The sequence below is a fragment of the Carex rostrata genome, chromosome 13, assembly GCF_964058835.1.
Source record: "Carex rostrata chromosome 13, lpCarRost1.2, whole genome shotgun sequence".
NCBI classification, from domain to species: Eukaryota; Viridiplantae; Streptophyta; class Magnoliopsida; order Poales; family Cyperaceae; genus Carex; species Carex rostrata.
The window spans coordinates 1,979,355-2,093,752 of NC_135930.1; the positions used below are offsets into that span (position 1 = coordinate 1,979,355).

A 114,398-nucleotide genomic window follows, 5' to 3' on the forward strand; every position below is an offset into this window, starting at 1 on the left:
AACTTATCAGTAGGTAGGAAATTTCGTGGGAAATCTCAAAACAAATGTATTAAAAGATACAACAACAACAACAGCCACATCTTTAATTTCAAACAAATTAAGTAAACTAAAATATAAAAATGGTATCAATAATAATAGTAATAATAATATAATACTAATAATAAAACACTAACAATATTATATATGTCTATACTATAAATTGTAGGGGCCGAAGTCCATAGCCCTACGTCTATAACCACAAATCAAATACCTTACGACCTAAATTCTACTTCTAAACCCTAATTACTAGGTTATGGTTTTGGTACATCGATAGCAAACTTCCATGTGCCAATGTCCGAAATCAATTCTTTAGATACATTCTATTTCTTCAAGTTTCTTTCCTCATGTGAATCTTAGTTGACCTGTCTCTCGTTGTGCTTTCGATACGACGTATAATTCTAGTATGCACCGGTATCCCAGAAGGCTTGCGTTGGAGATGATCAAACCATCTCAAGTGGTGTATTCTGATTTGATCCCTTCTTGAATCCAGTGCAAAGGAAAATTATTGTATATTTGTTTTTCTTATGTCTTGTTTATGACAAGTTACAATAATTTATAAATAACAGGTTTAAAAATACAACTATGCATTTTGTCAAGAGCAAGTGGTCGGAATCGGAATGCACCAAACGGAACTATGCCAAGGTTTCGCAATATATATATAGACGGATCGAAATATATGATTTTGGTCAAATCAATCAATGAGAGGCAATTGCGTCTTGCTTTAAAGAACAGATTATAAATTAATATGATCTGTACGCATTTAATTTGCTGAAAAGATTCTTCTATTGTTCTTATCACTCCCTGTTGGCATGTTTATTTATTTTCAGAAACTTTTTGTGGATATAAAAAGTAAAAAAAATCAATAATAATCGTGAACTTGTGTATTTCTTTATCAATTTTTTGAAAAAGATTTTTTTTTTTAAAGATTTCTTTATCAATTTTTGGTAATGATTGAACATAGAAAATTAGAAAGTCAGCAATGTACGCATCACAAAAAGATTGTCATACACACATTTCACTAACGGGTGTATTTGGATGGACGGGTGCCTTAATGAGAATATTGGATTAACCTCAAATTAGTATAGTAGCCAAATCGAAATTTTGTTGCATTTGTAAAATAGTAAGCTAACCCATGAAAAACAAACAAACAGTAGTTGATAGTTTTTGATTTGATTTATATGTAGATTAGTTCAAAAAAATAGTTTTATTCTATGATTAGCTCTATTCTTCCTCCAACCAAATTGACCCTACAATAAATGCTTCTAATAATTAATTTGGGTGTTTGTAATAGCATGGAACACTATGTTATTGTCCCAGCTCAAAGTCGATTGAGTTAAGACATGTTTAAGTCTATTATTTGTTTAATTAGAAATGCTGGATCAGTAGGTAGGAAATTTCGTGGGATACAGAGAGAAGTACAACAACAACTACGTATTTAGTGTCAAACAAGTTGGGGCAAAATAGAAATGAAATTCAAATAGAATCACAAAACTGAGACCAAAAGTACGTACCAATAACAACCACCACAATAATAACACCCATAGTAATAATACTAATAGTAATAATAATATCGATAAAAATAATAGTATTAATACTAATAATAATACTAACAATATTATGCTTACACGATAAATCGTAAGGGCCAGAGTCCTATGTCCTACGTCCTTGACCCCGACTCATAAATTTTAGGATCTAAACCCTATAACACTACCTCTAAACGTACCATGATACTTAAGCACCCGAACTGCTAGGAATCCTCACAGTTCTGTACCATAGAGGCCCGCCAGAAATCTTGGTAAGTAGTTCTGTAAGAAAGTGAACTGCTAGAAATCCTGTCAGTTACGACAGTTTTAAAAAAAAATAATGACAATTATGGATCTTTATATATTTATTTAAGCATATAAAAAAAACGGATGGTGAGTGCTCTGAGTATTTTGGAAATTGTGAAATACTATATGCTTCACCACCGCCATTATAAAAACATCAAGACAGACTATGCTAATTATTATACCTATTCTTAAATACTGGTCATGAGTGGATAAGGAGCCATAAAACACACTGCTAAAATATTGGTTACCAGAAGACTTAGATGTGATACCCCTATAGAGCATACCAGTATGTCAGACAATGGAGGCCACACTACCCTCATGCAAATCTGGTACCACTGGCACCAGAACTACTGTGCTGAGAACAGAAAAAACGAAGAAGAGAGTGAATAAAGTTGTAATTTTGTTTTGCATTTTCCAAAGGCTGCGTCCTTTGGTGGCTCATGAAAAGTTTTCTGGTTTTTGGTCAATACTGGTAACATACAAATTGATGTCAATGCTATAATTGGTTAGGGTTAAGTATAAGGGATATAAGTTTCAAAAATATCAAGCGTAGGCCGGTGAACAACTTAGCCAATGATACAATACATGAGATTCAACTCTGGTTGCACAATGTGTAAAAGAAGCGTGGAGGGTTTACAGGGGCATGGGGGGGAGTATTGTACACTCCTCATGACAATAGGGGCGAATTAGATCTATCTTTTACTGTTACTGCTTACTGTTTATTACTTAGCGTTCACTTCTTTGTTTTTGTTTTTTTTTTTAAGACATGGGACTTCCTATGGTCTTCTTCAACCTTTTTGTAAATAACTCTTTTTTATATATATCTATCAATATGTTAGCGGCACTTCGCCGCCAACCATAAAAAAAAAAAAAGTTTTAAAAATATATATTTTGAGAATTCATAAACACATTTCAGGAAAATTCACGAGAAGAATCTGGGAAGTTGAAGCCTTCGCTACGAAACATGGCTTACTCAACTTGGTATTGGTTGGATCCGATCTGAGATTCACTCAAGTATTGCACTCATGCGGTTTTTTTTTTCATCAAACTCGGTTGAACAGTGTTGACGTGCACAAATATGTATACTTATGCACACAAGGATTAACATCTAATATATCAAGTATTCATATTTAAGAAATCAAGTATTTATTTAAAAAAATTGACATCAACTTTATTTTATCTCTCTCATTATATACCCATCTTTTACATATTTTTAGAGGTGGATTTTTTCCCTTCATTCAATATTGCCCATATTTTTTATGATCTGTGAAGAATTTTGCAAATCTAAAATCACAAACGTCTTTTATACAAGTTTCTCTTTCAAATGAAATCCATGATGCAGTATTTTTTTTAGTCATCCATTGTGCAAGTATTTATACCTCGTAGTGCAAATATTCATACCTCGTTGTGCAAATATTTGTAATTCATTGCGATTCTGATCTAGACTGCATCACCTTCGACTTTCTATCGTTGGCTCCTACTGATTTGTCGACAATAAGGCTTTTGAGGTTGTCACAGGCTATTTATGGATACTTGCACGACAAGGTATGAATACTTGCACGACGATATATGAATTATTGCTCGATGTGATATGAATACTTGATCGACAATGTATAAATACTTGCTCGACGAGGTATGAAACTTGCGTGGCGGACAATCCGAAAGTATGTGATCATGAATCTCATTTGAAAAAGAAAATTTGATTGAAGACATTCATGATTTTAGAATCACTAATTTCCTAACAAATCATCACAAATATTGGCGAGATTGAACGGTGAAAAAAATATCATATCTAAAAACGTGTAAAAAATGGGTATGTGATGTGTCCATTTTTTTCGGAAATTTTTGATATATTATATAATAACACTTGCATGCATATGTATCCATATCTATGCGCACCAGTTGTAAAATATATTAAATATTAGACGGTCCCCAAGTAGTTAGTTGTTTTCCTAGATAGTTAATGACTGGAGAATAAACGGAGAAATAAACTACATGATAGTTAGTGGCTCCCTTAAAATTATTATCGGAATGCGAAATTGACCACACCAAAATATACAAAGCCTTTGCCACATATAGATTGCAAGATCTTATTTTGGTGAAACCAATCCATTTCATGAACTTTCCACTTGCTTAAAGGATTTTCTTTTTTTTTATGAAGATCAAGTTGGCATATGCATGTATATTTAGCTTCAGAAAAAAAAAATGTAGGACTAGCCTCCAAGCCGCTTATATGTTTTCCAGTTAATAAATATGCGAGTAGAATTGCTAAACGGTCATGAAAAAAGTCAACAATAAATAATAAATATCTCTCCTCCTTATTAAGGAGCTTAATGTCTAGATCCTTCAAGAGTTCTGATTTACTGTTTTTTTTTCATAACGATGCTCAGCCGTTGAATTTTCATATCGCACATAGATGAATTTTTCAAATCATGAGCTTCAACACTTAAGTATGCATTGGTCGCGCCGCATATGATCCCAGTGCTGCGCCACATATGATCACAGTGCGCGTAGACCGCACGCCGCACCTGTGGACCGCGCCTCTGAACCACGCTAGGCACCTGCGGACCGAGCCTGTGCACCACGCACCCTTTTTTTCTGCTGAAGGCGGGATTCGAACCCAGTTGGGTTTTGTTGGTGCCAAAATTATAACCACTAAACTAGAGTTCACATGTGTTATCTTGTAGATAAATATAATATTTAACTATTTTTCTCTACAAATTTTATTTAAATTATCTCTCATCCTTATTAAGGAGCTTAATGTTTTCTACTACATAATTTGCTCCCGTTGCTGTGCACGGGCACGATTACTAGTAACTAATTAACACCCCTCATAATAAAAACATATTTTAAAATTATCGCTAAGCATATCGCCAGAAAGATTATTTGCTTGTTAGTACCACCTAATTAAGTTTTCAATTAATGTCAGAAATCGGAATGCACCGCAGAAATATGCAAAACTTTCACAACAAACGGATCGAAGATACAATTTTGGTCAAATCAATCCACCGGATGTAATTTCATCTCGAAAGAGCAGATTTTTAAATAATGTAGACATTTCTCTGAAAACTTTTCTATTCAGTGTCTTGTGCTTTATAACTACATCATTGATGTTGTATTACAATTTATTAATTCATCATTGATATATAATTACTGATCCTTCACTTGTCATTAACCTGCACAAATACTCAAGAAGAAAAACTGTAAAATACAATTATGTATGTTTTGCAAATCAAATCAAACGGATAAGTCGAGGGCTCCCAAGGCCAACAGATACTTCAAGATTTTTTTTATGTTATATTTGATCCATTTTTTTCATTTGTGTTTTTTGGAAGTAGAAATGTGGAGGCCAAGTCTCTTTGTATCATTTGTTGTCGTTTCTTTTATTGTTATTTATTATTTGTCTCTGAGTTTTTTATTTTCATTCAATTTTTTTTCTTAATTCTATGTGAATGTAGCTGTTATCTGTTGAGCGATGACCTTTCCACTCGGCAATGTCGGATCACTAAAAATTCTTTCATATTCTATTCAATCTTGTAATATGTTCTCGTTGCAATGCAGGGGTACGATACTAGTGTATACCATGCAAGTTTTAACATCTAATATATCAAGTATTCATATCTAAATTATCAAGTATTTCTTTCAAAAAAATGGACATCAACTTTATTTTATCTCTCTCGTCACATACTCATCTTTTACACGTTTTTATTGGTGAATTTTTTTTCCTTCGTTTAATATCGCTCATATTTCTGATGATCTGTGAATAATTTTGCGAATCTAAAATCACACACGTCTTCTATACAATTTTATCTTTCAAATGAGATCTATGATGAAGTATTTTCGAGTTATGCATTGCGCAAGTATTCATACCTCGTGGTGTAATTATTCATACCTCATCGTGCAAGTATTCATAACTCATCACGATCCCGATCTAGACCGCATCACCTCCGACTTCCTATCACCAGCTCCTACCGATCCCCCGGCAACAATGTTGTCACAAGCAATTTATGGATACTTGCACGATGAGGTATAAATACTTGTACTACGAGGTATGAATACTTGCTCCATGTGGTGTGAATATTTGATCGACAAGATATGAATACTTGACGAGGTAGATGTGGTGTGAATACTTGACGAGGTATGAATACTTGACGTGATATGAATACTTTCTCGACAAGGTAAGAAACCTACATGACGAGATATGAATATTTACGCGACGGACAATCCGAAAGTATATAATCATGGATCTCATTTGAAACTAAAATTACGTAAAAGACGTTCATATTATTTTAGATTTGCAAATTTCCTAACAAATTATCATAAATATTGACAAAATTGAACAGAGAAAAAAATACCATCTCTAATGTGTAAAAATGGGTATGTGAAGTGTCCAGTTTTTTTTTCAGAAATACTTGATATATTATATAATAACTCTTGTGTGCATATGTATCCATATCTACTCGCACCAGTTGTAAAATATATTAAATATTATTAGGCGGTCCCCAAGTAGTTCGTTGTTCCCCCAGATAGTTAATGCCTGGAGAATAAATGAGAAAAATAAACTAGAGGATAGTTAGTCGCTTCCTTAAAATTAAAATTATTATCGGAATGCAACATTAACCACACCAAAATATACAAAGCCTTTGCTACAGATAGATTGCGAGATCTCATTTTGGTCAAACCAATCCATTTCATGAACTTTCCACTTGCTTAAAGGATTTTTTTTTTTATGAAGAACAAGTTCGCATGTATATTTAGTTTCAGAAAAAAAAAACATAGGACTAGCCCCCAAGCCGCTTATATGCTTTCCAGTTAATAAATATGCGAGTAGAATTGCTAAACGGTCATGGAAAAAGTTAGCAATAAATAATAAATATAACTAACACTCCTCATAATAAAAACATATTTTAAAATTATCGCTAAGCATTTCGCCCGAAAGATTATTCTCTTGTTATTACCACCTAATTATAATTTAGGTAAATGAAGTAAAGAATCACTTCTGTCCCATTAAGTTCAATTAATGTCAGAAATCGGAATGCACAACACACAAATATGCAAAACTTTCTTTTTTTTGAAGGTCAGATGGCAAGAAGCCTGCTGACAATATATTAAGATAAAAAAAATATTTACACACCCCTTAGGGCTCTTTTTACACACTCACTCTTCTACACCCCTAGAATTATATTAAATGGTAAACAAAATAGATAAAAACATCGCAAAGTGTCAGGCATGATCGCCCGTCTCCCTTGCCCCTCTATCTGATATCTTACTAACAATTGCCTCCCCATGTAATTGCTTGTATTTTGACTTCATTAATTAACATATACACTTGTTTACTCTCCTGTGAGAAGATCCGTCTGTTTCTCTCCTTCCACAGACTATAATTCTCTTACGAAACATTATAGTCTTGTCTGGTGCTTACGAAGATTATTCTCTTGTTATTACCACCTAATTATTTTGACTTCATTATAGTCTCCTTTTCCTCTCACAAATATGCAAAACTTTCACAACATGACATATCGAAGATACAATTCTGGTCAAACCAATCCACCGGATGTAATTTTATCTCGAAAGAACAGATTTTTAAATAATATGTAGACATTTCTCTGAAAACTGAAAACTTTTCTTCTATAGTTTTTTCACCCAAATTATAATTTACTTAGAATAAAATAAATAATCAGCAATAACATATATAAATCCAGCTGAGATTTTTTTGTCAATATTAAACTTGAAAAGTGTTGGTGTGAGGTCAAACACTTACACTCGAGAAAAATAAAAAGAGTTCTCCACCTTAATCATAAGAATCGTCATATGTCAAAATCGATCCAAAATTTATATCTGAAATGCAGAAATTCTGACTTATATCGCTAAGCTGAATCTCAAATTCTTTTTTTAGGCAATACAAGCTAGCATTCAATCAAAGTAGAGAACAACAGCCGTTTTCGTAAGCACCAGACAAGACTATAATGTTTCTTGCTGGTTTGTCGTGAGGTCATGAGAATTGGTCTTCCAAGACTTGATCCTTGAAAGATTCTCTGCAATTATCTTACTGTATTTTTTTATAATTTCTTTTCATTGATAGTGGAAGATGAATAGAACACACATAGACTTGTATTCTCCCTTGAATAATTGCTATTCGGAATATGTTAGTTTCGTATATATATTGTCTTGTACCTTCCTTTAAATAAGAAAACTGTGATGGCGCGTGCGGCAGGGTTCCAGACACGTTGCGAGAACCGACTTGCTTGAATAACTGGCCTTACTAAATTAACTAGTTTTGTGCGGCCTGCCAAGAAAATTTTAGCATATTTATTTCCGTCATTCACACATTTCAGTGCATTAAATGCCTCTAAATAATTAATGTGGATGACTGTAATACCATGGAACACTATGTTATTGTCCCAGTCAATCCAAGTTGTTTAATTAGAAATGCTGGAATCCAACTTATCAGTAGGTAGGAAATTTCGTTGGAAACATAGCTGCTTGATAAACTGAGACAAAATGTGTTAAGAAGTATAACAACAACCACGTCTTTAATTTCAAACAAATTAAGTAGACTAAAAAATAAAATCCAACCGAAATCTCAAAACAAAGATAGATAGTAATAAACATAATAATAACGATAGTAGTACGTAGAACTAATAATAATAATAATGGTATCCATAGTAATAGTAATAATAATATAATACTAATAATAATACTAACAATATTACGTCTAAATTGTAGGGGCCGAAGTCGATAGCCCTACATCCTTAACCTCAAATCAAAAGACTTACGACCTAAATCCTATAATTCTACTTCTAAACCCTGATTCCTAGGTTATAGTTTTGGTACATCGATCGCAAACTTCCATGCGCCAATGTCCGAAACCAATTCTTTAGATACATGTTATTTCTTTAAGTTTCTTTTCACTCTTTCCTCTCACGTGAATCTTAGCTGACCTCTGTCCCTCGTTGTGCTTTGATACGACTTATAATTCTAGTACGTACCGGTGTCTTGGGAGGCATGCGTTGGAGATGATCAAACTATCTCAAGCGGTGTTTTCTAATTTGATCCCTTCTTGAATCCAGTGCAAAGGAAAATTATTGTATATTTGTTAATCTTATGTCTTGTTTATGACAAGTTACAATAATTTATAAATAACAGGTTTAAAAATACAGCTATGCATTTTGTGAAGTGCAAGTGGTAGGAATCGGAATGCACCAAACGGAAATATGCAAAGGCTTCGCAATATATACACAGATCGACATATATGATCGATTTTGGTCAAACCAATCAACGAGATGCAATTTCGTATTTCTTGAAAGAACAGATTATAAATTAAATAATGATCTGTAGGCATTTAATTTGCTGAAAAGATTCATCTCTTGTTCTTATCACTCTTGTTTATTTATTTTCAGGAACTTTTTGTGGGTATTAAGAGTAAAGAATTCAATAATAATCGTGAACTTGTGTATTTCTTTGTCAATTTTTGGTAATGATTGATGGTTGAGTAGATAGAAAAAAAGACGAGCGAGAGAAAGAAAAAAGACAGACGTTTCTAGGCGATTAGCGAGAGAAAAAAAAAAGAGAAAAAAAAAGAGAAAAAAGACAAGGAAAAAACAAAAAATAGTAGAAAAATAAATTCCAGTGTCGCTAAAAGTTGCATCTCATCGTTAGATTCGACAAAATCAGGCCTTATTGTGGATCTAGGAACCATGGCGGAAGCCTGTATTCGCAGATTGGACTTGATGAGAAACAAATTCTTACAAGCAACACAAGGCGCCATTAATGGCGGATCAATCTATACTAGGCCCAGGCCCGCGTAGTTCATATCAACAAATTCTTGTAAACAGGCCGCCTGTCTCTTCTGCCTATCCGAAGGCTCCACTTGTGTCAAAATCAAAGCTTGTTTGTAAGAAAATTGCTGAGATCCGTGCGAAATCTTCCCCTACCCATCCCGTATGTATGAAATGTGGCGATCGTGGACACCTGGCCAAACAATGTCGCAATAAACAACTTTGTTTTGCTTGTAACAAAGTTGGCCATCGCGCATCGGAGTGTCGTCTTGTCTCAAAAACAACGAGATCGCTTCGCATCGCTCCAGTCACCACTTCTCTTACAGATTCCCTCTCAGCGAGAAACCCTAGATCGATCGCGGTCGAGGAACCGCGGTTGCCCACCCCGACCGACATGACGTTCACACCTCCTCTCGTTATGCTTGAAGCAACCCCTAGGTCTATGGCGATCGAGGCGAATCTCATGATGAGCTTCATCCTTGACGACATCGCCGCCTGGGGACCGGATACGGTGGAAAGGGTGCTTCGGAGTAAGTTCCGCAACCATCTCTGGGTGGCGTCCGTATTTGATGAGTACAAGTACCTTATCAAAGCTCCAAATCCGAACTGGTTGGATTCTGTTGCTTCTCGCGGTTATCTCCGGCTTGATGATGTCCAGTTTCAAATCATCGCCTGGGATAAGAGTCTCGGAGAAGGTATGTCGTTACAGACCGTCTGGGTACGGATCTATAATTTCCCCATTATGTTGGATGAATTTTCTGAGTATGATCGGGTTTTGAACCCTTTTGGTGCGTATGTGCAAGAAATTGATAGTGCTACACGAAGTGGATATGATGTTCATTTTTTGCGGCTGAAATTAGCAATTTGTGATCTCAAACTGTTACCAAAAACTCACACGGTACCATACCGTGACCCTTCTGGTGCCATGTCTAAGTATATCATTGACATAGAAGTCAAAGCTGAACTCACTGAACCTCTCGATGCCTGGGCTAGTCGCAAGAGGGATACACCTTATCCAAATGGTACATAATTTGGGGAAAGTGAACGCAGAGATACAAATGGTAACCCTCTCCAGCCTGGCAATCAACCACTGGCAAACAATCCTCCTCCCCTTCACCCCCACCAGGAGGAGGCAGTATCAGAATGGTGCAAGCCATGGACAAGGGTAAAGGTACTCTTGCGTCTGAAGAGGCATGGCTGACTTTTCTTCAATTCCTGAGTGCTGGTGATATTCCTGGAACTAGCAACACCACTGGACCTGATGCACCATCTGGATCTGGTGTCCATTCTCCTCCCTCTCCTATTTTTCCCCCTCCTACCAATCTCACACTAGCCCCTGATCCTGTACCAGTCGTGCAACCTACCCCACACACGGTTTCCTCTTCCCCTAAAGCCATCCCCAATACTACCACTGCTACTGTGACAGTCTCCCCATCTCCTAACCTGATCTCTCCTAGCTCTACAACATCACCAGTCGTAGTAACTACTAATACCTTACCACAGGAACCCTCCCATCGGCCCCACACACCTCACCCTACCTCCCAGGACCCAGATAGTGAAGACGATGAATCCATTATAGCTAGAGGTGTGAGACTTAAACTTATCCCTCCTCCCAAGGCTGCCAGTGTTCCAGTCAAACCTCCGATGACTTGGGAAGAACGACTGAAGAAATTCCCACCATACCATAGAAAGAAATATACCTGGGGGCGTAAGCCCAAAAAACTTCCCTCTCCCAACCAGATCTCTATTAAGAAAAAAGCCTAGTTTAAGAAACCCCGTACATCTCAGTCTGGCACTAAAACCAAGGCACCCTTATCTGGCGCTAGTTCTGGCAAACCCCTTCATCACAGCGCCGATGCTACATCTGGCATCAAAGCTAGACTCAGAAGTGCCACAAAGGTTGGTGGTGCTCCTGATTCTCCTATCCACCTTTCTGATTCTGATGATCACAATGAACTAGATCCTTCTCCTAATGCTGACACACCTGAAGTCCAGGACAACAATCCTAGACGAAGCCTACGATTCACTGTGAAAAGAGACAATGATCCCATCCTCAGCAAAGCACAGAAAAGGAAACAGGCATCTGGTAGTAGCCGCACAGGTATACAGTTACTTAATAGCTTTCCTTACTCTAGGTTAACGGTAGATCAAATAGTAGAGCTTTTTAGAGTATATCAGATTAGTTTAGGTAATACTCTTGATGATTGTAAACTTATCATAGATAGTATTCAACAAATGGATAGAGCTAATTTTGAGTTAATAATTAAGAATATTCTTAGTCAACCTCGTAAAGATCAACAGTTAGCAATTTTAGACTTCCAGCAATTGATAAACCCAGAGAACAATGTAGTTATCAAATGAATATACTTAACTGGAATTGTAGGGGATTAAATTCTAGTAGTAAACGTCAACGTCTTAGAGATATGATAGTAGAGAACAAAATCGATATTGTTGCAATTCAGGAAACTAAGAGAGAACACTTTACTACTAGGACCTTAAAGAGTATTTCTACTAGGTTAGATATATGGTTATGGGTGCCGTCTATTGGTAGATCTGGGGGGGATTCTATTTGGAGCAGATAGTAATAAAGTTACAGTTACTAATCATTCGTTACATCGATATTGTTTGAATGTATTCATAGAAAATAAATTAGATAATATTGTCTGGCAAATGACAATTGTATATGGACCAGTCCTTTGATCACACAAACAAGTTTTTTGGGATGAGTTAAATAGTGTGAAAGAGCCCACAAATCAATTATGGTTACTTTGTGGGGACTTTAATGCCATACGGAAAACCACTGATAAATCTGGTCCCCATTCTGACTATTCTCTTAGCCGTCAATTCAATTCATTTATACAAGATCACATGCTAGTAGAGCATAAATTGCACAATAGAAAATACACTTGGAGTAATGGTAGGAATTTTGCACTATTAGCTCAGTCGATTGGGACCTCACATATCCAAATAGTTTAAATTCGGATCTTAGTACTAATTCTTCAGATCACTGCCCTCTTCTCTTCCACACTAATCATAATGTCCACCAACTCCCTGTTGCGTTTAGATTTGATTATTTATGGTTAGAACAAGAGGAATTCATTAAACTTCTAGACAAATGGTGGTCTGAGGTTCCTTTACGATTACCTAATGTAGCTAAATCTTGGAATAGAAAATTAAAGCATATTAGAAAACGTATTAGAGGTTGGGTTAGAAACTTTTATGGAGTCCAGAAAAAGGAAAATACCAGCCTACAGACACTTCTTCATGACTTAGAACTTACTCAAGAGGATAGGCCTCTTAGTGAATTACAGGCTGAATTATGGATTACCTATAAAAATAAACTTGAGGAAATCTATAGCCAGGAAGAAGAACAGTGGAAACTTAAATCCAAACAAAAATGGCTAGAAGCAAGCGATGCTAATACCAAATTTTTTCACACCATTGCTACTCACAGATCCAAAAAAAATAGAATCAACTCCCTAGAAATTGATGGGCATTTAACTTCAAATCTCCCTACTATCAAAACACATATAGTTCAGTATTATAAAGATCTTTTGGGATCTGAAGGCGTTAAATTTGGACATCTAGCACCTGATTTTTGGGATACCCCGGATAAATTGACTGAATTTGAACAATGGTCTTTAGAAAGACCCTTTACTGAGACAGAACTCAAACAGGCCCTTTTTGCCTGTGACCAAAATGGAGCCCCTGGCCCTGATGGGTTTACCTTTAAATTTTATCAATTTTTCTGGAATACAGTCAAAGCAGATTTGATGTTATTGTCTCATTACTTCTTTGAAAATCAGTTAGACTTACATAGAATTAACAAATCTTGTATCTGTCTCATCCCTAAGGAGAACAATGCCAATGTCATTAAAAAATATAGACCTATTAGTTTAGTTAATTGTAGTTTTAAGTTACTCTCTAAACCATTGACTACTCGATTAGAACCTGTTATGTCTAGGATTATCGATGAAAGTCAATCGGCTTTCATTAAGAATAGATACATCTTAGATAATGTGATACTTAGTCATGAAATTCTGCATTCCTGTCAAACTCTCAAACAACCAGGGGTTGTAGTCAAAGTGAATTTTGAGAAAGCTTATGACAAAATTCACTGGGACTATATCTTGGAAGTTTTAGCTAGTAGGAATTTTGGCAATAAATGGATTCAATGGATTCAACACTGGTTGTACAGCTCGCAGTCTTGTCTTACAATCAATGGAGAACACACTGAATACTTTTATTGTAAGAGGGGAGTTAGACAAGGGGATCCTCTCTCCCCATTTTTGTATATCTTGGCATCTGATACTTTAAGTAAAATTTTGTCTAAAGGGAGACAACAGAATATTTTGTTAGGATTAGGCCCAAATTGTCTAAATAATCAATCTGTTACCAACTGCCATTATGCTGATGATATCATCCTATTCTTAGAGGCCACTACACATAATGTAGAATCAACTTGGTGGGCTATGATGGCCTTTGAAGGACTCTCTGGAATTAGAGTCAATTTTGATAAAACCTTTATGTATCCTATACATGTAGAAACCAGTGATAATCTTAATAGTCTTTTTAGATGTCAATGGGGTACATTTCCCTTTACATATCTAGGACTCCCTTTAAGTAATAAAAAACTTACCTTGTTAGATTGACAATTCCTAGTAGACAAAATTATCTACAAACTACTGATATTGCTATATCTGAGCTATTGTTTTGACCAATTTCAGTACCAAAACATGTATTTTAAGCCATCAAATAACGTCTATTATAATGAATACATGTAGAATTTGGTACTGCTGCGCTTTCATTCTTACTTTGCAGGAAATTGGTGAAATCAGGAGAATTTCTGAAGTTCAGAGACTTTGATGCGACCCGCATCATGATTGATGCGACCCGCATCATGATTGATGCGAGGCGCTTCCAGTCCTCCGAGTCGCACTGACAGCCTCTCCTAGTCGCACCAGCAGGTCGCAATGCCGTCTCATGCGAGGCGCATCCCTCATACTCCAACGGGGGTCGCAACGGTGGTGACGCGACCCGCAACGCGAGTCTCCAGAGCAGACAGCAAAGGCCCAATAAAGGCCCAGAATTGGAGTACTCGTTTTGAAAGGTCTATAAATAGACCACCCCTGCCACCAGAGGAGGGAGTTCCGAATTTGAAGATTCAAAACCTCAAGATCCTTGGAGTGTGGTGCAAGAAAGGGAAGAAGAAGGGAAGATTCTTGCTAAATTGCTTCATTCGGTTTTATCATGACTTCTCCTCTTATCTCTTTCTCTTTCTTTATGATGCTTGAGTAGATCTTTCTTGTTTCTAGGGTTGATGTAATCTAAAGCCTTGATTGTGATGTGTTGAATTCGAATTTGAGTTGTTCTTGTGTTCATTTGATTGAGAATTATTCTTTCATTGCTTGATTGTGATTGTTTGATTGAATATTGTTGTCTATTGTTGAATGTTTCTTGCATCTCTTCTAATATTGAGACCTTGATGTTTCTTGCAATTTGATCAAGCATTCGAGGTAGATCTTAAATCTGAAAAGTAGATCAATTGAACCGAGAGGTGAGATTTCCATCTATTGAGAGATAGTGGATACCTTTAGCAATCTGATCAAATGACTTAGATTGAACACTTGTAAACGAAAGTTTGAGGTTGTAGATCTAAGAAGGTGAAATTGTAATTCCTTACTAGGTTCATTAAGCCAATAAACGAGAGTTGAGGTTCATGAACTTTAGGTACGGTCAATAGATCCTTGCACAAGTAAAGAACTCAGAAACGATATCAATGCTGCATTCGCTCGAAGACCACGCGGGTCGCATGAGAGATCATGCGGGTCGCATCACAAGGGTCGCATGCGAAAGCATGCGCGTCGCGTGAAGGTCGGAGAGGCAAGGTAGAGGATGAAATCTGAAACCCTGGAAACTTCATTTTAAATCAATTTGAACCAGCTTTTATCTTTCTTGTTACCTTCTGTTATTGAACTTAGAAATTTGAAACAAACTCAAACCAAACTCTTCACTTCTAGTACCTAACTAGGATAAGTAGTGATCTAGACTTGATTTGTACCGTCCCTGAGGATCGATACCTGATTGTACTCTTGAACAAAGGTTATGCACTTGCAACCTAATATGAAAGCTCAATCACGGTTTAAAAGGGTACAACTAGTTGTACCTGAAACTTTGTGTGCACCCTTTTTGACGCGAACAACTACCTAGTTGGAAAGGAAGTATGTTATCCTTAGGAGGTAAATTGACTTTAATTAATGCAGTTTTATCATCTATTCCTTTATATACTCTCTCTGTCTATAAGATACCAGTTACCATCCTGAATAAAATAGATAAAGTTAGGAGACAGTTTCTGTGGCAAGGAAGTGACCCCACCAGGAGAAAATATGTTCTCATGAAATGGTCCATTGTATGCCTTGCTAAACAATTTGGGGGCCTGGGTGTTCTTCACCTCAGAGACATAAATATTGCTCTCTTGTTAAAATGGTGGTGGAAGTTGAAAAATCCTGAGTATCATAGTACTTGGAAAAATCTTATCTTCTTGAAATACTGTACAGTACCTGTAGCTTTTAAATCCTCTTTCTGGATAACACTTATCCAAGTCAGTACATTAGGCCAGACCAGTGTGAGTTATGTACCAGGATGCCACTCTGATGTTCTATTCTGGGAGGATATTTGGTACCAAAATTGTTCTCTTGCTTCAAGGTTTCCTCAACTTTACCAACTCTGCTTTAATCATAAAATCCTGGTACCTGAGGTTATCCTCTCACAAGGTAACATAATTCAGTTTAGAAGAACTCTTCAAGGAGTTACACAAACAGATTGGTCTGAATTGCTTGAAATTATTAGCTCTGTCTCATTTTCTTCAGACTTTGACAAACTTACTTGGAGATGGGATCATACAGGGGAGTTTACTACTAAATCCACTTATCTTTTTCTTAATAACAGGGGGATAATACCTCTCCATCCTCTCATCTGGTGGACTGTACCAGTCCCACTCAAAATCAAGATTTTCATGTGGCTAGTTATGAACCAAAAAATTCTAACTAAAGACACACTAGTGAAAAAAGGGTGGGTAGGAAACCAACAGTGCCAATTTTGTCTAGAGCAAGAAACCAGGGATCATTTATTCTTTCAATGTCAGGTAGCTCAACAAGTATGGTTCTGGCTTGGTAAAAGTCAACACTATATGCATGCCTGGAGGGATTGGCAAGATATTTTCCAATTCTCATTTACATTATCCAAATCTGACCAAGCTGATTTCCTATTAGTATTTAGTGTTGTGTGCTGGATTTTATGGAAACATAGCAATGACTGTTGTTTTAATGATAGTTACTGTAAAACTGCTATATCTCTTATATTACTAATCAAAAATACTGTTTTGTATTGGGTATGGGGAGTTAAAAAGAAGAAGATTCAGATGGTAGCTGAAGATTGGATGTCTATTATTAAAGATGCTATCCCCCTTGGCGTGCATTCCCCCTGGAAGGGAGCTGGTGATGTATCAGGAGCCTCCCTGTGTTCCTAACAATGATATATGACATTTTGTGATTCTCACTTACTTTTTGTTATTCGTAGTAAAATCAGCCCATTGTGTTGCAACTTAGTTATCTCCAACTTAGAATATTTCTGGTTTTTAGCTAACTCTGTATGCTGGCTTATCTGTTGCCAGTTAAGACTGCTATCCTTTTGTTTTTGTTTTTTTGATGACAGCAACATTCAGGATATCACCTGATGAGCTGAAAAAACACTGCCTGGCATGTAATTAACAGTTCCTTTAATGGAATGGGCTTTTAGCCTTTCTTAAAATAATATATATATATATTTGGTAATGATTGAACATAGAAAATTAGAAACTCAGCAACGTATGCATCACAAAGAGATTGTCATACACACATTTCACTAACGGGTGTATTAATTTGGATGGACGCGTGTAATTTTGTTTTGCATTTTTCAAAGGCTGCGTCCTGTGGTGGCTCATAAAAATTTTCTGGTTTTTGGTCAATACTGGTAACATGCAAATTGATGTCAATGCTACAATGGGTTAGGGTTAACTATAAGGGATTTAAGTTTTAAAAATACATTTCTTGAAAATTTATAAACACATTTTTTAGGAAAATTCATGGGAAGAATCCGGGAAGTTCAAGCCTTCGTTTCGAAACACAGCCGAGTCAACTTCCGATCCTAGTTTCACCCAAGTACCGCACTCGAGCGATTTTTTCATCAAACTCGGTTCAATAGTGTTTGACTCGGCTGAGTTACCTGATTTTCAGGTCGAGTTAGTCAAAGTTAGACTGAGTAAGGCCGAGTCCTTCAGTTATTTTATCTTTTTTTCCTGACAGTTGTTGACCTATGATTTCAAATCACAAAAAAAAAAAAAAATCAAATTATACAAACAAAATTTGAACTAGATAAAAAATTAACACATACAAACAAAATAATTATGCACAAAATTTATGCTGCTAAATGTATTTTTTTTCTATACATAAATTATAGCTAGTTTGCATAAAAGGTGTATTCTGTTTGTAATGCATATATTACACTTAGTAGATTATTTGAGTATAATCTTTTGTCTACAAATTTTTTTTTCAAATTTTTTTTTACCAACTTTTCCTATATTTTGGCTACAAAACAAGGTCCTGCCAAAAAAATCAAGTCTTCCATCCGATTCTTCCGATTAACGCCGATTCATCGATCCGATTTTGATTCTGAGTTTCAGAACTATGGTTGAAGGAACGCTAATAATTTTAGTATGCATGCGGCAAGTCTTTGAGAGCAGCATGTTTTTTTGTATCTAGAATAGACATCTGAGGATTAACCAGGTGCCCATGATCAATGTAAATAACTTTTTTTTTGCTTATTTAATACAATCCTTAGTTGTTATTTTAAATTTCCACTAACACTCCAAAAACCTTTTTTTTGCGTCTTTTGTCGCGTCCATCAGCATGCAAAAACCTTTTGTGCGGGGACCAGACCGTGTGGTATGACAAGTTAATTAGATGAACAGTGGACAAAAAAATTTTGCGTTCCTCTTATTCTAAAATCTTAATGTGAATTTTTAAAGTTTTAATTATGAATCTAAAATAAGAGATCACCTAGAAAACCTTGCATCCTGATCTACATTGTCTTATATAACCCTTCTACACCCTCATCCATTTTAACATTTCCGTCAAAATGAACCGGGAGACCAATGGGACAGCCCCAGAGGCCCCAAATATCCAGCATATCAAAGAGACATCAGTCCCAGAGGACCTAGAAATCAGAGAAGAGACATCCACCTCAGAGTACCCGGAGAACGGGAAAGGGATATCAACTCAGGAGGACTCGGAGGGCGTAGAGTCCGCGAATACCGAAGGGACATCAGCCCCAGAGGACCGGGAGAACAGAAAAGGGATATCAACCCAGGAGGACTCAGAGAGCATAGAGTCCGCGAATACCCAAGGGACATCCGCCCCAAAGGACCGGGAGAACGGAAAGGGGATATCAACCCGGGAGGACTCGGAGGGCGTAGAGTTCGCGAATACCAAAGGGACATCCGCCCCAGAGGACCAGGAGAACAACAAAGGGATATCAACCCTAGAGGCCTCGAACACTGTAGAATTCGCAAATAACGAAGGGACATCCGCCTCAGAGGACCAGGAGAACGGAAAAGGAATATCAACCCAGGAGGACTCGAAGGCCGTAGAGTCTGCCATTACCGAAGGTGCACCCGCCCAAGAGGACTGGGAGATCGTAGAAGAGAGATCAACCCCAGAGGCCTCGGAGTCCGTAGAGTTCGTAAATACGGAAGATACACCCGCCCCAGGGAACTCAGAGATCGTAGAAGAGAGAGCAACCCCAGAGGTCCCGAATAATCCTACTTTTAATAATGACCTCCCAACAAGGAATTCTATTTTTTATGCCCCAGATCGCATCAGATGCAGGAGACAGTCTGATTTTGAGCCTAAGGTGGTTTCTATTGGCCCATATTTCCATGGAATCGGAGATCTGAAATTCGCGGAAAGTCTTAAAGACTCGTGCATGTCAGATCTTCTGAACAATCAACCAGTCGATATGAATGTGCTTGTTAACAAATTTCAAAAACATGAAAATAGTGCTAGTATATTCTATAAAGAAAAGTTGAGCCGGCATTCTTCTGAAAATTTTATTCAGATGCTAATTCGTGATAGTTGCTTTATTATCCATGTAATTCTCTCTCTCTCAAAAGAGGTAACGGATTACGGGCAAGCTTGTATAAAAGAGGTAAGATCTGATTTGCTTCTGTTGGAAAATCAAATTCCCCTCTTTTTCTTAAAGTATGTGTATAACTGGTTAGCTTCCCAATCAGAATTACCCCTCTACAAGACTGTCCTTGAACAGTTTATAGGCATGGATATGCCATGGAAAATCAATCTGGATGACTATGGCGATGTAGCTCATTTGCTCGAGCTTTACTGGAGATGCTCTTGGCCACCCGAGGTGAATAAACGACTAAATGAAAGTCCAAGGGATTCTGAGCTGAAGCAACCAAAATCGGCACAAAATCACCCGTGGTTGGTGCATGCAACTGAACTTAACGAGAAAGCAGGTATAAATTTTAAGGGATTAAACGATAAAGATCACAAAGGTCTTTCTGTTATCTTTTCCAATGGCATCATTCGGATGCCACGTCTGAAGATTGACTCAAGTCAGACAACCTTATTAGTAAATCTTATTGCCTTTGAGACCTCCAAATCACCCAGCGAGCAAATTTTTAGCGGCTACATAAAACTTATGAGTGCACTTATCAATTCAGAAAAGGATGTAGAAATTCTTGAGCAACGCAGTGTTATTTGTAACACACTGAGCAGCCCTAAGATGGTCACCAGTTTCTTCAATGATGTTGGTAACTTCTGTTCAATCAGCAGCGAAGAGCCCTTATTTTTCAATTTGTTTAGCAATGTGCAAAAATACTACAACTCAAAATGGCACCGTGCATGGGCGACCTTGCGACATGACTACTTGAAGAGCCCGTGGGGTTACATCTCGGTGACCGCAGCGACACTCCTGCTACTTCTTGCATTCAGTCAGACAGGCTTCACAATATATGACCATTGCAAACGAATTAAGCATTATTAGCTGCTAGTTTCGATTAATCATTTTACTATTTGTAATCTTATTCTCTTAAACGCCTGTAATATTGTTAATTTTCCTTTATCATTTTTTTTTTTGCTTTTTTCGATTTGTTTATTTTGACTTGTATACAAGTTTGTCCTCTAGATATTTGCTTAATTTCCAATGCACCACAATGATGTTTACCGTGGGAGTTGAACTTGTCAGTAATGTATCTGTTGGCACAAGTTGTTGAATATTTGTTATATGTAGCCCTCATTGTAATTTTATTATTACAAAACTGCAGTCTTTTATCGGATAAAAACTGGATGTACGTATTGACGAATACCCTACCGATCGATAGAAACCAACACGATAGAAGAACCAAGGATTCTTCTAGCGTTCCATACCGACAATAGATTAAACATATGCTATCGGTACAAACTTTTTTACTAGTTTGCAGTATTTAAGAACCAATTCAATATATAAAAGAAATGAAGTTAAAATAAGAACAACTACGAAGTACAAAATTCGATTTTAAAATTCAATATATATGAAAAAAAAAGTTTTATTAATTTAAAATAGAACATAATTTTACAATTATTTTATGATCAAATTATGTATATTTCTATAATATTTTATTTATAGAAGTATATTATGGAGATATATTTAATGAGTTAAATTCTCTTAACTAGGTAATTTGAGATAATTTAGCAATTTTCTTATGAATTCCATTTTAATCAACCTAACTTTTTACATTTAAACCAGCTTAAAGATCGACTTATATCACATTAATCCGGCTCAATTAAATCACTTTTGATGACCTAAATTAAATCTAAATCCTTTATTCCATAATTTAGATCTCAATCAAACATGACTTATAGAGTTCATTATCAGACACATTCATTTCATGATTTATCTCTTTTCAATAGTCGATAATTTAAATTATTACTTAAAGGAAGCCATCAAACAAAAATAACCTTTTAAGTTTACCTTACAAGTTACAAGTGAACCCGAGAATTACCTTGGACCATATTGATTTATGGGCCCCTATGTTATCCCCAAGCTGGTTCGTCTTGGGCCGTAAGAACTCAGATGAGGCGTTGCTTATACTAGTAAAGTCCAGATTCTCTAAAGTAACTCAAAATTTACTTTTAGATGTCAACCGTCCGATCAAAATCTGGGTCATCCAGTTCATGGTGAATGCACAAGATCCTTTCATATTCGTGCCAAATCAGATCAGACGCTCCGGATCTAAACTTAAAACTTGAGTAACCTCAGTACTAGTAAACTACGCTTCTTTCCTGGTCGGATTCCATTGGCGTTGGCGCTGCCGCTGCTTCACCTCTGTGGAGACTAGAGACTAGAGACTAGGAGAGAGAGAGAGAGAGATGGAGATGCACTGGGTGAAATCTGATCCGTCGGATTTCGGAGGTGATCTCCCAATTGCTCGAAGGTAATTCAATGATCTCTTCTGTACTTTCTGTTAGTCAAATTTCCAACCATACCCTGCTTATTTGGTATAATTGTGTGTGTGCTAGTTTTTGCATCACATGCATTACTAGTTTGGTAATTTCCAGTATTTGTTTGATTTGTGTACTGCAAGGTTGCATTCCTTCAATTGATGTATCTAATTTATGAAATTACATATGAGAAAAAAAATATGATAAACTTCCAACATAGAACAGAAATTACAAACATAAATAATGGACTTAGTTGAATACAATTATGTAACTGCAGTGGACACACAGCTGTGCAAGTGGGAAAATCAAAGCTGGTGGTATTTGGTGGGTTTGCTGATAAGAGGTTCCTTGCCGACATTGCCATTTATGACATCGGTATGCATAATTTTCTCTTTGTGAAAACTAAAACTAGATAAGCCCTTTTTGTTGTACCAGTATTGTCCAGTTCTGTATGATACCTGTATGTACAGATTTTCTGTAATTTTTTCTGGTATTCGATGGAAACCCCTTGATCCAACCGTACCCATAATGTACCAGGAATTCACATCCCCTGAGATATCTCCAACTTTGAGTTGATCTGTGGAAAATCCGGACCGTTCAAATCCGTTCTGCACGAATCTCAAAGCATAATAATACTGTCCCCTGCATTCCAAATAGGCACTTTAAAAAAATTGGCCCAGTTTTAGGTTAAACTGAAAATTTGAGATATCTCAGAGGATACGGACTCCTGTACCAGTGGGGTATGATGCATCAGTACTGTTACTGAGAGTTCGACTGTTTGAGTATTTGTTATGTATAGGGACCTATCATAATTTTACTTTTCTTTTTCTTTCTTTTATTTCAGAAAATAAGTTGTGGTACACACCAGAGTGTTGCGGCAGTGGTGGTTCAGAAGAGCAGGTGGGCCCCACTGCCAGAGCATTCCATGTTGCAGTGGCTATTGATTGCAACATGTTTATTTTTGGTGGTCGATCTGGTACTAAAAGGTTGGCACATTGTTTGGTAGTTAAGATATTTTGTATGACCCAATAAGCAATACAAACTTCTGATTAGTATTTATATTTCTTAGGTTGGGTGACTTCTGGATGCTTGATACTGGTACGTGTCTCGCTGTCTCTGTTGGGCTCTCTTTTGATCCTATAATTATATTGTACATTAACTAAGGCATCGAATAAACTATTTTTGTTGATGATCTTTTTATTATAATACATGAAGAGTGGCGCTATGGAACTACGCATAGCGCAGATTGGTCCATACTACAGATCAATATTTTCGTTTTTAGAGTCTGAATAGTCAATGTGAACCATTCAACATGATTACATATGAAATTGTACTTGCATTTTAATTTTTTTTTAAATTTTTTTACTATTTTTTAGGTAGGTAGAAAATCACTACTTCTGAATGGTCTAGACTCTAGAATCTTTATATCAAGCGATTTTCTACCTATCTAAACAAATGTTAAATAAAATGCTAAAAGATGAAAAATTTGATTTACAAGTACATATTTATATGGAGATCATGTTCAATGGTTCAGATCGATTGTTTGGACTTTGAAAATGAAGATATCGATCCATAGTACTGGTATGCGCTATGTATACATGATTATTATATTTTCTAGGATCTCAAAGAAACAATGAACAAGAAAAAAGAATGAAATAAAACACTTAATATAGAATCAAACATTATTCTTTTTGTAATGTCAATAGCTCTGACGTTTACTTGTTGCTTTTAATATTGTCTTTCAAAGAGATATGGCAATGGTCTGAACTTACAAGCTTTGGAGATTTACCGTCACCGCGAGAGTTTGCTGCAGCTTCAGCCATAGGAAACCGTAGAATTGTTATGTGGGTCCTACTCTCTGATTCTTTCCATTTGCTTTTAACTGTAATCAGTTTATGTTCTTAGAACTTTTGGTAATTGGTAATATTATTTGTGATCTAAATTCAGGTATGGAGGTTGGGATGGTAAAATGTGGCTTTCAGATGTTTATATTATGGATACAAGTGAGTTTGTTTTTTATAATTTCATTAAAAAAATATCCTTTTCTGCCCCTATACAACCTCTGTATATCAAAAAAAAGATTATGCTGTAGAAACTGAAGGAAATTTGTAGTACAATTCTTGTTTTGCCTTAAAAAGTGGGTCCGTATCCTCCGAGTTATATCAACTTTTCAGTTGATGTCAAAATTGGGCCAAAAAGTATTTTCGGTGCCTATTAGATGCACGGGGCAGTACTAATATAAAATGGGTTGCTTTAATATTTGTGCTGATCAGTTCAGATTTTTAAAGATTAACTCAAAATTTGAGATATCTTAGGGGATGTGAATTCTTAAAAAATTACCCAAACTACTGCTCCTTTTTGCCTCATGTACAGAGAAACGCAGCAATTTAGGCATCCTTTTGATTTAATTAGAGTTGAGGAGAATGAGGGTATTTATCATGTTTTGTAAGTGTGTACATGATATGTTCTATATTTAGTTGGGGCATATATAAAGTTGCTTGACTATGGTGAGATGATTTTCATTTAACCTTGATATATGTGGGAATGAAAAAAATGAGATATCTAACGTATTTTCTTTTACTTGTTATCTTTTTTCTTTTCATTTTGGAAACAAAAAAGTGTCACTTGAGTGGACTGAGCTGTCAATCACAGGGTCGGTCCCACCGGCAAGATGTGGCCACTCTGCCACAATGGTCGAGAAGAGATTGCTTGTCTTTGGTGGTAGAGGTATATCTACTTCGGTTGCTTTAATGCTTTGCTAGAGTGAGGCTATGCATAGTGCAGATTGGTCTATACTATGGATCAATATCTCTATTTTCAAAGTTCAAATAGTCGATCTGAACTGTTCAACATAATATCCATCTAAAATTGTACTTGTAGATCAAAATTTACATTTTTTAGAATTTTTAACTATTATTTTAGATAGGTAAAAATCACTTGATCTAATAATTCTAAACCATTCAAAAGTAGTGATTTTCAACTAATCTAAAAAAATAGTAAAATGTTTTTAAAAAATGTAAATTGTCTACAATTAAATTTATGTATATCATGTTGAAGGGTTTAGATAGACTGTTTGGACTTTAGAAACAAAGATATTGGTAAATAGTATGCCTGCGCTATGCATAGCACCGTAGTTTCACTCTTCTATCTTTTCTTAACAAATTTCTGGTGTACTAGCTACACAATTAAGGCCTTTATTTTTCTTACTTTAATTATGTGGTTACTAGAGAAACTGAGTACAAATGAAGCAAAATGGACTTGTCCATGATAGTGAACTTTACTTATATCTTTTGTACTCTTGTATGATTTTTTAGGTGGCGGGGGACCTATTATGGGTGATTTATGGGCTTTAAAGGGCCTTATCGAAGAAGGTGGGTGTTATGCTATAGTTTCTGTTGAGCTTTTCAAACAAATATTACACTGCAAGGTTTTTATACTATAGAAGTTCATACATGGTACTCGTATTCATTTGTTCTCATTTTAAATTCAGCTAGATACATTTAATAATCATAGAAATAAATGTCAAGATATCTATGATTCGAACCAAAATAAGAGATTAAACTGAACCAAATATAAAAAATCGAAGTAATTCAAGTAAATTTTGATTTGTTTGGTTGAACCGAAATAAGAGAGGTTAAACCAAACCAAATATAAAACAAAGTTTGACGGTTCAGTTGAAAACCAAATTAACCGGATCCAATGAACACCTCTAATTCTTGGTTTGTGCTTACTAGTAATAGTTCTTCCGTTGAAATGTTTATTAAATTCAACCGAACCATTTATTATTATTGGTCTGTGAAGAACTGGTACTGATAGCAATATCTGTAATTAAATTTGAAGATAATGAGACGCCAGGCTGGACTCAACTAAGACTTCCAGGCCAATCGCCAGCTTCTAGGTGTGGCCATACTGTTACTTCAGGAGGTCATTATGTAAGTATTTTAGTTTTATTTTTTTATTACTACATGTAGCATTTTGTTGCATTAACCTCTTATTTCCTGAATTATTACCAAATATTAACTCAATATCGGGAACAAAGTTAATGTGAAATTCATAGTTAAACCATTTTGAGATAAAATAGATTGTTTATTTATTTATTTTGTAGCTGTTACTTTTTGGCGGGCATGGGACGGGTGGCTGGCTTAGTAGATACGATGTATACTATAACGACTGTGTAGTTTTGGACAGAGGTGAAGTAGAAACTGTTCTATTATTTTATGGATAAACAATGTGTATTTGCCAAAATAAAAAACCTTAAAATTTTATATAAACCAATGCAAAAAAAAATTATCATTTCTCATGCCCATAAAGCATGGGAATATCTTCTCCACCCCACCATCTCTTACTTTTCAAAAGATACCCAAATTACCCTTGCTCTCCTCAGTCATATTTTTTTTCACTATACTTTTGGTTTTTGGGGGTTGACTAAAAGTGACTGAAAGAAAACTAACATTTGTTGATGATTCAGTGTCTGTTCAGTGGAAACGAATGAATACGAATAATGAACCGCCACCTCCACGTGCTTACCACTCTATGACTTGTGTTGGTACAAGATATCTTTTATTTGGTGGATTTGATGGGAAGACCACCTTTGGTGATTTTTGGTGGTTAGTTCAAGGAGGTACTTGTCATTTCTATTTTACATGCATTTTGCTTTACAATCAACACTTATCCTTTTATTTTGGCTGTGGTAAAAATTGTAGTATTTGAATTTATTTATCCTTTTTGTCTTTCAGATGATCCTCTAGCAAAGAGACCGACAATAATTCCAAGTATTCCTTCAGAAGTCACTGTGCCTTCTGGTGGGTCCCAAAATGCTGATGCGAAGGTACTGAAAATTATAATACAAAATATGCTCAAAACTGTCCCTTTGGAACACTACTTGTATGTGACACAAGGGTATTTTGGAATTATGTAGAAATGGACACAGGAGGGTTATGCAAGTAATTAATTTATTGTTTGAGAGAGGCTATGGTACTATGCATAGCACAGATTGGTCAGTACTATGGATTAATATATTTCTTTTAAAAGTTCAAATAGTCATTCTGAACCATTTAACGTGATCTTCATATGAAAATGTACTTGTAGACTAAATTTTATGTTTTTTAGAATTTTTTTACTATCTTTTTAGATAGTTAGAAAATCACTACTTTTGAATGCTCTAGAACTTTTAAATCAAGTGATTTTATACCTATCTAAACAAATAGTAAAAAAAATCTAGAAAATGTAAAATTTGATCTGCAAGTGTAGTTTCATATGGAAGTCATGTTGAACGGTTCAGATCGACTATTTGGACTTTGAAAATGGAGATATTGATCCATAGTACAGACGAATCCGCGCTATGCGTAGTACCATAGCCTCACTCTGTTTTATAAATTACATAGGATCTATATAAAATAGACTAGCTTGTGACCATTTAATAATTCGTTCAATTGCATTTATTTGTGATTTCAAGGAAAATGAAGTGACAAACGAAGATTCCCTTATTTTAGAACTAGCTGATAAATTGGGCATTTCAATTTCTCCAAAAGCTGATCTCAGTATTACCGATGAAATGGAGGACAAAGAACTAAGTGAATTATCAGCACGATTTACTGGAGAGAATTTACCGACTAGAGACCAAGCTGCTGGAATACAAGTAATTTGTAGTTGTATTCTTCTTAGATTACAGTGTACATGATTACATATCGTCTGTCTATGATACTCACTTATATTATTAGAATATTAGCACTTATTTAGGTATGATTTAGGTTCTTAATCTATGCATAAACCCACAAAAGTTTAGAAAATAAATTTGACAATTAAAAAGGAAATATGAAGAGTAAGAAAATAAACTGTCTGATTTTCTTAGTTTCTCTTGCATTTGTTATGTCAACCATCTTCGTTTTTAAATATAAGAATACTATTATTCCTCCAAAAAAGAAACATAAATATCATGGATAAAAGCACCAAACCTTGAAGGTACTTCAGTAATTTCTTTTGCAAAATTTGATTGTGTTAAATGAATTAGTGTGTGTGTGTGTGTGTGTGTTGGGGGGGATGAGGGGAGGGGTTTGTGGTATAAATATGCAGTGCAACCTGTATTATAATGAAGCAATTATTATGGTACATGAGATCCTCCCTGTTGACTCATATATTGTTTGACAATTGGATTTATATCGTGAATTTTAGGCAGTAAGAGATCACTGGAACAACTGTAGTCCCAGTTCCATACAACTCCAGGAGGTGGGTCCCATGTTGCGCGATTACAAGTGTCTCATTGTTCGAAACCACCTGTAAGTTCATTTTCATTCTTAATTTTGTGTGTTTGTTTATTTTTGAGGTATTACATGAAAGGCCCAAGTTATTGAGAAATTACGAAATGTTAGAAATTGTGAGAGAAACTAACAAAGAGACCCTGTTGCTAGCTCAACTTAAACAACAGAATTATTTACTTCAATAATGTGGTTAAAAATTAAATGATAAAGCTAACTATGGTTAATAATTTAAACATCATTTTATAGATTAATTTGATGCAGGGAGGATTTTAAGAGATGTATAGGGATTTTTTTGCAAATTTTTTTCCTTTTCCCTATTTCTGTTATGTAAATGTGAAGTTGATTCCCTGAGCTGTATGTTTGTTCTTGGTTGAAATTTTCATCTAATAATAGTCACATATTAATACACTTTATGCTCTTAATTTGGCTACAAAAATCTGACTGATATGCAGTTCTACAAATTTCAGAGAAAAATTGAACTTCAATTTACATTCCACTTCATCGGCTCTTTCTGACCAAGAAAATTACCGATTTTTCCACTTGAAAAGTGCTTCTCAGGTAATTAATCCCTCTCTCTCTAATATATTGCATGAACATATTATTTCAGCTGCTAAGAGTGAATATTTTGTCCTGTTTATTTTCTTCTATTGGTTTATCATATTTGTTTCATTTTTTTAATACTTTTATAGTTGCGTATGAATGACATTCCAAGTTTGCTTGAAGAATATCAGCAACTCATCTCAAGTTGACAAAAGGCAGCACAATTGGGAATAGTAATGTTAGAAAATTGTAATTTTCACTTTTTTCTTCCCCTCTTCTTTGTGATTACTTTTTTTTTTTTTTTACTTTTTTTTTTATATGATCAGATGTTGCTTTTGTAATCCAGTGCAACATTATAAATGCCAACAGCTGATGGTAATAATATAACATAATCATTTATATAATGTGGTTTCTAGAGAGAAAAGAATCATTCTGTTGGCAACGTATGAAACATTCCCTTAAAGAACTTTGTGACTGGTTTTTAGTAGAGGATTTAAATGCCTCCATTTTTTTTTTGCCTTCATTATGCTTCTGCCTTCTAGTTTTAAAACTTCAATCCTTCAAAATTAATACGTTAGATATGATCTATATCATTATCCCTATAATGTATAATAAAGATTATGACATTCCAACATTTTTTATTATTACAAGTTTGAAAAAAATACACTTATGTGATTAATTTTAATTTTAATTTTGAAGGTTTATTTTTTAACTTATTGATTTATACCAAAAAAAAAAACTGAAAAGTGTATTTTTTTTTTTTTTATGCATGTAGAGAATAATATAAATCAAATCACATCTAACAGTTTTATTTTGACATACAAGTGTTAAAACTTCTATTATTTTAAAATAAAAAAGTAGAGATAATAAAGTCACAAAAAACAGACATTTGAACCCTTCTCTTTTTAGGGTTTAGGGTTTATCACCACTGAAAATTCTTATAGAATAATTAGGGACATTATATCATGATACTGCAATAATTTGTTTCAGCCATTTACAGCCCTAGACATCTAGGTACAGTATGAAGTACTAGAAAATTTTGCTACCAGCCTTTTAAAATGGTACAAATCAATGAACCCTAGATCGATACTGACACAGTTTCGATCATATGCAATAAGTTTATTTACTAAGGTTGTATGATTACTGGGTGTCAAAGACCTAGATCTCTTATAATGAAAATACATAATGAACAACAATCATACAACAATACAAGTTTTATACAACACAACTTCAAAATACTAAGAAGCTAATTCACCTAGCCCAATTTTGATATAATTATTCTTTTAAAAAAATCAAGAAATTTCCCTGAGTTCCCATATTTTGATCGTACCATCGTCGCTTGCTGATGCCAGAATTCTCCAATCCTGCATGTTAATTTTGAAATTTGTTACATCGATGGTTATTAAAAAAATGGTGAATGCAATAGGTACAAATAGAACTCTAGACACTACGAACAATATATTTTTCATGGCTATATATCTCACCCCATTGGTTTAGAGAATTTTTCATGTATAGAAATTAATATAAAATAATATACAATATTAGAATGATTGCTCCAAGATTATGATGCATAGAAGCGCTTGATGTCTGACAACTTCAATGGATCTGAATTATTTTTTCAGATCCATAGTTTGAACCTGAATTTTCTTTTCAGATCTGTCTATGGCATCTAAATCCACAAGCAATCATTCGAATACCCTATATTATTTTACATTAATTTTTATAAATAAAAAATTCTGATTGGTTTAATTATGCTATCTTTCAACAGTGTACTGATTGAAGCCACAAATTATTAGAAATTAGACCTGTTTTGACTTTGGGTATAGCTTGTTGCTGTCATTTGCAACCATAGTCATAATTATAATAATATAAACAACAATGAAATTAATAACTCAAACCTTGGGATTCCACCGAACAGAGTTAATATCCATTTCATGCGCTTTTTCCTTCTTCAAAAGCAGTCTATATGACGGTTCATCAACCTACACATTTTAATAAATTAAAAATATATATATATTAGTTTTCAAGTTCTTTTGAATTGTTCATTTTTTTTTCTAATGTGAGTTGCAAAGTATTTGACCAGTAAGTTTTGTTATCTATTCCCGGCTATAAACTTCAAAAGAACAGAGGGAAAAGCATTTTAGGATAATAAAATTTATTATGCTCCTTTAGTTTATGACTATACACAGAGATTTGATTTCTTACCGACTCGCCCTTTTGCTCCACAAAAAGGCAAATAGCATCATCACTTGCTCCGCTCGCTATAACACCCTCACTGTTAACAACAAAATCATAAATATTATTAAGAGAACTAAATAATGTATTTGGTGGTTGCTATTACAAAAACAAAACATACAAATTTACTTAATAATAGCATGAAATAAAAAATATTTGTACCAACTCAAATGAAAAAACAAATATTTGCAAAAATTCAAATGAAAAATGGATACCTAGACCAATGAGCAGAAAAGATAGTACGAGCATGATATCCAGACAAGGTGCAGAGGTGACCCCTGAAATAAATCAACGCCTTATTGTTAAATTACATTTCTCAAGGAAACAAGAGACTAACAAATCTAAATAAACAAAGAAAAAAATAAAATAAATTCTAATCTGTACCAAGGTGCAAAGCTTTCAGTGTCTGTTTGAGAAACGGCACTACTGGTATCCCATATTTTTAGCGTAAGGTCGTCACTACAAAATAAATAAACAACTGAAGATTATACTAGGGTTTCGTTATTTTCTTTTTAGAGGTTATTGATATAAACCAAATGTACCTTGAAGTGACCATTCTATCCCCGCTCGAGTTGAAAGAAACCGACCAGACTGTTGAAGTGTGTCCACTGTGTATAAAGAAAAGAAACACAAAACGTACCCAAAATCAACACCTTTAAATATCTATTGCTTTAAACGCTACAGAATTCAGTAATAATGATTACATGGTATATGGGATATTTTCTAAATTTTGCAAGGTACCTTAGATAATTATATTTCAGTGAGGCTACGGTACTATGCATAGCGCGGATTGGTCCGCACAATGGATCAATAATTCCACTTTAGAAGTCCAAACAATCAATCTGAACTGCGCTAGAGTGATCTCCATATGAAAATGTACTTGAAAATCAAATTTTACGTTTATTAACATTTTTTTACTATGTCAACAGTAGTGATTTTCTACCTAAAGAAATAGTAAAAAAATATAAAATTTAGTCTGAAAGTACATTTTAACAAGGAGATCATGTTGAACGGTTCAGATCAATTATTTGGATTTTGATAACAAAAATATTGATCCATAGCACAGACCAATCCACACTATGCAAAGTCCCATAGCCTCACTTTATTTCAGGATTAGAGTACAAGTAATTAGGAACTGTTCTATAACTTCCCATACCTGCTCCCTTCGTTTAGGGTTTGCACGCAATGCCAGTCATCGCTGTCTCCATCCTCTGCCCATACCTATTAGTCTCCATAAAAGAGTATTCAAATAGGTGAGAAGAAAAGGAGGTTCTGGTGCATTACTGTGCCTCCACAAAATCTCAAAATTCTATGAAATCCTTATATAACAAAGCAATAAATATCCTACGGAGCCCACAAAACATAAGAAATATAATGCACTCTTTCCCCATGCATCTCTCTCTCAGAAATAATTTACAAATAAAACAAGAAATACAAGTCAAAAGGGTATATTTGATACGTCAAGCTTCCAATATTTACTAAGATTTTTTAACCCTTTCCAAACCTATACAAGATTGGTGCTTTCCAGCGAAAAAATAACCCAAAAATAGACAAAAATAAAAGGAAACAATGAAAAAGCATACCTTGATGGAGTTATCATAACTAACAGAGACCAAAACATCAACTAAAGGATGCCACTGCGCCATCTTCACATCTTGTGTGTGGCCTTGAAGCACTGCCACACAATCATATTCATCTCCAGGTTGCACCTCCCAAATCCATACTGTCTTGTCTCTGCTACATGTCGCCAGAAACATCCCTGAGCTGCTCCACGACACACACTTCACCTCATTCTCATGCCCCTGTCCGAAATATATTCACAGTAAAATGCGGTTACAAGATGCCAGAAACCATCCTTTTTTCATTTAAAACAAAAAAAATTACTTTTTTTATATTTCAGAACATTAGCCTTTCCATTGATCTTTAACAGCATTAGAAATGCCATCCCGGTAAGACTGTATGATGCTGATTGAAATAGCTCGACCATTCAAATTTTGAGGGGGGAATTTCATGTAGACCCCTCAAAAACATCAAAATTACATATTTCCCCCTCTAAAAAAGTCATAATATCATGTTTACCCCAATAAAAATAGCCCAACCATTAAAATGAGTTTTAATAGAAAAGATAATAAACTTGGTCAATTTCTGAATTTGACATTATGAATTTTTGAGGGAAATACGTAATTTTGAGGTTTTGAGGGATATAGATGAAATTCTCCCAATTTTGATAAGCTGTAAAAAAAATTAATAGTACAGATGATCCAACTCAAAGGTGTATACCGTCATTTAACTAAAAACCATGTATGAAAAATGGGGTGGCAACTAATAAGACTAAACATGCTCTGATCTTTACCTCCAGAGTAGCAACACATTCAAAATCTCCACCAACATATTTCCAGATTGCAGTCGTGGAGTCAAAACTAGCTGTGGCCAAAAACTTGCCACATGGTGACCAGGCACAAGATCTGACAGTCCGTGTGTGTGTGTCTTCGAGAATAGTCTGAGAAAGTTTAAAGAATAAATGATCATATACTACAATTTAAATCACTGTATTGGGCAATAGCACCCAAGTATTATAATAAAGAGAAAGAAAAAGACAATTAATTATCTTTGTTACTGAACAAATCATAATTACTGTAATCCAATTTTTATTATGAGATACTGATTCTGTAACAGTCCATATACGCATGTACTACTGTCCACCAATATTTTAAAAATCTGTCTCTAAACAGTTTAGCTGTGTGTGTGTGTGTGTGTCTCCTAGAATAGTCTGAGAAAGTCAAAACAATAAATGATCAAATACTGTATTGGACAACATCACCAACTACTAATAACAAAGATAAAAAAGGATAATAAATTGCCGGTGATAATTCTTTGTTCCTGAACAAAGGGTAATTAGTATAATCCAAAATTCATGTACGGGATACTGGTTCTGTAACAGTGCCGAGCAGTCCCACTGACAGACGGGGCCCATTTGCCAGATCCCACCAACCACACAATAAACAGTTTTTGCATTTTATGTTCCAGCGCTCACATTCTAAATTTTCTTGTTCTGTCCCTTGTACATTTAGTAGCTAAATTATACAGTTTGAGACTAACCAAGGTAAAAAAAACATCAATCTTTGCCAAATTACCATACTGGAGATTGTTCAAACACAACTAGAAAATACCAGTAAAACTGAGGTTTACTTCAAACAAGTAAATGTATCAACCAAATGTAGAAGGATAGTTAATACTGTACCAAGCATTCCCACTGACGGGTGGGGCCCATTTGCCAGACCCACCTACTATTTTCTAGTTCCACCCCTGAGTATACAATTTTCAACATTCCCTTGTTATTGTAGCTAAATTGTACAGTTTAAGACTAATCAAGGTAAAATGACATCACACTCTTCTAATTACCATACTAGAAAGTATCAGTAAAACTGTAAATGCTCTTAAACAAGGTAGAAGGATAGTTCAAATAGTACCGAGCATTCCCACTGACGAGTGGGGCCCATCTGCCAGATCTTCACGGTCTTGTCACCGCTACAGGAGGCCAGCATAGCGGATGCACCGCCGCAGTTGTGCGGAGCCGGGTTCCAAGCGAGGCTCCATACCCGATCAGCATGACCTTCTAGTTTTTGCACCTCTCTGAGGTCAACGCTTGAATCCAACAATTCCATTCTGAGAAGAGCGAAAGAGAGAGAGAAATTGGGGAGAGAAGGAATCGAGTTTTGGTTTCCAAAGTCCAACTGCGATCACTTCGTATCGTTCATGTGTTAGGGTTTTTTGGTTTTATTGTGGCGGCGAACTATGTATTCAATTTTGAAGCGGGTTGTCAGGCAACTATCACATTGCGACAACTTGGTGAGATGAGACTTGAGACTTGAGACTTGGAGGGTTAGAGAGAAGGATCGGGTTTGGTTTCCGAAGTCCAACTTCGATCACTTAGGGTCTGTTCGGCCAATTTTTTTAACGTGTTCACGTGGGAAAACAAAAATTCAATTGCATTAAATTTTTGTTTTCCCACGTGAACAGTAAAAATTAGTTTAATTTTTGCACAATTCATATCCGTTCCTTTTCTCAAAGGGTCTGCCGAACAGGCCCTTAGGCTCTATTCGGCCCACTGATAAAAATGGGTATAGGCATAGAATTAGTGAAAATTTGAATTATTTTTTACTGTTTTCGTAGGAAAAAAAAAATTTAGTTAAACTGAATTTTTTTTCTTTCCACACAAATAGTAACGCGAGGAACACGTCCTTCATTTCTTTCTTTCGTGTGTTACGGCTTTTAGGTTTTTTTGTGGTGGAGAAATGTGTAGCCATTTTTTGGGTAAATAGTTTTTACCGACAGTGTTGGCTTTATGGAGAGCAAGAGCCATATGCATCTCTGTTTTGATTCTATAGTCCCTGTGCTTCATGAAGCCTAAACTGATCTGTTAAAATCTTTACCCCATTTTTGGAGCGGATTGTACAGGCAATAGTGGACAGACTTTTTTTTTTTTTTTTTTTTTAGCATTTCGAATAAAGAAAATTAAATTTATAGAACAGAGTTGGAAAAAAAAAATTCAAATCCTTGTTACAATATTTTTTTAAATGCTAAGATAATAAATCGGAGATTTTTCATGTTCGGATGATTTTATTATTCTGTGTTAAATAATTGTACATAAATGAAAAATATCAGAAAAAAAAATTAGGCGTAACAAATGAGTGAATGTATGGTAATATGCATATTACATTGCGATTTATACTATGAATATATTCATTTTCAAAGTTTAATTAATCGATTTAAATTGTTCGTATAATTTCCGTATGAAAATATACTTTTAGATTAAATTATATATATATATATATTTTTAGTTTTTTTTTCGTTATTTTTTTAGATAGTTAAAAAAATCACTTGATTTAAAACTTTTGAACCATTCAAAATTAGTGATATTTTACTTATCTAAAATTTTGTATGACCAACATATTTATTTTGACAAAATACTGTATCTATTTTAGTGGGATACTTTTGAAAAATTATTTTGTTTTCCATCTTTAGTAATAAAAAAAATCTAAGAAATTTCATTTTTATTATGATAGAAGTTTAGAACTGCAGTTCTACTGTTACTTGTACCGCAATTTGAAACTGCGATTCTAGAGCTTCTAAAACTTCATCTCGGTCGAAAATAGCTCATTTTCTATTCCTTTCTCTCCTCGGTTGGCAGTCCTCTTCTTCTCTAATGTATTTTTTTTTATCTTTCAAAATTGTATTTATATTTTTCAGTAGGTGAATAATTATTACAGATAATTTATAATTTTCAGCAGGTAAATTTTATTTATATTTTTTTCTTTAAGTTACAAAAAAAAATATTAATAGCTCATCAAAGTATCATAAAAAAAAAATTAACTCCAACATTTCATCCTACGAGGTTAGATCCAAATCGTTTATAAAAATTAGCACTAATTAATTTTAATTTTAAAGTGGTCTGTGCGTTCCACCATGAACCAGATTGGCCTAAAAAATGAATCTGTATTCTCTCTGGTATTGCAGATGATCACTCTCACTTTACAGTTTGAGATTAAATTTCAACCGGTTTGATATTCGGGCCGCAATAGGGAGCAATATTTTTGGGCTTTGAGATTCGTGCCAAGTTAAAAAGAACGGTTCAGATCTAGTAATTGTAAAAGATTCCCTTATCAAGGTATTGGAGAGGATGTGAATTCCTAAAAAATTGGGTTACAGTTGTATCAGTACCAGAAACAATTGCTCTAGCAGAGAAATAAAATTTATGCGTGGAAACCCAAAATTCAGTGGAAGTGTTAAGATTGATTTAACTAAGTGCTTCTCATGATCCATTTGAACTGTTTACTGATATCCAGACCACAAAATCAAATTAGGAAAAATAATTAAATACAATGAATTGGATGCTTTAATTGTAACAGTACATGATAATACAAAATCAAATTAGGAAAAATAAAATACAATGAATTCGATGCTTTAACTGTAACAGTACAGATTGGTATTTATGTTTGTTGATAAAATGTTCACATAGTTGAAGGCTTTAACTGTAACAATTAGACCTTCTGAAAAGACTTGAATGTGACCTTGGGCTCAAGTGGCAGCTCACCGATTTCTCCGGTAAAAGTGTCATATCGGAGAAACAGCTCCACCACAAAAAGCCGACCGACCAAAACCACGATATCCTTGCCAGGGCACTGCTTGTTTGTTACGGCTGGTTCGTCTGTCTCTCGACCATTCGACCAATAAACGTACTGCAAAAGCTTCTCTCCTTGACCCACAAATCGATCTGCTACGAATTGTTCGCCATTGGCAAACACCTTCTCATCTCTCGTGACGATTGTTTGGTACCCAAATATCATTTCCCCCTTCTTAACCTTGTAAGCTGCATCGTGGCTTTCTATAATCAAGTCGGTACGTGCACGGCCATACTGGTACTCTACTGGTGGGTTCAGGCGTAATGCCTCATACACGACTGATTTTGTCAGATTCATCTTTTCCAAGCTGGCTAGTGTTACTGATCCGTTCTCAGATTGTACCACCGACCGGATTTCTTCGGAGAGTTTAATATGCAATTTCAGCCCCGCTTCAACTAGCCATTTCAGGAGTGAAGGCAGAAAGATCTTGATACCACCATATGCATTGAAAATGGTAGCGAATATTAGGTTGTGGAGTGCCACATTGTGTGATATCCCGAGTTGTTCTGCACCAGTAAGAAAAGATTTACCGGCATTGGTAAAATATTTCTCTAAGGTTTTGTAATCAGATTTGACAAGAAATGGTGGGAGGTGAAAATTGTGTAACAAGAAATCCTCTAATGGCCAAGGAAGGAGATTTGTCGCTTTGCTGATTAACGGGTGGAGTTGGAAGAACAGCCATTTCATTGCCATGGCAGAAGCAGTGGGGCCAATGGCAACGCTCGGTAACTCACCATCAAAGAATGCACTACACATGAAATCGAAGGAGGCAGATTCATTTAATGTGTTGAACTCAGTGGGGCCAGAGGAATCCAATGTATTGTATATGTTATCAAATAGCGAACCATAGATCTCACGGAACGACGGTATAACATGATCTTTGCGAGAGGCGATGAGGCCAATGATTAGGGTTTTGAGAGAGGTATGTAGAGGATCAGTGGTATCGAGATACGCCAATGGGCGGTGGCCCGAGTAGAGAGAGAAAGGTGGAAGATATGTACCAGTGAGTGTGGTTTGTTTTGTCAACTTTAGATGAGTCCAAGAGGACCTGGAAACTGGAGGCATCCAGGACAGCCACTACACGGGGGTCACTGGAGAGGAATGGACCAGGTGGCACATTGAGCCGGAGCACGGTCGAGTTGTGCTTTGAGATTCGGGACTTGAAGTATGTAATGTGGCCTTGAAAGTAGTAGAAATTTAGCCGGTCCCACATAGGAGAGAAAAACGGTACTCCACAGCTGCCCGGTATTGGTTTTATCGGTAGGCCGGACGGTGAGAGCTCTTCACCGGTACAGTTCTGGGTTGTGTCCATGGGGATATAGTGAATCCTGTGAGATGGTGATAGATGAGAAATATAGTGATAGTGTGATATGAAGTGTGTGTATACTTTCCTCTGTATATATGATTTATCAAAACTAACATTTAATAACTAGGTCAATAATGACTTGAGGCAACTTGTTCATAAATTAATTAAGTGTGCACCACGCAAGGAATGTGATTTCCAATATATATATATATATACAATACTTTATGCATTGAAAGACGGTAAGGAAATTAAACAATCAAAACAATTAATAATGAAGAAAATTCTTCTTTTATTAACTTGTTTTTTTAAGTAAATGTTGGACAGGCAATCTCACACAAAGGAGTATGGCTAATATAATATCAGTGTTATTTCAGTCTATATAACACCAACTTCAAAACCTATCAAATCGAGTTTAAATGGTAAATCCAAACCGTTCAAACTAATTTACTTTATGAGTGATGCGTTTACATGCAAACTTTTTATATTTTCCAGTTATTTTAGTATCAAATCAAGATGCAAAAAAATTGAAAAATGAATGTATTAAAATTAAATTAAAAACTCAAATATTTGACCGCTTGACTTGATATCAAATAAACTCAAAAACTTATAAATTTTACATGTAAACGCACAACTAATGAAGTAGATCAGTTTGAATGGTTTTGATTCACCATTTGAACTCGATTTGATAGGTTTTGGAGTTGGTGTTATATAGACTGAAATGACACTAATGTTATATTAGCCATACTCCACACAAAGAGTATTATCTTTGTTACGAAACTAAATCTTGGTTCTCATTGTTCTCTTATTAATTTGCTAATAGAATAAATATGGAAAGAAAGAAATTAAAAGTTGGTCATGTAATTAAAGCTATTAGAAAGATTTGTATTATATATATCTAGCACACACCTTTATTCTTATAATGCTATGAAATAAACCTGAAGTCTCTTCCATGAAATGGAAGAAAAATCATGTACTCTCTCTAACATACAACAATTCTCCTTCCATATAGATTTTCAATTTTTGTGTGTAATTTCTGATAAAAATTACAAACATATATAGTTGTCAAGAAATAAAAAATTGAAATAAAAATGAAAAGTAGAACATGCTGTCAGTTCAAGTCTTAGCTACTTGGCTAGCTAGTTAATTAATTAATTAATTAAGTGTATTTCTGATTTCCTCAATCTGGATGAATCAATGAAGTGAAGAAGGGTAATATATTGTCCTTCTAATATTCATTAATATTAATATTTATTTTTAATTAATTAAATTAAGTGAAGAGGATATTAATAAATTAAGTGAATTTAGATGATAAATAATTAATTTTGAATTTTTGATGAAATTAAAACATCTAAATTAAGTTGTGATGTAAATACATCTAAATTTCTCAACTTTAAAAAGCTAGTAAAAGGCTAATAGTAAAAAAAGGGAAAACAATTGAATTATTCAAATCATCTGGCTATTGGACCACAATGAGTTTAAATTTCAGACATCAGAGTTCAGATTTCAAATGACGAATTCAGACTGTTCAAACCGATTTACTGTATGAGTGAAGTGTTTACATCTAAAATATATATTGTTTTTGAGTTATTTCAGTATCAAATCAAACGGTAAATGAAAAATGAATGCATTACAATGAACTTAAAATCTCTCACATTTAACCACTTGATTTAATATTAAATAAACTTAACTACGGATAATCCTTAAGTATGTAATGTGGCCTTGGAAGTAGTAGAAATTTAGCCGGTCCGACATAGGCGAGAAAAACGGTACTCCACAGCTGGCCAGTATTGGTTTTATCGGTAGGCCGGACGGTGAGAGCTCTTCACTGGTACAGTTCTAGGCTTTGTCCATGAGGATACAGTGAATCCTGTGAGATGGTGGTAGATGAAAAACATAGTGATAGTGTGATATGAAGTGTGTGTACTTTCCTTTGTATATATGATTTATAAAAAGGGAAAAAAAATATATAACAATAATATTGTAACATTGTAGACAGTGGAGATATATTGAATCAATAATTCAAAACTAATATTTAATAACTAGGTCAATAATGAGTTGAGGCAACTTGTTCATAATTAAATTAAGTGTGCACCACGCGAGGAATGTGATTTCCAATATATATATATATACAATACTTTATGCATTGAATGCATAAAGACGGTAAGGAAATTAAACAATAAAAAAAATAATGAATAAAATAAAATTATTCTCTTATTAACTTTTTTTAGTAAAGGTTTGGAGGTCTCTTTTCAAGTTTCTAACATGCAACATCTCATAAGGAGAGCATTATCTTTGTTATTAGATCAAATACTGATTCTGATTCTGATTCTTATCTTATTAACTTGTTAATAGAATAAATATGGAAATAAGAAATTAAAAGTTGGTCATGTAAAGCTATTAGAAAGATCTATATTATATATATCTAGCACTCGCCTTTATTCTTATAATGCTATGAAATAAACCTCAAGTCTCATCCATGAAGTGGGAACAAAAGCATGTTCTCTCTAACATACAACAATTCTCCTTCTATATAGATTTTCAGTTTTTGTGTAATTTCTGATAAAAATTACAAATATATATATATATATATATATATATATATATATATATATATATATATATATATATATATATATAGTTGTCAAGAAATAAAAAATTGAAATAAATTAAAATGAAAACTAGAACATGCCTTAGTTCAAGTCTTAGCTAGCCGCTTGGGTAGTTAATTAATTAAGTGCATGCATGTATATATCTGATTTCCTCAATCTGGATGAATCAATGAAGCCAGCAAGAAATCTGCATGCTGTAATATTCCAACTACTTCTGGTTTGAATATGATTTATGATTGGATAGTTCTGATTAATTTGATATGATTTATATATTGGCGGATTTCCCATATATAGAAGCTTTGACTCATATGAATCTCAGATAGAACTAAACAATTATTGCTAATTCAACTTCAGTCTAGTTTTGTTGCAAGTTGGTGCATTTTCTGACATTTTCTGTTAGAGGCTGTCATAAAGAAGAAGGGTAATTAATATTGTCCTTCTAATGTTCATTAATATTAATATTTATCTTTAAGTAATTAAATTAAGAGAAGAGGATATTAATATTTAAGTGAGTTTAGATGAGAAAATAATTAATTTTAAATTTTTGATGGAAATACATCTAAATTTCTCAACTTTAAAAAGCTAGCTAGTAAAAGGTTAATATCAGTGACTAGATGATGATCTAAGAATTATATATGTATGGTGAACACCATACTTGTGAGTCACGAGGATGGTATAGTCAAATGCCAATGGGATATTTATTATTGACATCCAGCTGGAAGAAATTAAGCATTGATTGCTCCATGTGATCAACGGCAGAGAGTTCTCATATTTAAAATTATATATCTCACAGGGGTTGGGAAACAAATTAAATACTGTGAAACAGTCAAAGTATAATTGTTTTGTCAAAGATACGTTTGGTTCAAGAATTATTAGAATAGTCAAATTAAAAATAGGAATCTTCATTCTATTATTAAGCACATTGGGTGTCCGATCCGTCAACGGTTACGATTAAAAGATGATACTTCGGATTTAATCTCAGTCCTCCAATTACATGATTTGTCTTATTTTAATTAAATGAATATGTTTTATGTATAAAAGTCTAAATTTAGTTAAAAACATACTTATTACATGTGTTGCCACACGATACGTTACAATTAAAATTGAACAAACTATGAAATTTAGCGATATATTTCTTCGTTTCCTTATTTCTTTGTTTCTATATTTCTCATTTTCAATTGAGCAGACTTCGTCTTCCATTTTCTTATTTCCTTGTTTCCTTACTTCTTCTTAGTTTCTATACAGATCACAATGGAAATCAACTTTTTTTTATTTCCTTATTTCTCTTTCTTTGTTTCTATACATATTGTTGTGGGCAATTTAGAATATATCAATGTGTGTATACATATTCTAAATTGAAAACAAAGAAGAAAAATATAAATTGGAATGTATGTGTGTATAGATATATTTCTCTTATAATGTGTGTGTGTGTGTATTCTATATATACACACAATAACACTTTTTTTTTTTTTTTTATGTTTTTCGATATCATATTATATGTCGATATTGAATTGTTGTACAATATTTGATATTAGATTCGAATCGAGCTATTATTTGATATCATTGATACTTAAAAATAAAGAATCATCACATCATCAAATTATTATCAGAAATCATGATTCAAGTTAATTAAAAATACAGAATCATATAAATTCTCTATTAACATGTCTCTTAATTTTTGGATAATTATTATTTTCATTAATATTTTTTTTATAATTTGTTTTTCTTATAATATGTCTCCGTTGCAACACACGGGCACGATACTAGTAGCTAAATCTCAAAATTCTTAGAAATAATTTATTTTTATAACACAAAAAATTTGAATTCATTATTCTAGTTATTCTAACTCAACCTACAAATATTGAATAAAGCTATTCTAAATAGCCTAATCCTAAAAATAGCATATTCCCAATCCAACCAAACATACTGTTAAAGGATAACATGTATATTTTTTTAGAGAAAGGTTCAAATGTCTTTAGTTTTTGCCTCCATCATGCCTCTATTTTCACAACCATAATAATATAAAATTTAAAACTTAAACGTCAAAATAAAATATTTAAATATGATATATATCAGTTTCTCTATGCATACGTAAAAGATCATAACATTTTCATATTGTTTTAATTAGCATCAAGTGCTTGCAAAAATATAACGATGTGGACTAATTCTGGACGTTGATTATCTAGACTGAGAGTTGAGAAACAAAATAAAGATCACATCTAATGGTTTTATTTTGACAAATAGATTTTAATTTTTTTGTAATTAGAAAATAAAAAAGAGAAATTTATATATACACCCATCAAAACTTTGTGATTTAGATATTTCTCCATCAATACTTTAAATTTAGTTATTTCCCCATCTAAACTTACTCATTTTATTAATATCGTCATTCATTCATTTAATCACTTAAAAATACAACTTAATATTAATAAAATTTTAAATTGACAGTTTTACCCCCATCTAATTCTTCCCTCTCCTTCGCTACCCTTCCCTTTCCTCTGTTTTATGCAAAATCACAGTGTCAGGTGCTCTTCTTGCTAATTCACAGAGTCAGGTGATATTTTAAATTGACAGTTTTACCCTTCCATGCTGCACAACTTTCACCTAACTCTTGAAGCAATAACCTCATAGATTGATTGCTTGCTTGCTTTCTTAATGATGTTCCATGCTCTTGCTAATTCACAGACTCATCCAAGTATGACTAGCTTCGTGGTGGAGTTTGATTACTTCAAAAGAACCCACGAGAACTTAAAATATGCAAAAAATGTTACCCTGAGTGAGTCAGAGGCTCGAGCTGTCGAGCATCTCAAGCTCTAGAACAAAAGTGCATTTCCATTCCATTACTCAAGTGAGGTATTCAGCAATGGTCTCCAGACTTGACTATTTCAATATATATATTTTTTTTGACCCGTAGGTCCACAGCCAAATCTCCTAATATCTATTGAACATTCATACATTGAAGATCCGGTAACCACATCATATGGATTTTGCATAAAACAAAGGAAAAGAGAGGGTAGCGAAGGAGAGGGAAGAATTAGATGGGGGTAAAGCTGTAAATTTAAAGTTTAAATAATATTAAATTGTATTTTTAAGTGATTAAATAAAGGAATGGGGATATTAATAAAATGAGTAAGTTTTAATGGGAAAATAACTAAATTTAAAGTATTGATGGGGAAATATCTAAATTACAAAGTTTTGATGGGTTTATATATAAATTTTTTACTCTTAATTATGTGGTCAGCTTATGTTTTGAGATTCCACTTATGCATAGATGTCGGTTGAGTTGTAATGATCATGATGAAATGGTGGATTAGTTATAATAAAACAGGATCAATATATAGAAGCTTAATGGTCATTAAGTACTAGAGCAAACACATAGAGGCGGATCTATATATATACATTGATGAAAGGAGTGTTTAGCCATCTTTATAATTTAAAAAATATTAATTATGTATTTTGAAATTTAAATTAATTTGTTTTTCTAGTATTTATTGTTGAAACTTTGAGTTGAAAACTCAAATTTTCAATTCAATATATTTGTTTAAAATCTCCATTTAATTAATTTATAAGTATCCGAATATTCTGAAAATTTATTGCAACGTTTATATAGTTTATCCCTAAAAAAAAATGTGGAGTAGAAATAGGGTGTTATTAAGTTCACCAAGCTTTTTGGTGAACTCAAGTCTAAAACCCTTCAAAATGACGAATCCGAACCATTGAAACACGTCTACCTTACAAGTGATCCGTCTACACGTAAAAAAAAATTAATTTTGAAATTAGTTTTGCACAGAGTTAAAAGGTCAAAAAAGTTCAAAAAATGAATGCATTAAAATTAATTTATTAATCTTCTAATTTTGACCGCTTGACTTATACTAAATTAATTCGAATGTTTAAAATTTTCACATGTAGACGTATCACTTGTAAGATAGGTGGGTTTCAATGGATCAGATTCGTCATTTGAAGCCGATTTGACGGATTTTAGACTTGAGTTCACCAAGAAGCTTGATGAACTTAAGAACACCCTAGTTCTACTCATAAATGTGTGCATGTAGTTTTCTAGTTAGAATTTCATTATTTAATTTGTGGTTATGAATACTTGATTTAAATTTTAACTGTTATATATTATGAAATTTACGTTTGAGCTTCCAATTTTAATGTTCTGCTTACGCAACTGCAACACATGTATCAATTATACATAGGTTTTCATTATCTAATTCCTTAATGATAAACCTTAATTACCAGGTCAAATTTTTTCTGCTTAACTACTATACTATTCCACAATTTTTATTAGAGAAATTATCTAATGAGTAACATAAAGCCAATAATGAATCATGACACCTAACGTCGATCATAAGTATACTTATGGAAACCTATGTTGCATGGATACGGGTACGGGTATCGTGTCGGACACGACACGGGTACGGCGATACGGCAATTTTCAAAAATCAAGGATACGACACGCCTATTATATATATATATATTTATTATTTTAATTATATTATTAATTATTTTTATATAAATTACATATTAAAATACAGCTTAGTATACATTAAATATAATATATACTGCAATATAACACAAACACAAAGTGGCATAGTGGTAATGTGCTGTTGATATGTGGTGATAGGTCCTGGGTTCGATTCCCCTCAGCCACAAAATAAATTGGTTTTGCGCAGTGCATGGTGGACCATGCGCTGTGAGGGTTGTATGTGCGGTTCACCGTGAACCAAGCGTATCCCAGACGTGTCCGTTCGTGTCAGAGGCGTATCCCAACGAGTCAACCCGTATCGGAGACCGTATCAAGCTGGTTGGGACGCGCCAGCTCACCTGACACGCCAGCTGGCGTGTCTGATACGTGTCGTGCCCGTATCGGAGGCGTGTCGGTGTCGGATACGTGTCGGACACGGGTACGATGGGTTTCCAGGAGTGTCAGGGTAACATAGATGGAAACAAGTGAGTTTCCACAATTTTTATTAAAAGTAAACTCACAATAGTAAATAGATTCTAAAAAATGTAAATTTTTTTCCTCAAAATACATTTTTATATAAAAATTATGTTTAATGTTTAATTCTGAAAAAGAAAAGAAAAAAGAATCTATAGTACCGATAGATAAGTAATTACCATATCTGGATAGTCCTCACAACAAAATGACAAATTATACTAGAGGGATTGCATTTCCAAGTTTATTTAACTCGGCCCAAAACACAATTTGGGCCCACTTAAAAACTTAGCCCGCTTCTACTTCTCTCATTCGGTTCCATCAGTCTAATCAACTCTTTGCTAAATGTGTCTAGATTCTCTAAAGTAACCCAAATTTTGACTTTAGATCCGAACCTTCCGGTTCAATCAGGAGCTCTTTAATATTTGTGCAAGAGCAGATCGGACGCTCCAAATCCAAAATCGGAATTTAGGTTACTTTAGGGGATACGAATCCGCTAAATTATTGCAATCGAAGAAGGAACCGAGCTCTTCTCTTATCTCCTCCGTCGCTTCTTAAGAAGCAAATTCATTTCAGATCTGGAATGGGGACGTTGGATGCGCTATACCGTGTCGTGATGCACTGCAACTCCTTCCACGTAGCCTTCCTTATTGCCGGCACCTTCGCCGGTAAACGGGTACCACCCCCCCTCCCCAACACACACACACATATAAATTTAAATTGGAGTAGATTACATTAGAAGCAAGCTGACGGAATTATACAAGCTGAAGCAACAGAAGAAAATCATAAATTACCACTAAGAAGAATATCAAGAAAAAGCATTCTGAACAACACATATATATAATAGTATAATACCATCCTGGAAATCAAAATGACTACATAAAGAGAAAGAGCAAGAGAAAGATAAAAGTACTAAGAAATTATTGTTAAAATACAACCAATGCTAATTAACGACCGATGGCTATGCTCTCCTCAGCTTCCTGATCTATATTGAAATAATTGCTTGTATGCTCATGATGGGTTTGTTCACCGAGCAGAGTATATGTTTCTTCAGGACTGTATTCTTGTCTCCAATGATGCTGCTTAAGTTTCCTGATTCGATGAAGCTCTTCGGCAACTTCCTTCATTAGAGGTCGCTCATCCCCTTTCATACTTAGACATTCCTTAGCCAGCTCAGCAACTGCCTTAATTAATTCCATGTCATCTTCATGTTTTATTTCATCATCTAGAAGCTCTTGCATTTTGTTCTCTACTTCTCTTTCATAGCAGAGAGGAAGCGAGACGAAAGTCTCATCTCTTCTCCCAATACATGAAAATCAATAACGGGCTTGCTGGTTAGAAGCTCTAGAAGAACCACACCAAAACTGTACACATCGCTCTTGTCTGTCAATTTGCAAGATTGCATGTATTCTGGATCAAGCTACCCCCACGTTCCTTGCACAAGAGTCACGATTTGCGCCTCATCTGTTGGAGCTAGTATGGATGCTCCAAAATCAGAAACCTTTGCCATGTAATTTTGGTCCAAAAGAACATTTGATGACTTCACATCTCCATGGAAAATCGGAGGAGATGCTGAAGTATGCAAGTACGCAATTGCTTCTGCTGATTCATATGCAACCCTTAGACGGGTGTCTAGAGAAATGTGTGATCCTTGCTTTTTATGGTGGATATAGTCATATAGAGTACCATTTGGGATAAACTCGTATACTAGCATAGGAACCTCGACCTCTAAACAACAACCTAGGATTTTTACGATGTTCTTGTGGTTAATTTGTGAGAGAATAAGCATCTCTTTTCCGAATTCTTTCTTTCTACTCTCATCGACTATCTTACACTTTTTAATGGCAACTGTTTGATCTCTTAGAATTCCTCTATAAACAATGCCTTGACCTCCATGTCCAAGAATATTTGAACTGTCAAAATTATTTGTTGCTTGTTCTACCTGTTGCTTCGTGAAGATTGTAAAACCGAACCCTTGGTTTGATTTAATCTTCTCCAACAAAATCCATCCTCCATGTTGTTGAAAGTACTTCTGTTTTATTTTAGATAAGTTTCTTCTCTCTAGGGCCACATATATACCAAACCCAATAAATAATAAGGCAACAATACCAGCAGCAGTTCCTACAATATATGTAAAATGAGAAAAATTAATGTACCAGTGGCGTTGCTATATGGTTTCTTCTGCTAGTTTTAATTATTTGAACTACATTAATCAAATTATTCTGTTGTAGACATACATTCTGTATATAAAAACTAACTTCTTACCTATAAGTGGTGCAACGTTGAGATTGCATTCTCTGGGATTGTTAGGGTTATTACGCCAGCCGAAAGGACAAGAGCAGCTATATCCTCCTTCAAAATTGTGACACTTTCCTGGCTTGGAGCATGCATTATGATTGACACATTCGTCAATGTCTGCATCAATAGGCCACGATATGAGTCTATAAGCCTATATTTTTATATAAGATTAAAAAAAAATTAATAAAAATAAAAGAGAGCAAGAGAATTAAAGACCTTGGCAGCCTGCATCAAGAAAAGGATTTCCTTCGTAACCATCGTAACAGTTGCAGCGATAACCACGATCCTTTACTGTCAAGCAAATACTATGATCGCTTTTGCATGCATAGGAGGATTTGTTAGTTTGTGCGATGTCGCATGTCTTGTTTTCTATGACCCAGTTGACCACCACCGGCATTGATTGAGACTCATACAGAGGAAGGTTTGCTAAGTCGGGAAACACAAGAGCACTCAACTTGTCAGTGGTGATATAAGCGGTTTGGAACTTGAACACAGCCTCCTCCACCACCGTAACATAGCTGCAACGACTAAAGTTATACACCTCCGATATTTTGTTCCTCCCATCAAACCAGACTTCAATGTCAGTGGTTTCTTTGGGGATTGTTGTCTGGCAACAACCAATTCCAGAGCAGGATCCATACCTGGTCAGGGTTTCTAAGCTATCACACGAAGAAAGGCACCCTACTGAGGAATTATTACTCAAGTCAAGGCGAAGATAAGCAAGTGTATTACACCCAATGACTGTAAATTTGTTCTTCTCGGTGTTGAGCCAAAATGAATCACCAACGTTAAATCCCCAAGTATTGTGATCCTCTTTCTTTGTCGTGGTGTTATAGCACTGCGAGGATACAAAGCTGCCTACGCGTGCCTGGCCCAAGGACAAGCTTATATTAAGAATGGGAGAATAACCGATTAGGTAAGGTGTAGGAGTACCATTATTGTAAATTGTGTAGCAAGTGACATTGAAATCTAGAGACCGGGAACAGTTCGAGCCAATGCCGAAAGGGTAAGGGATTGGAATTCCACCGCAGCTATCTTGGCAACCAGGAAGAGCAATGGTACTTGCAGATTCAGTGCTTTTCAACAAGCAGAGGAAAACAACAACTTGGGTCAGTACCATTGATTGCAACGAGTATATTTTTCTTTCCTTCATCATAGAATTCAAAGCCATCTAATTTAACTAGTTTTTATCAATGGATTGATGCGCCATTACTGCAGCTTGAGACTCTTTATAAAATAATTTATTCAACAATGAAATGTTTATTGTACATACTATTTTATTGGGTAATTACTTGTAGTGCAGGACAACTTAATTTGAATATTATTTGAATTGCTGACCTCGAGCTGTATTATATATCGTAGAAGATTCATGTAAAGATTTTTTTTTGAAATAAGTGGCATTGCCACCGATTTTCATTAAAAAGAAAATCACAGCTTTACACATTTTTGCTGATATTATCAAGTTGGTACCAGCTACACACGTACCACAATCCGAAACAGTAGTTACCAACCAACATCATCAAAATATAACCTATAAACAACAATCATGAAAAAACACACAAAACAAACACCTCCTACTGTCCTACAAATATAAACGACAGTAAAGCATGCAATTAAACCCCTACATCTTCCAAATTCAACCAAAGCACCATCTGCAACTCATCTTCACCATCCAAAGCTGTCTCTCCTCCATTCATAAGAATTGTAACATGTGTATCCTCCATGGAAAGGGCCCGGGTGGTACCTAATAGGTCCTTCACGTACATCACAAGGTATAATAAGCTTTAGTTGCTCATAAATTGGTTTTCTATTGAGATACCCAAAAGAAAGCAAGTGAAATAATCTTGGAATCAAAAGATTGAATATTCAAAATATTGTCATCACGAAAAACAATCATGTTTCTATCCAATCAAAGTGACCAAAGTACTGCCCTCTAATTATTTCCATCAGATTTAGACTCTTTATTTAAAGGAATACAATAATCAAGTTCCCACAAATTAACTACACCTACATAACCAAACACAAAATTATTGTAATAAGCAATCCAACTCTAAAGAGAATGGGCCACCAGACAAGACACAAAAAGATGATCAATTGTTTCCAACTCATAACAATAAACACATCTTTGATCACCCTGCCAACCTCTAATAGCCAAATAATATTAATTTAAAAGTTAATTTCTTATATATGTTTTAAGATTTTACTTCCTTAATTATAAATTGGAAAGAAACAAACAAACTGTACTACCACCATTGATTTTGTTTTTCAACAAATGTTTTTAATAATTCTTGGTATGATTCTTTGGTCTACGTACAATATATAATTTGTGTGAACTGACAAAAATTAAAAGCCCTCAAGAAAAATTCTAGTTTCTCACAAATAGAGTTTGTGAATTGAGAAAATTGTTGGTATGATTCATTCCACAAGTTAAATAATATATACTTCCCAAGTCGTCAAATTTGAAGTCATCTTACGAAAATGATTTTTTATTTTAGTTAACATTAGACGTGTCCTTTCGAAAATGACGCGCTTAATCATAGAGTCAAATTAAAACATTATCAAAGTCAATCTTTCACTATTTTTAATATCTCAATTTTGTAATAATAATCAATTGGAACAGTCAATGTCCGTGTGTGTACTCTAGTACGTATCATGTCCGTGCATGGCACCGAAAACATGTTATAAGAAAACAAAAAGAATTTTTTATACAAAATAACATATTTTTCATAAAAAATAGATCAATAGAAAAAATTATTCAACAATTTTCATTAATGATATTAAAATAGATTGGTTCTAAATTCAAATTACAAATAAAAAGATATTTAGTATAATAAAGTGCAATGAGAAATAAGGTCAACTTAGTGTAAATTGAAGGTGAAGGTATCATAGTAATAGCTGCATTATACATGCACCTTGTTTTTGTCAAAGGGAAATCAAATATTCAATTGCTACATGAGCACGATCAAACATATGGAAAATATATATCATAGGATATATTTTGGCTTAAGCTTTAATTACTTAAAAATCTCACTTTTATGTTTAATGTTTATTAGAAATAGATTATTGCTGGTATTTTTATGTTTTATCGCAGAGAACAAGATTTAGTAAAGTTTTACACGATGTGAAGCAAGAATCGGGACAAATCGAACAGTGACCAAGATTTTGGAGTCACTGTTACGGACCGTATTAGAACCCAGTGTCCAATACGGTCCGCATCCAGGAGCAATACACATTAATCAGCTAAGTCGGAGATCATGTGCTCAATGAATTCACATCCTCTGAGATATCTCATATTTTTGCGTGACTTGTTGGAAACTCTAAACCGTTGCAATACGTTATGCACGAATCTCAAAGCTCATATAATACGGGCCCCCTACGTGACCCCGAATAGGCACCGGACACGTCGGTCACGCAAAATATGAGATATCTCAGAGGATACGCACTCGTGCTCAATACGGTCTGTATCAGATGCAGGTACAGCCGGCTCCATATAAAATATCTTGCACTTCACTCATCTCCAGACGTCCCCTAAAGCACTAGAAGGATGATTCAGATCAAAGGCATATTAGACAAGCATGATTCAGATCAAAGGCATATCTTCTTTTATGGTTGTATATTTCTTCTCTTCCTTGTTGCATGTAATAAAGCCTATGCTAGGCTAAATTTGTGTTCTTAGGGCTTGACAGTACCTAATTGTTATTTATAAATTTTCAATATAATTAAGTTTATTTGGTATTTGAAATTGTTTTTGTTTGCTTTGATTGCTTTTGCATATTATGTTCATCTTTACTTAATTTATGTGTTAGATTGAGTCCGCTATCATGATGGCCACTCTTAGATGATTAACATCATTGGATCAACTGAGTTATGATAAGGAGAATAAAAATCATAGATAAGTGGTGAAAATTGTAGTTGGAGATACCATTAGTTGTACCAATAAAAGTAGACATGAAAGTCTTGAGATCTGCAGATGAATGTCGTATTCTCTTACCTCACCATGAGGATACCCAATGGAAAGAAAAAAAGTATAGGCGAATGACGTAGTAGTGAAGTCTAGAAATCTTTGAGCTAATCGTAGAACCCTTGCATCTACCAAGACAAGACTTAGTTGAACTCCTTTTTAGATTGGGCGACCAAAACCAAGAGTCGATAGTTACTAAATTGGATTAGAAACCTTCAAACAACATCTGAAAATCAAATGCCGAATAATAATTTATTGAAATGGATTAAGTAGCAATGGTGGTCAAAACCCTAAAATTTTGCTCTATCATATTTACGTATACATAGAATTATTTTACTTTTAATTTTCGTCAATCTGAAGGTCAAACAACAACTCTAAAAGTTCTATATATATTTTTTTTAACTTTTTGAAAAATTAATATCTAATCGTTCAAGACCTAAACATTAATTCCACAGTTAATGTTTACTAGAGAAATTATCTAATGTGTAAGATGAAGATAGACAATAATGAGTCATGACACCTAACGTGCCAATTATGCTCACAATAGTAAAGAGATTCTAAAAAATGTACAATTTTGTCTCAAATTACATTTTTATATAGAAATCATGTTTAATGTTTAAATTCGGAAAAGAACAATATGGATCTATAGTACGGATCAATAACTAATTACCATAGTCTCACTCACAACAAATTATATAGCAATTCCAAATTTATTTAACTCAGCCCAAAAATAATTATTAATTGGGCCGACCGAGAAAACTTAGCCCACTTCTACTTCTCTCTCCTTCGGTTCAATCAGGCTAATCAACTCTTTGCTAAATACTAATCAACTCTTTGAATGGTAATATGAGATATTTCGCTTGTTAATATATAGAACTATGCTGTAGTCTTTCAAATCTGTTATAAACTCAAGTCTTGAATGTACAGTGTATATTTGTGCAATTATAAACTAGAAATCATTATATTATTAAAAAATATAATGATCTCTGTGATCACTGCTTGAATACAGTTTATATATATTCATGTAACTTCTTGAATACCATGTCTAATTATTCTTTCTTTTGTCAATTTTGTGTCTAATTATTTGTGTATCATGTTAAAAAAAATAGAATAATCGTCATGTCTCAAACTTGAGTTGATTTTTCTAATTAAGGTTTTTTTTTTCTTTCTAAATTTTGATTTTGTACTCCTTTACTATACTTTTATAGGCATTGTTCATGTAAATATATGAAGCTCGAATCTAGTGTTTATTTTTTTTTTAAGTTAGAATAATAATTTGTGTAATATAATTGTAAATATTGTTTATATTGGTAAATGTAGTGTTTTTGGTATGTGTTGTCTTTAAATTCATAATTTTTTTAAATGTAGTGTTTTTGGTATATTGACAAATGTTTGTATTTTTTGGTATAAATTCAGATCTAGAATAACTTTTTTTTTAATTAAAACATTGTACGATTGGTATTTTCATAAACTAAAACTGTGTATCATTGTTTTGCGAAAAAAAAATGTTGTTTTTGAAGAAACGTACACGGTTTTACAATCGTGTACAATTTACCGACACTTTCATACATGCTATGTCTAACCACGGATGCAAAACTGTGTACGTACAAACTTAGTTTTTAACTGTGTACAATCAAGAAATCTGTAGTAGTGTCTACAATTTACAAGCATGCCAGGTCGTGTTGATGTGGGTGGTTTGGTTTCATAATTGCTGTTAAGATAAGAGATTTCTGAGAATAACATTTCAATTAAAAGAAACACCAGCAAGTAAGCTAGGGTGGCAAAATAATTCGCGGCTCATTGCTCGCTCGGAAAAAGCTCATTCGTTTCTGGCTCGGTCAGAAAGTAAACAAGCCATGAGCCACTTTTTTAGTTCAAATTCTAATGTTGACTCGCTTGCACGAGCTACGTCTAGCTCAATTCGGCTGGTTGCCAACCCTACCAGCAAGTTAATACAGCTACTGTAAACCATAAAGATCCATCCACATATCCTATAAAAAAATTATTGAAAAAACATGTTTATGAGACTTCTTCAATTTTTTATTTAACCTTAAAATCTTTAGTATATTCAATATATTTCTTAACTCTGTTTATACTTTTACTATTATATCTAATATGGTAAATTTCATTAAATTTGGCTTTGAGATTTGGTTAAGAAATTCATGGAATTTATTTGGTAAATTCAAAGAATTAGGCTTGTTTGGATTTTAATTGAAAAATCCGTGAACTTAATTAATTTGATAACTTTCATAAACTCTGGATTTTCTGGGTTTGTGTGAATTTGGTGGCAACTTGGGGATCTTATGTGGCAAACACATAAATATTTTTTATGGTCAACAATCAACATAAGCACCGTACGTGCAAACAAAAAAAAAATTTACATTGGTACGAAGATAATTATTCATTGTTATTCCTCTGATAGCTTAAGCATTCAGCACTATTTTATAGTTAATTTTTTAATTTAAATTTTAAAATTCTCTTACAAATCTCAAGATTTAAATTATTTTGGTCACAATGCAAGCACTTCAAAAGGAAAGGAAAATACAAATATATATTTACCTTTAAGTTCTTGATCCCTATGGTAATTTTGGATGGAAGCTATAATAGCTATAATTATGAAATTTGAGAACAGTAAATAAGAATAGAGAAAAAAGAGTGATTTTCAAATTAGTGTGAAAATAATGCCATTCGGATTAGTAAAAATATTTTTTGGATTATACATTGATAATAGTGAATAGCTTAAACCGATAAAGAATAGTATTAACATGCAAGCACCGGTACATACAGGTTCAAATTAGTGTGAATAGCTTATTAGCACCGGTACATACAGGTTCAGTAGTTCTGTGGTTAGGTGAGCAGTGGAGAAAAAAAAGAGAATAAGGAGGGTGGAAGAGAGGTGAAGCTAATAGGCTAATAGCACAAGAAAGCAGCAGATGAAATTTTGAGCGAATAACACTGAAAGGAAATATGAAGCGTAAAATAGATTTATAAAATAAAATGGTATATGTTTCTATTGATGTTTAAAATAATTAAATAGAAACTAAATTATATAAAAGGGAAAATTAAGTTTTTTTTATGGGATATTGAATATTATGGTTTCATGAGAAAATGAGGATCTACTTACAACATTTGTAAGTTACAATATCTTACAACAATTCAGTTTTAAAATTTGCAAAGTCCAAACAGTCTATCCAAACCGTTCAACATGATCTCTATATTAAAATGTGTTTAGAGATCGAATTTTATATATTTTTTTATTTTTTTTACTGTTTATCAAGTATTTTACAAAACTATTGTTTTTAGACAATTTTAGGATTTTTTTTAAATAGAACTCATTTTAATTCTTTCAACATAACAAGCACGCTTTGCGTGAAATTTAGAAAAATAGCTTCCACCAATCCTAGAGATCGGTGGAGCTATTCTCGCACCCCGCCACAGCTTTGCCACAGAAGATCTCATATTTACCTGCACCGATCCTAGAGATCGGTGGAGGCTTGATTTACAAATTTTGGCCCGGCGGGTTCATCTCTCCCTTTCCTTCTCCTTCCTCCTTTTTCCTCTTCCTTTTAAAAACATTGAGCTTCTTTTTTTCTCTCTCTTTTTCTTTTATCCTCTCAAGATACTCAACCATTTTTCCATTGGAACGGTGGAGGAAATTTTTGGGGCTACACAGATCCACATAACCGATGGAGACGGTTTTTTGAGGCTCCACTGATCTATAGAACCAGTGGAGGTATTTGGTGTGGCCAAATGTGCAGAATGCTGTGGCGGGGTGAGAAATTGTCTCCACCGATCCCTAGGATCGGTGTAGGAAATGATTTTCTTGCTCCACCGATCCTAGGCTATTTTTCTAAAAAAAATCCACACAGCATGCTTGTTCTGTTGAAAGATATAAAAGGAATTATATTTAAAAAAAAATCCAATTTTAGACTACTGAAAACAATAGTTTGTAAAATACTTAATAAATAGTAAAAATAATAAAAAATATATAAAATTTGATCTCCAAACACATTTTAATATAGAGATCATGTTGAATAGTTTGGATTAACTGTTTTGACTTTCAAAATTATGAAATCAAATTATTATAAGATATTGTAACTTACAAATATTTTAAGTGGATCAATCCTCTCAGAAAATTAGCTTATTTGAAAGTTTTCGGGCACATCGGAAACTTTTTCAAAAAAACTATAGATCCTAGTTAAAATTATAGATCATAACTAAGATTTTATTTCTAATATTAAAATTTTGAAAATAAAAATATAATATAAACACAAGAAGTGACCCATGAATTTGATTAGAAGTAGGTAGAAAATAATGGAAAGAGTACAAAATTCATTCAGAGCGGCAGAGTCTGAGCCGAAGAGCGGATATAAAAAAAATTAGGGTTCTAAGTAACTTACCAGAGTGATAGATTCTAATCCGAGGAGTGAACTTGTATCACGACCGGACTTAGTGACCGGATTCGTATCCTCCTAGGTATTGTAGAGGATTATCCTCACTTTACAATTTGAGATTAAATCTCAACCGATTTGAGATTCAGACTAACACAGGGGACAATATTATTGAACTTTGAGATTCGTGCCTAGTTAAAAAGAATAGTCCAGATCTACTCATTGTAAAAGATCCCCTTACGAGGTAATGGAGAGGATGTGAATTCCCCGTGACCTGTGTTGCCCTTCATTTTGATTCGTTGTTTTGTTTCCTCTTTCGCAAATCATAAATTACTAGTATCATGCCCGTGCGTTGCAACGGAGACATATTATAAGAAAAAAAAATATATCAATGAAAATAATAATTATCCAAAAATTAAGACACATGTTAATAGAAAATTTATATGATTATGTATTTTTAATTAACTTTAATCGTGATCTATGATAACAATTTGATGATATGATGATTCTTTATTTTTAAGTATCAATGATATCAAATAATAGCTCGATTTGAATCTAATATCAAATATCGTACAAATTCAATAACGACATATAATATGATATCAAAAAACATAAATAAAAAGTGTTATCGTGTGTATGTATAGGATATATATATAGGAATATGCGAGCATGTTATGCATAGCATAGAGCCCCTCCATGCAACGCCTTGGATTTTGACTTTTCAAAATCCTAACGGTCGATCCGAACCATTCATCTTGTTCTCCATATTAGTATGTATTTGGAGACCAAATTTTACATTTTTTGAATTTTTTTTACTATTTCTTTAGATTTATTGAAAATCGCTGTTTTTTTATGGTCCAGATTTGCTGAAAAACAGCGATTTTCAATAAATCTAAAGAAATAGTACAAAAATTCCAAAAAATGTAAAATTTGGTCCCCAAATACATATTAATATGGAGAACAAGATGAACGGTTCGGATCGACCATTAGGATTTTGAAAAGTCGAAATCCAAGGCGTTGCATGGAGGGGCTCTATGCTATGCATAGCATGCTAGCATATTCCTATATATATATATATATAAAGAGTGTGGCTAATATGCATTCGGTAGCACTTCGGCCGAAGTGCTACCGATTCATTTTCTGATTTTTAAAGTCCAAATAATCGATCTAAACCGTTAGATGTCATCTCCATATTAAAATGTGCTTGGAGACCAAATTTTACATTTTTTTTGGATTTTTTTACTATTTATTAAGCCACTTTGAAAATCGCTGATCCAACGGTGGCTTACCAAACAGTAAAAATCAGAAGCTATCGTTGGATCAGCGATTTTCAAAGTGGCTTAATAAATAGTAAAAAAATTCCAAAAAATGTAAAATTTGGTCTCCAAGCACATTTTAATATGGAGATGACATCTAACGGTTTGAATCGATCATTTAAACTTTAAAAAATGAAAAATGAATCGGTAGCACTTCGGCCGAAGTGCTACTGAATGCATATTAGCCACACTCTATATATACACTCACACATATATAAGAGAAATATATATTCACACACACGTTCCAATTTATATTCTTCTTCTTCTTTGTTTCCAATTTAGAACACACATATTGATATATTCTAAATTACCCACAACAATATGTATAGAAACAAAGAAAGAGAAATAAGGAAATAAAAAAAATTGATTTCCATTATGATCCGTATAGAAACGAAGAAAAAGTAAGGAAACAAAGAAATAAAAAAATGGAAGGTGAAGTCTTCTCAATTGAAGAGGAGAAATATGGAAACAAAGAAATAAAAAAAAACGGATAAATATATTGCTAAATTTCATAGTTTGTTCAATTCTAATTGTAACGTATTGTGTGGCAGCACATGTGGTGAGTATGTTTTTAACTAAATTTAGACTTCTATACATAACACAGATGTATTTAATCAAAAAAAAAATTATGTAATTGGAGGGCTGAGATCAAATCTGAAGTTTCATCTTTCAATCGTAGCCGTTGGCGGAGCAGACACTCAACGTGCTTAATAATAGAATGGAGACGGAGATAATTTGCTTCGACAATTATCCACGAGGACCAACACTAATAGCGACTTGGGCTGACGGGCTGCGGAAAATAAAAATAAAAATTAATTAAGCTAGAATAATTTATTGGGCTTCGTCGCTTCGACAGAAAAAAGGATAAAAAGATACTATTCGTGTTATACCGATAAAAAAAATACTATTTTTAAACGGATTAGTATTATTTTTAAACGTATTAGTATTACGGACAAAAATATCTGCAAAGATATTAACCGCAAAAAATACTTTCATCCTCGGGAACAGCGACAACATTTTTTGTAGCGCATATATAGACAATTTTTTTTCAGACAAAAGCTGAATAATACACCGAGAGGAATTGATTACGACGTTGTGTTGTGCCGACAGTTGTAAATGTCTTCCTCGTTTTAATTAACAACTACAAAACAACACATCACTGATCACTCACGTCTAATCAACAACAGTTCTTGTATGTAACAATGTTTAGTGTATATGTGTCCTTTGTGGCAAATGGGTAAATAAGTAGAAATATAATGACGGCACGAAATTGAAAGATTTTTTGTTTGTTTAATTATTAATTTTTTTTTTTGTTTGGCGTAAGGCGCGTACGCTTTGACATTAGATGGAAAATTAAAAAAAAATATATATTTGAGAGAAAATGCCAAAGATATATATCCTGTACAATTAGTCACTATATAGCTGATGAGAAGAGATCCGCTTACAACATTTGTAAGTTACAATATCTTACAACACTTCGGTTTTGTCATTTTAAAAGTTTAAACAGTCAATTCGAATCGTTCAACATGATATCCATATTAAAATGTACTTGGAGATAGAATTTTACATTTTTTTTTTAGTTTTTTTACTAATTATTAAGTATTTTACAAAACTGTTGTTTTTTAGTGATCCAGAATTGTCTAAAAACAACAGTTTTGTAAAATATTTAATAAATAATAAAAAAAACTCAAAAAAAAATATAAAATTTTATATTCAATCACATGTTAATATAGATATCATGTTGAACAGTTTGAATTGACTATTTGGACTTTTAAAATCGGAAAAGTAAATTGTGGTAATTAAGATGTTGTAACTTATAAATGTTGAAAGTGGATCCCTCCTCATAGCTGATAGTAGGAGTTGATATTTTGTAGTTGATATTTTATAGGTGATAGTAGGAGTTGATATTTTATAGTTGATATTTTATATGATATGTTATTAGATTTTTAATTTTATATACAACTATATAAATGACATGAAGGCACCTTCCCCTTAATTATATAAATCCATATCGCTGCACCAAATTCTGCTTATGGATAGCTTTTTGCCCCTCCTTTGCTCTCTCCTGGTATGTACTTATAAAAAAGCAATATATATTTGCTACTTGCTAATACCATTAATTCTTTACAATATAGAGTTTATTTGGGTTTCTGACTTTCTGTTATTTGTAGATTGGAGTTATAGCAAGCAATGCAGCGTTACTGTTACTGCCTGCTCAGGCTTACTGGCACACTGTCTTACCCAATACTCATATGCCCACCGCCATAACTGATCTTTTAAGCTCTGGTATAAAAATTATCTCTGCCCCTGTACTCCACAAAAAAAAAAAAAAAAATAGTGCAACTGTTAGTAACATTGTCTGTTAATCAAATCTCACATTGTAAGAATATACTCAAAATATACACAATGCGTAGCGTACTTGATATCGTGGCTGGATCAATGTCGATATATATACATATATAGAAATTAAACTTGCTAATTTTTTTATTATTTATTGAATAAAGCAATAGTAGATAACAATACCAAATAACATATATACGATATGGATTTTGGACCTATAGCAATTATATAAACTTTCAAGCTGTGAGGGTTAAATACATATTGGAATCAATTATATATAATTTTCATTCTTGGTATGTGTCAATTTTGCAGTATTCATAATATTTTACTCTAAACTATATAGCAAAATTATGACTAAGCTTATGACTTTTAAAAATAAAAGGGGACAATTGACCCCATTCATCTTTACTGAATCCACCTCTGCACACAATAATCTTAATTAATGTGTCCTTTATTAAATCCATACCAGTAAATCTAAAATGATAAACAAAGTTTTTGCCTTACTTAAAAATTGAATCTTATTCTGATTGCATAAACAGACACCGTCATGGATTCCAAGACCGATACCTATGTGAACGTAGGTAAAAGAACAACTGCGGTGGGGAAATCGTCCACAATTATAGGTCCCTTGGTTTACAGTTCTGCTGCCACCGAGAAGCAGCTGCACGATAATCGTCAGATGAACTTGTTTTTCTTAGAACAAGATCTGCATCCTGGTTCAAAGATGAACATGCAATTTGAGAAAACAAATGTCATTGCCAAGTTTTTGCCAAGGAGTGAGGCTGAGTCAATCCCATTTTCTTCGAAGAAATTACCAGAGATAATTAGCCAATTCTCAGTTCAGCCTGGTTCTGATGAGGAGGAAGCAATGAAGGAGACTCTGAGACAGTGTGAGGATCCAGTGTTAAAGGGGGAGAAGAAGATGTGTGCCACTTCTCTTGAATCAATGGTGGATTTTGCTGTTGCCAATCTCGGCACAAGAAATGTTGAATCGGTAATCCCAGTACTTCTGTATTCCTTAAATATCTTTAATCTTGACATATTGATTGATAAAATAAAATGGCATCCACTTACCAGAAAATTATATTAATGTTAAACTGATCGATCATGTACCAAAATTAAGTTTGTGGTTTATTAGTATTAAGATGCTTAGTGATATTGAAGCAAATTATTCAACATAGCTTTGTCGAACACACGTTCTTAATTTATATTGTTTCCTCTGATAGGTATCAACGACAGTTCATTCTAAGGATGAGACACCGAAGCAAGAGTACACAATTGTGGCTTCAGGGGTAAAAAACTTGGCACAAGATGAGCTTGTAGCATGCCACCAGCAAAAATACGCTTACGCTGTGTTTTACTGTCACCTGGCAAAGCCGACCAAGGGTTACACGGTGAAGATGACAGGCAAACATGGGACGGTGGTCGATGCTGTCGCGGTATGCCATGCCAACACATCAGCATGGAACCCGAACCACGTTGCATTTAAACTGCTGAATGTAAAACCTGGTACCGTACCGGTGTGTCATTTCTTGCCCCAAGATCATGTTGTATTTAGTGGCAATAACTAGAGTACAATGACTACTGTTGGGAGGATAACCCTAAACCCTAAACACTACAATGCTATAATTGTATGGGTGTGCTTTAATTTTCTTCCTGTTCTGTGAATATGTTAGATTTCTGTTTTGAATAAAGTTGGATATATGTGAGCTTCATGTATGGAGAGTTGGAGACAGTATAATATATATGTGTGTGTGTGTGTGTGTGTGTTTATAAGATGATATTAATTTGTTAGCATAATTTTCCAAAAATGATCCGTTGTTAAAAACTGTTGAATTTTGAAGTAAATACGAAATATTGATGATGAATTGTTTTTATTCAATTCTCATATGTTGTATTTATTACACAATTCTATGGTGTATTTATATATGCACCTTCTCCAAAGTAAACTTTGCTCTGTAACGATAATATTTCTGTGGAATCTATGTCTTAGCTCCATTTATTTTTTCTTAATTAGCCAATGATGAAGATTCTATATAGCTTTGAGGCTAATCATCAGTACACCCCTAATCACATTTCTTAACACTTCCTCTCAAGTTAGACGTGTAGGTATCAATCAACCTTAACTTGACAATATTTTCTTCGAACGGCCTCGAATATAAAATTATAATAGAAAATTCAATATAAATGCTCTTACTGTCATTAAAAAATAGTTTCCTTTTAGTTTTAAAAATAATTAAAATCTCAGGAGATAAAGTAATACAATCATGGTCATATGGTTTACATTCTTAATAATTTTTCTTGTTACATTATATTTTCTGTAATTTTTGGGTAAACATATTTTATATAATTTTCACTGTCAATGACAACACTTCTTTAGAGGTGAAATGCTGTCAATATCAGTGTTTTACCTTAGCACAAAAATATTGTTACCGACAACATTTGTGTTATGTTCCGAAAATTTTCATATATAATGTCATAGGTTGAAATTATTTTTTTAAAATGCTACAGATAAAAAAAAAAGTTATTTCCTACTTTGAAGAAATAGAGAAAAAAAAGTTAGAGTGAGTATGTTGTACTAAGATTAGCACGGATTGGTCCGTAATACTGAACAATATTTTTGTTTTCATCCGTTCACTATGATTTTTATATGAATATGTACTTGCAGACTGAATTTTATATTTCTTTACTATTAGTGATTTTCTACCATTCTTAAAATATAGTAAAAGATTCTAAAATATATAAAATTTGGTTTTTAAGTACATATATGGAGATTATGGTGAACTGTTCGGATCCACCATTAGAATTATAAAAATAAAAATATTAGTCTATATTACATACCAATTTGTGCTATACATGGTTTTATATTTACAAAATTAAATTATTATAAGATATTGTAACTTACAAATATTTTAAGTGGACTCTCCGAAAAATGGCTTATTTGAAAGTTTTCATGGGCACTTCGGAAACTTTTTCAAAAAAATTATAGATCTTAGTTAAAATTATAGATCATAACTAAGATTTTATTTTTAATATTAAAATTTTAAAATTTCGATTATTAAAATTTTGATAATAAAAATATAATATAAGCACAAGAAATGACCCATGAATTTGATCAGAAGTAGGTAGAAAATAATGGAAAGAGTACAAAATTCATTCAGAGCGACTGAGTCTAAGCCGAAGAGCGGATATAAAAAAATTATGGTTCTAGGTAACTTACTATAGTGACTGATTCCGACCCAAGGAGCGGACTCGTGTCGTGACCTGATCTAGTGACCGGATTCGTATCCTCCCAGGTACTGTAGAGGATTATCCTCACTTTACAATTTGAGATTAAATCTCAACTTTAATTTTGGAGGGGTTCAACCTATAAATTCTATGCTATGGTAGAAACTACCAATTCCTCCTAAGATTAGGGTCTTTATGTGGCTAGTTTCTCACAATACTATACTAACTAAAGACAACTTGATCAAGAAATGGTGGACTGGTAACACTCAATGCCAATTTTGCTGTCACCAAGAGTCAATAGACCATTTGTTTTTACTGTGTCCTTTCGCACAACAAGTTTGGTTCTGGTTAGGTTAAAGCCAAGATGTAATGCACCAATGGCATACTTGGAAAGATATTCTAGTCTTTTCTAAGTCACTTGACCACACTGAGGAGGTTGGTTTTCTCATAGTTCTTAGAGTAGTTAGCTGGCCCTTGTGGAAACATAGAAATGATCTTTGTTTTAATAATGCTCCAATTAAATCTGCTAGAAACATTATACTAACAATTAAATCTTTGTGTCTATACTGGACAGGGAACATGAAAAAGAAATTCAAGGATGCAATGGGCAATTGGCTTCCAGTAATTGAGGATGCAATCCACTTAGTCAGTACATGTCTCTCTCCATGGTGGTGTATCAGCCCACAGGGGATGCACCAGCTGCAGAGACTCCATAGATTGATGATGAAGCTCAGGATCTTGTTTTACTCTAGTAGTGTTAATAGTCTCAGCCCTTTACTAAGTGGCTTAGTTTCAGCAACTCTTAATTACTTTTGGTGCTTGGCGTATGGTATGCTTATGTTGATGTATGAACTGGTTTATTTTACTTCTTTTGCACTTGGTAGTTGGTCCAGGTTACTGGCAACTTAAAGACCAACATTATGTTTTTGTATTTAACTCAATTTCAGCAATGAAATGGACTTTTTGCCTTTTTAAAAAAAAAAAGATTAAATCTCAACCAATTTGAGATTCAGACTAACACACACTACTAGAATCCTAACTTATTGCATGCCCTGAAAAATAGCTTGTTGCAAGGCGATACCCTTGCAACAAGCCCGAAAACACTTGTTGCATGCGTTTACCCTTGCAACTATGCCCTTGTAACAACTTCCCTCACAACTGCTAAGTAGTTGCAAGGACTCCCTTGCAATAGATTTGTTGCAAGCCTATACCCTTGCAACAAGGGCGCATGCAACTACTTTCAGAGTTGACCCCGTTTTTAGTGTTTGCAAGGGGAGGCAGCATGGGTCCCACCTGACTATATGCAAGGTTAACAATCGTGGGTCCTACTGGACTATATGCAAGGCTAACACCCGTGGGTCCCACCTGACTATATGCAAGGTTAACAATCGTGGGTCCTACTGGACTATATGCAAGGCTAACACCCGTGGGTCCCACCTGACTATATGCAAGGCAAGAGAATACGGGTCCCACCTGACTATGAGCATGGGAAGATTATTAGCTTGTTGCATGGGTGATTATTGACATGTTTTGAATGCAGTTCATACTATTTGCATGGACATACCAACGTATATAATAACAGAAAATAGCTGGAAATTAGCATGCTCCAATTCTATAATTCTCCCTCTCTGTACCAATCTGGTACCAGCCCAGTAATTTTTTACAATTCCCAGTTTCCCATTCATCAACATTCACATAAAACACATAAAAACATAAATATAAAGCAACTAATAATCATTGACCAACATAGTATAGTCATCTTACATTGAACCAAAAATTAAAAAGAAGTAAAACAACATCATTGATTATAAAAGAGTTAGCTTCTAAATATACCCAAAATGTGCCCACCTATCAAGCATTAACAAAATAAACTCACGCCCCCCTATGAGTTAACAAAATATACCCACCATATAACCAAAATACTTTACCCTAAATATCGACAACCCTACTAGACATCCCTGGTTCATGTCGAAGTTGGATTTACCCACCAATTGGACATTGCGGCATCATTACTTGCAATTTCTTGTCCGTCTTGAGAAGTCAGTAGTGCTTGGAATGACACTTCTGGATTTGGTTGTTGGTTCTGTAAACCAAATTGTGATGTTAGAGCATATTCTTTTATAAAAATTAATTATGTTGTACAAGCCTGTCAGAAGTAACTTATTATTGATAATTATTAGTATACACTGTTCTTTGAGCTGGTTTTGGTACATTTAAGGAGTATATATAGAATGGTCCCTTGTCAGTTCAATTTTGATACCAATGGCAGTACTGGGTCGGTACCAACAAAACAGCACCAAACTAGGCACCTTAAAAATCGGTCGCCAGCATCTTACATCTTACCATTATCTTTAAAAATACTCAATGGTACCATTACCCATTAATGTGGTACCATTACCCATTAATGTGGTACCCATTAGTGTGGAACATCTAATTCTTTCAATTTGCAGCCTTAGATGTTCTTTTCATAAGAATTGTAATATTCAACCAACATTGTAAATGTACTAACCGTATTGAATTCCATTTGCAGATTTGAAGGTAGTTCCTGAGATGGTTGAGAGGGGGTACCTTGAACCTAAGAATTATAAGTGGAAGTGCAATGTTAGAATATGGAGAGCACAACATGGCTGGTTTAGACTTGTAACAGCTACATCCCATAGATTTTTATCTTAAAATATTACCTGTAAAGAACCCATATTCCCAGATGTACCGTCTTGTGGTAGTTCAGCACTGCTAGCTGGTTCCTAAGAAAAAAATGTATATGTGCGAATCCATGAACACAAGAACCCTATTATTTTAAAAGCCTAAAATAACCCAGATTTTGCTCAATCTAACCTATGTAATAGGCACCTGTAACCCCTGCATTTTGTATAATTGGGAGAACATGTACTGATTTTGGGCTTGATCTCTTAACCTTTCAGTGCGTTCCTCAATGATACGACAATCACGTTCATGCACCATGGCTTCTACTTCTGCCCTAGTGAAGATCTCTTGTACCCCAGTATTTGTCAACCCAGATGCATAAGATGTTGCATGGTTCTGCCTTTCTCGGGTGGTTGCTGTTTTCACCGTTTGTTCTAGCAAGCTTCCAAATCCTAAGACACGACCATGGCTTGGTCCACCAAGGGCTGTCAGAAATAAGGTGTTGTCGTCCAATCCTCCATTGGCCTGATCAGCCCTCATTGCCTTAACCTTCCTCTATTAGAATATGGAAAAGTTGAGAAATATCCATTAAAGCGAAAAAAGAGAAATATGGAATTGAATTGGAAAAATGAAAAATATGGCCCTCATATAGGGTTACCAGTAGCATATAGGGTTATATTAGCACTTGAGATACACATGCAGTCTCTATGTCTTAATAATTTTTGACAAAACTTTATTGAATATATACTAGATAGAATAGCTAAATTTCTTTAATTCGCAAGGTGCTCTTTTTTTTTAGAATGCACTTTCTTTTATGATGCACTTCTTTACAACATAATTATTTTTTTAGAATGCACTTTCTTTTATGATGCACTTCTTTGCCAATGGTGGGTGGCAATGAAAACTAGCGCGAAGGGGAGGTTTCGTGCCGAGGATGGTGTAGATGCAAATCTAGAGTTTTTCCAAGACGAAATGCCGGATCATTCACTCGAGGTTTCAATTGATCAAGAATTTGATTGGGATGGTATGGCCCCTCAAATAAATGAGTTTGAGCTAGTAGACGATACGATGTCACAAGGTGAGGAAGAGTTGGAGGACAACCCAATCGAGGGAGGTGACGAAGAGTTGGACATGGACCAAAGTGAGGAAGAGGAGGACAATCCAATAATCGTAAGTGACAATGAGTTTGGCATGGACCAATTAGGTGAGGATGAATTTGGTTTCTAGACCCTCGATGCTTTCCATCAAGAGTTTTAATATTAGTGAATCAATATTTGTATGCGTGTTGTGTCAATTACTTTTGTATTGTTTGTACAATTTTTTTGGTTTCTCAATTGTTTTGGAATGTTTGTTCTAACTCCCAAAATTTAAGTTATCAAAGTTTTGAATTCTTATAAACTGTTATTATTCACGTTGTTGTGATTTATACTAAATATATTCATTGAAAAAGGAGATACAAAATAAACAGAAATAAATCTGTCTCCAGGAATTAAACAGTTGCAAGGGTAGTCCCATGAAATTGCATGAGAACAGCCAGTCCAGCCTTTTGCATGCGCATGGGGTTAGATAGTTGCATGGACCTTCAATAAAATATAATATAACTAGGGGGTTAACTAGTTGCAAGGGCATGAGGTTAAGTAGTTGCATTGACTTCTAATAAAATATAGTTTCTTCCATGTGGTTAAGTAGTTGCAAGGCAATGATTTGGGGCTGTTGCATGGACCTCCAATAAATTACAATACCTTACCTTCGAAATGTAGTTGCAAGGGTAGATATAAAACAGTTGCATGGTTGCACATCATACATTTGCATGCGATACATATTGCAAGGGACTACCCTTGCAACAAGTTCCAGTCCTGGTCAAACGCCATTTCTGTTGCAAGGACTGTCTCTACCTTGCAACAAACAGGTGCTCCCCTTGCTATAAGTTACGATTCTAGTAGTGACAGGGGACAATATTATTGAACTTTGAGATTTGTGCCAAGTTAAAAAGAATAGTCTAGATCTACTAATTGTAAAAGATTCCCTTGTGAGGTAACGGAGAGGATGTGAATTCCCAGTGACCCTTTTTTTTGAGTGAAAACCGTAGGTAATTCCCAGTGACCTGCGTTGCCCTTCATTTTGATTCGTTGTTTTCATTCCTCGTTCGCAAATCACAAATTATAATTTGCTTCAACAATTATCCACGAGGACCAACACTATTAGCGACTTGGGCTGACGGGCTGCGGAAAATAAAAATAAAAATTAATTAGGCTGGAATAATTTATTGGACTTCGTCGCTTCGACAGAAAAAAAAGAAAGATAAAAGGATACTATTCGTCAGTGTTGCAAAATGCGGTTCTATGCGGCGCATATGCGTATGCGGTTGGAAACCGCATAGGAAAAAACATATGCGGTCTAATATGCAGTTCCGCATATGCGGCCGCATATTCGGCCGCATAGAACCGCATTATGTTTGTATGCTATGAAATTTATGTATTATGCTGTGATAACTGAGTTGTGTGATAACTGACTTGTGAGTTGTGGCCTGTGATAACTGATATGTTGACTACAGCTATTCCCTATTTCACATTTATGTTTCTATTTTTATTTTTGTTGTGAGATTATGCATATAATGATACAAATTATGTATGAATTCTTATTTTAAAATCCGCATATATTAGTCCGCATATGCGGCCGCATACCGTATATGCGGTATGCGGTGCCCTTCCACATACCTACAGCATACCGCATTTTGCAACACTGCTATTCGTGGTATACCTAGGATTGGCAAAAAAAAGCTCGTGGCCCGCTTGGTATTCGCCCGTGACTCGATCAGTAACAGCTCGTTCGTTAGTGGATCGAGTTAAAATTAGCTCGTTCGCTACATACTCGAGCCAGAATTAATGAGTTTGAGTTTGGCCTGACTCGGCACGAGCTATTTAATATATATAGTTTAATAGTTTAATCAGATCCGTTCACTTCAAATTGGGGATATTATGGTCTATAGATGTTATAGCCAGTGTTATGACAATTGCACTTTGGACTGTGTTTAAGTTGATTGGTAATTTTATATGGAATATGTGTGAATTAATTATAAGCAATTAAGTTAATTTGTATGAATTTGTTTGATTTGATATGCATGAATTTATTATGTGAATATATTTGTATGAATTTAGGATTTTGATATATTTGTATGTATGAATTTAGCTGTAAACTTAATTTATAGTAGTTGATTTGCTTAATTAATTACAATTGAATTAAGAGCATTCCTCAGTAATTAGTCATATAAATATTATTTTATTTTAGTCATAATTGATAAAATGTGTTATGAAAATTTAAGATATAGCAGGAAATAAAATATACAAATTTATAAATCTGCCAAACTATAATAACGAGCTAGTTCGGCTCGCTCGAAAAAGCCACGAGTCGGTCTTGAGCAATAGTTTTAGCTCGGAATCTAAAATCTAAACTCGCTCGTTCAGCTTGATACACCAATAAGCCGAGTACGAGTGTGACCTAACTCGCTCTTTAACCGCTCATTGCCGCCTTTAGATATACCGATAGAAAAAATACTATTTTTAAACATATTAGTATTACTAACAAAAATATCCGTAAAGATATTAACCGCAAAAAATACTTTCATCCTCGGGAAGCGACACCATTTTTTGTAGCGCATATATAGACAAAAATATTTTTCAGACAAAAGCTGAATAATTAAAACACTGAGAGGAATTGATTACGACGTTGTGTTGTGCCGACAGTTGTAAATGTCTTCCTCGTCTTAATTAACAACTACAGAACAACACATCACTGATCACTCACGTCTAATCAACAACAGTTCTTGTATGTAATAATATTTAGTGTATATATGTCCTCTGTGGCAAATGGGTAAATAAGTAGAAATATAATTACGGCATGAATTTGAAAGATTTTTGTTTTTGTTTTTGGTGTAAGAGCATCTACATCCGTGAAACTCTTGGAGTTTCTAAATAACTGTTAACTAATTTTTAGAAATTTTGTCTCTGAAAGTTTCTAAATCCCCACATCCCTGAAACTAAAATTATAGTTTCTTAATTGCCACATCAGCAAATAAATTACAAGAGAGAAGAATTTTAGCGAATTATTTGGCCACGTCAGAGTTTATAAACAGTTTCTTATTAATAAACTTTGGAGCAAAATTGCTAAATAAGAAACTCATCTGCATCCCTGAAACTAGTTTAGAAATTGCCACATCAGATTAGAAACTCCAAGAGTTTCAGGGATGTAGATGCTCTAAGGCGCGTAGGCTTTAACATTAGATGGAAAATTAAAAAAAATATATATTTGAGAGAAAATGCCAAAGATATATATCCTGTACAATTAGTCCCTATATAACTGATAGTAGGAGTTGATATTTTATTAGACATATATATGATATGTTATTAGATTTTGAATTTTATATACAACTATATAAATGACATGAAGGGACCTTCCCCTTAATTATATAAATCCATATCGCTGCACCCAATTCTTCTTATGGATAGCTTTATTCCCCTCCTTTGCTCCCTCCTGGTATGTACTTCTAAAAAAGCAATATTAATATATATATGCTACTTCCCAATACCATTAATTCTTTACAATATAGAGTTTATTTGGGTTTCTGACTTTCTGCTATTTGTAGATTGGAGTTATAGCAAGCAATGCAGCGTTACTGTTACTGCCTGCTCAGGCTTACTGGCACACTGTCTTACCCAATACTCATATGCCCACCGCCATAACTGATCTTTTAAGCTCTGGTATAAAAATTATCTCTGCTCCTGTTACTAACATTGTGTTTATCAAATCTTACATTATTGTAAGAACACACTCAAAATATACACACTGCGTAGCGTACCGTACTCAAAATATACTGAAAATAACAACACAAGTTCTTAATATATATCGTGTTAAAACCATAGTAGGAAATATCGGCCGATACCGATGCAGATCGGCCGATACGTATCGGTATCAGCCGAGCCCTTTCCGATCCTGAGCCGATCCTCACGTAGCAAATCATAAAGAAAAAAAAAACCCAATCCTAAGCTGATCCCGAGCCGATACTCCGATCTCGTATCGGTATCGGTCGGGACCGATCCCGATCACGATACCAATAATTCCTACTATGGTTAAAACCATTACTGCCAACGTGCCTTATATATATACATATATATAAATTAAACTTGCTAAAAAAAATTAGTATTTATTGAAGAGTGATGCTTCTATGGACATAAGGACCTATTTGTAAAATAAACATATTTTTATTTACAAAGTTCAAACAGTCGATCCGAACCATTCGTCTTGTTCTCCATACTAGTATGTGCTTGGAGACCAAATTTTACATTTTTCTGAATTTTTTTACTATTTATTAAGATGGGTACAAAATTCAATGGTTTGAATTTGATATTTTTTGTACCCATCTTAATAAATAGTAAAAAAATTCAGAAAAATGTAAAATTTGGTCTCCAAGCACATATTAATATGGAGAACAAGATGAACGGTTCGGATCGACTGTTTGAACTTTGAAAATAAAAATATGTTCATTTTACAAATAGGTCCTTATGTCAATAGAAGCCTTTGCCTTTATTGAATAAGCATTAGTAGATAACAATACCAAATAACATATATATGGTATGGATTATGGACCTATAGCAATTATATAAACTTTCAATATATAAGGATCAAGCACACAATGGGATCAATTATATAAAATTTTCATTCTTAGTATGAGTCAATTTTACAGTACCCATAACATTTTACTCTAAGACTATATAACAAAATTATGACCAAGCACGTGACCCCATTCATCCTTACTGAATTTGCCTCTGCACACAATAATCTAAATTAATGTGTTCTTTATTAAATCCTTACCAGAAAAATTAAATGGATAAACAAAGTATTTGCCTTAAATATTGAATCTTATTCTGATTGCATAAACAGACACCATCAAGGATTCCAAGACCGATACCTATGTGAACATAGGTAAAGGAACAACTGTGGGTGCAGCTCAGGCCATAGTTCTAGGTCCCTTTGTGTACAAATCTGCTGCTACTGAGAAGCAGCTGCACGATAATCGTCAGAGTAACTTCTTTTTCTTAGAACAAGATCTGCATCCTGGTTCCAGGATGAACATGCAATTTGAGAAAACGAATGCCACTGTCAAGTTTTTGGCAAGAAGTGAGGCCGAATCAATCCTGTTTTCTTCAAAGAAATTACCAGAAATAATTAGCCAGTTCTCAGTTCAGCCTGGTTCTGATGAGGAGGAAGCAATGAAGGAGACTCTGAGAGAGTGTGAGGATCCAGTGTTAAAGGGGGAGAAGAAGATGTGTGCCACTTCTCTTGAATCAATGGTGGATTTCGCTGTTGCCAATCTAGGCACAAGAAATGTCGAAGCGGTAATCCCAGTACTCAATTCTGACTGCTTGCCCTAAAATACTGGTTTTAATTAATCCTTATAAATCTTTAACCTTGATATATCGATTCGTAAAATGGCATCACTTACCTAATATTGTTCTTAATTTATATTGTTTCCTCTGATAGGTATCAACGACAGTTCATTCTAAGGATGAGACACCGAAGCAAGAGTACACAATTGTGGCTTCAGGGGTAAAAAACTTGGCACAAGATGAGCTTGTAGCATGCCATCAGCAAACATATGCTTACGCTGTGTTTTACTGCCACCTGACAAAGTCGACCAAGGGTTACACGGTGAAGATGACAGGCAAACACGGGACGGTGGTCGATGCTGTTGCAGTATGCCATGCCAACACATCAGCATGGAACCCGAACCACGTTGCATTTAAACTGCTGAATGTGAAACCTGGTACTGTACCTGTGTGTCATTTCTTGCCCCAAGATCATGTTGTATTTAGTCGCAATAACTAGAGTCCAATGACTACTGTTGAGTGGATACACACACACACACACATAAACACACTACAATGCTATATTTGATGGGTGTACTTTAATTCTGTTCCTGCTCTATGAATATGTTAGATTTCTGTTTTGGATAAAGTTGGATATACGTGAGCTTGATGTATGGATACAGTATAATATATATATGTGTGTGTGTGTTTATAAGATGATATTTTTTAGCATAATTTCCCAAAAATGATCCGTTGTTAAAAGCTGTTGAATTTTGAAGTAAATACGGAATATTGATGATGGATTGTTTTTATTCAATTCTGATCTGTTGTATTTATTATACAATCCTATGGTGTATTTATATATATGCACCTTCTCTAACGAAACTTTGCTCTGTAGCGGTAATATTTCTATTTTAGGAAAAAATGTGGAGCCTATTTCTTAGCTCCATTTTCTTTTCTTAATTAGCCAATGATGAAGATGCTATATAGCTTTGAGGCCAATTAATACACCCCTAATCATATTTCTCAACACTCCCTGTCAAATTTTTTTGAGGAGAAATAAGGGTCTAGTCCATATATATTCGATTGATAATTACGGTTACAAAAGTTTTGTAGTTGTAAGGTGAAACAAAAACATAAAAGCTCAAACAAGCTTGAGCTTAAGTAAGGTTAAGTAATTAAGAGCAAAAGAAATAAGAAATGGTAAAACAATAAGTAAAAGAGAAATTAAAATAACGAAAATTATTGGTAGGTCAAAATTCTCTTGCCGGCTCACTGTCTCAATTTACTTCTGTCTCTCCATTTGGTTTTGCAACTTGTGGTATCATTACTTGAGGTGAAACCTGTCCAGTTGAGTGAACTGGTGTCTCCATTGTTGCTCGCTCCCATCTTCTAGTTCTGGCCGAAGCCATCTCTCCGGCGGTAATCGTTGTTACCGAGATCTTCTTGCCTTTGCCTTCTATTTCTCCCTTCTACTTGATAATCCGCCCTTGTTCCGAATTCATCTCTATTGGTCTAGATCTCTAGCCCGCCATAGTACATGTTGTTGGCGGCTGAGAAACATCCGGTGGTATCGGCCTTTACAGTTCATTCTGAAATTTAATAAACCCCTCAAGTTGGACTTTAATCACCTTGGCATGCATGAAGATAAGTGGCGATAAGGATTTCTCGGGGGATGTTTCTCGGTTCATGGCAGGCTATCCAAACTCGTAGGGATTCAAACCAGCTATTAAGGTAAACCGAAGTAGATCATGTTTTAGACATAACCTAATTTACCTCTTGTTCATTTCTGTTATAGATTGGCACCCCATAAAGCTTTTTGTACCCGTGCTCTATGCGACATAGGTTAGTGCACCATGCCCAAGACCGGTGTCCATTGTTTGAACTGTACCTCTGTTCTGTTTGCTAGCATAAAGACTCCTTCCCTTACCGCGCGCCCTTCTACACGTGTCAGCATTAGGGAATTCGACTAGCCTATCTCCCATGGTCATATCCGGTATCCAGTGCCGTGACCTTGAAATCCCTGGGATGCAAGTCAACATGGCCCGCCAAAGCCGTAGCAATGCGTTGGCTCAGATATGGATCTGCATTGTGTGGACCCGCTCCAGCAACGCCATAACTCCACTCGATCGGTTGTAGTTTGAAGAGCAAATTAGTCTCAGCATAGGACAGACCTTCGTGGGAATAGCTCTCCCTCCAGCTATATAGGGGGACTAGTTGTACAGGATATATATATCTTTGGCATTAATTTTCTCTCAAATAAATTTTCCTTCTAATGTCAAGCCTATATATGCGCCTTACGCCAAAAAAAAATTTAATTAACAAAAAAAGATCTTTGAATTTCATGCTGTCATTATATTTCTATTGTTAGGATTATGAGCTGTTAGTGTTAATTATTACCCATTTTCCACAAAGAACTGTTGTTGATTAGACGTTAGTGCACTGATTGATATGGTGTTGTTTTGTAGTAGTTAATAAAGAGTAATTAAGAAGAAATTTACAACTGTCGGCACAACACCACTTAATCAATTACTGTAATTTCAGATGGTCGATAGAAGAATAAATTACTGTAATTTTCCAAATTTTAATAATCGAAAATTTAAAATTTTAATATTAATTATATAAATACATATGACTACTCCTCTGCATTCATTCTCAGATATACCCCAATTCTTTTAATTAAAATTCCTGCTTTTTATAAAATATTTGATACATTTCAAAATAAAAATTTATGCACAAGTGTCTCCTTATTTGTTATTTTATTTACTAGTAGTGTTTAATAGCTTAATTGATTGCGCTAAGTTAGCTCGAACCAAAAATAATAACTTTCTAGCTAGTATTATAATAGAGGAGGGTTCCAATGTCTCTATTTTTGTGCCACTATCATGCTTTCATTTTTAAAAGTTTAATAACTCGAAATTTAAAATTTTAATCAAAATAAAATAGTTAGATATGATTTACATCATTTTATCTATGCACGTGTAAAAAAAATATAATATTCTCAACTTTATTATATTTGTTATCAAAAACTAGTAAAAATATACTGATATGGATAATTTATAGACATTAATTTTTCAAACTTATTGATTTACATAAAAATAAAATAGAAATGTGATCATTTATATATGAACACGTAATGAAAATCATATAGATTACATTTAATGGTTTTATTTTACTATTAATGTTAATTTTAAATTTTAAACTATTAAAGTTTTAAAAATAAAAGTATAGTAGAGGTTACATTGCTCAATTTGCAATATGCGCAGATGAATTGTTTTCACCTTAGCTACCCATTAATTTCACCTTGGCTACTATACATCTCTGTGTAGCCCTCTTTGCCGCATATATTGCCTCATTACTAGTTTTCCAAATATTAATTCCAAGCAATTTTTGCAAGAGCATTTATATGTTCTTCATTCAAATATTCAGTAATATTGTGATTAGGTGAGTAGTAGAGAAAAAATGAGAACAAGGGGGATTGAAGAGAGGTGGAGCGAATAGCACAAGGAAGAATTAAGCAGATGAAATTTTGGCGCGAATAGCACTGAAAGAAAAGATGAAGCCTAAAATAGATATATAAAATAAAAGGGTATAATTTTTATTGATTTTTAAAATAATTAAATAAATAAAAGGGGTAAAAAAAAAGAAAGTGAAGTATTTCATGAGAAAATTGGTTATTTTTAAATTTTCATGGTCAATTTCCAAACAAAATTATAGATTATAACTAATTTTTTTTCAATATTTAAATTTAAAAATTTTGATTATTAAAATTTTTGAAAATTACAGTAATTTATTCTTTTGTCGACTATCTGAAATTACAGTAATTGATTAAGTTGTGTTGTGCCGACAGTTGTCAATTTCTTCCTACTCTTAATTAACTACTACGTACTACAAAACAACACCATCACTCACTAACGTCTAATCAACAACAGTTCTTTGTGGAAAATGGGTAAATAGAAATATAATGACAGCATGAAATTCAAAGATCTTTTTTTTTTTAATTATTTTTTTTGGGTAAATAGAAATATAATGACAGCATGAAATTCAAAGATCTTTTTTTTTTAATTATTTTTTTTGGCGTAAGGCGCATAGGCTTCACATTAGAAGGAAATTTTATTAGAGAGAAAATGCCAAAGATATATATATCCGGCCTGTACAACTAGTCCCTATATAGCTGATAGCTAGTAGGAGTTGATATTTTATTAGACATACAAACACTATATATATATAGAAACCTGCTAGCATGCTATGCGTAGCATAGAGGGCCTCCGTGCAACGGCTCAATATTCGACTGTTCAAAATTCTAACGGTCGATCTGAACCGTTCATCTTGTTCTCCATATTAATGTGTTTGGAGACCAAATTTTACATTTTTTAGAATTGTTTTACTATTTTTTAAGATTTATTGAAAATCGTTGTTTTTCAGACAAATCTGGACCATAAAAAGCAACGATATTCAATAAATCTAAAAAAATAGTAAATAATTTCCAAAAAATGTAAAATTTGGTCTCCAAACACATATTAATATGGAGAACAAGATGAACGGTTCGGATCAACCGTTAGAATTTTGAAAACTCAAATATTGAGCCGTAGCACGGGAGGCCTCTATGCAACCCATAGCATATTAGCCAAATCCTATATATATATAGAGTGAGTCTATGGTACTATGCATATTACGATTTGTTATCGTGCTACGGCTCTATATTTGAGTTTTCAAATTCTAACGGTCGATCCAAACCATTCATCTTGTTCTCCATGTTAATATGTGTTTGGAGACCAAATTTTACATTTTTTGAAATTTTTTTACTATTTTTTTAGATTTATTGAAAATCACTGTTTTTGGATGGTCCAGAATTTTCAGATCAAGTGATTTTCTAAATATCTAAAAAAATAGTAATTTTTTTTCAAAAAATGTAAAATTTGGTCTCCAAACACATATTAATATAGAGAACAAGATGAACGGTTCGGATCGACCGTTAGGATTTGAAAACTCAAATATAAAGCCGTAGCACGGTAACAACCCGTGATATGCATAGTACCATAGACTCACTCTATATATATATATAGAGAGGAGGGTTCAAATGCCTCCATGTTTTTGTGTCTCCATCATGCCTCCATCTCCCTCTATCATTTTCAAAGTTCAAACAGTCGATCCGAACCGCTCAACCTAAACTCCATACTAAAATATGTTTGGAGACCAAATTTTATATTTTTAGGAATTTTTTTACTATTTTTTTAGATAGGTAGAAAAATACTGTTTTTAGATGGTTCAAATTTACTGATTTTGTACCTATCTAAAAAAATAGTAAAAAAATTCCTAAAAATATAAAATTTGGTCTCCAAACATATTTTAGTATGGAGGTTAGATTGAGCGGTTCGGATCGACTGTTTGAACTTTGAAAATGATAGAGGAAGATAGAGGCATGATGGAGGCACAAAAACATGGAGGCATTTGAACCCTCCTCATATATATATATATATATATATATGAGGAGGGATCGAATTACACCATTTTATGGTGACACATCTTGACACCATATTTTCATAAGTCATTTTTACAATTTTAAAATCCAAACAGACGATCCGAACTGTTCAACATGATCTCATATTAAAATGTTCTTGGAGACCAAATTTTACATTTTTTTTGAAATTTTCTTAGTATTTATTAAGGGTTTTGTCCACAAAAAAACATCAATGCTGTAAACTTATGTTACTAATCTTATAGAAAACTATCATTATAGTCCACAAATTTTACATGATCTCCCGTGCTACGTCTAATTGTCCACAACTAGTTGTCCACGTTTTGTCAACAATAAAACTGTCATTTGACTTGCGCGAATTCTGTAAAATTTCATATTCAATGCTATAAACTTACGTTACTAATCTTATAGAAAACACACTTTAAATTTCTAACATTCAGCGGGATCACTTTGTGTACTTGCAACTTGCACAACTTGCCAAACTAACTGTACTTGATGTTGTACCACTTGATGTACTTCTCTAACTTGCAGTTAATGACAATTTTAAAACCTTCTATAAAATTTTAAAATTGAACCACTTCTCAAACTTGTAGTTTTTTTCAAAATAATCCTGGAAATTATACAAAATTAATTTTTTTGAATCAAATTTTATTTTTCAAAATTAAAATTAATCTTAATTTTTTCTTCAATTATTAATATTTATATATGCATCTATATCCTATAAATTAACACTACACATACTGTAAAACATACATATGCAAACTATAGAACTTCAATACTATAAAATTTTCAAATGTAAACTATAAAACTAACAGATGCAAATTATAAATGTAAATCTGAAACCTAAAACACTGTAAAACTAAGATAAACACACTGCAAAATTCAATACTATAAATTTAAAAGATGTAAACAGTAAAACCAACAGATACAAACTATAAATCATCAATACATCAAATATTCACAACCACATTGTTAAACATTGGTAACTATTCACAAGATGAATACTGTAAAATCACAAGATGAATACTGTAAAATGACAATATCAATATTCCATATCGTCTCTCTATCATCTTTTTCCTCAAGATTTTCACAAGATGAATACTATAAAATCACAAAATTAATACTGTAAAATTAACAGGGTGAATACTGTAAAATGACAAGATCAATACTCCATATCACCTCGCTTTCATCTTTCATCCATATCGCCTCTCTCAGATTGTCTCCTCATATCTCCTCCATATTGAAATTCAACAGAAATAAAGAAATAATTACGAGATCTGTTACTGCATCAAATCAAACAACAAATTCAAATAAAAGTTCAAATAAAAGTTCAAAACAATGCTAGATCCGTTACTGCATCAAATCAAACAACAAATTCAACAGAAATAAGGAAATAACTCACTAGATTTAAATTTTACCATGTTCTTCGTGAGATGCAATTGTAAGTAAATTTTAGTCGCTGCTTCCAGGTAAGATGCAATCGTAATCAAATCCGTACATCTTCGTGAGAATCAGGGTCAGATCATAAACCTCGCGATTTCTGCCTCTCCAAATCACAATGACCTTGCGATTTCTACCTCTCCAAATCGAACTGACTCATTTCACCAGATCTGAAATGGAGGAGACAAGTTCGTCGAAGAAAGAGGAGGAGGTGAAGGTGTAGATAGGGTCGGAGAGGCAAGGGGAAGGAGGAAGATCAATCAAGACGAGACGATGAGATCAGAATTTTTTTTATTTGAAAGCCCTTTAGAAAAATTGGATGCGGACATTTAAAATAAGAAAGTTAGAGACAGACAGTTAAAAAGGGAAGTTAGTGACAGTTTAAACCTGATCCAATCAACACTGTGAACAACACTGTGATCCAATCAACAGTTTTAACCTTTTTTCTTTATTAAGATGGATGTTTTTAGATAATTTTGGACTATTGAAAAACAACAATTTAAAAAAATTCTAAATAAATAGTAATAAATTTTAAAAAAACTGTAAAATTCGGTCTCCAAGTACATTTTAATATGGACATCACATTGAACGGTTTGGATCGACTATTTGAATTTTGAGATCGCAATAATAACTTATGAGAATATGGTGTCAATATGTGTTACCATAAAATGGTGTAATTGGATCCTTATATATATATATATATAGGACTTGGCTACGGTGCTATGGGTTGCATAGAGGCCTTCCATGCTACGGCTCAATATTCGACTGTTCAAAATTCTAACGGTCGATCTGAACCGTTCATCTTGTTCTCCATATTAATGTGTTTGGAGACCAAATTTTACATTTTTTGGAAATTTTTTACTATTTGTTTAGATTTATTGAAAATTGTTATTTTTCAGACAAATCTGGACCATAAAAAACAACGATATTCAATAAATCTAAAAAAATAGTAAAAAATTTCCAAAAAATATAAAATTTGGTCTCCAAATACATATTAATATGGAGAACAAGATGAACGGTTCGGATCGACCGTTAGAATTTTTAAAACTCAAATATTGAGCCGTAACACAGGAGGCCTCTATGCAACCCATAGCATATTAGCCAAATCCTATATATATATATATATATATATATATATAGATAGATAGAGTGACTAATGTGCATTCGAATGTATATGGGCCAAAATATATACGGTCCAAATTCGACTTTTCAAAATCTAAATGGTCGATCTGAACCGGTCATCTTGTTCTCCATATTAATATGTGCTTAGAGACCAAATTTTATATTTTTCTGAATTTTTTTACTATTTATTAAATATTTTATAAAATTGTTGATCCAACAGTAGCTTAACAAAACAGTAAAATCAGCAGCCACCGATATTTACATCGATGTATACAACTATATAAATGACATGAAGGCACCTTCCCCTTGTATAAATCCATATCACTACTCCTCTCTGCCTTCTGAGAGTGTGACCGCAATTCTGCTTATGGATAGTTTCTTGCCCCTCCTTTGCTTTCTCCTGGTATGTACTTATAAAAAAGAAACATATATTTGCTACTTGCCAATACCATTTCTTACAATAGATAATTTGTTTGGGTTTCGGACTTTCTGTTATTTGTAGATTGGAGTTATAGCAAGCAATGCAGCGTTACCGTTACTGCCTGCTCAGGTTTACTGGCACACTGTCTTACCCAATACTCATATGCCCACTGCCTTAACTGATCTTTTAAGCTCTGGTATAAAAATTATCTCTGCCCCTGTACTCCACAAAAAAAAAGAAAAATAGTGCAACTGTTAGTAACATTGTCTGTTAATCAAATCTCACATTGTAAGAATATACTCAAAATATACACAATGCGTAGCGTACTTGATATCGTGGCTGGATTAATGTCGGTATATATACATATATAGAAATTAAACTTGCTAATTTTTTTTATTATTTATTGAATAAAGCAATAGTAGATAACAATACCAAATAACATATATACGATATGGATTCTGGACCAATAGCAATTATATAAACTTTCAAGCTGTGAGGGTTAAATACATATTGGAATCAATTATATATAATTTTCATGCTTGGTATGTGTCAATTTTGCAGTACTCATAATATTTTACTCTAAACTATATAGCAAAATTATGACTAAGCTTATGACTTTTAAAAATAAAAGGGGACAATTGACTCCATTCATCTTTACTGAATCCACCTCTGCACACAATAATCTTAATTAATGTGTCCTTTATTAAATCCATACCAGTAAATCTAAAATGATAAACAAAGTTTTTGCCTTACTTAAAAATTGAATCTTATTCTGATCGCATAAACAGACACAGTCATGGATTCCAAGACCGATACCTATGTGAACGTAGGTAAAAGAACAACTGCGGTGGGGAAATCGTCCACAATTATAGGTCCCTTGGTTTACAGTTCTGCTGCCACCGAGAAGCAGCTGCACGATAATCGTCAGATGAACTTGTTTTTCTTAGAACAAGATCTGCATCCTGGTTCAAAGATGAACATGCAATTTGAGAAAACAAATGTCACTGCCAAGTTTTTGCCAAGGAGTGAAGCTGAGTCAATCCCATTTTCTTCGAAGAAATTACCAGAGATAATTAGCCGATTCTCAGTTCAGCCTGGTTCTGATGAGGAGGAAGCAATGAAGGAGACTCTGAGACAGTGTGAGGATCCAGTGTTAAAGGGGGAGAAGAAGATGTGTGCCACTTCTCTTGAATCAATGGTGGATTTTGCTGTTGCGAATCTCGGCACAAGAAATGTCGAATCGGTAATCCCAGTACTTCTGTATTCCTTAAATATCTTTAATCTTGACATATTGATTGATAAAATAAAATGGCATCCACTTACCAGAAAATTATATTAATGTTAAACTGATCGATCATGTACCAAAATTAAGTGTGTGGTTTATTAGTATTAAGATGCTTAGTGATATTGAAGCAAATTATTCAACATAGCTTGGTCGAACACACGTTCTTGATTTATATTGTTTCCTCTGATAGGTATCAACGACAGTTCATTCTAAGGATGAGACACCGAAGCAAGAGTACACAATTGTGGCTTCAGGGGTAAAAAACTTGGCACAAGATGAGCTTGTAGCATGCCATCAGCAAACATACGCTTACGCGGTGTTTTACTGCCACCTGGCAAAGCCGACCAAGGGTTACACAGTGAAGATGACAGGCAAACATGGGACGGTGGTCGATGCTGTTGTGGTATGCCATGCCAACACATCAGCATGGAACCCGAACCACGTTGCATTTAAACTGCTGAATGTAAAACCTGGTACCGTACCGGTGTGTCATTTCTTGCCCCAAGATCATGTTGTATTTAGTGGCAATAACTAGAGTACAATGACTACTGTTGGGAGGATAACCCTAAACCCTAAACACTACAATGCTATAATTGTATGGGTGTGCTTTAATTTTCTTCCTGCTCTCTATGAATATGTTAGATTTCTGTTTTGAATAAAGTTGGATAAATGTGAGCTTCATTTATGGAAAGTTGGATATATTTGTTAGCATAATTTCCCAAAAATGATCCGTTGTTAAAAACTGTTGAATTTTGAAGTAAATACGAAATATTGATGATGAATTGTTTTTATTCAATTCTCATATGTTGTATTTATTACACAATTCTGAGGTGTATTTATATATGCACCTTCTCCAAAGTAAACTTTGCTCTGTAACGATAATATTTCTGTGGAGTCTATGTCTTAGCTCCATTTATTTTTTCTTAATTAGCCAATGATGAAGATTCTATATAGCTTTGAGGCTAATCATCAGTACACCCCTAATCACATTTCTTAACACTTGCTCTCAAGTTAGACGTGCAGATATCAATCAACCTTGACTTGCCAATATTTTCTTCGAACGGCCTCGAATATAAAATTATAATAGAAAATTCAATATAAATGCTCTTACTGTCATTAAAAAATAGTTTCCTTTTAGTTTTAAAAATAATTAAAATCTCAGGAGATAAAGTAATACAATCATGGTCATATGGTTTACATTCTTAATAATTTTTCTTGTTACATTATATTTTCTGTAATTTTTGGGTAAACATATTTTATATAATTTTCACTGTCAATGACAACACTTCTTTAGAGGTGAAATGCTGTCAATATCAGTGTTTTACCTTAGCACAAAAATATTGTTACCGACAACATTTGTGTTATGTTCCGAAAATTTTCATATATAATGTCATAGGTTGAAATTATTTTTTTAAAATGCTACAGATAAAAAAAAAAGTTATTTCCTACTTTGAAGAAATAGAGAAAAAAAAGTTAGAGTGAGTATGTTGTACTAAGATTAGCACGGATTGGTCCGTAATACTGAACAATATTTTTGTTTTCATCCGTTCACTATGATTTTTATATGAATATGTACTTGCAGACTGAATTTTATATTTCTTTACTATTAGTGATTTTCTACCATTCTTAAAATATAGTAAAAGATTCTAAAATATATAAAATTTGGTTTTTAAGTACATATATGGAGATTATGGTGAACTGTTCGGATCCACCATTAGAATTATAAAAATAAAAATATTAGTCTATATTACATACCAATTTGTGCTATACATGATATTATAGACTCACTCAAAAAATTATATGAACAACAAATTTATAAGGGGAATTGCAATTCAACACGGCCCAAAAATATATATCCAGTTTATAATTGGGCCGACTAAATGAAGTCGGCCCGAATTCGCTAAATATTGCAATCGAAGGAGAAACCGAGGAAGAACCAGGCTCTTCTCTTCTCCTCTCCTCTGTCGAATCAAAGAGGAAAAAACAGATCGGGAAATGGCGGTGTGGGATGCGCTATACCGCGTCGTGATGCGTCGCAACTCCGTTTACTTCACCTTCGTCATCGCCGGCGCTTTCGCCGGTGAACGGGTACCTCTTTTTCTCTCTCAATTGAAATTTTTCGAGCTTAGATCTATTTAACTGGGTACAAATCGGAGCACATAGATAACTGTTCAAAATATATTTTATCTTGTGTCCTCTGATTCATATTGGTGTTCTCTAGTTTTTACTGGTAATATGAGATATTTCACTTGTTTATAGTGCTCTGCTGTAGTCTTCCAAATCTGTCCTGTAACAGTCTTTAATAATTTGTGTAATTATATACTTGAATTCATGCACTCTTATCAGGTTTGGTACCAGTACCTGAAAACATTGTATGATTTCGGTTTATGAAATCGGTGGAGTAGTCTACTATTATAAAAAAAAATTAATTAATAAACTTGAAATCATTATATTATTCAAAATATAATGATCTGTGTGATCACTGCTTGAATACAGTTTATATTCCTGTAATACAATGTGTAATTATTATTTATTTTGTCAATTTTATGTCTAATTATTTGTGTCCTGTTAAAAAGTTTAGAATTAAGAAGATTGTACTGAGACAACTGGAATATTGTGCCCTGTTTTGCTGTGAAAATTTTACCAGAATACATTAATATTGCATTTTTATTGAATTATGGATACATTATATAAGTTATTATTGTCTTCTTTCAGGCTGTAGATTATGGAGTACACAAATTATGGGAGAGCAAAAATGTTGGGGTACGTTTTTCTTTGCTTTTAATTTTTTATCACTTTGCCCTTTAATTTTTTTCAATTTGTTTCTGCACTGTTAACTGACCAGTAAAATATTTGGCTTAGGAACTTATTTTAATTTTGATAGTTCTCATCACTTCCTAAAATAAAAATACATCACAAAAGATTGCAACATTATAAAAAAATATAGGCAGACAAGTGGGTCCTTTTAGCAAACTATGTTCGCATTTAGCATATTTCAAATCCCCTAGAATTAATTATATTTATTATTAAACCCAATTTTATTGTAGATATGTACTTGTGAAAAACAAAGGTCTATAACATGGTTAATTTTAGCCTCTTTTTTTTTTTTTTGCCAGATTAAATAAAAGTCTTCAGTTTTAATACAATTTCATTTTGACCCCTAATACGAAAATAACCGTTGAAATGTTGATGTTAACTGCATGAAGGAGAAGTGCTGGGTTTTATTTGCAAAGATAAAAAGTTGGTTCCGCATTGGAAATGGATAGTCCATTTAAATTTTGATCGGTACCCAGTAGGATCCGGCATGGAAACACTTGACTGGGTTCCATGAGAATGTTGCTAGATTATTCTAGAACGCCCAAATCCCAAATCTCAGTTTCCATTACAATGTTGTAGGCAGGGGCGGAGGAAGGCATAGGGGAAAGGGTGCTAAGCATCCCTTATAAATTGAATTTTTTTTCATTTTAATCCTTTAAATTTTTTAATTTTTGCAAAAATTATTATTATTAGTCCCCCTTATCAAATAAAATTATATGATACTTATTCATCCAGCCCCCCCAATCTCAATTTTCTGGTTCCGCCCCTGGTTGTAGTATTTAGCCTGTTAGGTAGAGAGATCAGAAAAGCAGAGTCAGAATTACCTGAAATCAGGGAAATTTTGCAAAATTCCTCCATCAGATATCTTAAACTTTTGAGTTGCTCTGTTGAAAATCTGGATCGTTCAAATCCTTTCTGCGTGAATCTCAAAGCACACTAATAAGCCCCCCTCCCCCGCATTTCGGCCCGGCTTTAGACACTGAAAATTTGAGATATATCAATCAGTGGTGTTTGTACTTTAGTGCTGAAGTGGGAGTTTTAGGGTCTAACAAAATATTTACATGGCGGTTTCATAATTGAACTGATGCCTTTCTAATTTCTTTTTTGAATTTTCAACAGAAACGGTACGAAGATATACCAGTGCTGGGGCAAAGACAGGCTGATATGTGATATTATGCTTGCTTTTGCATTTCCTTTGCATTGAATATTGTAGCTTCTGCAATGGGTAAACACATTTTAAACCAGTCAAATCAAACACTCAGTTTTATATTTCTCTTGGTTGAGTATTTTGAATCATTTGAGGTGCTTAATGCATACTAGTAAAGATTCTGTTAATAAATGATCGACATGGAAAATTGTCTTATGTAATTCATATTTGCTTTTAAGGTCATATCTACCCATTAACGAAACATTTATCTTATTATGAAATCTGTTTCCAATATTGTAATTCAATGTCATTTCAAGTCGTTCAATTTCTAAAAAAGGAAAACATCAATTCGTTTTGCAATACATTGAAAGTAATTGGGAGTATTCCCTTTCAAATTCATGTCATGTCAAATACTATTTCATTTCAATATGGTCTTTTTGTGGGTAAATAGCTAATATTGATTCTTATTGTTCAATATATCATATTCATATTGTAATTAAATTGTAGGCCCCTTTTGAAAAACTGATCCTAGTCATCATTTGATCTAAACCAGAAAGTCTAGACTTTTAGACCCATAATATAATATGCTTCCTTTCGAGGAATAGTAGCATTTATTCTTGAAACTATTTATTTGGTACAAAAACCGGACTGACTGGTACAACCTGAACAAAATGGAATTACTAGCTGGTTAGTGGTTTGGGTTGACGGGACATGCATTTCAAGTTTTCAACCGGAATAACTCAAAGTGACCCGGTTGATTTATTTGAAAAACCGAACCTAATGGATCATGAACTGGTTCAGTAATATCTTTTAGATGCTATTCTTGAGAAATGGACCAGTTTAGTAATATTATCTCCTTTCTTATTTGGGTAACTTAACAATATTAAAGCAAATAAAAGCAATGAGAAATAGGAAGTACATGAGTCTAGGATTCAATGTCAAATTATATATATATATATATTTTTTGTTTTTACCTTTGTGTACATATTATATATATCTTAAAATATATCCACATAAAAACTTAAAATTCTTTTTTTTATCCCTTTTAATTTATTTAACCTTTGATTTAGTTATTTAAAAAATGAATTTGACAAATATACCCTCCTCTCTCTCTCTCCTTCTAATCTCCTTCACTGACTGAGAGAGCAATACTTTTTTATTGGCAGTGAAACCTTGTTAGGTTTTCCCTTTTTTTTTATTTATTGAAATTCATGGGATGATTGGAAATTATTATTGGGGGATTGCTTTAAATGTATCAATACTTACAGCTTCAATATTTAATATATCGAAGGATTGCTTTAATATTAAAAACACAAAGGAGATAAAAAATAAAAAAAAAGTTTGTATACAGTGAAGGAGAAGGAGATAGAGGAGGAGGGTATATTTGCTCAATTTTATTTCTAAAATAACTAAATCAAAGGGGATAGAAAAAAAAAACATTTTAAGTTTCATGATGTGTTTGTGGGGAAATTGACTATTTTGAAAGTTTGTATGGATAAATTGGAAATTTTACTTTTCTTGTATTGGTAAGAGTAATTAAATTGCACAATTTCGTTGGGTTCATGTTATTTTCATTTTAGATTACATTAATATATGTGATGGTTCGAATTATATGTTAATATTTTTTTTATTGGAGCACTGTATTATTTTTAATGGGGGTTCAAATGCCTCTATTTCTAATTTTTTTTAATAACACAAATTCATTAATTTCTATGTCAAAATAAAACTGTGGATGTGATTTATATTATATTCTCCACACAAACATAAAAAGTTATCAATTATAAATTTTATTTTTAATATAACTCAATAATTGAAAGATTCAACGGGCCAAACTTATCCACAATTTTTTTTTTTTAATTTTATGTTAAAATATCAAAAATAACTTAAATTTGTGACAGGAACTTTGATTTTTAAAATAACTTAATTTTGTTTTTATTGAAAAATAAATGTTCTTCAGAAATAAGATTATTATACCTTATTATCATTGTACAAATGAAAGTAAATCGGCTGTAACTCAATGATAAATGATTTTGCTACATTCAATTATAGTCAAATGAGAAAGTTCGTCAATCAGTTGTGGCATTTCATTATGGTGATAAATGAATTATTTCGATTCAATTCGACGGAATCAAAAGTTCGTAATTTGAAAATAATTCGGTTCCACAAAGAAGTCAAAAGTAAAAACCAAAAGAATAGTAAAAAAAATTGCATTTTACTCGTGATTAATTTTTAATTCATGTTTTATTCAAAAACAATTCAGTCAGTCGAATAATTCACTTTTCAATTTGAAAACACTAAAAAAATATTTTATTTACAAATTATTCACGAATAAAACTTAAATTATATTAATATGTTATGCAGACTTGTGCTTTGTGCATCATACTTTTTCCGCAAGAAATGCAACCATTCAATTTTAGATAGTAATAATTTGAGAGCAAACCTTAATTAAGTGAGAGAATGCGTTGGCCAACTGTGAGAGTATATATATTGGCAAAGACCACAGCAAATGCCGGGTCCACCAGTGACTATATATTGGTGCACCAGGTGCATGTAAATTTTTTAGCATTCATGTCGGTGCTAAATTGCCTTCATTTTATACCAGGAAACTAGAAATATTTGCAACGGAGGAAATAAATACCAATTAATGAGCTAATATTTATTGAGGATTTTTTGCATATTAAACAAAATTTCCTCTTCAACCGTCTAGATCGGTACCCAGCAGGTTAACATTATTTTATAGTATTCATCAGATATCTTTACTGTTTTCTTATATAATATGTAGCAAAAAAAAATGTTTTCTTTCTCATGCATCTTTAAAAAAAAATTTATGTAATATTTTTTTTTTCTCATCTTTTGTTAAAGGTGTCCTAATCAAGTAAATGTGCAAGTCAAGGAGATGGTGGAAGCCAACCAAGTATTGTCAAATTGTGGTATGCCAAATTCCATCAATTTTTTTAAAAACAAAAGTTAGATATTTCGTTTTATGAGCAAATTAATCATGCTTTCTAAACCTTCTGTCGTTCATTGTAGAGATCTTCTGGATGTATAGTGGTGCGATGGCAAAAGTCTGATGCAAGTAAGCAACAGTCATGATGGATTCTGAAAATTATTTTAAAATTTTTTGTTTTGTTTGTTATAACCAGATTTCATTAATTGGATAATTAGAAATTTTGTTTCTTAAAAAGTGGTGAATTTTTTTTGTTTCTCTGCTAACTTCTTTTGTACCAGAAACTAGCTATAGAGGGAATTGGGCAGAACTACACTCAGATATATTATTATTAATATTTGAGAAGTTGGGGACAATCGATATACTGACAACGGCTTGCCTAGTGTGCCGGGATTGGAAGACAACACTTGAGGAAATGCTCTGCCGAAAGATTGACATGACTAATTTCGACTTCTCGTTCTCATTGTATGCCCTCAAGCAGATTGCTAAGAATGTCATAGATAGAAGTGCCGGAAAACTCGAGGAGTTCTATGCTGACTGTTTTGCCACTGATGGTCTCTTGCTGTACATTGCTACCAGGTCAATCTTTTTTTTTTTATTATTTGTTGTTCTCTTTCACAAGATATATCTGATTCTATGTTAATTAACATTTTTAACCCATGCTATGTGTCGATCGAACAGAACCAACTCGTTGAAAAGCATCGGTCTTTTCATGTGCCCTCGTGTTACCATTGAAGGATTGACAGCCATGGCTCAAAGGTTGTCATACAAACAATTCCAATTTCAATTCTTAGATTTATGTATGTATTGAACCATGATCGATCGATCTCTCAAGCTTTCTCATAAACAAACACTTCTTCTGTTAATAGGACTAAGACCCTGAGAACTCTCCGTTTAATAAATTGTCTTCGTGGCGAATATCGCGATTATGCTAGAGACGGCATTGCAAGCATAATCAAAATGCTGCCAATGCTTGAGGAGCTAGAGATTACATGTACCCTTGATACACCAGAATTGTGTGAAACACTTGGACCAGTATGCACTCAGCTGAAATGCTTCAGGTGGAATCAATTTTGGTATTCAAGACATAGGCAATCCTTCCAGTATGACACCAAAGACGCTCTACATATAGGCAAGAATATGCACGAGCTACGATCTCTTCAGCTTATTGGTAACGAGTAAGTTCTAATTTTGCCTTGGGTACATTGCATCATTCAAAGAGATAAAACAAAACAAACTATATAGCTCTAAATTTATTTGTTGAAATGATATTGCTGAAATATATATATATATATAACAGGATGACAAACATGGGTCTTGAAGCTATTCTTGAAGGATGCCCATATCTTGAGTTTCTCGACATCAGAAATTGTTTCAACTTGATACTGAATGAAAACATTATGACAAAACTCTCAAGGATAAGATACCTTAAACTACCCGACAACTCAGCCGATGAATACATGGATAGCATATCTACTACTTACTACCACTACTACGTTTATGGATATACACGACGATCATGGTCACGCTGTTCTGATCAAGTAGTGGATTGGTCGAATCCCGACAAAGACTACGACGATTACTACTATGACACTTTTTCTACATTAGATGATATCTATGGGGATGTCATGTTTTTGTATTGAAAGCTATCCAGTACATTTCCAACACCATACGTATAAAATACTTTTACATGGAAATTATAGGTTGAGGTTAAATTTATGGTCATTAATTGAATTTTGCAAGTCTTTTGTAGGACCCTATCATTTTCAGTACCAATGTTCATTAATTTTAATGGTTTTATTTATTTCTCCTTTTAATTAATTGCAAAGGGAGAGGGTCTTTCGTTTGATTTTTAGATTGCTTGGGCTGTTTTCTTGAATTTATATAAGACCGCTTAGGTGAAATTTCTTTTAGTGATAATAAGAGTAATATGCAAAGTTTGTTGGGTTCTTGTTATTTTCCTTCTTAATTAATTATATTACAATAACTTGGGAGATGGTTCAACTTCTGTGTAATATTTCAATGGAAAAATTTCTAGTGTGCCCATACAAACTTTCAAGGAGATATATATAAGAAATTAAGGAGAGAAGATGGTTTGAAATTAAAAGATATATATGTCAGTTTAAAATTTAAAATAATTAAATAAATAAAAGGGGATAGAAGAAAGAATATTTAGTTGTTATGGAGATATTGGATTATATTATAGTATTTTTGTGAGGATATCGGCTAATTTTCTCTAATTTTTAGCCTTTTTAGGTGGAATTTGATCTATTATTTTAGAACTTTTGTGGTTATAATTTCATGAAACAGCATGCATGCATGATCAATATAGTGTAAATATCATGCATATTAAATAATGGGATATGGTTGGAGTACAATTTCATTTTGACCCTTAATGCGAAAATAAATATCTTTTGTGGTTATTTTAGCCTTACACGAATCTCAAAGCAGACCCCTATATTAATCCAAAAGGCTTGAAAATGATTATAAGGCCCAACTCTCAGTTTCTGTTATAACATTGTAGGATTTAGTCTGTTAAATAGGTATTCATATATATCATCTAAGGTAACAGAATATTTCCGTTTAGACCTGGACCACCCGATCGATCAGACTGCACAAATATTAAACAGAAATATGCTTCCTTTCGATCGAGGAATAGCAGCATTTATTCTTGGAATTATATATTTGTTAAAAACCGAACTGACGACCGTACAACCTGAACAAAATGGAATTACTAGCTAGGTCACTGGAATGACGGGACATGCATTTCAAGTTTTCAACCGGAAAAACTCAACTGACCCGGTTGATTTATGTGAAAAATTAACCGAACCTAATGGATCATGAACTGGTTCGGTTCAGTAATATCTTAGATGTTATTTTTGAGAAATGGATAGGTTCAGTAATTAATATTATCTCCTTTCTTATTTGGTAACTTAACCATATTAAAGAAAATAAAAGCAATGAGAAATAAGAAGTACATAATAAGTTTATGATTCATGTCAATTTATATATATATATATATATATATATATATATATATTGTTTTTACCTTTGTGTACAGATTATATGTATGTTGAAATATAATAATGGACATCAAAGAAATCATCTATTTTAGGGAAAATAACTCATAAAAAACTTTCATTTTATCATACATCAACATATGGTATACCATAATTTTTAAGAAAATTTTCTAGTGTACACATGAAAACACCATAATATTCAAAATAGCCAAATATCTCCATGAAAACACCGTAATATCTCATAAAAATTCAAAATTCTTTTTTTTTTTATCCCTTTTAATTTATTTAACCTTTGATTTAGTTATTTTAAAAATAAAACTGACAAATATACCCTCCTCCTTCCTCTCTCTTCTCCTTCACTGATTGAGAGAGCAATACTTTTGAGCGGCAGTGAAACCTTCTTAGTTTTTTTTTTATTATTATTTCTTGAAATTCATGGGATGATTGGAAATTCTAATTGGGGGATTGCTTTAAATGTATTAACACTTACAGCTTCAATATTTAATATATCGAGGGATTGCTTTAATATTAAAAACACAAAGGGTCTGACATGGCCTGCTTCGTTTGAGCAACAAAAATAGAAAAAGTTTGTATACAGTGAAGGAGAAAGAGATAGAGAAGAATAAGAAGGGTATATTTGTTAATTTTATTTTTAAAATAACTAAATAAAAGATAAATATATCAAGGGGATAGAAAAAAAAATTAAGTTTTATTGGGAATATTGGGAATTATGGAGTTTTCATTGCGAAATTGACGATTTTGAAAATTTGTATAGGTATACTGGAAATTTTTCCTTTCTTGTATTTGCCAGAGTAATTAATTTGCACAATTTGTTGGGTTCGTGTTATTTTCATTTTAGATTACATTAACTTGTGTGATGGTTCGTATTATATGTTAATAGTTTTTATTGGAGAACCATATAATTTTAATGAGCATTTAATTTCTTTTTTTTTCTAATTTTTCTAATAACACAAATTTATTAATTTTTGTTGTTAAAATAAAACCATTAGCGTTGAATGTGATTTATATTATATTCTCTACATGCATATAAATTTTTTTAATTTTAGTTTTTATTTTTGATATAAATCAATAATTGAAAAAAAAATCAACGGCCAAAACTTATCCACAATATCTTTTTGAGAAATATCATTTTAACAATCAACAAAGTTGAAATGTCATAATCTACATGTACATAGAGAAATTGATGTATACAATATTTTAACAATTTTAATTTGACATTTAAATTTAAAGTTTATAAAATTTTAAAATTGAATACATAATGTACGCACACAAAATTAATGCATTTGAACACGTCTTATTTTTTAATTATAGGATTCAGATAAATTAAATCTCGCTGAAGCATTTCGGTTAATGGAATGAATAATAAGTAATGTCCTCGAATAAATATTATTTGCAAAAAACGTTGCATATAAGGTTGTCATTGTAATCTTAATTTTGTGACAGGAACTTTAATTTTAAAATAACTTAAATTTGTTTTTATTGAAAAATAAATGTTCTTCAGAAATAATTTTATTATACATTATTATTATTATTGTACAAATGAAAATAAATCGGCTGAAACTCAATGATGAATGATTTTGCTACATTCAATTATAATCAAAATAAGAAAGTTCGTCAATCCTTGTGGCATTTCACTATGGTGATATATGAATTATTCGGATTCGATTCGGCGGAGCCAAAAGTTCGTGATTCGAAAATAATTTGGTTCCACAAGAAAGTAAAAAAAAAAAGCAGAAAAAAAAGTTCCACATTTTATTCACAATTAATTTTTAATTTACATTTTATTCAAAAATAATTCAATCAGTCGAATAATTCATTGTTCGATTTGAAAACACTACAAAAATATTTTTATTTACGAATTATTTGCGAATAAAATGAGAATTTTATTACTATGTTCCCACAATGCAGACTTGTGCTTAATTTGTTCATCATACTTTTTCCGCAAGAAATACAACCATTTAACTTTAATTAGATAGTAATAATTTGCAATCAAACCTTAATTAAGTGAGAGCATGGGTTGGCCAACTGTGAGAGTATATTGGGCAAGACCACAGCAAATGCCGGGTCCACCAGAGACTATATATTGGTGCACCAGGAGCATGTAAATTTTTTAACATTCATGTTGGTGCCAAATTGGCTTCATTTTATACAAGGAAATTAAAAATATTTGCAACGGAGGAAATAAGTACCAATTAATGCGCTAATATTTATTGAGGATTTTTTGCATATTAAACAAAATTTCCTCTTCAACTGACTACATCTGTTCGTTTCCCAGCAGGTTAACTTTATTTTATAGTATTTACATATTTTTACTGTTTTCTTATGTAATATGTAGCAAAAAAAAAAAAAAAAAGTTTTCTTTATCATCTTTAAAAAAAAAATCAAATTTTTTGTAATATTTTAATTTCTTTCTCATCTTCTGTTAAATTGTTTGATTTCATTTTGTAGCAAGGAGTCCTAATCAAGTAAATGTGCAAGTCAAGGAGATGGTGGAAGCCAACCAAGTATTGTCAAGTTGTGGTATGCCAAATTTCTGATTTTTTTTTTTTTTAAATAGAACTAATTTAATTGATTTTAACGGAATAAGTACAGTGAAGTTGGATTTTATAAAAAATATTTCAACCGAGGTAAGGGATTGGTGCAGGGAGAAACGCGTTTGCTCCACCGAAAATGGGTGAAATAAATTTGTGAAGTTTATTAAGTACCATTTCGCAAAAAATGGTTGGAGCAAATGTGTTTCTCTCTCCACCGAGACAAGGGATCGGTAGAACTGTTTTTTTATAAAATCCAAGTCCTCTTTGCTTGTCCGTTACAATCATTAAAATTAATTTTATTTAAAAAAAAAATCCAAATTCCATACTATTTTTGTAAAAAAAAAAGAAAAATTGGATATTTTGTTTTATGAGCAAATCATGCTTTCTAAACCTTCTGTCATTCATTGTAGAGATCTTCTGGATGTATAGTGGTGCGATGGCAACAATCTGATGCAAGTAAGCAACAGTCATGATGGATTCTGAAAACTATTTAAAAAGAAAATTGTTTTGTTTCTTATAACCAGATTTCATTAATTGGATAATTAGAAAATTTGTTTCTTAAACTATCCATTAAATTTAATACATAAGAGTATTTTTCAATTTTTTGTTTCTCTGCTAACTTCTTTTGTACCAGAAGCTAGCTATCGACGGAATTGGGCAGAACTACACCCAGATATATTACTATTAATATTTGAGAAATTGGGGGCAATCGATATACTGACAACGGCTAGCCTAGTGTGCCGGAATTGGCATAGGATGACAACACTCGAGCAAATGCTCTGGCAAAGGATTGACATGACTAATTTCGACTTCTCGCTCTCCACGCATACCCTCAAGCGGATTGCTCAGATTGCCATAGATAGGAGTGCGGGAAAACTCGAGGAGTTCTACGCTGACTGTTTTGCCACTGATGGTCTCTTGCTGTACATTGCTACCAGGTCAATTTTTTCTGATTGTTCAACATTGTCTGTTTTACCCTAAGTTGAAATTAAAAAATTTGGCATTTCAAATAAAAGAAAAATATTATTCAACTCAGGAACTAGCTAGCTAGACCAATGGGTTTTTATTTTTCAGAAGAAAAAATTTCAATTGCTTAAATGAACTTGGTTAACCTTTTCAATTCAACAAATAAAATAAATGATAGTTGTTGAAAATCAACCAGTCACCAAAAATTTGTTTTTAAGCCTTTTAATTTCTTATATTCTCTTAATTAAAGGAGCGAAAGTTTAGTTATAATATGGTTAGGCAGGATTGAAACCCAAGGACCAAATGCTGAAGCCATGCATGTGTAAATAAATTAGTTAACCTTAATTACCCTCAAGCCATTAAAAAAAATATTGAGTTATATATGTTCTCAACAAAAATCTTCACAAGATATATCTCATTCTATGTTAATTAACATTTTATTTACCCATGCTATTTGTCGATCGAACAGGACCAACTCGTTGAAAAGCATCGGTCTTTTCATGTGCCCTCGTGTTTCTATTAAAGGATTGATGGCCATGGCTCAAAGGTTGTCATACAAACAATCCCAATTTCAATTCTTAGATTTATATGTATATATTAATTGAACCATGCATGATCTCTAAGCAAGGCTAGCTTCCTCATAAACAGTAAACACTTCTTCTGTTAATATATAGGACTAAGACCCTGAGAACTCTCCGTTTAATAAATCTTCGTGGCGAATATAACCGTCATGCTAGTAACGGCATTGTAAGCATAATCAAAATGTTGCCAATGCTTGAGGAGCTAGAGCTTACATGTACCCTTGATGCACCATTGTGTGAAACACTTGGACCAGTATGCACTCAGTTGAAATGCTTCAGGTGGAATAAAAATTTTTATTCTGCAAGTTCAATAATCAGATACTGGGACACTGATGCTCTACAAATAGGCGAGAATATGCATGAGCTACGATCTCTTCAGCTTATTGGTAACTGGTAAGTTCTAATTTTTCCTTCGGTACATTTCATATGTGTACATAGTTCTAAATTTATTAGTAGTAATTGAGTTTTCGCATCATTCGAAAGAGAAAATTAATTGCTGAAACAAATATATATATAACAGGATGACAAACAAGGGTCTTGAAACTATTCTTGAAGGATGCCCATATCTCGAGTTTCTCGACATCCGGAATTGTTTGAACTTGGTACTAGATGAATACATTATGACGAAACTGTCACAGATAAGATACCTTAAACTACCCGACAACTCAGCTGATGAATACATGGATAGTATATCTAGTTCTTACTACAACTACTACGTTTATGGAGTAACACCTCGACCATGTTCGTTTGGATGTTGTATAATATATAATCCAGAAGAGGATTCTGACGACGACTATAACGATGACTATTATGACACTTTTTCTACATTAGATGATATCTATGAGGATGACATGTTTTTGTATTGAAAGCCGGTACATTTACATGCTTATTACATGGAAATTATAGCAGTTGAGGTTAAATTTATGGTCTATATTTGGATTTGAATGGTTTTATTTCTTCTTTTAATTGCATTAAGGGAGGGTCTTTCGTTTGGTTTTTAGATTGCTCGGCTGTTTTCTTGAATTTATATAATTAAGACCGCTAAGGTGAAATTTCTTTTAGTGATAATAATAAGTGTAATATGCAAAATTTGTTGTGTTCTTGTTATTTTCCTTTTTAGATTACAATAACTTGTGACTTGTGAGATGGTTCAACTTCTGTGTAATATTTTTATAGGAAAATTTTTAGTGTGCCCATACAAACTTTCAAGGGTATATATAAGAAAGGAGAGAAGATGGTTTGAAATTAAATGGTATATATATATTTCAATTTGATATTTAAAATAACTAAATAAAATGTTCAATAAAAAAGGGATAGAAAAAAGAATGTTTAGTGATGGAGATATTGGCTATTATGACATTTTTATGGAGATATTGGCTATTCAGAAAGTTTGTATGGACACACTAGAAATTTTCTCTATTTTTTAGCCTTTTTAGGTGGAATTTGATCTATTTTAGAAGTTTTGTTGTGGTTATAATTAATTTCATGAAACAGCAGGCATGATCAATTAATATAGTGTAAATATCATGCATATTAAATTAATAATTGGATTTGGTGCATGTTTCATCATTTATCAAGTGATTTACATTTTTCAATTATTTAAAATTAACAGAAATGAAGACATCTCATTCATTAAATTAAATTCTCTTCAAAAAAAATAATAGAACGTTAATACATGCCACTCAAATGTTTAGTTTCTTCTTGTAACTTCAAATCGAAAATGATTATTCATATTCTCCTTGCAAATTTCGACTTGCATTGTGGCAAGGAATAAATAGTCCATTTATTCTATATGAATAAAAATATGTACAATCCTTCAGTTAATTTTATGTAGCAATTTATTTTATGAAATTATTTTGACGAAAAGAGTGAGGCTATAGTAATATGTATATTATATACTGGTCCGTTCAACATGATATCCATATAAAATAAAATTTATTATATCCATATAAAATTGTATTTAAATACCAAATTTTATATTTTTTTAGAATTCATTTATCATTTTTTTAGATAGGTAACAATTACTAATTTCGGATGGTTCAGAATTTTTAAATCAAATAATTTTACCTAGCTGAAAAAATAGTAAACAGATTTTAAAAAATGTAAATTTAATTTGTGAATACATTTCTATATAAAAACTATATGTTAAACTGTTCAGATCGACTATTTAAACTTTAAATATAAAAATATGAGTCTGTAATAAAACCGCTCTATAATAATTGTAATATTCATTTTTTTAAATAACTAATTTTAATAATTTTAACGAAATAAGTGCAGAAGAGTTAGATTTTATAAAAAATAGCTCTACCGAAGAAGGGAATTGGAGAGAGATGTGGAGCCGTTTTCAAATATAGCACTAAGATGTAACACTAAAAAAGACGAAAATGTGGCACTCAATCATATATTAATATTTTATACATTTCACATTTCACATTTCACATGAATAGACTCATTCTATCTAGCAATTATATTTTATGAGATTATTTTGACGAAAATGTAAAACGCAAAAACAACATATGTTTGACACGCAATCATATTTTAGACATTTGAAAAATGTGAAATATGAATGCGAGCAGGTAGGTCCTGGGAAATATATGATATGCTACTTGTGTTCTCGTACTATTCATAATTTTAAAAATTAAATGTTTCAAATACAACTTCGATTATTTGCCATTTTTTTTTTGTTTAATGCTCCCACAGTTTTCGTCGGAAAAACCAATGGGAACGCCAGTATTGATTGAAACCAACAATCCAATTGCTTTGATTATAGTATGTTGCGGGTTGAATTAACACTTGAAATGACCCGCCACATTTATTTACTTAAAAGAATGTATGTAATAAGAGAACAAAGTTTCCGACATTTATGGCCAGCTGGTCTATTTCTTGAAAGAATAAGTTAAAGGCGCCGTGGCGCTCCTTTCGTCTCATATTATGCAATTATGCACAAAGAAGTTTTTTTCAAAATGACCCTGAAATTATCATAATTTATATACAAGATAGTAGCAAGCGATTTTTTTAAGAGAATGGTTCAAATGCCTTTATTTTTTGTGCCTCCACCATGTCTCCAGTTTTTAAAACTTTAATAACTCAAAATTTAAAACTTAAAAGTCAAAATAAAACCGTTAGATGTGATCTATGTTATTTTCTTTATCTTCTCATAAAAAATTATCACATTTTAGTTTTTTTTTTATGTGAATCAATAAGTTCAAAAATCAACGTTTATAAATCATCCATATTAATGCATTTTTTACAAGCTCTTGATGACAATCAAAATAAAATTGAAATGTCATAATTTTTTACATGTGCATAAATAAAATGACGTAGATCATATCCAACGATTTTATTTTGACTTTTAAGTTTTAAATTTTGAGTTATTAAAATTTTAAAAAATGGAGGCATGGTGGAGGCATTTGAACCCTCCTCTTTTTTTAATTAAGTTTTAGACATAATAAATAATATTTCGAAACAGTGATTTAACTAAAATATATGGTGACTTTCATATATATACCATAAAAAATTATAAAATTTATATATTTACCATTTAAAATCTATAATTGCATATGTATCACCTTAAATTCTAATAACTCACATATATATTATATAATATAAATATATATTAAATGAGGAGGGTTCATTTTTACCCAAATGCACCCTATATTTCAAATCGTTTTTCTCCATTTTCAAAGTCCGAATAGTCAATCCGAACCGTTAGATGCAATCTATATATTAAGATGTACTTGGAGACCAAATTTTACATTTTTTGAAATTTTTTTACTATTTATTAAGCCACATTGAAAATCGCTGATTTTACATTTTCTGGACCATTAGATCAGCGATTTTCAAAGTGGCTTAATAAATAGTAAAAAAATTTAAAAAAATGTAAAATTTGGTCTCCAAGCACATCTTAATATATAGATCACATTTAATGGTTCGGATTGACTGTTTTGATTTTGAAAACGGAGATAAAAGATAGGGTACATTTGGGTGCACAAAAATTTGGGTGCATTTGAACCCTCCTCATATTAAATATATCAAAAACTTAAATTAATTATGTTTAACAGTTTAAGGGCGTGTTCGGTTGCTAAGCGGGAACGGGAATGGATTTGGGTTTGGATCCAATTTGAATGGCCAAAACGCTATTCGTGTGGGAAAAAAAAATTCACTCTGAGTGAATTTTTTTTTTTCTCGCGGGCACAGTGGCACGCCGAACACGCCCTAAAACTGAATTGAAACTCACCGTATTTTTATATGGTCCATAATTTTAGATCAAGCTATTTTCTAATCTTCTAAACGTATTCATATAGAAATCATATTGAACAGTTTGAATCGATCCTTAAAACTATCAAACTGAAAATTTTAATCCATAGCACATATCAACATGCGCTATGCATAATACCATAGCCTCACTCTTTAAAAATTAATACAACATACTTTAATACTGCTCTTAAAATTCATGAAATTCTCCCTTTTTATTTTTATTCATACATCTATTTTGAGCAGATGGTCTGGAACTACTCATTCTTTTGTTGCTCACATGATTTATTTACACAATTGGTAATTCTTTTGGTGGCGGATGACTTTACTTGCACTTGTGTGGTACATATCGAAATATTAGGAAAATAATAGGTACAGATGAAATTTTGTTTTTACTTTATGTTGAACACTTCTCTTCTGCTAAAATTACAGAATTTTTCGTTAGTAGAAAATATTAAAAAAAAATAAAAGAGAATGAAACATAAAAAGTGCATTGGTTTTATCATGCATAAAAAGATCGGTAAATTTTGTATTGATTCAAACTCTCTTTTTTATTCAAACAATAACAAAATGATAGCCCCACCTCTTACCATCCGATAAAATTTAAGATTGAACTCTGTTTTTCTATTATTCAAACCATGTGTGTCCCATCCATTGCATAAAAAAAAATTTAAAAAAAAAGGAAAAAAGAAGGAAAAAATGAATTTGGATCATTAAAATTTTCACCTATATAATATTGGTATTTTTTTTAATCAGTATAAATTCTATCTAGTGATAGAAATTTAACAGTACTTTTCTCAAAAAAAAAAAAATTAATAGTACTTTTTTTATTCTCTCTCTTCTCTTTTAATGTTTTCTAGAGATAAAAATTCTCCTAAAATTAACTAGGGCTAAAGTCTCAGTGTTCAAATGGTTCGGTTTATTTGGTTTTTAACCGAACCGGAGAAGTTCGGTTTAAATGGTTTGATTTTTCGGTTTATTGGTTCGGTTCGGTTTAGAAAATTTTTAAATCGGCTGAATTGCACCGACCAAATTCTTTTGATATCGCGTGATGGGTTGGATTCATTTTCACGCTCCCCTACTTCTTTCTCCTTTTTTTCTTTCTTTCTTCTGAGATTTTATCTCCGCCTGAATCTATATCTCTGCAGGAAACCATTAAATCTCAATCTAAATCTCCACAGAAATTTTCATTTGCTCCGATCAGTGCACCATTTTCACTCCTCTGCCTCCTATCCGATTTCAAGTTTTTATTTTTTTCAAAAATTTGTCTTTTCTCTCTATTCTCTTTCTTTCTTTTTTGTATTTTTTTGTCTGATTTGTGCAAACCTTGAAATCAAACAAAATCCTTGAATTTCTTGTTAGATTTATGGATTGGATTTGACTCGAGCAAAAGAACAGAAAAACCTTGGATTTTTTGTTTTATCCACCATCTTTTAAAAGAACAAAAAATCCTACAATAATCAAGTACATCATTTGAATTTCTTGTTGAATTTTTTACTTGAATCGAATCAAATCTGAAAGTGGATCAAATTTCTTTTTTTAGATTTCTTCCTTGAGTCTATCAAATTCCGGTTTGTTCGGTTCGGTTGTAATTCGGTTGGAAAGTTTTTGTTCGGTCGGTTCGGTTTTATTTTTTAAAACCAAATAAAACTTTGGTTTGCAAAAATTAGTTCGGTTTTCAACCGAACCGACCGTTTGGATCAAACGCCCCGAGCACTCTCGCGCGTGATACTTCTCCAAATTACTCTCCGTTTCTATATCACCATCTCTTCCTCCAGACACCTTGATGTATATAAAATATTTTTGGAGGGCTTAGATGAAAAATTAAGCTCTTTATACATAGAGCGCCGTCACCTTTTAGGTCACATTTCGTCACTTCAAGAGACACATAGAAATCTCCGCTCCAATTCTCTCTCTCTTTTCCCCTTCAATTTCGCTTCTATAATCCCAGTAAAGAAGGTACTTTTCTTTTCTTTCTTTAGATCTGATTTCCTTTTCTCTAAAAAAGGTAAATCCGTTCTTCGTATTTATCCTATCAATGTTACCGTCTTTCTCAATCTGATTTTGGAAGGAGGGTAGGTATGATTTCTTACTCTGTTTTTTTTTTTTTTTTTTCCCCTACGGTTTATGTTTGTTTTTCTCCCTAAAGTTGTAATCTTTTTGCATGAATTGGTATCTAGGTTCGATCTACTCTGTAGTTTGCAATTACGGATTTTTCTCACCTTGATTTATTTGTTGATTGCAAAATCAGTCTTTAGAAAAGATGATTTATGGGTATTTATCAAATTTCAATAGCTCTAGTGTGTAGAAACTAGAAACCAACAAGTTTTATAGAGATTTTTATTAACTCAGCCATTAAATCCTCACTCAATAGAGAGAAAATATAACATAATTGGGAAAATTATGAAATTACTGTTCAATTATCAATAAATTATTGTAGGATTTACTGTCTATTTACCAGTATTGGAGCTTCGAGTGAAGGGTAAAAGGAACCTCGTGCGTACCTTTCTCATAATGCTCCACAAATTAATATTGCCTAAGTTTTCATTGAAACAGGAAGCCTCAATTTTTGTTCATCACTGAAATTTCATGGCATATATCAACAATAGAAATTATTTTAATTTATGAGGGCTGTGTTTTTCAGAATTTTTTATTATAGAAATAAAATTAAAATTATATAGGGTTCTAGGTGGATTACATGGGTAAATTTGTTTTTGGGTCCTCTAGAAAAAAATTCTAAATTAATTAAAAATTATTAACAGGCCTTTCTAAGGGACTGAAAAATAATTTCAATTTCTGTAGAAGGGACCGAAAGGTTATTTTTGGTTTTTTATACCGAATCAAAATACCCATGTAATCTGTTTAGATCTATATAATATTATTTATATGAACGAAATATACTGTGTGTTTTATGGAGAATAGTAAATTTTGGATTTAACTTCTCTTTTTGTGAAATTTCAGCTCTTTCTTTAATTATTGATTTACCTTTTGTTTTCTGACTAGGTTTAACAAAATGTCTACACTTGCTCTTGGTACCAGTCTTGCTTCTGTACCATGCAATGGATTTTTCACAAACACCAACAAACCCAATTTCCGTCCCTGCTTAATCTCCTTTGCTGAAACAAAACAAAAACAGGCAAATCTGAAAATGACCAAATCGCCTTTCGTGCCTCAAGCAACCTACAAGGTGAAACTGATCGATGCAGAAGGTAAGGAGCAAGAATTCGAAGCACCTGATGATGCTTACATCCTTGACTCAGCAGAGACAGCTGGCATTGAGCTTCCGTACTCGTGCCGTGCTGGTGCTTGCAGCACCTGTGCAGGTAAGCTTGAAAAGGGTAACGTTGACCAGTCAGACGGGTCGTTCCTTGATGATGCGCAGATGGAGAGCGGTTATGTGCTCACTTGTGTCTCGTATCCTAAGTCGGATTGTGTGATTCATACTCACAAGGAAAGTGAACTTTACTAGGGTTTTTAGAAAGAGAGAGAGAGATGTTAGTGTGAGGATTTTGGTGTTTCTTAGCATTGAAAAAATTGTGGATGTGGCATTAGAAAACTCGATGGTGAATAAAATTTCGTTTGTGTTGGTAACTCTTGGTATATGGTGTTTTTATTTATTTTTGGGTTTTTCATTGAATTGTTCGGTAAGGTTAAAAACCAATTAAGTGTACCAATTCCCAACCTCCTTGCATCTCTGCTATTTGCTTTTCTATAGCTCAACATTTGTTGAATTTCGAGATTAATTCTCTTGAATTTCTATCTTGAAAAGATAGCACATGTGCACAACTATGTAGTGGTTTTTAGTTGGTTCTGTTGCTATCTTGGGATTTTTCTTAAAATATAAATCCATTGAAACATATCACAAGTTTTGAACTTAGTTTTCTCGTGGTTTGAAACTACAAAAATAAATCGTTTTTTTCTTATTACTGGTAAATTTATTCTCATGTTTGTATATTAGTTGATAGATTGGTCAATTTTGTCACCTGTGAACGGATGTTATTTCTCAGTGGGTACATTTTTTTATTTAATATGTTCATTTTTTTCAAGGAGAATTCTAAGAGATGACCAGTCCTTGGTCCAACTGGTGCTTTTGGTCAATTACCAGTAATGTTATAATATGATTATGAGTTTGTGTAACACTCATAAGTCATACCTACTAATTTAATTTAATGCTATGTCAATGGATAAATAACACCGGAGTCATGAAGTAGATGTTATAGTTATGACCTATGAAGTAGATGTTATAGTTATGACCTTTCTGGTTTGTATGCATATGTATTAGATGGGGACAATTAGGGATGAAAACGGGTTGGATATTATCTAACCGAATCAGGATCCTATTCAAAAATTAGACGCAGATAATTGATATTTGAATATCTGTGCGGATAGTGGTGCAGATATGATTTTGAATTTTAATTATCCCTATTTGAATAGTAGATATATACTAATAATTTAATATATATTATGAAAATATTTATGTATATATGTACGTATATCTTGATATCCGATATGTATCCATATCTAAAAAAATAAATGGATACGGATATGGTTTTACCGCTATCTGATCTTAATCCGATCTGTTTTCACCACTAGTGACAGTGTAATTTAGAAATTAAGAGTTGGTTTGGGTTTGCAAGCATATAACATTTGACAGTGAAAATTCACATGTAATCTGAACCATGCATATGTTTTTCTAGAAATTGTTAATTTTTCTCCATCAAAAAACACTAAAATTATTTCTATTTGTTTCTTCAATTAAAATTCAAAATCTTTCTTATTCTCCTTTTATCTTTTAATCTTGTAGTTTTTAAATAGGGTTGAAACTCTTGCAGAAAAAGATCAAATACAGGGTTAAGTATGTCATTTTTACTTTAAATTAAAACCAATTAAAATAAAAATAGTTAGTTACATGTAAAAAATTGGAAATAAGAAACAATTTCTATTTTAAATTGGGAAAGAAGCAATTCAGATGTTTTGGTGAAAACAAAGTATATATGAAGTTACAAATGTTTGGAGAACCCACAACAAGCATCATCATCATTCACTAAAAATGTTCATGTTATCAATAAACAAAAATCTTATTAGCCAAATTATAAACATAAATAAGTTTGAAAGTTGAGGACATTTCAAATGTCTTTATTTTTTATGTCTACATTATATCTCTATTTTTTTTTAATAACAATAATTATAAATTTTATATGTCAAAATAAAATATGACTACTATAAATAAATCAATTTAGACTGTGGACTGTGCAAAAATAAGCTACAATTAATCCGATTATATATAGATGTATACATACCTAGTTTTCATATTCCAAAAACAAGCAATTATCTATTCATGATTTAATGTGGCTTCGTCACTATGTGTAACTCCAATGGGCATTAAGAAACAGGGATTAATTTAATTGATTAATAGCAAACGGTCTCACTGATAAGGGAAATGTATGCATAACTTCTCATTTTGATCAATGAAGCTTTGATTCATTCAAAATTATTTAAGTTATACTAGTAAAAAATATTAAGTTTTTAGAACTTGATAAGATAATATTTGCTAACTAATGCCAACTTCATTATTTTGTCAATCCCTATTGGAGTTAGCGGCCATTTTTATTAATATCCCTAAAAATAATAAAATTTTTAAAAATGCCCCTGTCAAATTTTTTTTTTTATAACTGCCCTGACCGCCTGGATTTCGGGCGGCCCAAAAAGACCCAGGGAGGCGCCAGCCCGCCAGGCGGCCCACAACGCTAATGAGGCGCCATAGGCTGGGGCGCTCCATGAGCCAAGTGAGGCGCCATGCGCCCGGGCGCCCCATGCCCCATATACAAACCCAGCACAGAAGCGCCTCTCCCCCCTCTCCCCCATTCTGCCCCGCCTCCAGACCAGAAAAAAGAGAAAAAGAGAGAAGGAAACGCCCCTGCCCTGCCCTGCCGGTCGACGCCTCACCACCCGCTCCCGACCGCAACATTGTCATCTCCCCCGCTCCCTCCTCGGTTGAAGGTATGTTTTTTCATTGCGATTCGATTAGTTTAATTTAGGGTTAGAATTGTGAATGTGATTCAATTCGATTCGATTTGATTCGATTAGATTAAATTGATTGTTAAATGTGATTAAATTGATTGTTGATTGTAATTTGATTCGATTCGATTCGATTCAGGGTTTATGGATGTGAAAAATTGGTTGAATGTAGGGTTTATGGATGTCAAATGTGAATTGCTTATATTTAGATTTGTATACTTAAATTTAGGATTTATGGTTGTGAATTACTTATAATTTATGGTTCAATTTAGGATTATAATTTACGGTTCAATTTAGGATTATAATTTATGGTTCAATTGGTTGAAATGTTTTAAAAAAAATGCATGTACATGCAAAATTAATTTTGTAAACAAATTGCATATAAACTAAAAAAATAAATTTTTGTAAAAAAAAAAAATGCATATGCATGCAATTTACTTACATGCAAAGTGTAAATTAATTGTATATACATGCAAATGCATATGCATGCAACAAAATTAATTGTATATGCCTGTATATGATTTTCAATAAATCTACAAAAAATAACCCATAATTGTATGTAAATTGCATGTATACGCATTTTTTTATTTAACAATCAATTTTGTTTTTTTTTGTAAAATTAATTTGTTTACCAAAAATGTATATGCATGTACATGCAAAATTAATTTTGTAAACAAATTGCATATACACCCAAAAAAAAAATGTATATGCATGTACATGCAAAATTACTTTTGTAAACAAATTGCATATACACCCAAAAAAAATGTATATGCATTTTCTTTTCTTTTTTGTAAAGTTTATTTATTTTCAACAAAATTAATTTTTGTAAAAAAAAAATGCATATACATGCAATTTACTTACATGCAAAGTGTAAATTAATTGTATATACATGCAATTTATTTACCTACAATTATTTTGGGAAAATATACATGCAATTCTTATTAAAAAAATTTATATAAATTGTACGTTTTGATTAATATTTTTTGGCAAATGTAGTATGCCTAGAGTTAGACGGTGGGGAGTACGAGCTGAGCCTGCAGAGGGTGCAGAGGCTGTGGATCCGAGTGGACCTGGCACGTCCTCGGTGGATCCGAGAGGAGCTGGCACTTTCTCCGTGGATCCGACTGGAGAGGGCCCGTCGTCGTATGATGATACGACTGGCAGGGGTTTTGAGGATCCGACTGGAGCGGATCCGTCGTCTCAGGCCGATTTTCCAGATGGTGTGCATGATCCTGACACATTTAGTCCTCTTCTATGGACCCATCATGTTAAGCACCGCGTCTCATTGGCATCTCTTGAGGTACGTGATTTTTATACTTAAAAAAAAATGACATTATTTTGAGTTACTAAAAAATGGCAAATTGATAATAAATACAGGATGATGTCATGCTTACGGTGAGGCACCGCAGGTCTGAGATTCCATTCATTCCACACAGAGAAATGCAGCGATACATCTCGAACCTCGGGTTGTACCAGCTTGCCACCATGCCGCAGAGTAAGATCGATGTGTCTCTGATGCATGGTCTAGCGGAGAGATGGCGACCCGAGACTCATACATTTCATCTCCCGGTCGGGGAGATGACAGTCACCCTTGGTGATGTGAGCGCCTTATGGGGTTTACGTATCGATGGCGACCCCATAGGTGGCATCTCAGACCATCCAGATCTGCAGAGGATGATACCGGAGTTGTTAGGGTGTGATCCGAAGACTCTGCAGAAGAAATACAAGAAGAAGAAGGGGGAGGAGGAGGAGTTTCGTTATTCCGGGTACTGCATTTCTCTAAAGGCACTCCGGAATCACTTCTATGGGAGGCAGTTAGAAATTGATACTGATGACATTGAGGCGGTCAGGAGGTACTATTACACTCTTTAAATTAACTTAGTAGTTGCTCAACAGTCTCAATTAATTACATTGATTATTTTATATTGCAGGTATACTAGAGCATATGTGCTGGATTTGTGCGGTGCTGTCATGTTCGAGGATTCCAGCGGTGACGCGGTTCCGATCATGTATCTCTCCCTGCTGAGGGACTTGGAGAAAGAATCGAGATGGAACTGGGGTGGAGCTGTCCTCGCCCACTTATACAGAGGCCTCTGTCATGCTTGTCTGGTAAGTCTGTATTATTATACGTTGTTATTGAAGGTTGGATAAGAAGCACCCAGTTTTTATTGTAAGTAAATTTTCAGGTCAAGAATAAACAGCTTTTTGGACCACTTCTACTGCTTCAGCATTGGTCGTGGTCACATCTGCCCATAAATCGGCCAGTCATACCATTGCCGCATCCCGATTGGGGAGGCCCTGAGCCAGCCAGATGCCCCGCATACGCCGCCATATGGGGCAGTCATCACGATCATGAAGAGAGGGGCAGGGGGATTTCTTATGTCCGGGGTCAGCTCCAGATGCTCCGAGATGGGAATATCGATTGGTTTCCGTATCGTGCATGGTATCAGCGCAGATGGCTGAGCCCGCTGACATTAGAGCAGACACATCTATGGTATTATCGGGGACCGGTCGTCTGTTTCTGGATCGTGGAGTACCATTACCCCGATCGGGTATCCCGGCAGTTTGGCTTGGATGCTTTCATCCCGGAGCACCCGTTGATGGGCAAGGATGCTACCGACAAGTTCCACAAGTAAGTTCTCTCTACTTAATTAATTTTTAACTTTAATATATCCACTGTTTCTCTACTTTCTAATTAATTGCACTTGCAGAACGGCGCACACTAAGGCTAAAGTCGACTGGAGCCAGCATTTCGTCATGCAGTACAACTGGGCTCGACATCCGGAGCAGCACTTATGGAGCCCGCCAGATACTACATCGTTGGGTGCTGGTCCCGGGGATCTGAGATATGTCGTATGGTACCAGAGATGGGGCATGCCGTCAGTCTACCTGACAGGCCATTATGGCGAGACCCTACGACGTAGGCTGATGGATTCATCCAGCAATTATATGCCCTGGGGTCCGATCAATGCTCGCGCGGTAAGTAAAACCGAAACATACTTTAATTTTAAAGTGCAAATCCAGATTACTTACTGTAGGCATAATCATGTTGTGTGCAGCTGTTGACCGCTATGAGAGGAGTTGGACACAGCTTGGCGTGCATGGCGAAGGATGCTTGGCGATATATAGGATGCCAGATGCTCGAGCACACTGCACCAATCGTGGAGACAGGCGGTTTTGAAGGCCGCCTCGTTGGCATGCTGCGCGATGCTGGGGAGAACATCAATTGGCGGGAGATACAGTCTGCACCGCGAAATCCAGATTATCAACGAGTCCCTGTCTACGGCGATGAGATGCCGCAAGCTCCTGCAGGTAATTACAAGTTAATATTAAAAGTACGACACACACAATATTCTTATTTCCGTTGAATTGTTCGTTCTAACTCAGTTAACTTCCAATTATGCAGCTGATGACTCAGGTTGGGCGTTCCACGACTGGGTGCTGAATACCCAAGGATGGGATGCTTATAAAAATAAATACGGAGTTGCAGTAGAGCTTGGCACGGTCAGTCGCCAATTATACCATTATTTGTTGCAGAGTTCTTTGTATGTAGCAAAACTAACATTATTTTAATCTAGGATGGAGCACCTCGTTGGAATGCCGATCCCATATTTAGCATAAATGAGCTGGACCCGGCAGATACAGATGCAGAGGCGTATGGCTCCCACAGACCACGATATGGAGTGGAGATGGAGCATGACTTTGAGGCTGGTGGGAGTTCATCTCAGACTGCAGATGGCTTTGTCTCTGCATTATTTGGCGCACCGCCTCCTTCCACGTATTCTGCAAGCTGGGAGCAAGATCCATGGGAGCTGCGTACACAGCCCGCCAATGCAGAGTCAGCTGCTGGATTTGATCCACGGGCAGCCAGGACAGGTACGCAGCACATGTATACGGGGGACGAGGATGAGGATATGGGGGACGATGAGGAGGATTTGGGAGAGGATGCACTCCGAGATGTGAGTCCGCAGAGGCGCGTGCAGCCGCACAGGCATGGCAAGGGCGTAGCGGCTCCTAGGTTGTCTCTATCCGGAAGGAGACGAAGATGATGATTGTAGAGTTTTTGTTTATTGTGATATATTTCTGACTGTAGTATTTTGACTATGGGACTGCTGTATTATGTTGACATTACGTTTTTTTATTTTATGTTCATGTTGGTATTATGTTGTTTGCACTTTACATTTCATTATTATAACACAGTTCAACAATACAATTAAAGTTCAACAATACAATTAAAGTTCAACAATACAATTAAAGTTCAACAATATAATTAAAAGCAGCACATGTATACTTCAAGTAATTACATTCAAACTAAGAAATTATATTCAAGTAATTACAATTTCTTCACTATTTGCGACCCACACTCCCAGCAGACCGCCTGTGACAGGGGCGGTTTGCTAGGGTCCTGACCGCCTGGGCCACGGGCGGTCCACTAGGGATGCCTATTTATTCGTTTTTTCTCTCTCTCTCTTCTCACTCCAACATCAGTCTACCTTCCACCTCAAAGGCAGAAAGAAGGGAGAAAGCGCTCAAGGCGATTTCGGGCGATTTTCTGGGCGACTACAGCTACAGGTAATTTAAATAATTTTTTAATAATTTTTTAAATATTTTTTGTAATTATTTTTTAAATATTTCTTTTAATTATTTTTAAAATATTTATTTCAATTATTTTTTATATATTTTCTAATTATTTTCTAATTAGCCGTTGATTACTGTACAGTTAGTATTTAATTACGCACATAATTAGCCTTCCTAATCAATTGCTGTCACTTGAAACCCTAGTTATAATGGCACCCAAAGTTGGAAAAAATAGAGGAAGAACTGAAACCGAACGCGAAGCAAAAAGAGCACTCATTAATAATTTTTGGACGGCTGAAGCCTACGCGATGAGGAATTTGGAAAGATTATTTTCACCCAAAAATAATGAAGAATTTCTGAGCACTCTTGATCCATCAATTAGAAAAATGCTGATGGAAGGCTGGGTGGACAGGGTCCCTCCACCTGGATGGGGACAGTGCTGCTTATGTGAGCTGAACGGAGATATGGTGGATATGTTCTTATGTTATAAATGTGGCAAAGCTGTTCATCCCAATTGCATGGACCCGCATGCAGATCTGCTGAATGACGCTCGTCTCACTACGTGGGAGTGTCCTGCGTGCGTCCGTCGGGCTGAGGAAAAAAAGGGAGCAAGCTCCTCATCTCGTAAGGCTTAGACCCGAACTGTATGTTGTTGTAGTATTTTATGTTTTAAATGTAACGGTTTGTATAATTGCTATTTGAACTGGTTGTTGCTGTATGAATTTTATGTTACCTTATTCTATGGACTCGACGGTACTGTATTATTTAGTAATGTATCTGGATTTTATGAATTTTAAATTCCTGCTATTTAGGTTGAACATGGGCTGCATTATTTTTGAATATGATAGAAATAACTACAGTTCTAAAATAGTATCTGGATTTTATTTTTTGACATACACATACACATATACATAAACTAAACACTATTTTAAACAAAATTATTCAAATCAAAATCCTATTTCTCAAAAAAAAGAAAAAAAAAAAAAACCAAATACCAGTGAGGCGCCCCAGGGAGTGGCGCCTCACTGGGGATATGGAGCGCCACTAGGGGGGGCGCCTCACTGGCTGTTTTGGGCCGCCCCAGGCCCAGGCGTTTAGGGCATTTTTAATAAAAAATGAGGAACCGGGACATTTTTAAAAATTTTATTTTTTTTAGGGATATTAATAAAAATGGCCGTGGAGTTAGTGTAGCAAATAGTATAATCATATAGTATGGTGATGAAAGACATTAGTCATTAGTCATGTCGTTATTGCTTCCATCTCAACACATCACTTGATGGGGAGGGCTCTAGTGGATTGATTTTACCCCAGTCGGGTATACCCGCCCGTACCCGCCGCCCGGGGTACCCGTGCCCGAGCTCGGGTATGGGTCGGGTACTCGGGTACACGGGTACGGGCAAAAACCGGACCGGACCCGTTATTTTGGACCAATACCCGACCATACCCTACCCGAGTTTACCCGTACCCGACTACCCGAGTACCCGTACCCGTATACCCGAGTTACTGTTCATCCATTTCAAAATTCAAAAATTCTGATTTTTTTCCCCCCCAAACCAACAAAAAAAACCAGAAAAAATAGGAAAAAACCAGAAAAAAAAAAAACAAAAAAAAACCAACAAAAAAACAAAAACAAAAGAACCAGAAAAAAAAAACAGCAAAAAAAAAAAAACCCGTACCCGCCCTACCCGTACCCGCCTTACCCGTCAAGGGTACACGGGTAAGGGTATAGGACGGGTAGGGTATGGGTTTTGAAAATTATACCCGCCATACCCGTACCCGAATACCCTTGTACCCGAGTATACCCGGGGTACCCGTACCCGCCCGAGTTGCAAACCACTAGAGGGCTCACATGGCGTGTCTCCTTTCGATCGAAAATGATACGTCATGACATGTCGCACAAACCAATTTGGTCAGAACACATTACGTTATATGTCATGTAATCAATTATTCTAACATTATTTCTTTTAGAAATTTAATTCGCAACATTTTCTTATTTTTAAACATTTTTTTCTCTATGAACTAACTTAAAATCTGAATTTTTTTTTTGAGAAAACTAAAAATAATAATTAAACGTGAACAATCACATCACATTTGATCACATGTGTAACCACACATGACGTGACAATTCGAGTAACATGACCGTCCTTCTCCTTTTCAATCATGTCAAGGAAAAAAAAATTACATGTCATAATGTAACTTAACCAAATTACAATGTGTTAATCATATTTTTTCCTTGATAATGCCGGAGTTGCATCAAGTCTCAACTTTGTCTTAATATGTACTATGTTTCTTAACCTTCTTTGTGAATCTTGATACCTCAAAATTGAACTTTTTATAATATTACAATGGAATAGTCTTGCTTTTGTTTGATTTTTTTTTTTTTTTTAACTGGACTCATAAAGGTGCCTGGTAATTGGCAAATTTGTTCTCGCAAATATGTCAATTATTTGCAAAATAAAATGAAATATTATGTATATTTTCATGATAAGTGTGAAATTTATACAAATTTGAATTGAACATAGTTTGCACTTATTAAACATTTCATGCACTAACCTTTTTAGAATTTGCAAGCACTGTGAATTTCATTTTATTTTTATCTTCCATAACTTTCAAACTTATATTTGTTTACAATTTGGCTAATTAGTTATTTTTTGTTTACTGATAATATGAACATTTTAGAATCTATATCCAAATGAGTTTCTCAATAAATGTTAACTACTTTTCAAAAATTAAAGTTTCTAAAGTTTCTAACTTTCACACTCCTAAAATTAATTTTAGAGTTTCTATTAAACAACGTCAGCAATAAATTAAAAAGAATAAATAATTTGAGCTAATCATTTAGCCATCATAGAATTTATAAACAGTTTATAAATAGTATGGAGTTTAGTAAGAAACTTTTATGTATAATTTCTAAATAATAAACTCTCTTACATTTCTGAAACTGAATTATAAACTGCCACATCAGATTAGAAACTCCCATAT

General features: G+C 33.7%; 11 protein-coding genes, 2 long non-coding RNA genes and 1 pseudogene across 18 annotated transcripts; 9 read left to right on the forward strand and 5 right to left on the reverse strand.

Annotated features, from left to right (window-relative positions):
• The first annotated feature begins 18,820 nt into the window (after positions 1–18,820).
• LOC144564441 (UPF0481 protein At3g47200-like) lies at positions 18,821–20,798 on the forward strand. The gene has a single exon (XM_078314041.1). It carries the CDS (start codon positions 18,821–18,823, stop codon positions 20,741–20,743), a length of 1,923 nt encoding a protein of 640 aa, XP_078170167.1. The 3' UTR covers positions 20,744–20,798.
• A 1,227-nt stretch (positions 20,799–22,025) lies between these two features.
• Positions 22,026–29,463, forward strand: LOC144564261 (protein GLUTELIN PRECURSOR ACCUMULATION 3-like). Of its 3 annotated transcripts, none has more exons than XM_078313844.1 (16): positions 22,026–22,172; positions 22,457–22,554; positions 23,024–23,165; positions 23,249–23,277; positions 23,927–24,023; positions 24,127–24,182; positions 24,799–24,906; positions 25,494–25,550; positions 26,020–26,111; positions 26,285–26,369; positions 26,648–26,800; positions 26,916–27,007; positions 27,635–27,817; positions 28,351–28,454; positions 28,889–28,994; positions 29,126–29,463. In XM_078313844.1, exons 1-16 carry the CDS (start codon positions 22,108–22,110, stop codon positions 29,183–29,185), a joined length of 1,527 nt encoding a protein of 508 aa, XP_078169970.1. In that variant the 5' UTR covers positions 22,026–22,107; the 3' UTR covers positions 29,186–29,463. The 3 variants fall into 3 exon arrangements, with proteins under 3 accessions (XP_078169970.1, XP_078169971.1, XP_078169972.1); XM_078313845.1 differs by having other exon boundaries at positions 28,904–28,994; XM_078313846.1 differs by lacking the exons at positions 28,351–28,454; positions 28,889–28,994; positions 29,126–29,463 and adding an exon at positions 27,908–27,933 and having other exon boundaries at positions 27,635–27,851.
• Positions 29,464–30,079: 616 nt separating this feature from the next.
• Positions 30,080–34,955, reverse strand: EMB1345 (Transducin/WD40 repeat-like superfamily protein). 2 transcript variants are annotated; one of them, XM_078314046.1, is made up of 10 exons: positions 34,682–34,955; positions 33,565–33,711; positions 32,795–33,013; positions 32,368–32,432; positions 31,754–31,819; positions 31,596–31,670; positions 31,427–31,489; positions 31,182–31,251; positions 30,875–30,958; positions 30,080–30,340 (listed from the first exon to the last, which is right to left on the reverse strand). In XM_078314046.1, the coding sequence occupies exons 1-10, from the start codon at positions 34,874–34,876 to the stop codon at positions 30,269–30,271; spliced, it is 1,056 nt and encodes a 351-aa protein (XP_078170172.1). In that variant the 5' UTR covers positions 34,877–34,955; the 3' UTR covers positions 30,080–30,268. The 2 variants fall into 2 exon arrangements, with proteins under 2 accessions (XP_078170172.1, XP_078170174.1); XM_078314048.1 differs by lacking the exon at positions 33,565–33,711 and having other exon boundaries at positions 34,682–34,944.
• A 2,247-nt stretch (positions 34,956–37,202) lies between these two features.
• LOC144564214 (allene oxide synthase 4-like) lies at positions 37,203–38,767 on the reverse strand. Its single transcript, XM_078313785.1, is given in 2 exon segments — positions 37,203–38,404; positions 38,406–38,767. Coding segments are annotated over 2 exon segments (1,452 nt in total). The 5' UTR covers positions 38,706–38,767; the 3' UTR covers positions 37,203–37,252.
• Positions 38,768–47,192: 8,425 nt separating this feature from the next.
• On the reverse strand, positions 47,193–49,693 carry LOC144563806 (wall-associated receptor kinase 3-like; annotated as a pseudogene). The gene is made up of 3 exons (XR_013514444.1): positions 48,762–49,693; positions 48,513–48,662; positions 47,193–48,368 (listed from the first exon to the last, which is right to left on the reverse strand). The product of XR_013514444.1 is annotated as a wall-associated receptor kinase 3-like (transcript).
• A 10,494-nt stretch (positions 49,694–60,187) lies between these two features.
• On the forward strand, positions 60,188–62,272 carry LOC144564259 (BURP domain-containing protein 3-like). Its single transcript, XM_078313843.1, has 4 exons — positions 60,188–60,281; positions 60,385–60,499; positions 61,093–61,547; positions 61,780–62,272. Exons 1-4 carry the CDS (start codon positions 60,246–60,248, stop codon positions 62,122–62,124), a joined length of 951 nt encoding a protein of 316 aa, XP_078169969.1. The 5' UTR covers positions 60,188–60,245; the 3' UTR covers positions 62,125–62,272.
• A 3,238-nt stretch (positions 62,273–65,510) lies between these two features.
• On the reverse strand, positions 65,511–66,964 carry LOC144563798 (uncharacterized). Its single transcript, XR_013514439.1, has 4 exons — positions 66,617–66,964; positions 66,463–66,525; positions 66,291–66,356; positions 65,511–65,864 (listed from the first exon to the last, which is right to left on the reverse strand). It is a non-coding gene; the product is annotated as an uncharacterized LOC144563798 (long non-coding RNA).
• Positions 66,965–70,897: 3,933 nt separating this feature from the next.
• Positions 70,898–73,483, forward strand: LOC144564258 (BURP domain-containing protein 3-like). Its single transcript, XM_078313842.1, has 4 exons — positions 70,898–70,957; positions 71,067–71,181; positions 72,362–72,816; positions 72,962–73,483. The coding sequence occupies exons 1-4, from the start codon at positions 70,922–70,924 to the stop codon at positions 73,304–73,306; spliced, it is 951 nt and encodes a 316-aa protein (XP_078169968.1). The 5' UTR covers positions 70,898–70,921; the 3' UTR covers positions 73,307–73,483.
• LOC144564260 (uncharacterized) lies at positions 72,600–82,717 on the reverse strand. The gene is made up of 2 exons (XR_013514585.1): positions 82,572–82,717; positions 72,600–72,923 (listed from the first exon to the last, which is right to left on the reverse strand). It is a non-coding gene; the product is annotated as an uncharacterized LOC144564260 (long non-coding RNA).
• LOC144564257 (BURP domain-containing protein 3-like) lies at positions 81,103–83,212 on the forward strand. The gene is made up of 4 exons (XM_078313841.1): positions 81,103–81,230; positions 81,330–81,444; positions 82,037–82,491; positions 82,724–83,212. The coding sequence occupies exons 1-4, from the start codon at positions 81,117–81,119 to the stop codon at positions 83,066–83,068; spliced, it is 1,029 nt and encodes a 342-aa protein (XP_078169967.1). The 5' UTR covers positions 81,103–81,116; the 3' UTR covers positions 83,069–83,212.
• Positions 83,213–89,339: 6,127 nt separating this feature from the next.
• Positions 89,340–91,431, forward strand: LOC144564593 (putative F-box/LRR-repeat protein 22). Its single transcript, XM_078314200.1, has 6 exons — positions 89,340–89,427; positions 89,528–89,573; positions 89,726–90,023; positions 90,126–90,203; positions 90,314–90,622; positions 90,745–91,431. The coding sequence occupies exons 1-6, from the start codon at positions 89,377–89,379 to the stop codon at positions 91,085–91,087; spliced, it is 1,125 nt and encodes a 374-aa protein (XP_078170326.1). The 5' UTR covers positions 89,340–89,376; the 3' UTR covers positions 91,088–91,431.
• Positions 91,432–94,889: 3,458 nt separating this feature from the next.
• Positions 94,890–97,432, forward strand: LOC144564443 (putative F-box/LRR-repeat protein 9). Its single transcript, XM_078314042.1, has 7 exons — positions 94,890–95,005; positions 95,430–95,475; positions 95,654–95,957; positions 96,455–96,532; positions 96,660–96,800; positions 96,885–96,959; positions 97,087–97,432. Exons 1-7 carry the CDS (start codon positions 94,955–94,957, stop codon positions 97,430–97,432), a joined length of 1,041 nt encoding a protein of 346 aa, XP_078170168.1. The 5' UTR covers positions 94,890–94,954.
• Positions 97,433–102,638: 5,206 nt separating this feature from the next.
• Positions 102,639–104,414, forward strand: LOC144564626 (ferredoxin, root R-B1-like). 2 transcript variants are annotated; one of them, XM_078314229.1, is made up of 2 exons: positions 102,639–102,779; positions 103,824–104,414. In XM_078314229.1, exon 2 carries the CDS (start codon positions 103,834–103,836, stop codon positions 104,287–104,289), a length of 456 nt encoding a protein of 151 aa, XP_078170355.1. In that variant the 5' UTR covers positions 102,639–102,779; positions 103,824–103,833; the 3' UTR covers positions 104,290–104,414. The 2 variants fall into 2 exon arrangements, with proteins under 2 accessions (XP_078170355.1, XP_078170356.1); XM_078314230.1 differs by lacking the exon at positions 102,639–102,779 and adding an exon at positions 102,784–102,899.
• Positions 104,415–109,734: 5,320 nt separating this feature from the next.
• Positions 109,735–110,998, forward strand: LOC144563950 (uncharacterized). Its single transcript, XM_078313406.1, has 4 exons — positions 109,735–109,817; positions 109,898–110,150; positions 110,245–110,342; positions 110,417–110,998. Exons 1-4 carry the CDS (start codon positions 109,767–109,769, stop codon positions 110,885–110,887), a joined length of 873 nt encoding a protein of 290 aa, XP_078169532.1. The 5' UTR covers positions 109,735–109,766; the 3' UTR covers positions 110,888–110,998.
• The last annotated feature ends 3,400 nt before the right edge of the window (positions 110,999–114,398 follow it).

Coding starts and splice junctions, on each gene's coding strand:
- LOC144564441 (XM_078314041.1), top strand. CDS start 18,821: ATGAACCGGGAGACCAATGGGACAGCCCCAGAGGCCCCAAATATCCAG.
- LOC144564261 (XM_078313844.1), top strand. CDS start 22,108: ATGGAGATGCACTGGGTGAAATCTGATCCGTCGGATTTCGGAGGTGAT. Junction 26,370..26,647: donor CTGTGTAGTTTTGGACAGAG/GTGAAGTAGAAA, acceptor TTGATGATTCAG/TGTCTGTTCAGTGGAAACGA. Junction 28,455..28,888: donor CTCATTGTTCGAAACCACCT/GTAAGTTCATTT, acceptor ACTGATATGCAG/TTCTACAAATTTCAGAGAAA.
- EMB1345 (XM_078314046.1), bottom strand. CDS start 34,876: ATGGAATTGTTGGATTCAAGCGTTGACCTCAGAGAGGTGCAAAAACTA. Junction 31,820..32,367: donor ACCCTAAACGAAGGGAGCAG/GTATGGGAAGTT, acceptor CTTTATACACAG/TGGACACACTTCAACAGTCT. Junction 31,671..31,753: donor GATAGAATGGTCACTTCAAG/GTACATTTGGTT, acceptor TTTATTTTGTAG/TGACGACCTTACGCTAAAAA.
- LOC144564259 (XM_078313843.1), top strand. CDS start 60,246: ATGGATAGCTTTTTGCCCCTCCTTTGCTCTCTCCTG. Junction 60,282..60,384: donor CCCTCCTTTGCTCTCTCCTG/GTATGTACTTAT, acceptor TGTTATTTGTAG/ATTGGAGTTATAGCAAGCAA. Junction 60,500..61,092: donor AACTGATCTTTTAAGCTCTG/GTATAAAAATTA, acceptor TTGCATAAACAG/ACACCGTCATGGATTCCAAG.
- LOC144564258 (XM_078313842.1), top strand. CDS start 70,922: ATGGATAGCTTTATTCCCCTCCTTTGCTCCCTCCTG. Junction 70,958..71,066: donor CCCTCCTTTGCTCCCTCCTG/GTATGTACTTCT, acceptor TGCTATTTGTAG/ATTGGAGTTATAGCAAGCAA. Junction 71,182..72,361: donor AACTGATCTTTTAAGCTCTG/GTATAAAAATTA, acceptor TTGCATAAACAG/ACACCATCAAGGATTCCAAG.
- LOC144564257 (XM_078313841.1), top strand. CDS start 81,117: ATGAAGGCACCTTCCCCTTGTATAAATCCATATCACTACTCCTCTCTG. Junction 81,231..81,329: donor CCCTCCTTTGCTTTCTCCTG/GTATGTACTTAT, acceptor TGTTATTTGTAG/ATTGGAGTTATAGCAAGCAA. Junction 81,445..82,036: donor AACTGATCTTTTAAGCTCTG/GTATAAAAATTA, acceptor TCGCATAAACAG/ACACAGTCATGGATTCCAAG.
- LOC144564593 (XM_078314200.1), top strand. CDS start 89,377: ATGTGCAAGTCAAGGAGATGGTGGAAGCCAACCAAGTATTGTCAAATT. Junction 90,024..90,125: donor TTGCTGTACATTGCTACCAG/GTCAATCTTTTT, acceptor TCGATCGAACAG/AACCAACTCGTTGAAAAGCA. Junction 90,204..90,313: donor TTGACAGCCATGGCTCAAAG/GTTGTCATACAA, acceptor TTCTGTTAATAG/GACTAAGACCCTGAGAACTC.
- LOC144564443 (XM_078314042.1), top strand. CDS start 94,955: ATGTGCAAGTCAAGGAGATGGTGGAAGCCAACCAAGTATTGTCAAGTT. Junction 95,476..95,653: donor ATGGCAACAATCTGATGCAA/GTAAGCAACAGT, acceptor CTTTTGTACCAG/AAGCTAGCTATCGACGGAAT. Junction 96,801..96,884: donor TGTACCCTTGATGCACCATT/GTGTGAAACACT, acceptor TTCAATAATCAG/ATACTGGGACACTGATGCTC.
- LOC144564626 (XM_078314229.1), top strand. CDS start 103,834: ATGTCTACACTTGCTCTTGGTACCAGTCTTGCTTCTGTACCATGCAAT.
- LOC144563950 (XM_078313406.1), top strand. CDS start 109,767: ATGGATTCATCCAGCAATTATATGCCCTGGGGTCCGATCAATGCTCGC. Junction 109,818..109,897: donor GTCCGATCAATGCTCGCGCG/GTAAGTAAAACC, acceptor TGTTGTGTGCAG/CTGTTGACCGCTATGAGAGG. Junction 110,343..110,416: donor TTGCAGTAGAGCTTGGCACG/GTCAGTCGCCAA, acceptor ATTTTAATCTAG/GATGGAGCACCTCGTTGGAA.